This window comes from Scyliorhinus torazame, chromosome 8 (assembly GCF_047496885.1).
Source record: "Scyliorhinus torazame isolate Kashiwa2021f chromosome 8, sScyTor2.1, whole genome shotgun sequence".
Taxonomy (NCBI): domain Eukaryota; kingdom Metazoa; phylum Chordata; class Chondrichthyes; order Carcharhiniformes; family Scyliorhinidae; genus Scyliorhinus; species Scyliorhinus torazame.
Genome location: NC_092714.1, coordinates 69,433,254 through 69,577,432, shown reverse-complemented (window position 1 = coordinate 69,577,432; position 144,179 = coordinate 69,433,254). Strand labels below are relative to the sequence as shown.

Sequence of the window (144,179 nt, the reverse complement as noted above, 5' to 3'; positions counted from 1 at the left end):
ATTTCATTCCTGTAGTCCAGGTTAGTGTTACTGTCTCTGAGAGACTGGACTGGTGCATTCCTGTAGTCCAGGTTAGTGTTACTGTCTCTGAGAGTCTGGACTGGTACATTCCCATAGTCCAGGTTTGTGTCACTGTCCCTGAGAGTCTGGACTAGTCTATTCCCATGCTCTAAATATGGCAACATTCTTAGTGCAATAAACATGTGTAATTCTGCTGCTATGATTGCAATTTCCTTGTTGTGAAACAACGCCCAGAAGCAATTTGAGATAATTGCAGAATTACACAAACTTCCTCATTTGTTCAACAAATCTCCAGTTTTATTATGGCAGATTAAGGGATGATCTAATTGACGTTTTTAAGTTGATCAAAGGAGTTGATACGAGAGATAAAAGTATTTCCTCTGTTTAAGGCATAGCCTTAAAGTTCGAGCTAGGACGTGAGGGGTATGTCAGAGATCACATCCTCACACAAACAGTAACAGAAATCTGGAACTCTTCACCTAAAATGTTGTTGATACTTTAGTCCGTTGAGAATTTCAAAACTGAGATTGATGTCTTTCAGTTAGGCAACTTAAGAGCATAAAAACTATGAGCAGGAGTTAGCAATTCAGCCCCTCAAACCCATTCCGCCATTCAACACGATCATGGCTGATCTCATCTCTGCCTCAACTCCACTGTCCTGCCCCTTTCCCATTCCCCGTCAATCAATTATTAATTAAAGACCTGGCTCTCTCCTCCTTAAATTTACTCAATGTCCCGGCATCCACCGCACACTGGGATAGTGAATTTCACAGATTAATGACCCTTTGAAAGAAGTAATTTCTCCTCATCTCCATTTTAAATCTGCTACCCCTCATCCTAAAACTATGACCTCTCATTCTAGATTGCCCCACAAGAGGAAAGATGCACTTTACATCTACTTTGTCAATATCTTTTCTCATCTTATATACCCCAATTAGATCTCCTCTCATTTGTCTAAACTCCAGAGAGTATAAGCTTAAACTGTTTAATCTCTCTTCACAAGACAAATCCCTCATCTCTGGAATCAATCCAGTGAACCTCCTCTAAACTGCCTCTAATAAAACTGCATCCCTCTTCAAGTAAGGGGACCAAAACTGTGCACAGTACTCTGGGTGCAGTCTCCCAATGCCTTCTCCAGTTGCAGCAACATTTCCCGACCTTTATACTCTGTTCCTTTAGCTATAATGGCCAAAAGTCCACTTGGCTTCCTTATTAATTGCTGTGCCCACATACCAGTTTTCTGCGATTCATGCACAGTCTCTGCACCAAAGCACTCTGAAATTTCTGAAGCAAGTATAATAAAGGTTATAAAACCAATGGGGCAGTACGGTAGCATGGTGGTTAGCACAATTGCTTCACAGTTCCAGGGTCCCAGGTTCGATTCCCGGCTTGGTCACTGTCTGTGCGGAGTCTGCACGTTCTCGCCGTGTGTGCGTGGGTTTCCTCTGAGTGCTCCGGTTTCCTGCCACAGTCCAAAGTTGTGCAGGTTAGGTGGATTGGCCATGCTAAATTGCCCTTAGTGTTCAAAATTGCTCTTACTGTTGGGAGGGGTTACTGGGTTATGGGGATAGGGTGCTCTTTTAAAGAGCTGGTGCAGACCCGATGGGCCGAATGGCCTCCTTCAGCACTGTAAATTCTATGATTCAATGCAAGTGGGTGGCTAAGATCTCACCAAGAGATAAAGGGCGAGATTCTCTGTTTCTGAGACTAAGTGTTGACGCCGACGCAGAACTCATGGACTTTCACGACAGCAAAACCGGTGCCACACGCGGACCAATTCAGCTACTATTAAGGGGCTAGCACCAGCACCACATGGAACACAATCGATTCCAATGAGAAACACCCTAAGGAGGTGGTTTTGAGATTGCCACTCTGGAGACTGACAAGCTGCAGCCTTACATCCACACTTCACTCCCCACACACACCACCCCAGTCAACAAGATGACAGTAAGATGCACTGCCCACGTTTCACGGATGCAGATGTTGAGACCCTCCTGGGCGCCATGGAGAAGAGGTGGATGACTCTGTACCCCGGCCCGGGAAGGAGGCATTCGCCATGCCTGGGCGCAGGAGGCAAAGGCTGTGAGCACCATGGACAACACCGTCCGGACCGGCCAGCAGTGCCGAAAGGCACTGCACCGCATCCTCAGGGCGGCCAGGGTGGCACCAACCCAGTCCCACACACCCGTACCCAACATTCCACCCAAGACTCAGGACACCCCGGAGCTCGAGTCCGGGATGACACTGACTTCCCATCACAGCTGCCTCCAACACCCTCCACCAACCCAGAGACACTCACCTCGGCTGGGCACTTTAGTGAAGAGGCTCCTGGTACACTCTCTGGTGTGCACCACACAGCTGCTCTGGTACAGCAGGTAGCGGTAGGAAATCCCGAGGTGGCGGATGGTTGGAGGACAGGCTGACCCCAGGAACTAGCTGCCGTCCAGACGGGTTTCGGGCCTTTGGAATGGACTGTCCCATCGATCGTGGAGATGCAGCCACAGAGCCAAGGACTGCATGAAGGGGTGTTGACGAGCACCCAGTGCCTGCAGGAGCAGGTGGAGGAGTCCAACCGTGCGCAGCAGCAGGAGGTGGTGCCGACAATGCGTGTCACCCAGGCCAATACCGCACAGATGGCGTCTGCAGTGGAGGCATTGGGGAGTGACAGTTTTGGCTACAGATCAGCATATCCAAGGCCCGGGGAATTCACTACAGGCGCTGGCCAAGGCCCAGGACAGGGTTGCCGCCTCACAGGCAGCCTTGTGCCAGAGCCACTTGGAAACCGCAGCAGCGATTCTGAGCGTGGCCCAGTCACAGCAGACCATGGCTGGGAGCGTCAGTGACATTGCCCAGGCGCTGGCTGACATGGCACAGATGCAGTGGGAGGTGGCCCAGTCCCAGAGGGAGGTGGCGCAGTCACTGGCTAATGTGACAAAGCCCAGAAGGTGGTGCCACAGCCAATGAGTGATGTGGTGCAGTCCCAGATGGAGATGGTCCACTCCCTGTGCTCCATGGCTGCGAGCGTGCAGACCTTGGTCGAGTCCAGAGCGGACCTCCAGAACTGGCAGCGCCAGGTGGCGGAAGAGCCTCAGGGGATAGCTCTGCTCACACCCCATCCCATGGAGTAGCCCAGGGGCCATTGGCACCTCGAGAGAGAGGAGGAGGTGATGGGGCCCGTGCCGGTTACTCCCATAGGGGAGGTGCCAGAACATCGCAACACCTCGGACTCCCCCCCCCCCCCCCCTCCTGTCCCTGGTGCGTCTGGTGGGCAGTGGGTGGAACAGGGTGGCACCACGCTACCTGGGACACCTGAGCAGCAGTCAGCCCAGAAGATGCCCGCCAACAGGGATCCAGGTCATAGCACAGGAATCAGAGCAGGCCGCCTCCACTCCCAGGATGTTGATAGTGAGGCTTCAGTGATGGTAATACCATTGAATGTCAAGGGGCAATGGTTTAATTCTCTCTTATTGGAGGTGGTCATTGCCTGGCACTTGTGTGGCGCGAATGTAACTTGCCACTTCTCAGCCCAAGCCTGGATATTGTCCAGGTCTTGTTGCATTTGCATGTGGGCTGCTTCAGTGTCTGAGGAATCGCGAATGGTGCTGAACATTGTGCAATAATCAGCAAACATCCCCACATCTGATCTTATGTTGAAACGAAGATCATTGATGAAGCAGCTGAGGATAGTTGGGCCTAGGACACCATCCTGAGCAACCCTCGCAGTGATGTCCTAGGACTGAGATGACTGACCTCCAACAACCACAACCATCTTCCTTTGTGCTAGGTATGACTCCAACCAGTCGAGAGTTTCACCCCTGATTCCCAAGTTATCTAGGGCTCCTTGGTGCCATACTCGGTCAAATGCTGTCTTGACGTCAAGGATAGTCACTCTTGCGTCACCCCTGGAGCTCAGCTCTTTTGTCCATGTTTGAACCAAGGCTAAAATTAGGTCAGGAATTGAGTGACCCTGGGGGAACACAAACTGAGTGTCAGTGAGAAGGTTATTGTTAAGTAAGTGCTCCTTGAAAGCACTGTTGATGATCCTTTCCATCACTTTGCTGATTATACAGACTGATAGGGCGGTAATTGGTCGGGTTAGATTTGTTCTGCTTTTTGTGTACAGGACACACCAGGGCAATTTTCCACATTGCCGGGTGGGTACCAGTGCTGTAGCTGCACTGGAACAGCTTGGCTAGGGGTGCGGCAAGTTCTGGAGCACAAGTCTTCAGTACTATTGTCGGAATATTGTCAGGGCCCATAGCCTTTGCAGTCTCCTGTGCCATCAGCTATTTCTTGGTGTCACGTGAGGTGAATCATATTGGCTGAAGACTGCCTCTGAGAGTCCTGGACTGGCTTATCTCTTGCCCTCGCTCGTCACCCGGACATGCTTTGAGGCACCTTGCTGCTGTCTACGGCGGAGTTCCCCTGTGGAGGTCCGTCTATGGAGGAGACCCCTTCATTTTGAGGATCTGTGATGCTGGGGATCTCTGGAGGAGACCCAGATGGATCATCCACTCAGCACTTACATAGAACATAGAACTAACAGTGCAGAAGGAGGCCATTCGGCCCATTGAGTCTGCACCAACCCACTTAAGCTCTCACTTCCACTCTATCTCCGTAACCCAATAACCCCTCGGTCACTAAGGGCAATTTATCATGACCAATCCACCTAACCTGCACGTTTTTGGACTGTGGGAGGAAACCGGAGCACCTGGAGGAAACCCACGCAGACACGGAGAGAACATGCAGACGCTGCACAGACAGTGACCCAGCGGGGAATCAAACCTGAGACCCTGGCGCTGTGAAGCCACAGTGCTATCCACTTGTGCTACTATGCTGCCCGCTTCTGGCCCACTTCTGGCTGAAGATAGTTGCGAATGCCTCAGCCTTATCTTTTGCACTGATGTGCTGGGCTCCTCCATCATTGAGAATGGGGATATTTGTGGAGCCTTCTCCTCCAGTGAGTTGCTTAATTGTCCACCACAATTCACGACTGGATATTGCAGGACTGCAGAGCTTAGATCTCAAATTCCACCCCAGTTTACAGCAGATCTTGCAAGTGGCAGTAGAAATACCCCTTTCAGCAAAAGCCTGAGCATACAAACAGTTATTGTCACCACCCTCCTGTACTGCTGTGAGACCTGGATTGTGTATCAGCGACATATGAGTGCCAGAGAAATTCCTTCAGCAATGCCTCTGCTGCATCCTCCAGATTCAATCGGAGGACAGTCGATCAAACATTAGTGTTGTTCTGGAAGCCAGTTACACAAGAATTCAGGTAAAACGCCTACAAAATCAGCATTGATGCACTGGACACTGTCCGGATGACCGAAAACCATTTCCTCCATCTGTTTATCAACTGTTAAATGGTCAACTGTGGTAATCTGACCACAAAAGGATAGTTGAAACAGATTGTGAAAGTTAGTCTTCTTTAATATATAGAAATAATGAAGTTTAAAACACAGCATGGATTCAAACACGGAGCAGTTAGCTACACATCAAAACAATATTAACTGAAAAGAATTAGAACTAACGGAGGTTAAATGCAAATATAGTAAGTAAAGTAATCCTAGGTGACCAGAAGCTGCTTTCCCCTTTGAAGGAAAGAGCTGACTGGTGGTGATTTAACCTGAGGTTCATCACAGCCAAGAGGCAAGGTTGAGAAGGCGGGGCCTTCATGAATAACCTCAGCCAGTATGGGAATTGAACCTGTACTGTTGGCCTTGCTCTGCATCACAAACCAGCTGACCAGCCAGCTGAGGTAAACCGACTTACTTCCAGTTCAGTATGTTCACCAGCCATCAGTGACTCATAAAGTGAAAACCTTTTGATTCATTAACTACTTCTTCCTGAGCTCTGCGCTGGTGCTTGCGTAGGTGTGATACAAGTTAGTGACAGAAGTTACAGTAACAGAGGAACTAGGGTAGGCCATTTAGCTCCTTGGGTTTGTTCCGTCATTCACTGAAATCCTGGCTAATTTTTAACCAATAACAATATCTACCTTGGGCCATATCCCTTGATACTCTTGGCTGACAAAATCTATCAATCTCAGTTTTTAAAATAACAATTGATCGAGCATTAATTGTCATTTGTGGAAAACAAACTTCTGCCATGGAAATGCTTCCTAATTTCACTTCTGAAAGGTCTGGTTCTAAATATCAACCACATTGCTGGGCGTCTGGAGTCACATGTAGGCCAGACCAGATAAGGGTATCCCTAATAATAATAACTTTATTAGTGTCATAAGTAGGTTCACATCAACACTGTAATGAAGTAACTGTGCAAATCCTCTAGTCACCACACTACGACGAATTCTGGTTGACCGTCTCAAGGGTGGGTCGGGAGCCGCCGGCTGAGGAGCGGGCTGGACTGCGTCAGAGTGAGGAGGATGCAGAGTGACCGGAATCTCTGCATATTCCAGGTCAGGGTCAACAGGAGGGCGTGGCAATGGTGGAGGATCACGTAGCAAGCGCGGAATGAGACGAAGGGCACGTTGATTGCGGCGCAGAATGGAGCATCCGGTAGACGAACCAGGAACGAGCGGGGGGCCACCTGCCGAAGAACCACAGCAGTTGCAGACCAGCCACCATCTGGAAGATGGATGCGGACGTTGTCATCTGGAGCCAGAGCAGGGAGATCAGCTGCACGGGAGTCATGAGCCGCCTTGTGCTGTGCACGAGACAGCTGCATTCGTTGAAGGACTGGAAGGTGGTTGAGGTCTGGGACATGAATGGACAGCACCGTCGTCTTCAGGGGGTGACCCATGAGAAGCTGGCGACAGGACAGTGGACAGTGGGGCCGAGCGATAGGCCAGCAGGGTGAGATAGAAATCGGACCCAGCATCGGCAGCCTTGCAGAGGAGCCGTTTGACTATGTGGACGCCCTTCTCCGCTTTGCCGTTGGATTGGGGATACAAGGGACTGGATGTCACATGCACAAAGTTGCACCTCCTGGCAAAGTTGGACCATTCCTGGCTTGCGAAGCAGGGGCCATTGTCCGACATCACAGTGAGTGGGATGCCGTGTCGAGCAAAGGTGTCCTTCCAGGCACGGATGACTGCAGACGATGTGATGTTGTGTAAACGTACCACCTCCGGGTAGTTTGAAAAGTAGTCTACAATCAGGACATAGTCCCTGCCCAGCGCGTGGAACAGGTCAATGCCAACCTTGGTCCATGGTGACGTGACCAACTCATGGGGCTGTACGGTCTCACGTGGTTGGGCCGGCTGGAAGCGCTGACAAGTGGGGCAGTTGAGCACTGTGTTGGCTATGTCGTCATTAATGCCGGGCCAGTACTCTGCCTCTTGGGCCCGTCGGCGGCACTTTTCCACACCAAGATGGCCCTCGTGTAGCTGTTCCAAGACGAGCTGGCGCATGCTATGCGGGATGACAATGCGGTCCAGTTTCAGGAGAACACCATCTACTACCACCAGATCATCTGACGTTATAGAACTGCGGGCATTGGCCCTTAAGCCACCCGTCTGTTAGGTGGCACATGACACATTGTAGCAAAGGGTCAGCCGCCATCCCGCGGCAAATTTGGATGAGGTGTTTATCAGAGGCAGGTAGATTGGAGGCCACGAAGGCCACATGGGCGTAAACCTGGCAGACGAATCCCGCTGGGTCACATGGAGTGTTGACTGCCCTGGACAGCGTCGGCAATGATGAGGTCCTTGCCTGGGGTGTATTCCAGCTGGAAGTCGTATTGCCGGAGCTTGAGAAGAATGCGCTGGAGGCGAGGCGGCATGTCGTTCAAGTCTTTCTGTGTTATATTGACCAGCGGATGATGGTCGGTCTCGACGGTGAATTGAGGAAGGCCGTACACATTATCGTGAAACTTGACGACACCGGTCAGAAGGCCCAGGCACTCCTTTTCTATCTGCGCGTAGCGCTGTTCCGTGGGGGTCATGGTGCGTGATGCATATGCAACGGGGGCCCATGATGAGGCCACACCGCGTTGCAGGAGCACTACCCCAATGCCGGATTGGCTGGCATCGGTCAAAATTTTGGTCTCTTTTGCTGGATCAAAGAAAGCAAAGACCGGGGCCGTGGTGAGTTTGGTTTTGAGTTCTCTCCATTCACGGTCATGGGCAGGAAGCCATTGGAAGTCTGTCGTCTTCCTGACCGGGTTCCTGAGAGCCATGGTATGAGAGGCGAGGTTAGGGATGAACTTCCCTAAAAAGTTGACAATCCCCAGAAATCGGAGGACCGCCTTCTTGTCCTCTGGTGTTTTCATGGCTGTGATGGCAGCCACCTTGTCCGCATCCGGCTGCACACCCAACTGGGAGATGTTGTCCCCTAGGAACTTGAGTTCCGTCTGACCAAACGAGCATTTGGCTCTGTTGAGGCGTTGGCCCTGCTCACGTATGCGTTTGAACACGCGCTGGAGGCGACTGACATGCTCCTGCGGGGTGGTGGACCAAATGATTATGTCGTCGACATAGACGCAAACACCTTCAATGCCTTCCATCATTTGTTCCATGATCCTGTGGATCACTTCTGAAGCAGATATGATCCCAAACGGCATCCTGTTGTAACAATATCTGCCAAAGCGGGTGTTAAATGTACAGTTTCCTGCTGGATTTTTCGAGCTGGATTTGCCAGAATCCTTTTGAGGCGTCGAGTTTGGTGAAGAGCTTGGCGCGAGCCATCTCGCATGTGATCTCTTCGCGCTTGGGAATTGGATAATGCTCCCTCATGATATTGCGATTCAGATCCTTGGGATCAATGCAAATTCTCAGCTCGCCGGAAGGCTTTTATACACACACCATGGAACTGACCCAGTCGGTTGGTTACGTAACCCTGGAGATCACTCCTTGGTCCTGGAGGTCCTGCAGCTGCTGCTTGAGGCGGTCCTTAAGGGGTGCTGGGACCCTGCGAGGTGCATGCACCACAGGCGTGGCATTCTGTTTGAGTAGCATCTTGTAAGTATATGGAAGCGTGCCCATGCCTTCGAAGACGTCGCGGTGCTGGTCGATGATGGCATCCAGTTGTGCCTTGAAGTCAGCGTCCTGGAAGGCAGACATGTCATCAGGGGAGAGAGAGTGTACTCTCTGAACGAGGTTCAACAGTTTGCATGCCTGTGCGCCAAGCAGGGAGTCTTTCGAGGAGCCCACGGTCTCGAAAGGAAGGATGGCTTTGCGTGACCTGTGCGTCACTTCAAGTTGGCACGAGCCGCTAGCAGGAATGACGTTGCCATTATAATCCAATAGCTGACAGGCTGATGGAAGGATGGCTGGTTTGACAAGAAGGCTTTGGAAGTCAGACCACGCCATGAGATTGGCGGAGGCACCAGTGTCCAGGCGGAATCGTATTTGGGACCGGTTGACCGTCAGGGTGGCACACCACTCATCGTCTGGATCGATGCTGTATACCGACAGCGGCTGGTGTCTTTGCTTCAGGGACAGCCTGGTTTTCAACACCGACTCGAAAAGGCGCCTTCGGGTCCTCGGTGTCACTGCTATGTGGAACGTCCGCATCGGACTCGGTGACCGTGGGTTCAATTGCCCGAACATTCCTGCGAGGCTGCCTGAAGCGATATGAAGTGGCAGGCTGAGCTGCTCGGCAGAAGGCAGCATAGTGGCCAAGTCTGCCACATCTTAGGCATTGTCGAGATTTTGCAGAGCATTGCCGCTTTAAATGGGTGGAGCCACAGTTGCCGCACGTCGTGGCGTCAGCACATTCGCTGCACCACCGCACATGCGCGATGCGGTCATGCGTGGTGCGCGCCTGCGCATTACGTTCCTCCACGTCACCGTCCCCTCGTTTGGTGCGCACAAGCGCGGGAGTACGTGAAAAGCGTGCAAAATGGCCGCCCTCATCCAGGCTGAGGCCCTGGTGGTGCTCAATCACTTGGACCCATTCCGCATCATGGGGACCTTGCTGCGCCGTTTCAGCCGCTTGTATATGGGAATACCGACTCGTGGCGTTTTCATGTAGGACACAGGTCTCGATGGCGATCGCTAGGGTGAGTTGCTTAACTTTGAGGAGCTGCTGACGTAGGAGGTCCGATTGAACACCGAAAACGATCTGGTCGCATATCATGGAGTCGGAGGTGGGCCCATAGCTGCAAGACTGCGCAAGGATGCGGAGGTGCGTGAGAAAGGATTGGAAAGGTTCATCCTTACCCTGCAAACGCTGCTGGAACACGTAGCGCTCGAAACTTTCATTCACATCTACGCTGCAGTGAGTGTCAAACTTGAGGAGGACCGTCTTGAACTTCGTTTTATCTTCATCATCCGCAAAGGTGAGAGAGTTGAAAATGTGGATGGCATGGTCGTCTGCCGTGGAGAGGAGAAGAGCAATCTTTCTGGTATCCGAGGCGCCCTCCCTGTCTGTGGCTTCGAGGAAGAGCTGGAAGCGCTGTTTGAAAATTTTCCAGTTGGCCCCGAGGTTGCCGGCGATGTGGAGCGGCGGCGGCGGGCTGATGTTGGCCATGTTGCAGGATGACGGAATACTGGCGTAAGGCAGATCACTTGCAGATAGGTCTAAGAAGTGCTAATATCCCTCAACTCCTGGTATCATGATGTGTTGGGTGTTCTGGATCGCATACAGGTCACCAACACTTGAAATAGTGCAACACTATTTTATTGAATCATTAACTGTTTAAACACACTCAGACTGTGGGTGAATATGATACTAGATTTAACTAAAGACCTTTGCCTTGTCCTAACCAGTCGATGCACTCAGCACATGGTGAATGTCTGTGTTACAGGCTGTGAGCTCTGTCCTCCTAGCTAGCTGCAACTCGAATGAGCGGGAACTCTGATGCCCCCTTATAATGCGTGTGCTCTCACTGGTGATTGGCTGCGGTGTTGTGTGTGTTGATGGTCCCACTGTGTGTTCATCAGTGTGTGTCTGCACCATGATATACTGGTGTACATTATGACAACCACGTGTGGCGTGTTGTAGCCAGCCTGATGCCCTTACTCCTTTCTTACCCTTATTTCCCTTGTGATATTTTCTTCCCTCCCTGTCTTCTTTCCCCCCCTATAATAATAATATTTATTGTCACATGTAGGCATACATTAACACTGCAATGAAGTTACTGTGAAAATCCCCTAGTCGCCACATTCCAGCGCCTGTTAGGGTACACGGAGGGAGAATTCAGAATGTCCAAATGACCTTATAGCACGTCTTTCGGGACCTGTGGGAGGAAACTGGAGCACCCGGAGCAAAGCCACGCATACATGGGGAGAACGTGCAGCTGTTCCCCCTTTCTCTCTTCCCCCTGTTTCTTCCACTAGTCGTCCCTCTGATACTGATGTCTATCAACCCCCTTGCCAGGCGCTTTCCCCCTTACGGGAGATGTGCCGTGGCCTGTCTCTCCTGCACACGTCACCGTGCTTGCTACCCCACTAGGTGGTGGCGTCCTCCCGGGGCTATTTGTGCATCCTCCCGTCACCCGTTCCCTGAGCTTCTTGTCCACCATTCTTTCACCCTCTTCTGCACTTTGCAGCCCTCATTCCTACCTTCCTCTCTTTCCCCCCTGGTCCCCAGAACGAGGGAGTACAATCCCGCGTGAAATGATCGACACGCTGATTCACAGTTGGCTATTCAGAAAGCAGATAATGGACAATAAGCGTCTCTTCCTATGAGCTCTTCATCCTGTCCCTGTTGCCGCTTCTCTAGTCCTTTCTCCGAGACGAACTTGTCCACATCCGCAGGGGCCATGCAGAAATGCTCCCTGGCTGTGACCCAGAAATGTGACCCAGAGCTTGGCTGGGTATAGTATCCCAAACTTCACTGCATAAAAGCAAATTACTGCGGATGCTGGAATCTGAAACAGACAAAGGGTTTTGAATTTGAAACGTTATCTCTTTTCTCTCCCTACAGATGCTGCCAGACCTGCAAAGACTTTCCAGCATTTTTTCTTTTGATCCCAAATTTTATGCCGTCTTTGAACAGCGTGGCCTTCGCCTTATTAAATTCTGTCCAGCGCTTGGCTAGGTCAACCCCAATATCCTGGTAGATCCGAATCCGGTGACCTTCCCAGTTATAGTTCTTGGTTTGTCTCGCCCAGTGCAGGATTTGTTCCCGGTCATGGTACTGGTGCATTTTGGCAATTATTGCCCTCGGCTGTTCCCCAGCTTTGGGCTTTGGGCGAAGCGGCTGGTGTGCTCTGTCAATTTCTGGTGAGCTTGGGAAGCTGGCCCTTCCCACCAGGTTGCCCAGCATTTGGGCCACATGGTCCGTGGGGTTCCTACCTTCGATCCCCTCCAGCAGGCCCATGATCCGTACGTTTTGACACCTCGATTGGTTCTCCTGGTCTTCGATTTTCCCCTTCAAACCCCCCTGCGTTGCGACCAACCTTGCCACCTCTTTCTCTGGGGTGATGATCCGGTCGCCCTGGTCTGCTGCAGGTTTTTCCAGTTCTTTGATCGTATTTTCGTGGGTTTCCAATCGCCTCTCCGCCTTATCTAGGGCCATCTGCATGGTTGCCAGAGCTTCGGCAAACACACCCTTAACCGCAGCTTGAATGTCAGATTTAGTCTCTTCTCGATGTTCTCTCAATTCTCAGGTGGGGGAGACGGTGGGGGTGGGGGTGGGGTGGGGGTGGGTGGGGGTGGAGGCTCCTTGTCGCTATGGCGAGGCCCGGGTTTTGCCGCCTTGTGCGTTGGCCGGCTCGGTTATTTATTTGTCCAGGCTTTTTCTGCTCCTAGTTACCACACGTCCTCTGGACTGGCTGCTATTTGGCATTTCCTCTTGTTGTGTTGTTGGTCATGGTGTGGGAATGTTTTTTATCGTGTCCGTGTTTTTTTTCCTGCGAAAAGAGCCTATTTTACAGTTTCGTGGGAGGCGAACCATCTGATGTGCGACTTCTCAGCACATCCCCAGCACCTGAAGTCCCTCCCGGTACTTGTGTTATCTCTGTCATTTATTTGTTCAGATCTTGCACAGCTTGGTTCATTGCCTTCTGTTAATCATGTTCAAAATGTACTCAGCTTGAATTGTCTTTCCAATCTTCCAGTTCAGCTCTGATGTGAACATTTTCCTGTAGGACTTCTTCATTTAGATTTGGCTTCTGCATTCCATTGCGCTGATGTGGTCGACAACTATCTTATGGTTTACGTGAATGTGTCTCCATCATTCTGGAGTCTTTGTTCTCCTCTCTCTGGGATATTTTGCTGCCCTCTCTCTGGGGTCTTTTGAAATGAAATGAAATGAAATGAAAATCGCTTATTTTCACAAGTAGGCTTCAAATGAAGTTACTGTGAAAAGCCCCTCGTCGTCACATTCCGGCGCCTGTTCAGGGAGGCTGGAACGGGAATTGAACCATGCTGCTGGCCTGCCTTGGTCTGCTTTAAAAGCCAGCTCTTTGGCCCTGTGCTAAACCAGCTTTTGCTGCCCTCTCTCTGGGGTTTTGTTCTGCCCTTTCTCTGTTGGCATGTTCAGGGTTACCAGTCCAAGCTTTAGATTTGCTTCAGCTGAGATGAGTGGCTGTTGCATCCCATCTATGATCTGGAACTGTAATCTTCTTTCTTGCCACTGCATTAGACTAATTTGCCCTCTTGGTATAAGTTTCACACCTTTATATAGCCTCAACTTCACTATTGAGGGTTTCATTTTCAGATAGTCATGTTGTGCCACTTTGCATACGTCTGTGAAGACCATGATGTGACATCATTCTCTATCTGACATTTCTTGTCCGCTTGATACTCCGCCTCTGTGCTCATCATTGTAGCAGTCACAAACATTCATCGCCTATAGACTTGATGGAGCAAACCTGTTGTATTGTGTGCAATTCTTCAGACTCTTTGGGGATATCTCTTCAGTGGCCACCTGTATAGATTTGTTTTGCTTCTTTCTATCCAAATGCTTGTGTGTGAATTAATTCTGTTTCTTGCAGTTCAAAACACTGTTTTTCTCAGATTGGGCAATCTTTTTTCTCCCTCATATACTGTTCTCTGCAATATTTGCATCCTGACCTTTGTCTGTGATTGCTCTACTCTTTCAGCCTGGAATGTTCCTCAGCATAATGTGTCTCCTGGTCTGCTTTTGCTTTCTTTAATGTCAGTTTCTTATCTTTCAGTAGAATTTCTCTCACCGAGGGGCTTTGCATGCCTAAGACTAATCTATCTTTAATCAGCTCACCTTTTAGCTGTACGAATTCACATGATTCTGCAAGGTGTGTTATTGTAGTCATGTACTGTTTAATGGTTTTGTCCCTCCTTGAGCTCTAGTGTTGAATATATAGCATTCATATGTAACATTCATGTGCCATTCAAAATTTGTGTTCAAGGTGTTCAAAATCTCCGTTGTTTTCTTTGCTGGTCGGTTAGATTTAGGATGGTGCACTCTTTGTTGCAGTCCCTCCCCAGCAGTACAAGAAGTGTGGCTCTCTTATCGGTTACGCTTGTTAATTAGGCCTGTTACAATTGTATAGTTTTCCCATTGCAAGTGGAAAAACTGCCAATTCTGCTTTTCATTCCGATTGGAACTGGGATTGGAAATTTTACCAAGTTTGCCATATTCATTTACCCAGGATTTACTTGCAGCCTCAGGTGTGTGTTTGCTTTATTTTAGTCCTAATTAAGTAATTTTTTTCAGCAGTTACGAACATTTCCGTGTGTCTGGGTTCTCGGTATCTTTTCTGCAGCATTTGCAAAATTCAAAAATCTGTCTTATCTCCACTTGTGGACATCATGTTTCATATTTAAAGACATCAACGTCTACATTGTGAGAGGCTTTACAACTACCTTAAGATATCGGCCTCCAGAGAGTCTGCCTTATGGCATAATCACAGCCAGGTGTGACATCAAACTGATTACATTCCAAAACCCAATCAAACCCAATCTGTTTCTCCTAATATCTTGAAAACTTTAATCATATCACTCCTTAAACTTTTTGAATCCCAGGAAATACAAGCCTAGTTTGTGTAATTTCTCTTCATAGATGAATCCATTGGAGTCCAGATTTAATTTTGGTAAGCCTACACTACATTCCCTCCAAGGCCAATCTATCCTTTCTAAGGTGAGACACCCCTCCCAAGGTGTGCACAAACCCCCCCCCCCCCACCCATTGCCTTTGTGCATTTCCCCCACCCCTTCCCTGGCTTAGGCCTCCATCCCTGGAGACCCCATTCTTTTTCGACCAAAAACCCGAGGACTTATCAAAATCGAGTTGCTCTGTTGTCTTCTCCTCGCGCAACCCTTTTAGTACCAGCAGTGGCCACTACCAAGGTCTGGGGTTGCTGGGACTACTCAGACGCCTGCCAATCAGCTTAGTCACTAGCTCTCAAAGGCAAGTTATCCTGTCCCTGAGGAGCAGAAGGGGGTGGGGGGAAACGTTGTTGTGGGCCAGGGTTTAGAGAACACCAAAGTGTATTATGGAGTTCACCTGACCCACTACTTTTAATAGATTGTGGTATGGGGAGCACACGCCCATTCTACAGGTGTGGTACAGTAGAAATGGAAAAGTACTGTTTAAAGCAAAACAATGTTTATTCTGTGAACTCAAGTTCACCTTTTTAAAACATACAGTGAACATCTTAGCAACCATCAATTCAAATACAACCCCCAAAGAATACAACACTAAGTAATCCTTGAGCTTTCCTTTTAACGTCCATAAGAATTAAAACAAACTTTTAACAGAAGCACATCAGGTTAAAGTCACTACTGAGAGAAGTTATTAGTTTTAAATCACCAAAGGATCGATTTACAGTCTTTAGATTACAGAGAGAGCGAGACTAATACCCCTTCTGGCTGTGACTGCAGCTATCCAGCTCTGAAAACGAAACTAAAACACATCCTGCAGCAAACAGCCTAAAACAAAAATAAAAAGCTGACAGACAGTCCAGCTCCACCCACTCTCTGACATCACAGCAGTAATAAAAACCCATTTCTTAAAGGTACTCTCACTACAGATATTTATATACACACCCATTTCTAAACACCCATTTAGTAAAGGTACTCTCACATGACAATGTCTCACAATTACCTCGTGAAGGCTGCCCCATCGAATTGTTGCTGTGGGGCAGCCTTTATAAAGACCCCCCCCCCCCCCCGCGCCCATCACCACTGATCTCCTGAAAAATTCAGCTCATGCTGAATAGTTGAAGTCCCAACAAAGATCCTTCTAGGACATCACTAGTCATATCTAGTAACAAGTTATATTTACATTGCACCTGGGTAGGTCATTGAATATATTCAGGCTGTGTTAGACAGATTTTTGATCTACAAGGGAGACAAGGGTTTTAGAGACAGGTAGGAAAGTGGAGTAGAGGCCACAATTAGATCAACCATGATCTTACTGAATAGTGGAGCAAGGGACCTCATAGCCTATTCCTGCTCCTATATTTTATATTTTTATTTTGTTTAACACAATAAAATGTCCCAAGGTACATAATTCTCAGGAGCATTATAAAACAAGGCATATGTGTGATGGTGGTGTAGCGGTAATTTCACTGGACTAATAACCCAACAGCCCAGGCTATTTCATTGGAGCCATGAGTACAAACGCCACCATCACAGCTGGTAGGGTTTAACGTCAATGAATAAAATCTGAAAGCTAGTCTGAATCTGAAAGCTGGTAACCATGAAACTATCATTGATCATTTAAAAAAAACATGTGAAGGGCAGCATGGTGGTGCAGTGGTTAGCACTGCTACCTCATGGTGCCAAGGTCCCAGGTGCGCTCCCGGCTCTGGGTCACTGTCCGTGTGGAATTTGCACATGCTCCCCGTGTTTGCGTAGGTTTCACCCCCACAACCCAAAGATGTGCAAGCTTGGTGGATTGGCCATGCTAAATTGCCACATAATTGGAAAAAATTAATTGGGTACTCTAAATTTAAAAAAAAACATGTAGTTCTCTTGTAATAATAATAATCACTTATTGTCACAAGTAGGCTTCAATGAAGTTCCTGTGAAAAGCCCCGAGTCGCCACATTCCGGCGCCTGTTCGGGGAGGCTGAAACGGGAATTGAACCCCCGCTGCTGGTCTTGTTCCGCATTACAAGCCAGCTGTCTTAGCCCACTGTGCTAAACCAACCCTTTTTAGGGAAGGAAATCTGCTGAGGGGCAGCACGTAGATGACAAATAGGAAGTGGGTAAAGATAGATCATAGGGGCACACTAGAAGTAACAGCATGGGATTCAAAGATAAGTCATTATAGGTGATTATCTGGTCAAAACCAGGTAAATCTCCTCTCTTACGGCACTATGGGAGTGTCTGTTTCAAGAAGGAGGCCCACCACCTTGTCAAGGGCAATTAGGGATGGGCAATAAATGCTGATCAAGCCAGTGATGTCCACATCCCTTGAATGCAAACAATATAATAAAGGTGTGTACATTCCCAAGGGGAGATTCAAGTCGTTTTCAAGGCCAATAGGATCTAGAGTTAGTTTGAGGAGAGGGGTGATGAGGAGAGGGCTACAGACCACATAAAACCAAACTGCAACAGCCATCTATCTGTGATATTTCTGGGTTTATTGGGAAGCCTGCAACCTGATCTCAAAATTGCCTCCTCCATCTCCTTCTCCATGGAAACAGGAAACACATTAGCGTTGTACTCATGTAGAAATCCTAATCAGTTATCTCTGAGCACATCTACCTTTCATCTTAGAAACACAACTGTTTGCAACTTGACATCAATAACACTTTCCTGGCTATTAGGATACTTAGGGTCTTTTTATTGTGGACCTATGAACAGCTGTCATTGTTGCTTGCCGAGTATAAATATCTGGCACCTCCCTTTCAATAAAACAACCTGAGTCTTCCATTTGATCTTACAATTAAAGCACTCAGGTTGACTATTGGGGAAATTCCAACATAGGTTACATGACTTCTTTCATTTAACCTGCATTTAAAGAAACAGTCCTAAACTATGATCATCATGTAAACCAATCTTATAAACCTCACATTTATAACACAATCAGATTTTGTGCCACATGGAGGTTATTGGGGAAATACTCCTGGGAAACAACTTGTAAATTGGAATTGCCTGGAAAGAGCAGCTGCAGCCAGCAATTCTGTCAAAGGGCAGGTTTGGTCTTGGGTGTATGTGACAGTCCTACTGATGCACTCTCTGACTAAGCTTTGCTCATTAGTACTAATTAACACAGAATTATAGACAATCTGTGCTGTGGATCTAGGACCATTGGGAATTGGGTTGGATCAATGCCCAGATTCATTTAGAAAGTGAAGATTTTCATCTTATCATTTTGAACTAGATTCAGCTGGTCCCAGAGGGGAAGAAAATATTTTCAACTTCTGGTTGCACCCAATCCCTTGACTCTGGCACTGACAATGTCAGAATCAATCCATGAGTCAATCATACAATTATTTATACATTCCAGAGACCCATAGCGAAAGATAAAGAGACATAATCCCTCTCCACATGGACAAGTCATTACATAAACCTAAATATCAAGACAAAACGACAGTTGGATGGTGATGTCAATGGAATTGGCTAGATTTCAGGACTGCTATTGAAAGATTTAATCTCTATCTGTTCCGATACTTTCCATCCCCCCCATGTTTCTCTGCTCCTTTCCTGAAAATTCTGACTCCATACTGAAGTAGAGTTGCAAAAGCATCAGTGAACTCTCCTTTAACTTGATCAAGTGGTCACTCCTCACATCTAACCCAGAACCAAAATTTCTCAGACCCACTCTGCTGCCACAACCGTGTGAAGTGGGAATACTAACTTGCCAGTATGCTGCATTCTTGACCCTACTGGAGAATTCAGGGTTAGGGTGGGACATCCAATTTTAAATAAATCCAGGAGGTGTCCAGCGGCCCAGATGCTGCTACAGGTGGGGAGAGGAAGATATGATAGATAGGAAAGATAGAAAAGAAAGGAGCTAACAGGCTAGGTTTTAAAAGGTGTGCATCAATGGTAAACAACTACCTTTCAATAAGGGTAACTTCATAATGATATAAAGACCTATCTCAGGTATCTGTAGCAAAAAGTGAAGGTAAGAGTTTAATAAATTTTCTTAAATAATTTAATTGGTGATAGAAATGTCGGTCAGTGGGTTTAAGTGCTGCACTTGTGAGATATGGGAGATCCATGATGCTTCCAGCATCTCAGACAACTACATCTGCAGTAAGTGCACCCAATTGCAGCTCCTCACAGACCACAAGGATAGGTTGGAGCAGCAGTTGGATGCACTTAGGAGCATTAAGGTGGCATAATGCGACATAGACAGGGGTTTTAGTGATGTGGTGACACCCAAGGTGCAGGCAGATAGATGGGTGACTGCTAGAAAGGGCAGGCAGTCAGTGCAGGAATTCCCTGTGGTCGTCCCTCTCTCTAACAAGTATACCATTTTGGATACTGTTGGGGGGATAGCCTATCGGGGGATAACCGCAGCAGTAGCCAGAGCAGTTATACCATGCTTGGCTCTGTTGATAAGCAGGGAGGGAGAAAGAGCACTAGAGCAATAGTTATAGGGGACTCTATAGTTAGAAGTCTTACAACACCAGGTTAAAGTCCAACAGGTTTGTTTCGATGTCACTAGCTTTCGGAGCACTGCTCCTTCCTCAGGTGAATGAAGAGGTATGTTCCAGAAACACATATATAGACAAATTCAAAGATGCCAAACAATGCTTGGAATGTGACCATTAGCAGGTGATTAAATCTTTACAGATCCAGAGATGGGGTAACCCCAGGTTAAAGAGGTGTGAATTGTACCAAGCCAGGAGAGTTGGTAGGATTTCGCAGGCCAGGTGGTGGGGGATGAATGTAATGCAACATGAATCCCAGGTCCTGGTTGAGGCCGCACTCATGTGTGCGGAACTTGGCTATAAGTTTCTGCTCGGCGATTCTGCGTTGTCGCGCATCCTGAATGCCGCCTTGGAGAACGCTTACCCTGTAGCCACGTAAAATGGCTGCGTTCCGATTAACCTGGCCAAAACCCAGTTTAAAATGGCTAACCCGTGTAGCGCACAAAGACTCACGAGAGACGAATAGAGATGAAGTCGATGAGGCTTTATTAAGCGTGACTTGTTCCCCGCAGTTCAGTAGCAGACTGGCCTGCGGGGGAGAACTCCTGGTTCTTATACTCCGCCTTCAGGGCGGAGCTAGAGGTCAACAGCCAACCAGGACCCGGGGTCTGTCAGCCAATGACATCACGGCTTCACAGTCCCACAGGACCCCTAATGCATACTACCACATTCACCCCTTGTTAAAAATGAACCCGGCGGGGTGGTGCTTCGTATGGTGGTAAGGGTTTACAAGGCTGGTCCTGGGAGGAAAACTTTTGCATGTCATCACAGCATGTACAGAGGTATTTTTTGTTTTAAACTATTTACAGTAAAAGGGGGAAAAGGAAAGAGTTCTCGTTAAAGTCCACAACATTGTAGTGTTACATCGATGCCACGAGTCGGTCGGGCGGTCTGGTCGTCCTCGTCGATCGCCTCGGCCCCGGTGGTGGTGCTTGTTCCCGTGTTGTCGTCTCCGGGAGCCTTACGGTTTCTGCTTCAGCTTCACTTCTGGTTGGACCTGGGAGGAGGACCAATCCTCCCGGGAAGGGGGCGCTCGCGGGGTGCGCCGGTGGCAGGGAGGGGGTGATTGGTGTCGGGGGGGTGTGCGTGTTGCCGGTGGGTGCCAGATCTCGCAGGGAGACCGTGTCCTGTCGGCCGTCGGGGTACTCCACGTAAGCGTACTGCGGGTTCGCGTGGAGGAGGCGAACCCTCTCGACCAACGGGTCCGACTTGTGCGCCCTCACATGTTTTCGGAGCAAGATGGGTCCTGGGACCGCCAGCCAGGTCGGCAGCGACGTTCCAGAGGAGGACTTCCTGGGGAAGACCAGGAGGCGCTCATGAGGCTAGTGCTAGTACAAAGTAGCGACCGGATGGAGTGGAGAGCGTCTGGGAGGACCTCCTGCCACCGTGAAACTGGGAGGTCCCTGGACCGTAGGGCCAGTAGGACGGTCTTCCAGACCGTGCCGTTCTCCCTCTCTACTTGCCCGTTCCCCCGGGGGTTGTAGCTGGTCGTCCTGCTCGAGGCTATACCGTTGCTGAGCAGGAACTGGCGCAGCTCGTCACTCATGAAAGAGGACCCCCTGTCGCTGTGGACATATGCGGGGCAACCGAACAGTGTGAATATAGTGTTAAGGGCTTTAATGACTGTGGCCGCTGTCATGTCAGGGCAGGGGATGGCGAAGGGGAAACGGGAGTACTTGTCCACCACGTTCAGGAAGTATATGTTGCGGTCGGTGGAGGGGAGAGGCCCTTTGAAATCCAGACTAAGGCGTTCAAAGGGATGGGAAGCCTTGATCAGGTGCGCACCATCCGGCCTGAAAAAGTGCGGTTTGCACTCTGCGCAGATGTGGCAGTTCCTTGTGACTGTACGGACCTCCTCCACAGAGTAGGGGAGGTTGCGGGACTTTATAAAGTGGTAGAACCGAGTGACCCCCGGGTGGCAGAGGTCCTCGTGGAGGGTTTGGAGGCGGTTAATTTGTGTGTTGACACATGTGCCGCGGGATAGGGCATCGGACGGCTCGTTCAGCTTTCCGGGACGGTACATGATCTCATAGTTGAAGGTGGAGAGCTCGATCCTCCACCTTAAGATCTTGTCGTTCTTAATTTAGCCCCGCTGTGCATTATCGAACATGAAGGCTACCGACCGTTGGTCCGTGAGGAGAGTGAATCTCCTGCCGGCCAGGTAATGCCTCCAATGTCGCACAGCTTTCACTATGGCTTGGGCTTCCTTTTCCACTGAGGAGTGGCGGATTTCTGAAGCGTGGAGGGTTCGGGAGAAAAAGGCCACGGGCCTGCCCGCTTGGTTAAGTTTGGCCGCTAGAGCTACATCGGAGGCGTCGCTCTCGACCTTGAAGGGGAGGGACTCGTCGATGGCGCGCATCGTGGCCTTTGCGATATCCGCTTTGATGCGGCTGAAGGCCTGGCAAGCCTCTGTCAACAGAGGGAAGGTCGTGGTCTGTATTGGGGGGCGGGCCTTGTCTACGTACTGGGGGACCCACTGGGCGTAATATGAAAAGAACCCCAGGCAGCGTTTTAGGGCTTTTGAGCAGTGCGGGAGGGGAAATTCCATGAGGGGGCGCATGCGTTCGGGGTCGGGGCCTATTATCCCATTGCGCACTACATATCCCAAGATGGCTAGCCGGTTTGTGCTAAACACGCACTTATCCTCGTTGTACGTGAGGTTCAAGGCTTTAGCGGTCTGGAGGAATTTTTGGAGGTTAGCGTCGTGGTCCTGCTGATCGTGGCCGCAGATGGTTACGTTGTCGAGGTACGGGAACGTGGCCTGCAACCCGTGTTGATCAACCATTCGGTCCATCTCTCGTTGGAAGACCGAGACCCCGTTTGTGATGCCAAATGGAACCCTTAGGAAGTGGTATAATCGCCCGTCTGCCTCGAAGGCTGTGTACTTGCGGTCACTTGGGCGGATGGGGAGCTGATGGTAGGCGGACTTGAGGTCCACGGTGAAGAAGACCTTATATTGGGCAATCCGATTGACCATGTCGGATATGCGGGGGAGAGGGTACACATCTAGTTGTGTGTACCTGTTGATGGTCTGGCTATAGTCTATGACCATCCTTTGCTTCTCCCCTGTCTTTACTACTACCACCTGTGCTCTCCAGGGACTGTTGCTGGCCTGGATTATGCCTTCCTTCAGTAGCCGCTGGACTTCGGACCGAATGAATGTCCAGTCCTGGGCGCTGTACCGTCTGCTCCTAGTGGCGACGGGTTTGCAATCCGGGGTGAGGTTTGCAAACAAGGATGGGGGCTCAACCTTGATGGTTGCGAGGCCGCAGATAGTGAGTGGGGGTATTGGGCCGCCGAATTGAAACGTTAGGCTCTGCAGGTTGCACTGGAAATCTAATACCAGTAATGTGGGCGCGCAGAGTTGGGGAAGGACGTAGAGCCTGTAGTTTTTAAACTCCCTCCCTTGCACCGTTAGGGTCACTATGCAGAAGCCTTTAATCTGTACGGAGTGGGATCCTGCAGCTAGGGAAATCTTTTGCGCACTGGGACGGATGGTCAAAAAACAGCGTCTTACCGTGTCGGGGTGGATGAAGCTTTCCGTGCTCCCGGAGTCGACCAGGCATGGTGTCTCGTGCCCGTTTATCAGCACCGTTGTTGTCGTCGTTTGGAGCGTCCGGGGCCGTGCTTGGTCCAGCGTCATTGAGGCCAGACGTGATCGTAGTGCTTGAGCGTCTTCCTCGAACCCCGTGGAGCCGTTGACACTGGGGTCCGTTGTTGCCGTCCAAGATGGCGGCGGGGTGAACAAAATGGCCACCCCCATGCATCGCACATGGCTGGGGGGGACACAAGATGGCGGCGGGGGTGGACAAAATGGCCGTCCCCATGCGTTGCACAGGTCTGGGGGGTCCCAAGATGGCGGCGCCCCTCCTCCCCTCGTGGTGGCTGGGACCCAAAATGGCGGCACCTGCGGGTCGCACATGGGGTGCTGGGGGGGTTGGGGAGCGTCAGAAACGCGCAGATCGCCTTGTTCTCCGGGGACAGCGGTGGCCGGGACCCAAACTGGTTGCGCCAGCTTCCCCTATGAAGACGGCATTGCTACAACAGCCTCAGTACTCAACACCGACAACTGCCAATCTCCAGACGCAATTCTGCAACTCATCCACTTCATTCTGGATCACAACGTCTTCACCTTCGACAACAAGTTCTTCATCCAGACGCACGGAACAGCCATGGGGACCAAATTCGCACCCCAATACGCCAATATCTTCATGCACAAGTTTGAACAGGACCTACTCACCGCACAGGACCTTCAACCGACGTTATACACCAGATACATCGATGACATTTTTTTCCTTTGGACCCACGGCGAAGAATCACTGAAACGACTACACAATGACATCAATAAGTTCCATCCAACCATCAGACTAACCATGGATTACTCTCCAAAATCAGTTGCATTCTTGGACACACTCGTCTCCACCAAGGACGGTCACCTCAGCACTTCGCTTTACCGCAAACCCACGGATAACCTCACGATGCTCCACTTCTCCAGCTTCCACCCTAAACACATTAAAGAAGCCATCCCCTATGGACAAGCGCTCCGTATACACAGGATCTGCTCAGACGAGGAGGAGCGTAACAGACATCTACAGACGTTGAAAGATGCCCTCGTACGAACAGGATATGGCACTCGACTCATCGATCGACAGTTCCAACGCGCCACAGCGAAAAACCGCACCGACCTCCTCAGAAGACAAACATGGGACACAACCGACAGAATACCCTTCGTCGTCCAGTACTTCCCCGGAGCGGAGAAACTACGTCATCTTCTTCACAGCCTCCAACACGTCATTGATGACGATGAACATCTTGCCAACGTCATCCCCACACCCCCACTACTTGCCTTCAAACAACCGCGCAACCTCAAACAAACCATTGTTTGCAGCAAACTACCCAGTCTTCAGAACAGTGACCACGACACCACACAACCCTGCCATGGCAATCTCTGCAAGACGTGCCAGATCATCAACATGGATACCACTATTACACGTGAGAACACCACCCACCAGGTACGCGGTACATACTCGTGCGACTCGGCCAACGTTGTCTACCACATACGCTGCAGGAAAGGATGTCCCGAAGCGTGGTACATTGGCGAGACCATGCAGACGCTGCGACAACGAATGAACGGACATCGCGCAACAATCACCAGGCAGGAATGTTCCCTTTCAGTCGGGGAACACTTCAACAGTCAAGGGCATTCAGCCTCTGATCTCCGGATAAGCGTTCTCCAAGGCGGCCTTCAGGACGCGCGACAACGCAGAATCGCCGAGCAGAAACATATAGCCAAGTTCCACACACATGAGTGCGGCCTCAACCAGGACCTGGGATTCATGTTGCATTACATTCATCCCCCACCATCTGGCCTGCGAAATCCTACCAACTGTCCTGGCTTGATGCAATTCACACCTCTTTAATCTGGGGTTACCCCATCTCTGTATCTGTAAAGATTTAATCACCTGCTAATGGTCGCATTCCAAGCATTGTTTGGCATCTTTGAATTTGTCTATATATGTGTTTCTGGAACATACCTGTTCATTCACCTGAGGAAGGAGCAGCGCTCCGAAAGCTAGTGACATCGAAACAAACCTGTTGGACTTTAACCTGGTGTTGTAAGACTTCTTACTGTGCTCACCCCAGTCCAACGCCGGCATCTCCACATCTATAGTTAGAGGTACAGATATGCCCTTCTGTGAACATGGAAGAGACTCCGGGATGGTATGGTGCCTCCCTGGTGCCAGGGCCCAAGATGTCTTTGAATGGACAGAAAGCATTTTGAAGGGAGTGGGTGAACCGCCAGATATTTTGGTACATATCGGTACTAACGACATAGGTAGAAAGAGTGACGAGGTCCTGCTGCAGCAGTTTAGGGAGTTAGGTAGAACGTTAAAAAGCAGGACCTCTCGGGTTGTAGTCTCAGGATTACTCCCTGTGCCACGTGCCAGTGAGGCTAGCAATAGGAAGATAGTACAGCTCAACACGTGGCTATACAGCTGGTGTAGGAGGGAGGGTTTCAGATATCTGGACCATTGGTTCACTTCCGGGGCAGGTGAGACCTTAGTTAGGCCGCACTTGGAATATAGTGTTCAATTCTGGTCACCATACCACCAGAAGGATGAGGAGGCTTTGGAGAGGATACAGAAAAGGTTTACCAGGATATTGCCTGGTATGGAGGGCATTAGCTACGAGGAGAGGTTGGAGAAATTTGGTTTGTTCTCACTGGAACAACGGAAGTTGAGGAACAACCTGATAGAAGTCTACAAGATTATGTGGGGCATGGACAGAGTGGATGGTCAGAAGCTCTTTCCCATTGTGGAAGAGTCAGTTACTAGTGGGCATAGGTTTAGGTTGTGAGGGGCAATGTTTAAAGGAGATGTACAAGTCAAGTTTTTTACATAGAGGGTAGTGGACGCCTGGAACTCGCTGCCAGGTAGGTAGTGGAAGCAGATAAGATAGTGACTTTTAAGGGGCATCTTGACAAATATATGAATAGGATGGGAATAGAGGGATATGGTCCCCGGAAGGGTAGGGGTTTTTAGTTTAGACGGGCAGCATGGTCGGTGCAGCTTGGAGGGCCGAAGGGCCTGTTCCTGGGCTGTAATTTTCTTTGTTCTTTGTTCATGAGGCCTCCTTTGGGATTATTCTAGGCCATGATGGGCGGCATGGTAGCACAGTGGTTAGCACTGTCGCTTCACAGCTCCATGATCCCAGGTTCGATTCCCGGCTTGGGTCACTGTGCGGAGTCTGCACGTCCTCCCCGTGTCTGGGTGGGTTTCCTCCGGGTGCTCTGGTTTCCTCCCACGGTCCAAAGATGTGCAGGTTAGGTGTATTGGCCGTGCTAAAATAGCCCTTAGTGTCCAAAAAAGGGTAAGGTGGGGTTGCTGGATTACGGGGATAGGGTTGAGGTATTGGCTTAAGTCGGGTGCTCTTTCCAAGGGCCAGTGCAGACTTGATGGGCCTAATGGCCTCCTTCTGCACTGTAAATTCTATGAATCTATGATTCTATGATGATCCAGCCTTTGTGATTTCCCCCTTTCTGTCAGTCCCCAATTACCAGCACCTTCACAGCGTCAAGGTTTCTCAGTGCAAAAGAAGCAGGAAGAGTGAGAGTTTGAGCAGAAAGTAGCCGACCGGATCTGCCCCCCTTTACATATCAGGCCATCACTGGGGAATATGGAACTTCCACAAACCCTGGCTGCCAGCAGGAATTTCTTGATGGAATGTTCTCAAGGGTTTTTGTTCTTGCTGACAAGGTCACGTTTATTCCCTTTTCCTCACTGCCCTGGAAAGATGGTGCTGAGTTTCCAGCTTGAGTCACATCGTTCCTTGTGTGGTGAAGCTGCTCTCACAATGGAGTTAAATAGGTATATGTCTAGTTCAGGACAGTGTGGACCTTGGAGAGGAACTTATAGGTTTTGCTATTCCCATTAAAGTTTTGGTTTTGCTCTTCCCAATGGTAATGGTTGTGGGGCTGGGAGATTGTGCCTGAGTAGCTGTAAATAGTATATGTGGTAGCAATCCTAGGACAATTCTAAACCCTGTGCTTGTAATAGCTATGCCTTGAGCCGCATTCCATAGATCTGCAGAGTGGTGCAACATGTATCCCACTGTTTTCACACCTTTAACAAGATGTTGTTACAAGGCTGTGTGTTTTTGCACGTTATTGGCAGAGGAACAGAGTGCCAGACAGTGCAGGTGTCTCATGAATGTGATCTTGGCAATTAAAATGAACGCAGAAGGACTCTGAGAAAATGGATTGAGTTATTAACAGGCAAATCACACATTTTCCAAAGGTCACAACAAGAGCAGAGAACCGTGGATTCTGGAACGAAAGGCCTGAAACATTAACTCTATTTCTCTCTCCACAGATGCTGCCAGAACTGCTGAGTATTAGCAGCATTTTCTGTTGTACCTCAAAGACCATGGGCACTGTTAGCTCGCTTTCACATTGTGGGATATTTGATCACTTTTTTCCTTCACAGAAGCGATCTGGGAATGAGTTCCATTTAAAGCAAAAGACGAGAAACCAAAAATCTGAAACCGAAACAGGAGATGTTGAACACATTCAGCAGCAACGGCAGCATCCTTGGAGAGAACAAGCTAATGAGCTCCAGCATCAGAGGATTGGCAGCTGAAATGCTAGCTTGACTGTTCTCTAACAGATTCTGTCTTATCTTTAAGTGTTGTGTTTCAGATCCTGAGGCCTATTGACAGGGAGGATGTGGGGCAGATGTTTGCTCTTGTTGGAGAATCTACAACTAGGGGTCACTGTTTAGAAATAAGGAGTTGCTTACTTAAGACAGAGATGGGGAAAAATAGTTTCTCTCAGAGGGTCATAATTCTCTTCCTCAAAAGGCAGTGGAAACAGACAGCCATTTTCTCCATTCCTGAAATATTAATGCTGGTGCAGGATTCCTGGACTTCCACGACAGCAAAACTAGCGCTGCACCTGGACCAATTCAATGACCATTAAGAGACAAGCACGGGCGCCACTTGGAACACAATCAATTCCAATTAGAAATGGTGCTGGATTCACCAGGTCCAGTCCAGGAGGCTGACAAGCTGCAACCGCGTATACACGCTTCACTCCCCACACTCACCATCCCAGCCAACAAGATGCAGCAAGACGAGCGGCACCGAGATTCAGCAAAGCTGAACTGGAGACCCTGCTGGGCGCCGTGGAGGAGAGGCAGGCGATCCTGTATCCCGGGGTGAGAAGGACGCGACCGGCCGCCACCGTTCGCCGGGCTTGGGTACAGCTGGCAGAGATTGTCAGCTCCGTGTGGGCAACATCGTCCGGACCGGCCAACAGTTCCGGAAGAAACTGCACGACCTCCTCAGGGCGGCCAGGGTGAGCAGGCAGCACTGTGCCCCTGGCACTAAACCCCGTCCCACACACCCGCAACCCCACCCTCTCGCCCAGTGGACCCGAACCCCCACCCAGCACCACATACCGGCACCCATACCAGCCGGCATGGCCGAGTGTCCTGGCCTCTGAAGCCACCAGGTACCCATCCCCTTGGCTGCATGCATCGTCGGACTGTCCAACATTGTTCATTTTCTGTCACCCCCCCCCACGGCACCCCAAGAGAAGGCTGCGCACAACCGCAAGGAACAGGAGAAAACTGGGGGGAGGACCACTGACCAGCAGAGCAGAGGGCAGTGGATGTAGGTGGGGATCCTGAGGAAAGGACAGTAGCTGGGGTGGAGGTCGGCGTCGGGTGAGGAAGTGAGATCCCGCTCAGTTGCGGTTCCTCATGGCACGCATGTCATCCCTCCACCCACCCCCACGCCACACCCAGACCACTCCCCCACCCCCTCTCCACCACTACGCCCCCTCCCCCACCCTCCCCCATCGCCCCCACTTCCCCGGCCTGCGATGCAATCATGCGCCTTGTCTTGTGTCTTGCAGGAGCTGCTGGTGACGGGCTGGGCTATTCTGGTGTCCCCCACTCCCGATCCCAGCTACAGCCAGGACCCAATGTGTCGACTAGTGACGAGGACGAGACCTACATGGAAGGGAGCCATCGACCTACATCCCGAGACATCCCGGAGCCCGAATCCGGGGATGACACTGACCTCCCGCCACAGCTGTCTCCAACACCTTCCACCATCCCAGAGACACTTAACTTGGTTGGGCACTTTAGTGAAGATGCTCCTGGGACACCCTCTGGTGCGCACTACACACATGGTCCAGTACAGCAGGTGGAGGTAGGAAGACCCGAGGGGGCGGACGGTGGAGGGCAGGCCGACCCCAGGGACTAGCTGCCGACCAGTTGGGTTTTGGGCTTCTGGAACAGATGGTCCCATCAATTGTGGAGCCAGGGACTACATGAGGGTTTGTCGGCGAGCCTCCAGCACCTACAGGTGCAGGTGTAGGAGTCCAACCGCGTGCAGAAGCAGGAGGTAGTGCTGACCATACATATCACCCAGCTCAACACCGCACAGGTAGCATCCGTGGTGGAGGCCTGGGGGTGAAGGATTCGGCCATGGGTCAAGGTGTCCAAGGCCTGGGGCAATCTGTGCAGGTGGTGGCTGAGGCCCAGGACAAGGCTGCCCTATCGCAGACAGCCAGGTCACAGAGCGACCTGGATATTGCAGCGGCACTGCTGAGCACTGCCCAGGCGCTGGCCGACCTGGAACAAACCAGAGGGAGGTGGCCCAGTCCCAGAGGGAGATGGTGAAGTCACTGGCTGATGTGGCACAGTCACAGCATGATGTGGCACACTCCCAGTTTGGAGGTGGCCCACTCCCTGTACTCCAATACCACGAGCACATGGACAGCGGGCCTCCAGGACTGGCAGCGCCAGGTGATGGGTGTAGTGATATGCATCACTGTGTATGCACAAGGGGTTAATATAAATACACTACAACTAATTAACCGCTAGAGGGAGCACCAGAGATGTATATATACATAGACAAACAGGAAGTCAACTGATTCTACACAGGAACGGCAGCTGGTGAGCAGGACACAGACAGGCAGCTCAGATGTAACATATTATAAGCGCTGGAGAGAGAACAAACTCAAATAAATAAAGCATCTACTTCAACTGTAAGACTACGAGCTTTATTCAGACACAAGGAATAATACATGGTACCAGGTGACTTCAGAACACTTACTAGAAGGTTACACAAAATGCAGACAAAGCAAGATCGAAAACAGAAGATAACACGTACGTGGAGAGACTTCGTTGAGTCGATGAAACTCGGAACTCCACCGCAGCCGGTAATTTAAGTCATAGATGGAAAATTTTTAAACAAACTTTCAAACTGTATATAGTAGCTAATGAGTTGAGCACAGCCTCAGAAGAAATGAAAACAGCACTTCTACTAGCAGGACATGAAGCTAGAGAAATCTATAACTGCTTTAATTACTTGAAAGGTGAAGACAACCCCAAATTACAACACGACTCTACTCATGATAGATAAATCTAATACCATGATGCAATGGCAGATCGTCGATACATTGGATGATAGCAACCTGTCAAATACCCAAGAAGAAAACAATACCACACAGCGAGTACTGAACGACTCTGTTGAGAGCACAGATCGACTCCACAGAGAGAATACTGCACGACTCCACATAGAGAGCGATGAAAGACTCACAGAGAGAGAGCGACACAAGCCTCAACAGAGAGCTCATTGACAGACTCCAAAATGGAAGCAACTAAAGACTCCAGAGCGAAGTCCATTCATGAGCAAGACCATGAAGGTCTATCAACCTCATCTGAGCAACCAGCAGCAGACTATGAAAGTCTACACAGCTTATTTGAGCCACCAGAAGTAGACTATGAAAGTCTACCCAGTTCATTTAACCAACAAGAAGACAATGAATGTCTACCCACTGTATGTGAGAATAGTGACAATGTGATCGCGATCGACATACAAGATGTGCAAGATCACAGCAAGACTGACAGATCTCAGCTCGTATGTACAGAAGCACTCAACAATCAAAGTGAAACTACTCTTGAGTCCAGTGAGACCACGTCAATTAAAACCTCATCTACTCTTAACTACCCACAAGTAACCACTAGAGGGAGCACCAGAGGTGTATATATACATAGACAAAGAGGAAGTCAACAGACTCCTCCAGAAGGTCACCCCTCTCTGCACAATGACCGCCGCAGATAGTCCCTGTCACCAGGAGCCAACACCAGCTGGGGGTACATTTCAAAGAGGCCAGGAACCGTCAAGTATGCCAGGATGAAGGCATTGTGCACCCTACCTGGGTATTGCACGCAGATGTGCATGATGCGCAGCTGATGGTCACACACCAATTGCACGTTCATCGAGTGGAGCCCCTGTCGGTTTGTGAAGAGCGGTCTGTCATCTGCAGATGCTCATAGGGTGATCTGCATCCCCTTAATCACCCCCTTGACCCGGGCCATCTCGGCGATGGTGGCGAACCCCGCTGCCTGGGCATTCTGGGGGCCTTGGTCCACATTGAAATAGATGTATTGTGCTGACGGGGCAAAAAAGGCCTCCGTGACAGCACAGATGCACCTGTGCACCGAAGTCTGTGAGATTCCGGACAGGTTTCCACTCAGCACCTGGAAGGACTCCATGACGTAGAAGTTCAGGGCGACCGTCACCTTGACGACACCGGGAGCGGGTGTCCTCCCCCATTCCCCTGTGGTGCCAGGTGTGCCATGATCTGGCTGATATGTTGCACCGTCCCCCTGTTCAGCCAGAGTCTACGGCAGCATGCCCGGTCCGATAGGTCCTCGAATGACGGACGGTGGTGGTACACGCGAGGCCTCATGCGGCACCTCCTTGGCACCTCCTCGGCCTGTTGGGCAGCCAGCTGTCCATCTTCACCCGCTGCCTCCTATTCCTCTGGGGGCTGGCTCCGCTGCTGCATTGTCCTCCTCCTTGAGCAGCTCCAGCTCATACAGCCTCAGTGCATTTTCCAGGTGACTAGGAGGAAGCCCACCATTGCTGGTTGCATTCTGATATCCATTGTCTGCAGGGGATGAAAGGCAGATATGTTAGCATGATGTGTACCCCCGTGACCAACCAGGTCTAACAGGCTACATGGTGGCCCCGACTGGCACTGCAGACCACGCATGTCCCCCCCCCTTTTCTCCCCCATTTCCGCACTTCTGACCCCGTCAGTGCCCGGCACCATGGGGGCCTCTGATCCCTGCTGCCCGTCCCTGCTGGCCGGGATACTGTCGACTGGTGCTGCTCTTGCCAATGGTATGCTCTGCAGCCCCTGGCCGGCACCCCCCTGTAGGGGCTTCTGTGGGCGTTGTTCTACTGCGTACAGCTTGATGCCCCACCGGCAAGTGGTTAACCCCCTCGAGCCAGCCTGCTCAGTGTTAGGACTGGCAGGCCTCGATCTTGTCTCTGCATGTCCTCCCTCCTCGCTATCCCTCATCAGCCATGTCACCTGTTTCCCCATTTTTGAGAGCAAAAGTGAACCTCGCCATCTGGAATTCACCGTGATGGAGAGACGGAGGATCGTGGAAGCCCCGGAGAATTCTGGGCGGAATTCTCCGACCCCCCTGCTGGGTCGGAGAATTGCCGGCGGGCCGCGCAAATCGCGCCAAACTGCCCCAATGCCGGGATGCGATTCTCCACAGAGCGGAGAATCGGCGCCACTGGGACCGGCGTGGTCGGTGTGTCGCCGGTCGGGGCATGCGCCAACTCTCCGGTTCTCTGTCGGGGGGCCTCCTTTCCTCCGCGCCGGCTCCTGTAGCCCTGCGCCATTTGGCGTCAGGACCGGCGCGGAGAAGAAGGCCACTGCACATGCGCTCGTTGGCACCGGCCCAACTGCGCATGAGCGGACCCCGTGGCACTGGGTTCATGCTGGAATCGGCAGCTGAATCGTACTATCCCACTGTGGACGGGAGAATCGGGTCTCAGAACGGGCATCGACGTCAGAGTAAAACACTCCCGTTTTTACGCCGGCGTCAGCACTTAGCCGCCCGACGGGAGAATCCCGCCCACTGAGCCTGTGCGGAGCGGAAGCATCAACGCCGCTCTTACAATCATGTTGAGTGGCTTCACAGGTCACTTACAGGAGGGGACAGAAACTGACCTATTAGAATTTAGATTAGGACACTTGGTATGTCACCACCCCGCTGTCGTCGTCACACACCACCCCAAATCAGAGCTCATATTGGAATCCGACCTCATGAGGAAATTGTTGCTCTTTTTGGTTGGCTCTGTATATGGCGGTCAATATGGTCGCCTTCCTTAATTCTAATTTTGTTTGCTCTAGAGTCGCCAGGTATCTTTCGACACCGCCACAAGGTTCAAACCGAATACTGATCAAAGACTCGATACACCAGTTAGTTAGTTCAAAGTCAATGCTTATTTATTTACACACACAGTTAAATATACTCATGCATGAAACGCTACAGACTAAACTATCACTACTGCTAAAGCATATACTTAGCTTCGGGCGGCCACTCAGTCAGAGGAACAATGGCCGTTGTTCTGTTCTGAGGCTGCTGGGGTCGAACTGGTACAGGGGAACAGCTAAGGTAGTCTATCTAGTAGCGTGCGTTGACCTTGGACTTACTTGCTTCTGGTGCAGCTGGTGGACAGGTCTCTCCTTGGTGAGAGCCGGGTTCAAGAGAACAATTCTCTCTTGGGGGCTCCTTCTTATACCCAAAGGGGCTTCGTGCTCTTTTGGGCGGGCCTTGAACTTGGCCCCAATCAATTGGGCCGTTTGTTGATCATTCCTATCGATTTCGTCTCGTAAAGGTAAGTGGTCCTCTTACCTCATGACCAAAAATTAGTTCAAAAGGACTACATTTGGTAGACTCATTAGGTGCATCCCTAATTGCAAACAATACGAATGGGATTCCTTTATCCCAATCCTCTGGATAATCTTGACAATATGCCCTCAACATTGTCTTTAATGTCTGATGCCACCTTTGTAACGCTTCCTGCGATTCTGGATGGTACGCGGTTGATTTAAATTGTTTTATTCCTAAGCTATACATAACTTCTTTGAATAACTTTGAAGTAAAATTTGATCCTTGATCCGATTGAATTTCTGTGGGTAGTCCATATCTAGTAAAGAATTTAAGTAACTCCTCCACAATCCTTTTAGCTGTAATATTACGTACTGGAATGGCCTCTGGAAACCTAGTAAACACATCCATTATAGTCAAAAGATATTGATTCCCACTTTTTGTTTTAGGAAGCGGTCCTACACAATCAATTAGGGCCCTTGTAAAAGGTTCCTCAAATGCTGGAATGGGTATTAAGGGAGCTGGTTTTATCACTGCTTGTGGTTTCCCTATCACTTGACATATCTCGCCTCATTTTAGGAAGGATGTGGAAGCTCTGGAAAAGGTGCAAAGAAGATTTACCAGGATGTTGCCTGGAATGGAGAGTAGGTCTTACGAGGAAAGGTTGAGGGTGCTAGGCCTTTTCTCATTAGAGCGGAGAAGGATGAGGGGCGACTTGATAGAGGTTTATAAGATGATCAGGGGAATAGATAGAGTAGACAGTCAGAGACTTTTTCCCCAGGTGGAACACACCATTACAAGGGGACATAAATTTAAGGTGAAAGGTGGAAGATATAGGAGGGATATCAGAGGTAGGTTCTTTACCCAGAGAGTAGTGGGGGCATGGAATGCACTGCCTGTGGAAGTAGTTGAGTCGGAAACATTAGTGACCTTCAAGCAGCTGTTGGATAGGTACATGGATTACGGGAAAATGATATAGTGTAGATTTATTTGTTCTTAAGGGCAGAACGGTAGCATTGTGGATCGCACAATTGCTTCACAGATCCATGGTCCCAGGTTCGATTTCGGCTTGGGTCATTGTCTGTGCGGAGTCTGCACGTCCTCTCCGTGTCTGCGTGGGTTTCCTCCGGGTGCTCCGGTTTCCTCCCACAGTCCAAAGATGTGCGGGTTAGGTGAATTGGCCAATGATAAATTGCCCTTAATGTCCAAATTGCCCTTGGTGTTGGGTGGAGGTGTTGAGTTTGGGTAGGGTGCTCTTTCCAAGAGCTGGTGCAGACTCGGGGCCGAATGGCCTCCTTCTGCACTGTAGATTCAATGATAATCTATGATTAATCTAGGACAAAGGTTCGGCACAACATCGTGGGCCGAAGGGCCTGTTCTGTGCTGTATTTTCTATGTTCTATGTTCTATGATTGACAAAATTTCATAAAATCATAGACTCAGAGAATCATAGAATTTACAGTGCAGAAGGAGGCCATTTGGCCCATCGAGTCTGCACCGGCTTTTTGAAAGAGCACCCTACCCAAGCCCACACCTCCACCCTATCCCCATAACCCAGTAACCCGACCCAATACTAAGGGCAATTTTGGACACTAAGGGTAATTTAGCATGGCCAATCCAGCTAACCTGTACATCTTAGGACTGTGGGAGGAAACCGGAGCAACCAGAGGAAACCCACGCACACACGGGGAGAACGTGCAGACTCCGCACAGACAGTGACCCAAGCCGGGAATCGAACCTGGGACCCTGGAGCTGTGAAGCAGCTGTGCTAACCACCATGCTACCGTGCTGCTAAGTTTAACTACATCTTTATGTAGTCCAGGCCAATAAAAATGTTTCTGGATTTTAGCTTGAGTTTTGCTTATTCCCAAATGACCTCCCACTGGTACCTCATGTGCAACTCGCAACACCTCCTTTCTATACCCTACCGGCAATACTGCTTGATTAACTTCTGCCCACTTTTCATCCACCTGCATATGTACAGGTCTCCATTTTCTCATCAAGACATCACTTTTACGGTAATAACACTCTGGTATACTGTCAGATTCCTCTTCCGTATATGCTTTCTAATATATCAGTTTTATTTCTACATCTTTCTGTTCTAACTCCGCCAATTCTCCTGAACTAAAAATATCCGCCTCATCCTCCACCTGTTCTTGTTCTTTTTCAACCATCTGATCAAAAATCATTTCTGATAATTGCACTTCAACTTCATCTTCACTCTTTGATTTCTCCTCTTGTCTTAACCGGTGACTTTGCGACCTTGTTACTACACAATCCGGAAAAATCCCAGAATATTCGTCCTTCAACCCTTCAGTTGTCTGATTTTCCACTGGTTTATCAACCACAGTAGGCATCACTCCCACCTGCAATCCAGCCATATCATTACCCAAGATAAACTGTATTCCTGGACAAGATAGTTTATCTATTACTCCTACTACCACTTCACCACTCTTCACTGGACTTTCCAACCTTACCTTATATAATGGAATGCTACTCCTCTCACCCTGAATTCCACATATCATCAACTTTTCTGGCAACATTCTTCCCAAACTACATAATTCCTCATCTCTTACCATTAAAGATTGACGAGCCCCTGTATCTCTTAAAATTGTGACTTCTTTACCTGCTCCTCTTGCTACACATGAGTAAACTTTACCCACACAAGTAAATTCTTTAAAGACATCTGGCACCTTCTTAACAATCACTTCTTGAACAGGCTGTACAATCATTTGCACCTCCTTCACTTCCCTTGGGCTTTCCTTTACCACTCTAACAAATCCCACTGTCTCATCCTGTTTTACCACATCAGCCTTCCCAGTGCTTTTCTTCAACCACCAACACTGTGACTTTACATGGCCTAGTTTATTACAGTGACAACATTTGAAACTTTTAATCTCTTTTCCACCCTCCTGGATTTATTTTTAAATCTGAGGTCCACTCTCCTTATTATCACCCATCAGATCACCTTTACCGTTACCACTTGAGTATTTCTCATGTCCCCAGTTTCTATACCTCAACGGCTGAAACTGATGTCGGAAACCAATCTTTGATTTATGAACTAATTCACAATCATCTGCCATTTCTGCTGCTAATCTCGCAGTTTTAACCCTCTGTTCTTCCACATGAGTTCTCACTACATCAGGAATTTAATTTTTAAACTCCTCCAAAAGTATAATTTCTCTGAGAGCTTCATAGGTTTGGTCTATTTTCAAAGTCCTTATCCACCTATCAAAATTACTCTGAGCCTTTCAAACTCCATGTATGTATGACCAAATTCTTTCCATAAATTTCTAAACATTTGTCTGTAAGCTTCAAACACTAGCTCATAGGCACTTAAGATGGATTTCTTCACCTCCTCATACGTTCCAGATACCTCCTCCGGTAGTGATGCAAACACTTCACTAGACCTACCTACCAGCTTTGTTTGAATCAGTAATACCCACATGTCCTGTGGTCATTGCATTTGTTTAGCTACCTTCTCAAATGAAATGAAAAAGGCTTCTACCTCCTTCTCGTCAAACCTTGGCAATGCTTGGACTTATTTAAATAGATCTCCATCACGTCTTCGACTATGACGCTCTGTCTCATTATCCTCATCCATCTCCTCCAACTGTATGTGTCCCTTTGCGTCTGCCAATTTTAACTGATTTTCATGTTTCAGAGACATTTTCAGAAGTTCAAACACTCTCTCTTTTTCCCTTTCCTCTCTATCTCTTTCTTTGTTTCTTTCTTCTCTCTCCTTTTCTTTATTCCTCTCTATCTCTATCTCTTTCTTTTTCTTTCATTGCATATTCAAGCCACTTTAATTCTTCTTCATATTCACGTTGCTTTAATTCTTTTTCATGTTCAAATTACTTAATCTGCAACTGGAGCTTTGCCATATCTAATGAGTCAGAATGTATCACAGGCAAATGTAAATGTGCAGATACCGCGATAAGTACCTCATCTTTTAGTATTTTATCAGGTAATGTTAACTGCAGTGCTTTTGCCAAACCTAACAGTCTGTTTTTAGTCTCTGACCGTAAGGTATCACGTGTTAGCGCGTCCACCCCCAAAAACTTCTGAGCCTCCGAAAGAGCGATTGTTCACAACACTCTCTCCACTTAAACTAAAATACCACACCGGAAAAGCAACAAACCTTCACTGTCTTTAAGTTCACAAAAGCCAATCCAATAGATAGACTTTTATCCCGGACGAGCTCCCAATTGTTATGGGCGAGGTGTTTTCAGCCCCAAGCTGCTTTCTCAAACTGAAACCAAAAGCAGAAATGAGCTCAGCTTCATCTGTTAAAGGTACATTTCCTCAGCATCCAATTCTTAAAGGCACTCTCACATGACAAAGTCCCAAAATGGGGTGCGTCTGGGCCACGGCGGATAAGAATGGGTGGAATCCCCGTGTAGGACGGTGATCAGTGCCGTTTGTGCTCTACCCGAGCGTAGCTGACCAGAGGGGGGTCCTCAGGCAGCGCGGGGACCAGTGCTGTTTCTCCACTGCCTGAGCGACCGGCAAGAATGGGTAAGAATGTGGCCGTCATGGGGGCTGCCTCTTGTGATTACCTTCAAATCAGGAGAGTAGCTATGATTGGTATCTGCCGACAAACTAGTTCCTCTGAACGGTTGTCTGTTGACAAACTTGTTCCATTAACTGCCAGTGGGCATTAAAAGAGTGGTGGCATGGGGCCATGAAAACTTTAAAATTCACAAACAACATTTAACATGTACATTAAACGAACAAATATACAACAAACATGGTGCAGGTTCCATCAGAAAGGACATCATTAAATCACATTTGGCTTGGGATGTAGCTAGCATATGGAGTCAGTATAGTGTGACCGAAGAAGAGAGGGAGGAGGAGACAAACAAAAATGAAGTGGCATTGCTGAGATGTCCCTGCCATGAGAAGTGGCAGGTAAGCACTCACAGTTTGCAAGGGGCAGCTGGGACCTTGCATCTGCTGTGGGTGGTGTTCTCTTTCATATCTGGGGGCTAGTCTAGCTGGTGGGGGTCTCCTGCAATCTCGGGTGAAGTGTCCTGACTGCCCACAGTTGTAACATGACACCTGGGGCACGTAAGGTGGAGCAGGCTCTCTGGTGCATTGCTCCCTTGGGTATAGTTCCCTGGTTGGGGGGTTGGGCTGTTGGTGTCGTTCCTGGTTCGGGGGGGGGGCATTGGTGTGCTGATTCCGTTGCTGTTTCGGGGGTGCATGACATTCTCGTGCATAATGTCCTAATTGGCCGCAATTATAACACTCCTGGGATTTGGGTTGCTGTGGGCTGTTTCTTCCCTCATTTACCCATGCGGAGTTCTGGTGCGTCCTAACTGGATGCATGTCTGCCTGTTCTTCCTCTGGTTTTGCAAATGCTGTTTTGCCTTGGACGGATTGTTCCCAAGAGCGGGACAATCTTTTCAAAACCCATTTCTCGTTGTAGGCCTCGTCTGAGGGGTTGTAATTTGCGCAAGCTCTCTGTCCTGCCTCTGTCGCATGAGAGACTAGGATTCAAGTCTATTTGGCCATATTATCTGTGGACAAGTGGGCGCAGGCTAACTCTCCGAAAACTACTGTGAAATGTATCCACAAGCGTCCAGCAAATGCTGTGGGGTGCTCTGTTTTCTTTTGCCTACACTTTTTTAGGCCTTCCACAGGGTCTCCTCTCTTATATCACATCCAGGATCGCTGTGTGCATTTCTTGGAGTGTGCTTCCTCCTACATTCTGTGGGTCGGGAAGGGCTGCCATGACTGAAGGGTCGAGGCTTAAAACTGTGAGCTTCACTTGCTCCTTTTTGTCCAGGCCGTACATGGTAGCCTGCTGTTTAACTCTAGCGAAAAACTGGTGGGGGTCTGATGTGGGAAGGAACGGTGTAATTTTTCCACACGCGTCCCGTAATTGGGTCACGGTTAACGGGGTTGTATATAGGAAATCTGTGTTTCCTTCTGCTGTGGCCCTGCGGTGTGTGGTTACAGGTTCATGGGGATGTGTTTTTCCTGTTCAGTCGGGGGTTGGGGTGCTTTCCTTTTCTGGGGGTTTTCTTGCGTACATGTCCCATGTACGTATCTGTGGGCAGTTTCATTTAACTCCTGCCAAACGGGGCCGTTTTCCTGGTCTAACTGGGGTCCAAACATACTTTGAAACCCATTCTGGACAGAAAGCAGAGATTGCAATTTGCTTCCGGCACTTTGCGTGATCTACGGAGCTCTGCCTTTGTTCTGTCGTGGAAGTGTGGAGCGCTCGTAGGGCTACTTTTAAATCATTGCACTGTTTCTGCAATTGCCCTACCTGTTGCCCGGTTTCTTGTCTTACCAAGACCGCGCGTTGCGTGTCCTGGTAGGCCTTATCGTAATGGGTCTGAAAACTACTCAAATGGGCAAGACAAGACTGGTGTGCCCTCTTGGTATCATCCACCTCTCTGTCCCTCGCTGCTAACTGTTCTCTTAACTCCTTATTCTCCTTCTCAATTTCGCTCACATCTCCCTCACTATTTCTGTCTCTCTCCTCAATCTCTCTATGGAGTGTCCTAATGACCTCCTCTGTGCCTCGCAATTGTGCCAAGCAGGACACGATTGCCATTGGCTTGCGAGCTTTCCCCAAGCTCTTCTTATGAATCTCTGACAGGTTCTCCCACCAAGTATGTCCTATACTCCCGGGACCTGTTTTGTCATTGGCGCAGAATTCACTCCAAAGGGGCCATCCATTCCCTTTGAGATATTTTCTGATCTCTTCTTCCCATGTGGGACACTGTCCTACTCTACTGGTCGCTGCGACCTCGAATTCTTGGGGGTTCATAAGGCGTTCCATTGCCTTCATTACCATTTTCTCTCTATCTCTGAGTTCTTCACTGAATTTGGAACAGGGGGTGTTAAAGTGGTGATGTAAACATGGGTACAGCTTATGCTATATTCCGGCCTACAAAACTCCCGACAGTTTTACGCAACAAAACCTCTCAGGTTTACCTTATATCCCTGTTAGTATGCATGCATTAACACACTTCCGAATCTCGGAGGTTTGAGCAGTATCGTTCTCACACTTGTGGTTTTTCTGTTTCCAATTGGACTTCTAATTCAAAGGTTGTGGGTTTGAATCCCACCGGAGTCGCCAGTAAATATTGCTCATTTTGGTTGGCTCTGAATATGGCGGTCAATATAGTCGCCTTCCTTAATTCTAATTACGTTTGCTCTGGAGTCGCCAGGTATCTTTCGATACCGCCACAAGGTTCAAAACCGAATACTGATCAAAGACTCGATACACCAATTAGTTAGTTCAAAGTCAATGCTTATTTATTTCCACACACAGTTGATATACGCATGCACAAAATTCTACAGACTAAACTATCACTACTGCTAAAGCCTATGCTTAGCTTTGGGCTCTCACTCAGTCAGAGGAACAATGGCCGTTGTTCGGTTCTGAGGCTGCTGGGGTCGAACTGGTACAGGGGAACAGCTAAGGTTGTCTGTCTGGTAGCGTGCGTTGACCTTGGACTTACTTGCTTCTGGTGCAGCTGGTGGACAGGTCTCTCCTCGGTGAGAGCCGGGTCCAAGAGAAGAATTCTCTCTTGGAGGCTCCTTCTTATACCCAAAGGGGCTTCACGCTCTTTTGGGTGGGCCTTGAACTTGGCCCCAATAAATTGGGCCGTTTGTTGATCATTCCTATCGATTTCGTCCAATAAAGGGGTGGGTGCCCTGATGGCTGGGCGTGTCCTTGGTGGCTGTTGGCCTGCTTTGTTTCGGTCTCCTCTGGCGCCGGGGTGTCTGCCTTAGTATCGGTTACTCAAATGTTACTCTTTTGTTCCCGGAGATGGGCCATTAGTATGCTAATGGGCCTACAGTTTTGGTCTTGTCTGGGAGCTGCGGCTCTGTAGTTTCTTATGGTCTTGGCATGAGTAGTTGCCATACCAAGCTGTGATGCAGCCAGATAGGTACATATGTAAAAGTTGGTAAGAGTCAATGTGGACATGCCAAATTCTCTTAGTTTCCTGAGGAAGTATAGGCGCTGTTGTGCTTTCTTGGTTGTAGCATCAACTTGGATGGACCAGAATAGATTATTGATGATACGCACACCAAGGAAGTTGAAGCTGTCAACCATCTCCACCTCGGCACCATTGAAGCAGACAGGGGTGTGTTCGGTACTTTGTTTCCTGAAGTCAGTGACCAGCTCTTTAGTTTTGCTGACATTGAGGGGTAGATTGTTGTCGTTACACCACTCCACTAGGTTTTCTATCTCTCTCCTGTTCTCTGACTTATCATTGTTCGAGATCGTACCCACTACAGCCGTGTCATCAACAAACTTGTAGATGGAGTTGGAGCCAAATATTACCACACAGTTGTGTGTATACAGGGAGTATAGAAGGGGGCTAAGTACGCAGCCTTGCGGGGCCCCGGTATTGAGGACTATTGTGGAGGAGGTGTGGTTGATTGTCCTCACTGATTGTGGTCTATGGGTCAGGAAGTCGAGGAACCAGTTGCAGAGGGAGGAGCCAAGACCATGCCCACAAGTGAAATTAAGGGATTGTGCTGGTGGCCAACCCTAGAACAGGATGTGGTACATTATGTCAACAACTGTATAATATGCGCACAGAATAATCCCGATAAATATGCTTGAAAAGGGGAGTTGAGACACACTCATGGAGGGTCCCTGGACGAACCTCCAGATTGACTATATCGGACCCCTACCGCCCAGTGCGGGAGGTACATCCTGTTCATTGTGGACAGCTTCAGTAAGTGGGTGGAGTCTTTCCCAAACCGCACTAACACGGCCAAAGTCATGGCTGACATCCTAGTGCAGCATATATTCACGTGGTGGTGTCTCGCCCGCAGCATCGACTCAGACTAGGGCACTCACTTGATAGCACAAACGATGCAGCAGTTTGGAAGTAAACAACGATTCCACAGTACATACCACCCCCAGTCCAATGGTATTGTAGAGAGAATGAATTGCACCTTAACAGATACGTTCTGGAAAATCGTTCAGCAAAACGACCACTCCTGGAACAAAGTCCTGCCCTTCATACTCATGATAGTACGGAACTCTGTGTTCAGTTCCACCGGATACATCCCCCACATCCTAATGATCAGAAGACCAATGAGAGGAATGGAGCCTCCACTCAAGTTGGATCCATCCGGACCCAAAGTCGTGGCACTCACACACGAGAACGCCATGAAAACACTGTTCCAGAACATCCAGGCTGCACAACAGGCTGCCGCCGTTAAGATAGATAAACAGCGACAACCGAATAAGGCCTACTTCGATGGGAAAGTGAAACCTGTCGAATATGAGGTAGGAAAGCAGGTAATGCTCTGGGCTTTCCAGCCCGGTACTTTCTTGTCCCCCAAATACGCTGGGCCTATCCGGTGGTAGATAAAGCAAGCTCCTTTGTATAGAAGATATTGGTGGATAAGAAAGTTGGATGGTACCATGTCAACCAGATGAATGCATTTGGTTCCCAACAGAGCTTTCACCAGCACCACGTCGCCGTAGAAGGAATCTTTGAGCCCCCTCACCCCATACCACCAGACCCAGACCACGGTGCCCATCCTGTGCCCCTGTACCAACCATGCCCACCTTTGGAAGGGAAATTAATGAGTTGCCCTCTTAGAAGCATGCTGGGAAATGTTTGACTATAGTTTAACACTACTTTTGAACGAAAATAAGTAGGTCAGGTAACGTAAACAAAATACTGCTTAATATTTTGGTCTCAGCCTTATTATGATAACACATTGTCCTCCAAAAGATAACAAAATGTGTACTCGAGTTGTTTTTATCCAAGGGCAAGAACATACGTACTACATATTTAATCTTACGTACTTTCCCAGGTCTATTTAATATACACAGGGCTGTTTACGTCAAGCTGTTATTTCAGACTATAAAGATATGCTTTCTTCGGTCGAATCTCAGAGTGCTGTGAAATGGTTATGCAGCCAGACCGCTCCTCTCTCCGCAAATATATTTGTGTCAAATAAATATTCTTAAATCGAACCTCAAAGAGTTTGTCTTTATTATAATTTCCACGACAAATTGGCGTAGTCGTTGCAGTTTCCCTAATTTAACGGGACATGAACCCCGAAAGGGCTCTAAATAGGAGTCTCTTAGCTGAAAGGGAGAGAGCCATAGCTAGACCCCAGCTGGCAGGGGGGGTGGGGGGGGGGGGCGGTGCTCGGCAGCCTTAATTAGTGGCCAGCGACTCATGCTAGGGTGAGTTATCTTAATTAATAAATTAACGATAGCTGCTTGGGAATAAAAAAGGTGCCATAGAGACTAAAATTAAAAAAAAAAGACTTTGAGGTTTGTGAAAGGATAAACACTGGTGTGCGCTCCTTGTAGTATTTGTACATGATTTCCGTGATCGTTGTTATTGTTATATATATGTTCTAAAGTATTTTGCAGAAGGAACGATGAGCAATAAACTTGACGCCCCCTCACAGGTTGTCGGTAAAGCCTTAGTAAAGACATCCGGAGCGAGAAAGAAGGTGAACTCCTTAAAGAAGACAGATAAGGGAGGCAAAATGAGTAAGAAAATGAAAAGAAGCAATTATAAAGCAACGGAATGAGGTAGGAAGACCTATATGTCCCCCATAGGAATTAAAAGGAATAACTCCCCTCTCGAAACAAAGAAAAAACAGGGGAGTAAATAGAAGATTAAGGTAAAAAATGTCACAGATTTGTCTGTAGCCGTGAGATAAGGCTAACGGTTAACTCTGATATTTATCAGCTGTGAGAATCTGTGTGTTTAGTTTAACCAATTCATTTTAGTCAAAGCATGAAGTGCTAAGTGGGTTGTATTTTTGTCATCTGATATTGTTAGTCCGAGATTATAACTTAAGTGATTTGTGTTGAGGTTTCTCAAAAGCACTGAAACATTGGAAATCAAAATCAGTTTCAAAGAAAGAAAATGTCTTTACGAATAAAAGTAATTGAACAAAATAAGTTTTTAGATCAAATGAAGAAATGCAAATGGCATCATTCCAAGTTCTCTGCCCCCTTAGGTTCTGGAGCAGACAGTTGATTTTTCCTGAATTGACAAAGAAAATTATACATCTCTAAGAATAGCTAATGCCTATAAAATCAATCATTGGAAATTGACTTAAATGTGTGGTATTTATAGCCCCCTCCCAGGGGATGTTTTGCTGCTTCTAAAATACTCTTATGGTGTATCTTGGCCAGCTTTGAAGGATGGGATTGCAGTCCCACCTGGCATAAATGGGGGCGGGTTCCCAATAATGATAATCACTTGAATGAAGGAAATGAGTCCCTCGAACACTGGTTAGCAAATAGAGGGAAAGAGGCTGTTATGCAAGGGGCTAAGAAGCATTTTACCCCCAGGAAGGATGTATCCCACCTAGCAATACTTGACCCTTTAAGGCAGACAGACACTCTGCAAATGAGGAGCGGTAATGCATTGCATTGATAATGGAATGTTTATAGAACTGTCTCAACTACGAGCTCACCAGCTGCAAAATTTAATAACTTCTAAGCCTGCGCCCGATCGCTCTGTGTCTGTTTTATGCTGGCAGCTGAACATTAACCCTTACAGTACCACTGTATAAAAATTTAAAAAAAAAATTTAAACTGCAGGAAGTCTTACAAAAGGTTAATGACTCTTGGGCACAGCTATTAAAACACCTGATAGAGTCCAGACGAGAGAATATAGTGACCCATTGCACGGCTTGGTATGCTCGTGAGGATGAGCAAGCATACAATTTACAAACACAAAATCACTTAGGAAAGCAGACCTCATTGCATATCACTCCTTTTTATTTTTCGGTGTTGTGGGATTAGGAATGTTAGTACAGTTGACCCATAGTCAGAGGGACCTTTTTAGGATGGGTTTAACTTCAGAACCCCATTTAACATTGGTCGTAGGACATCCCGCTAAGGCAAAGCAAATAGGAGAAGTGATCAAAGAGGCCAAAGGAAAAAAGTAAGACATGGGATTTATATTGAAATGGACGGACAAAATTGCTTGATAGAATTTTATGGCAAACAGGAGGGCAAAGTGACCTGGAAAGAGGAGCAATGGCCCGCTACATTTGAAAGACAACAATGTCTCCGAGAGAGCCATCACTTACTCCCTTCAATCCTGGCGCATCTATGGGCCCAACATAAAAATCATGTTGGAAAAGTACGTTCTATCCCAGCACATAGGGTGCAGTTACAGAAGAACGTTGCCCTGCCCTGCTTAAAACTATACAGGTTGGCACCGGAAGCAGAAAAAGGCAGAGAGGGAGTGATCAATGCACTATTACAGCAAGGGTGCTGAAGAGGACACAAAGCCCCTGTAACACCCCTATACTCCCCATTCCAAAAGTAGGAAGACCCAACGAGTGGTGGTTTGTGCAAGATCTTAGAGCCATCAATAAAATTGTTATCACTATTGCTCCATTGGTGCCGGACACAAATGTAATTTTCTCTTCTATACCACCAACAACGGATACTTTCTCAGTCTTTTACTCCATACCATTGCACCCGGAAAGTCAATATCTCTTTGCCTTTACATATCGGAATCAACAGTATTAAGAGAGACTTGGACGACTGCCAGTTGTCTGCAGGCTCAACATTCCCTCAATATGATGCCGATTTATTGATAGCCTCAAAGGGGGGGTCTAGCTTGCCAACAGAATACTCTTTTGTTATTATCACATCTGACAGAGAGAGGGCATAGGGCCTCAATGACAAACTGCAATTTTGTCAGGAGACAGTTCAGTATTTGGGATTTCAGCTGCAGTAAGGACAGCGGAGGCTTGGGTCTGAAAGAATACAGGCTGTAGCAAGGGTTCCAACTCCGCGCACGGAAAAGGAAACCTTTATCTTCCTCGGCATGGTGGGCTATTGCAGGCAGTGGATCACGGACTATAGAGAGATGGACACAGTACTGCACAAGGCTACCCTACAAGATGTCCCTTCAGTTGTTACCTGGACCCCAGAGAGGGAGCAAGCATTTCGTAACTTGAAACAAGCCATGATTAGCACCCCTGCCTTGGGTATTCTTAATTTCAGCAAGCCCTTTACTCTTTATGTGAATGAAGCAGGGGGACTTACAACAGGGGTCCTGCTGCAAGGGCATGGAGGGAAAAGACCCCTTGCCTATTACTCGGTGGCCCTATGTGCTGTGGTAAAGGGTATGTCAAAGTTGCTTAAGAGCAGTAGCAGCCACGGCGGCCATAGTAGGAAAATCAGTACCCCTTGTACTCGGCCAACCTTGTACAGAATTGGTTCCTCACTCTGTTTTGCTGCTGCTTAAATCATCTGCAACGCAGCATTTTACTGTGGCTCGACGCACTGGGTACGAAGTAATCCTCTCTAAAACCAACTTTACCTACAAGCGAGCGCCAACTGTCAACCCTGCTACACTCTTGCCCGCGCCCTTGGAAGAAGAACATCTATTTGATCATGACTGTTTACAATTGGTTGAAGCTACCACAACCCCTCGACCTTATTTATTAAGTCACCCACTAGAAAATCCAGACATCATCTTTTTCACCGATGGCTCAGCAAACCGAACAAATGATATGACCCTCCTGGCCGGCTATGCAATAGTAACTCCATTTGAGATAGTGGAAGCGTTTGCTCTGCCTTCGGGAACGTCTGCTCAAGCGGCCAAATTGTTTGCGCTTTCTAGGGCATGTAATCTAGCTAAAAGTCAAACAGCCAATATTTATACTGATTCTCGATACGCTTTTGGGGTAGTTCACGATTTTTGCCAATTATGGAAAAACAGGGGATTCATAACTTCCTCCGGCCAACCTATCAAACATGCTAAATTGGTTTAAAATTATTTTATGCTGTTCAGCTGCCCAGCAAGATAGCCGTTTTAAAGTGTGAAGCGCATACTACCGCAGACGATGAAGTCTCATGCGGCAATAGATTTGCTGATAAAATAGCGAAGGAAGTGGCTCTCAAACAGCAGCCACAGCTGCAAGCGGCTGCAGTTGAACTTCCGTCCACCATAACAGAACCAAAGTTAAAACAGGCACAGGAGCACGCCTCCCACAAGAGCATTGCTCCTGGCTAAAAGCCGGTTGCTACCAAGACAACCATCAAATCTGGGTCCACCCTGATACCCGCGCAGTATGCCCCAGAAGTCTGTTTTTGCCACTATGTCGCCTTGCCCACGGGCAGGTCCATGTGGGAAAGGGAGGGATGGCACATGCCATATGTCAACAATGGTATGCTCCAGGTATTACAGTAACAATTTAAAAAGTAGCCCGCACATGTATGATTTGTCAGGGGAATAATCGGGGTAAAACACCCGCTGTCTTTGATCATCTGACACAGCCCGAAATGCCTTTGGAAAATTTGCAAGTAGATTTTGCACACATGCCGATGGCTAAAGGATGCAAATACATGCTGGTGATAGTGGACATGTTTTCACGGTGGGTAGAGGCTTTTCCAACCAAAAGAGATGATGCTAGAAAAGTGGTAAATATTCTGTGAAAGGAAATAATACCTAGGTTTGGGATACCAGTGAGTATTAACAGTGACACGGGAACTTATTTCAAGAGCAAATTGACCAAAGCCCTAACAGAAGCCATGGGATTTGATTGGAAATTGCATATACCATATCAGCCGCAATCCTCAGGAATGGTGGAAAGGGCGGATGGAATAATTAAAACTGCAGCTACAAAAGTGTGTCAACAAAATGGGCTGCTATGGCCAGATGCCATACCTATAGTAATGTATGCCCTGAGAAATCAGAAAAATCGCAATACGGGCCTAACCCCGTATGAGATATTAATGGGACGCTCCATGACAACTGGAACTAAACCCCCAATGACTCCAGCGGCAGTAGCCTTAATATGGGCAGATGAGGCATCACTAAAATATGCCCAGGCCATGTGTGAAACCGCTGGAAAAATACATGAAAAGGTGCGACAGGCTCAGATGCAACCAAAAGAGGGAAATATACACCCCTTTAAGCCTGGAGATCAAGTATATGTGAAAGCATTAAACAACAATTCTTTTTCTCCTAGGTGGAAAGGACCCTACCAAGCGCTGCTAACAACCCGAACAGCCGTTAAAGTAAAAGAAAAGCCAGATTGGACCTACGCAACTACGCATATGGAACTTTGAGTGTACTAGCGAAACGCTGACCTGAAGAGAATGACGGCGCTGCTGTTCTTATGTATTATCATATTAATCAACCATCATGTAGGAGGTGAACTGCATACTAACACCTTAATATACATGTCTCACTCGTACGCAGAGAGGGTAAATAAATCCAGTTGTTGGGTTTGTACAGCAATTTCCAGATGCTTGGGAGAGGGCATCCCAGTGCGACCTAGCCCATTCATCAGTAACAAGATAGCAGAATGGGCCCTAAGACGAGGGCAGGATGTGGTGAAGATACACGGAATATGTTAGATTGGAGATCAGCTGGATACAATATGAATAGGTTTGAGGGACGATCGTGGCCTAGGTTTAATGTAACACGTCAACCTGTTTGATCCTTCCCAATTATACTAGAGTCCCAAAAGGAAGTATATGCTTTAAGAAACATAAAACATATGGGACCCATTCAGTAGGCATGAGTCAGTGTGATCAGACCTTTAATTGGCAACCCCCTATGTTCCACATTACAGCTAAAGGACGATTCATCTTTGATTGGTTAGCAGTTGAAAATTGAACTAGTGGAGGCTCCTGGGAAGGGGATCATATTAGAATAATGATGACTGATAGTAGAGGAAACCTGATGGCATAAAGCGGCACGTATTTTATCTGTGGCCGTAAAGTGTACCCTTGGTTACCAGAAAATTGGGAAGGCACCTGCTATTTGGGATATGTAGTCCCTTATGTGCATCACATTCAGCAATTGCATGACCATCCTCATCACAGGACGACACAAAGTATTGTGACATGGGCACAAATGCTGGGAATAATGATACCACCATTAGGAATAGCCACTAATGCATATGAACTACGTGAACTACAAGAAATCCTTGAGCAGGTAGCTAATAACACTGCAGATGCTGTTAATCAGATAGAAACTGAGATGGTTGCTATAAGAGCGGTTGCCCTGCAGAATAGAATGGTCCTTGAATTCTTGTTAGCTGAAAAGGGAGCTACTTGTGCCCTGATTGGAAGTGACTGTTGCACATACATACCTGATAACTCAGAGAAAATTGATAATCTGGTGGATCACATTCGTAGAGAGGTGACAAGATTACATGAAAATGAGGGATGGGACTCTGGCTTTGGGTGGTTAGGATCATTAGGACAGAGGATTGTGTTCTGGAGTATAATCGCCATTGTAATCTTGATTGTCATATGGTTACTGTTTAAATGTTGCGCAAGATATTTTTATGGTACGAACACGGGAACAGCCCTAGCCGCCTTGCCTCCTTGGTACCAGGCTCATAACACGCAGGGAACTGTCACACATCCGTTCCCCTTACATTATAAACTACCCTTCTCTACGGAGGACACAATGATTTACTGAAAGATATTGATCAAAAGATCAACAAGGAGGGAATTGTGGAAGGGAAATTAATGAGTTGCCCACTTAGAAGCATGCTGGAAAATGCTTGACTATAGTTTAACACTGCTTTTGAACGAAAATAAGTAAGTCAGGTAACGTAAACAAAATACTGCTTAATATTTTGGTCTCGGCCTTATTATGATAACACATTGTCCTCCGAAAGATAACAAAATGTGTATTCGAGTTGTTTTTAGACAAGGGCAAGAACATATGTACTACGTATTTCATCTTACGTACTTTCCAAGGTCTATTTAATATAAACAGGGCTGTTTACTTCAAGCTGTTACTTCAGACTATCAAGATATGCTTTCTTCGGTCGAATCTCAGAGTGCTGTGGAATGGTTATGCAGCCAGACCGCTCCTCTCTCCGCAAATATATTTGTGTCAAATAAATTTCCTTAAATCGAACCTCGAAGAACTTGTCTTTATTATAATTTCCACGACATCACCCAATTCCAGCTCCAATACATCGGGCTTCAGTTGGAAGACCCTGTTTGAAAGGACGACGACCCAAAAGATGGGGAGCCAGCAAACATTACTCCCTATGGCGCCCCTAGTACTGAGACTCTCCAAACTGTTTGACACAGTGCTCATCGCCAAGAGGGGGTAGCACAGTGCGTACCCGGTAGCCAAAGCCAGTCCACGTAGGTTCCCTCTTCTGAGGAGGTATCAGGACACCTCAATCCCAATTGTAAGTAGCTGTTCTGCCCACTCCATGCATCCAGTGGCAGAAGCTTTCCACTCTCCCACACTATACTGTGTCACAATCTTTCAATCAACATTTGGCTGGTTGTGGGAACAAGAATGGATTTCCCAGTTAATGCACCTCTTCCTCGCTAAGGCCATCAGAGGGCCACACTACTCCAGCCAAGCACATCCAAGGTCAACTACACCTCTTCCCTGTTCCATTAGGCAGGACAGGCAATCCTGCAATCGAATCTTCACATATTTCCACCTCAGCTCCAGCCGAGCTACTACACCTCTTCCCCATTAAGGCCGCCAGGTGCCACCCCTAATCTAGCCAAGTATACCCAGGCGCTACTACACCTCTTCCCCATTCCTCCCAGTTTCATGCCCATGCACAATAAAACACAGGTCCCTTACAACCAATACCCCATGGTGCATTTCCTACTGTGAACATCTGCGTACACCACAGCACTTCTCTCCCGATTGGCACACACCCCATGTCATACAATTAGCTTTTCCGTTTGATTACACCTCTTCTCTGTCTTACACACCTATTCTAGCCAAGCACACCTGTAGGAGCATTTCCAAGGACTGAGTGTTGAGCTAGATTTTATGTGGGGTTCCTCCCACTTAGTTACAGCTCAGCTGAACACACAGAGCTACAGACACATCAACTCTGGTTAAGACAGCTTTATTTTCCCAAGCTTGGTCCACACACTTTGGAAAGTGATCTGGATAAATGCCAAAATCACTCTGCCTGACACACCAATTATACTGTTTTCCAAAAATCAATAGCCCACCCCAGTTGGACTTGATCCAATCTTTTCTGTCAATTTTATATTGACCAGTGAAATTTACTTTAAGCAACATGATGACTGTGATCAGCTCATGATTTAACCCCAACCTGCCACCTGTTGTTTACTATGAGACTGTATCCATTATGAAGTTGTTTTGCTGACATTTCCATCTTACTTATCACAGCCAGTTCCAGCCTACCTCATTGTTCATCTAAGGGAAGATGCCAAAGTTGGTTCCTCTTTACACCATGTCTGAGACAGGATATTGGGGGCACTAATAAGAACTGTCTACTGAACTGACTGTGTTATTGCTGACCATACTATTTCTATTTGTCTCAAAAACATGAGCAAGTTAGCTAGCTTAAATCCCACAATGCATGATGGCCACTGCTTGTAGCAAGAATTTGAATGCTTATTACTGCTATGTCATAAAAATACAAGATTAATGGTTAATAATGATTACTGGGTAAACTTTCTATGAATAATCTCAATCCTTAATAAACTAACTTATATTGTCTGTTCCAGTGATATCCGAGCTATTCAGTTTTAAGGGGTCTCATCTCAGGACACCCCCCCCCATTTCAACACCCAAGTGCTAATACACCTCTTCCCCATCTGACACACCTACTCCAGCCAAGCACACCCAAGTGCTGCTACACCTCTTCTCCATTGCACACCTACTCTAACCGAGCCCACCACGTACTACAATCCTGCGATTGAATCTTCACTATTTCTGATGCTGCACAACCTCCACCTGTGCAACACCACTACCTTCTACTCTGAGTGGCGCTCACCCTGCCCCAGGAAACACCCCACTTCCTTCTCCTGTGGGTGGCGCTCACCCTGCCCCAGGAAACACCCCACTTCCTTCTCCTGTGGGTGGCACTCACCCTGCCCCAGGAAACACCTCACTTCCTTCTCCTCTGGGTGGCGCTCACCCTGCCCCAGGAAACACCCCACTTCCTTCTCCTGTGGGTGGCGCTCACCCTGCCCCAGGAAACACCCCACTTCCTTCTCCTGTGGGTGGCGCTCAACCTGCCCCAGGAAACACCCCACTTCCTTCTCCTGTGGGTGGCACTCACCCTGCCCCAGGAAACACCCCACTTCCTTCTCCTGTGGGTGGCACTCACCCTGCCCCAGGAAACACCCCACTTCCTTCTCCTGTGGGTGGCACTCACCCTGCCCCAGGAAACACCCCACTTCCTTCTCCTCTGGGTGGCGCTCACCCTGCCCCAGGAAACACCCCACTTCCATCTCCTCTGGGTGGCACTCACCCTGCCCCAGGAAACACCCCACTTCCTTCTCCTCTGGGTGGCGCTCACACTGCCCCAGGAAACACCCCACTTCCTTCTCCTCTGGGTGGCGCTCACCCTGCCCCAGGAAACACCCCACTTCCTTCTCCTCTGGGTGGCACTCACCCTGCCCCAGGAAACACCCCACTTCCTTCTCCTGTGGGTGGCACTCACCCTGCCCCAGGAAACACCCAACTTCCTTCTCCTCTGGGTGGCGTTCACCCTGCCCCAGGAAACACCCCACTTCCTTCTCCTCTGGGTGGCGCTCACCCTGCCCCAGGAAACACCCCACTTCCTTCTCCTCTGGGTGGCGCTCACCCTGCCCCAGGAAACACCCCACTTCCTTCTCCTGTGGGTGGCACTCACCCTGCCCCAGGAAACACCCCACTTCCTTCTCCTCTGGGTGGCGCTCACCCTGCCCCAGGAAACACCCCACTTCCTTCTCCTCTGGGTGGCGCTCACCCTGCCCCAGGAAACACCCCACTTCCTTCTCCTCTGGGTGGCGCTCACCCTGCCCCAGGAAACACCCCACTTCCTTCTCCTCTGGGTGGCGCTCACCCTGCCCCAGGAAACACCCCACTTCCTTCTCCTCTGGGTGGCGCTCACCCTGCCCCAGGAAACACCCCACTTCCTTCTCCTCTGGGTGGCGCTCACCCTGCCCCAGGAAACACCCCACTTCCTTCTCCTCTGGGTGGCGCTCACCCTGCCCCAGGAAACACCCCACTTCCTTCTCCTCTGGGTGGTGCTCACCCTGCCCCAGGAAACACCCCATTTCCTTCTCCTGTGGGTGGCACTTGTCCCCATCCCAGGAAACACCCCACACACCATTAAACACGAATTGCAAAATTCTGCAGATGAAAAAAAATTATATCCCACCTTGGTGGCACTAACAAGCTATTATATATGTCAGTGAGGTTGTACTTCCCACCTTTTTTTTTAAAGGGGGAAGGGAACAGGTGTTGCTAAGAATAACAGATTCTATCTTAAACTCCCGTCCAGAATGAACTACATACTTCATTGCTATCTGGGACGCCTCATCCCAGAATGGTCACAGCAACCCCGGACTACAGGTGCCACACCAATTCAAGACCAGAAGAACAGCCTATGATACCCCAGATACATGTGGTTCATCCCAAAGGATGCAAGCGAATGTGAGAATGGCATCCTATGGGTACATCCGAATAAGCGTGTCACCTATGGGTGCAATACCTAAAGAGTGGTGTACAGGAAGGATAATGGGAGCTCTGATTATTGCTCCCTTAGGACAATCTCCACGAGCGATTAGTGGGCATGTACTAACCATGGGTGCATCGAGCTAGCTTGCCTAGCCCATGGCCCGGAAAAAGGGCTAGAAATTAGTGAGGTTATTCAGGACGAGTATGCTCTCTACGAAACTTGAAATGGGTTAAAACCTAGAGTGAGCACGGCCCTCCCCACTTGTCCTGAAACCATACCAGGGCCCCAAAATGAGTTGATATTAAAACAGATGGGAAAGTTAGTATTCGATAACACACACTATGAATTGGTATCAGTAGAGGTAGATCTGGCCGGGCACAATTACCAGACTGCTGCCCCTCCCCACTTAGTAAATTGTACCTCCACTTGACCCAGAGATTACTCAGCCCAAAGACTGGGACACACGAGGGGAAAGAGGTACCCAGATCCAAGGGGTGCAAAAGGAGGGAATTCCTGAACGATTTGGCAACCGCTTTTGGGGCAGGGGTATCCACCATCAACATGCTTGATTTGGTTGATTTGGACAATACGCTCAGAGTCCTGACCCAGCAAGTTAAACAGATCTTGGACAGGTTAAATGAAAGCACTAGCCAAGATGGTGGGGAACAGGGCCAACTGCCTTATGGTTACTGTGCTGGAAGGGCACGCCCAAACAATCAATCAGATTGCCCGAGGGAGGGTGGAAGATGCCAGGCAACAGAACCGAACCCTGTGCAATATCTATGGCCACTGGACGGTCAAGCAGCTGCGAGAGAACCTGAACCAGGTTAGCAATGGGGAGGCTCTGACCTGGATCAGCGTTGAGAAAATTGAACACCTGTACTGGGGAAAAAGACACACCAATGTAACAAACTGTCAATTGCGGGACCTGACCAAGGTCTGGTCTAACAATAGCTGTACAGGAGTCCCGGGGACCGCTCTAGGGATGGTGTTAGGGATCCCAGTAATCGTAAAGGACAGAGTCGGGTTGAGACTCTTTGAAGCCGAAAATATAGGAGTCATTCAAAGAGGGATGTGGATGGGATAACAGGGAACTCTCCTAGATGTCATTGAGAAAGGAGGGAAACTCATAGGCACCAGTCTGGACAAATGTGAACACATCGACAAAATGGTTGTGTGCCCTTTTCCGGTGTATGAAAACTAACATGCTCTGTGTGGATTCAGGACAACTACCGACCTAAATTGTACACTGGAAATGAGAAATCTGGGAAGATCTGTCACCTGGGTAGCTTACATCACGACCTCGCTAGCGAATTACCAATATGGGACAGCCATATCTACCATTCACAACACTTCTTTCTATTTTAGACCACACATTCCTGCTGGGATAGGATTGATTGAGATGGTAGATATACACCGGAGGGAGAAAATATTTATAAATGCTGGTGAGGAGTGGAGACAAGATTTGGCAGAATACTCTGAAAAATTTGACATTTGACATTGGTTGGGATCTTTTGATCCGGTTTGCTGATGCTCGCAGGATCAAGAGGAGGGACTGTGGTGACCTACCAGGGCACAGCTTTTAGGCCTGACTAAAATTGTCCATTTTAAATTAAAGAATTGGGCACTTTAAAACAAGCCACAGTCACTCCAACATACAGCCCCATGGGAATGCGAATTGGCCAAGTTTGAATACACTAAAGGTCAGAGAGGCTGCCAAAACATGTCTGGACCTGCTCTGTCAATCGGCCATCAATAAATAATTGATCCGATTAACATGCACCCATCTATTGTTGCAAGCCCAGGCCGGGCCAGACACTCAGGCAACTAGACTTCCCACCATCACCTCATTTGGTAAAGATGTGCGTGCGAATAACACCACTGGAGATGGACATCTGGGGCGGGCCCAGGTGACCTGTCAATCAGGCATCAATCAGATCATTGGACATTGAAACCCTCTCTCGGTATCCCATTGGCAAAAGACCACAGGAAGTGGGAAAAGGGCGCAAAGCCCAGGGGGGATAAAAATAGGCACTCCCGACCCCTCAGGAGCGAAGACTTGGTGTGGGAGGTGAACTTGACCAGACCAGAGAAGACCAGACCAGAGAAGAAAGGAAGAGACTGCCAAGAGGAACGTAGTGATCGAATCCATAGCCCTACCAAGCCATCTTTGCGGGTAGTATAAACTGACCTTGGATACCTCTAGAGTATATTTGTGGGTAATTTATGGGTTAATTGTGTTCAATAAATATTGCCGAATTTGAACTTGTGTTTGTGGTTTGTTCTCCTCATTATTAAGGACACCTAGGTAAACCTTTGAGTAAGTAAACTGGTCGAAAGTATCTGAGGTTTTACAGGTACAACAGCTACTTTCATGACCACAGGATTTCAAAACTTCTTTACAGCCAATGAAATAGTCTGTAAGCCGAATCACTGTTGTAGGAAAAGCAGCACCCAATTTGTGCATAGCAAGCTCTCACAAACGGCAATGTAATAATGATCAGAAATCTGTTTTTATGATGTTGGCTGAGGAATACACTCCTGCCCATTTTGAAATAGCGCCATGGGATATTTGTGAAGCTGTGTTTACTTTATTTTTATTGGTTGTTTATCCAATAAAGAATGCACTGTGTATGCAGATGGGGATTTGATTTAACATCGCACCCATATGTTGAGTTCTCCCTGTACTACAATGGAACCTAATTCTCTCAGGGCTCTGTAATAGTTAAGGCCATGCTTCCTGCAATGTTACACAGAAAGTAGGAGGCAGTTCGGCCCTTCAAGCCTGCTCCGCCATTCATTATGATCGTGGCTGATCATCCAGCTCAATAGCCTGGTCCCGCCTTCATAGAAACATAGAAAATAGGAACAGGATGAAGTCATCTGGCCAGCAGGAGGCCATTCATGTACATGTATTTCGATATTTCTGAACAAAATGTTTTTTGCAAAACATTAACACCGTCCACTCTCCACTGGCTCGATGCTAGTGTGGTCACCCCAGATTTCTATTCCCCCAGCTGTGAAGCATGTAGCACCGGTCAAGTCAACTAGGCTATGCAGAGCAGAAGACCATAAGACAAGCAGAATTAGGCCATTTGGCCCATTGAGTCTGCTTCGCCATTCAATCATGGCTGATATGTGACATGACTGACAGTAAGTCCCTCATTATTGGTATATTAGCCTGGATAGTTTTGCTGAAGCCCTGGAACAGGTCTTGAACAGACAAAGCGAAGCCGAGCAATACCTCCAGCAGCAGCGCACCCCTCCCCGATGAACTCTAGGCATTCTATGCTTGGTTCGAGCGGGACATCATCGATCTGCTGTTGAATGTCCCCACAGCCCAAAACTCACTCATACCCACCGTCACAGCTTCCGAAGTCATATCGGCCTTCCTGAAAGTGAACCCTCGGCGACGGGTGCGGACAGGATCCCTGGTCATGCACTCAGAGCCTGTGCGGGCCAGCTGGCAGATGTGTTTGCAGACTGTGGTGGTATGTATTAGGGGTAATACGGTACACCACGTGTCGACAGGCTATTGGTGGAGGGATGCCAGGTCCTGATAGGGTCTGCCACCAACTGGACTCCACCCAGAAATGCCGGTATAAGAACCCAGCTTTTCCCTCCAATTCCCTCAGCAGCTGCATTCTGTAACCACGCTGCTGGGGATAAAGTTCTGCTTAATAAAGCCTTCAATTGACATTACCTCAACCTGCCTCGCGTCATATTGACGGTGCTACAATTTATTAAGCAGAATTTAAATTGAAGAAAACGACGTGGGAACATGGAGCTCCGAATCACTCCGGAGACGGTTTCACCGGTGCCATCGCCGCGCTGAAGGATATCTACATCCGGCCCGCCAACCAGGTTTTTGCTCGCTACCAGCTCACCACACAACGGCAATTTCCGGGGGAAATCGCTGGACGAGTTTTATAACGCCCTGCAGATCCTGCGTCGAAATTGCAACTGCCCGGCGGTAACAGCGAATGAACACACAGAGCTCCAGGTCCGCGATGCGTATGTGGCAGGTTTGGCCTCTTCCCAGATCCGCCAGAGGCTTCTGGAGAAAGAATCTCTGGGACTTACAGAAGCTCGGGCCCTGGCGGCATCCCTCGATGTGGCCTCGCGTAACGCCCGCGCCTACGCCCCCGACCGCACTACAGCCCCTTGGGCTCTGTGGACCCCCACTGCGGTCGACTCTCCGACACCCCCCACCCCCGCAAACCTGCGCGGCCAAAACACCAGACCAACCGGGGGGACCCCGCTGCTATTTTTACGGCCAGCCGAAACACCCTCGGCAGCGCTGCCCGTCCCACGCGGCTACCTGCAAAAGCTGCGGGAAGAAGGGCCACGACACGACGGTGTACAAGTCCCGCGGGGTCGCCGCTATCTCCGGGGAAGAAACGGGACCACAGACCCAGCCCCCCCCCCAGCGATCCATGTGCGACCAACGGACGCCGCCATTTTGGACCCCGGACGCCACGAGGGAGAGATGGGCGCCGCCATTTTGGCCACCCCCGACCGCGCTCGATCCGTGGACGCCGCCATCTTGGCTGAAGGACCCCGATACAGCCGGCCACATACTGCCTGATTACAATGCTCAACTTCAACAACCACGTCCGGCTTCGACGACCCTCGACCAGTCGCGACCCCGGACGCTCCAGACTGCAACCACTAAAGTCCTAGTGAATGGCTACGAGACGCCGTGTTTTATCGACTCTGGGAGCACGGAGAGCTTCATTCATCCGGACACGGTAAGGCGCTGTTCCCTCGTAATTCGGCCAAGCACCCAGAAAATGTTCCTGGCGGCGGGATCCCACTCCGTTCAGATCACGGGGTTCTGCATCGCTAACCTAACGGTGCAGGGGAGAGAGTTCCAAAATTACCGGCTGTATGACTTTCCCCATCTCTGTGCGCCCACACTCCTAGGGTTGGACTTCCAATGCAACCTCCAGAGTTTAACATTTAAATTTGGCAGCCCTATACCCCCACTGACTGTCTGCGTCCTCGCGACCCTCAAGGTTGAACCGCCTTCCTTGTTTGCGAACCTCACCCCGGATTGCAAACCCGTCGCCACAAGGAGCAGACGGTACAGCGCCCAGGACCGGACCTTCATTCGGTCCGAAGTCCAGAGGCTGCTGAAGGAAGGCATCATCCAGGCTAACAACAGTCCCTGGAGAGCCCAGGTGGTAGTCGTTAAGACCGGGGAGAAACAGAGGATGGTCATCGCCTATAGTCAGACCATCAACAGGTACACTCTGCTAGATGTGTACCCTCTCCCCCGCATATCCGACATGGTCAATCGGATTGCACAGTACAAGGTCTTTTCCACCGTGGACCTCAAGTCCGCCTACCAGCTCCCCATCCGTCCCAGTGACCGCAACTATACTGCCTTCGAAGCAGACGGGCGGCTATACCACATTTTAAGGGTTCCATTCGGCGTCACGAACGGAGTCTCGGTCTTCCAACGAGAGATGGACCGAATGGTTGGCCAGTACGGTTTACGGGCCACGTTCCCGTATCTCGACAATGTCACCATCTGCGGCCACGACCAGCAGGACCACGACGCCAATCTCCAAAAATTCCTCCAGACCGCTCACGCCCTGAACCTCACTTACAACAAAGAAAAATGCGTGTTCCGCACCGATCGTCGAGCCATCCTGGGCTACGTAGTGCATAATGGAGGGATAGGCCCCGACCCTGAACGCATGCGCCCCCTCATGGAGTTCCCTCTCCCCCACTGTGCCAAAGCCCTGAAACGTTGCCTGGGCTTCTTTTCTTATTACGCCCAGTGGGTTCCACAATACGCCAACAAGGCCCGTGCGCTAATCCAGTCCACTACTTTTCCCCTGTCGACAGAGGCATGCCAGGCCTTTAGCCGCATCAAAGCGGATATCGCAAAAGCCACGATGCGCGCCATCGACGAGTCCCTCCCCTTCCAGGTTGAGAGTGACGCATCGGATGTAGCTCTGGCGGCCACCCTCAACCAAGCAGGCAGACCCGTGGCCTCCTTCTCCCAAACCCTCCACGCTTCAGAAATCCGCCACTCCTCAGTGGAAAAGGAGGCACAAGCAATAGTGGAAGCTGTGCGACACTGGAGGCATTACCTGGCCGGTAGGAGATTCACTCTCCTCACTGACGAACGGTCGGTTGCCTTCATGTTCGATAATGCACAGCGGGGCAAGATCAAGAACGACAAGATCTTGCGGTGGAGGATCGAACTCTCCACCTTCAATTATGAGATCTTGTACCGTCCCGGAAAGCTGAACGAGCCATCCGATGCCCTATCTCGCGGCACATGTGCCAATGTACAAGTGGACCGTCTACAAGCCCTCCACGAGGACCTCTGCCACCCGGGGGTCAGTCGTTTCTACCACTTCCTTAAGGCCCGCAACCTCCCTTACTCCGTCGAGGACGTCCGAACAGTCACCAGAAACTGCCAGATCTGCGCTGAGTGCAAACCGCACTTTTTCAGGCCAGATAGAGCGCACCTGGTTAAGGCCTCTCGACCCTTTGATCGCCTCAGTTTGGATTTCAAAGGCCCCCTCCCCTCCACCGACCGCAACGCGTACTTCCTGAACGTCGTTGACGAATACTCCCGTTTCCCTTTCGCCATCCCCTGCCCCGACATGACAGCGCCCACGGTCATTAAAGCCCTCGGTACCATTTTTACACTGTTCGGTTTCCCCGACTATATCCATAGCGACAGGGGGTCCTCCTTTATGAGTGACGAACTGCGTCAATTCCTGCTCAGCAAGGGCATAGCCTCGAGCAGGACGACCAGTTACAACCCCCGGGGGAAGGGGCAGGTAGAAAGGGAGAATGGAACGGTCTGGAAGGCCGTCCTGCTGGCCCTCCAGTCTAGGAGTCTCCCAATTTCCCGCTGGCAGGAAGTCCTCCCGGATGCCCTTCACTCTATCTGGTCCCTGCTGTGCACCACCACGAATTAATCACCTCACGAGCGCCTCCTCCTCTTTCCTAGGAAGTCCTCCTCTGGAACGCCACTTCCGACCTGGCTAGCAGCTCCGGGACCCATTCTGCTCCGGGAACATGTGCAGGCGCACAAGTCAGATCCGTTGGTGGAACAGGTGCATCTCCTTCACGCCAACCCGCAATACGCCTACGTGGAGTACCCCGATGGCCGACAGGACACGGTCTCCCTGCGAGACCTGGTGCCCGCCGGAGCTACCCACACCCCCCCAACGCCAATCACCACCTCCTCACTCCAGCCGGTTCATCCCGCAGCCACCCCCTTCCCGGGGGTTCGGTTCTCCTCCCAGACCCGCCCAAGGGTAAGGACACAGGGGACATTGCTATGCTCCCAGAGTCGACGGTACTTGAGCCAGCGCCATCACCCACGCCCGAGACGATCGGAAAGGACGACCAGGGCGCCCATCCGGCTCATCGAATCACTTTAACTCTCAACGTTTTCAGTTATTGTGTCTTGTTATAGTTATGGCATCATGCCGACCCTGTTTGGCCCGTTGAAGCGATAATTTTGTGTTTTGTTCAAAGTTACGGCACAGTACCGACTCTGTAAACCCCTACCACCATCCCGCCGGGTTCTTTTTCAACAAGGGGTGAATGTGGTGGTATGTATTAGGGGTAATACGGTACACCACGTGTCGACAGGCTATTGGTGGTGGGATGCCAGGTCCTGATAGGATCTGCCACCTACTGGACTCCACCCAGAAATGCCGGTATAAGAACCCAGCTTTTCCCTCCATTTCCCTCAGCAGCTGCATTCTGTAACCACGCTGCTGGGGATAAAGTTCTGCTTAATAAAGCCTTCAATTGACTTTACCTCAACCTGCCTCGCGTCATGTTGACGGTGCTACACAGACATCTTTAACCTGTCCCTTCACCTCTCCGAGGTCCCCACCTGCATCAAAGACCACTATCATACAGGTGCCAAAGAAGAACCAGGTAACGTGCCTCAATGACTACCGTCCGGTGGCCCTGACATCAATCGTAATGAAGTGCTTCAGGAGGTTGGTCATGAAGCACATCGACTCCATACTCCCAGAGTGCCGAGATCCACTGCAATTCGCATACTGCCACAACCGGTCCACAGCAGATGCCATCGCCCTGGCTCTACACTCATCTCTAGAGCCTACATCAGACTCCTATTTATTGACTACAGCTCCGCCTTCAACACCATAATCCCAGCCAAGCTCATAACAAAGCTCCAAAACCTAGGACTTGGCTCCTCATTCTGCAATTGGATCCTCAACTTTCTGACCCACAGACCACAATCAGTAAAAATAAACAACACCTTCTCCACAATAGTCTTCAATACCGGGGCCCCGCAAGGTTGCGTAGCCCCCTACTATACTCACTGTACACACATGACTGCATGGCAAATTTTGGTTCCAACTCCATCTACAAGTTTGCTGACGACATGACCGTAGTGGATCGGATCTCGAATAACGACGTGTCAGAATACAGGAGGGAGATAGAGAACCTAGTGGAGTGGTGCAACGGCAACAATATATCATACATTAATAATCTGGAAGAAGGAACTGAAGACACTAGATGATACAAAGATCTGTAGAGGGACTGGTAGTATTGAGGAAGCAGGGGGGCTGCAGAAGGATTTGGACAGGCTAGGACAGTCGACAATGATGTGGCAGATGAAATACAATGTGGAAAAGTGAGGTTATGCACTTTGGAAGGAGGAATGGAGGCATAGATTATTTTCTAAATTCGGAAATGCTTGGGAAATCAGAAACACAAAAGGATTTTGGAGTTCCTGTGCACGATTCTCTTAAGGTTAATGTGCAGGTTCAGTCGGCAGTTAGGGAGGCAAATGTAATGTTAGCATTCATGTCGAGAGGGCTAGAATACAAGACCAGGGATGTACTTCTGAGGCTGTATAAGGCTCTGGTCAGACCCCATTTGGAGTATTGTGAGCAATTGTGGACCCTGTATCTAAGGAAGGGTGTGCTGGCCTTGGAAAGTGTCCAGAGGAGGTTCATAGAATTACATAGAACATCCAGTGCAGAAGGCGGCGATTTGGCCCATCAAGTCTGCACCAACCCACTTAAGCCCTCACTTCCACCCTATCCTCGTAACCCAATCACTGAGGGCAATTCAGCATGGCCAATCCACCTAAACCTGCACGTCTTTGGACTGTGAGAGGAAACCGGAGCACCCGGAGGAAACCCACCCAGTCACGGGGAGAACGTGCAGACTCCGCACAGTGACCCAGCGGGGAATCGAACCTGGTACCCTGGCACTGTGAAGCCACAGTGCTATCCACTTGTGCTACTGTGCTGCCCTCACAAGAATGATCCCTGGAATGAACAGCTTGCCGTATGAGGAACGGTTGAGGACTCTGGGTCTATACTCATTGGAGTTTAGAAGGATGAGGGGGGACTTTATTGAAACTTACAGGATACTGTGAGGCCTGGATAGAGTGAATGTGGAGAGGATGTTGCCACTTGTAGGAAAAACTAGAGCCAGAGGACACAATCTCCGACTAAAGGGAGGATACTTTAAAACAGAGATGAGGAGAAATTTCTTCAGCCAGAGGGTGGTGAATCTATGGAACTCTTTGCCGCAAAAGGCTGTGGAGGCCAAATCAATGATTGTCTTTAAGACAGAGATAGATAGGTTCTTGATTAATAAGGAGAGCAGGGGTTATGGGGAGAAGGGGGATGAGAAAAATATCAGCCATGATTGAATGGTGGAGCAGACTTGATGGGCAGAGTGGCCTAATTCTGCTTCTATGTCTTATGGTCTTATATCCCTCAATGCCAGCAAAACTAAAGAGCTGGTCATTGACTTCAGGAAGCAAAGTACTGTACAACACCCCTGTCTGCAACAACGGAGCCGAGGTGGAGATGGTTAACAGCTTCAAATTCCATGGGGCGCACATCACCAAAAATCTGACCTGGTCCACCCACGTCGACGTTACCACCAAGAAAGCACAACACCTAGATTTCCTCAGAACCTAAGGAAATTCGGCATGTCCACACTGACTCTTACCAACTATGCACCATAGAAAGCATCCTATCCGGCTGCATCGGAGCCTGGTGTGGCAACTGCTCGGCCCAAGACCGCAAGAAACGTCGGAGAGTTGTGAACACAGCCCAGTCCATCACACAAACCTACCTTCCACCCATTGACTCTATCTACACCTCCCACTGCCTGGGGAAAGCGGGCAGCATAATCAAAGACCCCTCCCACCCAGCTTACTCACTCTTCCAACTTCTTCTATTAGGCAGGAGGTACAAAAGTCTGAGAACACGCACAGATTCAAAAACAACTTCTTCCCTGCTGTTATCAGACTCCTAAATGACCCTCTTTATGGACTGACGTGATTAATACTACACTCCTGTATGCTTCACCCAATGCCGGTATCTATGCATTTACATTGTGGACCTTGTGTTGCCCTATTTTGTATTTTCTTTCATGTACTTAATGATCTGTTTGAGCTGATCGCAGAATAATACTTTTCAATGTGCCTTGGTACACGTGACAATAAACAAATCCAATCCAATCTTTTGACCAAGAGTCGAGGATGTCAGCAACTCAGCTGTAGTTAATGCATTACAGCACGTACGGATTGGATTTTGGAGGCCAGGTTATGATTGAATTTGCTGAGTGCAAATTAGCTGCTGTATTTCCTTCGCTATAATACTTCAAAAATAAAAGTACTTCTTCGTTAGCTACAAAACACTTTTGAGATGCCTGATGTTGATGATAAGCACTATATAAATGCAAGAATTTGCTTTTTTCTTTTGACGGCTCCGTCTTGTGCAATCCTGTTGTGCTGGGAACGCTGACCTCAATTTTGGGTAGAGGCACTGTAATATCATCACCATCACAATAGTCCTAAGCTCCAGCAGCAGGGAGTCCCTTAGCTCTTAACCTCCAATGTGCTACCTGTGTGGCATTTGAATTGTTTCTACCAAGCATACTGAACAATCATGTGCATTGTTTGTGGATGATCAATGATCCTCTTTAATGTTGGGATGCTCAATTAATGAGTTTTTATTCTATGTGAGCTCTAAAACATTGCATTCAGAAGATATATGAAATATCCATATCGATGGATCAACCCAACTGGAGATAATTCAACTTTCAAAAATGAAGTGCGATTTTCATTTGGCGGATACACTTGTGAAATCTGAAAGCGGCTATATAATTGGTGCAAGTGATCTTGCACAAGAGGAACAAAAGTCCACTTTCTACCCTGGTCAGTCACCACATTCAGAGAATTCTTCCTGTGTAGTCTGAGCCCTGTAGCGATTATCTTAGAACTATATCACTACTAGCAGTGATTGGCGAAGCACAATGAGGAAGGGCTGCATTTCCGGCAGTGCAATTAGTATATATACTTTGTTATTTCTGAAAGAAAAACATTTCCATTGTTTTTCTCCCTGTAAATAAGTCAGTGGAATAAAATACCGCTATGGTCACCCGTAGTTTCCTTTCCCTCACTTGTGAAGCAATTCACCATGGTTAACCAAGCTCGGTGGAAAACAGTTAGAAAGTGGAAAGTGCAGCAGAAACATACTGGACGTAAAACACAAATACAGTGAATATGGTTTATTTTGTGTAACAATTAAAAATACCAAATCTGCATATGCATTACATTCTTTACTGAATAAATAATTGAAAAAGAATAAAATAAACACAGTAATTTCAAGTTTTTCCAATATTTAGCAAGCAGTCTCGCATATGCAATAACACAGAAAATTCTGGGAGCAGTGCATGGCAAATGTGGATTTCAGTTCAGTGTTCAATATAGTAATGACCAACTCCGACAATGGCCAGTGTGGTGTCCAGAAAGACACTGCTGCATACAAGCGGAGGACAATAGTGACCTTCACTAGAATGAAAGTGTGAAACATTGAGCATTCACTCTAGTGTTGATTTGTGCTTATAATGTATTCTGTATTCTTGGGCATCAGTCTCCTGCAATCGAACCGTGAACTTCAATCTTGCCCACAATGGTACGATATATGTTCTTTTCGGCTATAATATGCTTGGACAGAGCTATGCTTATACAACCTTTCTCCTTCACTTCTGATGTTTCTGACAATTGCTTGCTTTTTTTTTGTGTTTACTGCTTTTGACATGCTATTGAACAGTTTTTCAGATCTCACATTAGTAGACTATGTTGATCACTGAAGAACGTTGAGTGTTGCATTAAGTGTCCATACCCAGCTTCTGCAATGCCAGATGGGAATGGCTCGAGCGCATGGACCAGAGATCAGCACCTGAAAGAGCACCAGGATTCCCAACTCATCTATGAATCAGACAACAGCTACAAAACCTGTCCACGCATTATAAAAACAAACGCTAAGCTAATGCCATACGAGTGAAGCAGAAAAATAGTAGACAACTTACTGAGCAGTCTTTTTTTCTTCAGTGACAACTATTCCTTTCAGTGATGCAATTCATTGAACAAGAAACTTCAAATGCTGTACTTCAAAAATAAATGCTGCAGTGGCCTTTTTGCCTGAGAGAACGTTACTTTTTATCTGCTAATTTTAACACTTCCAAAGACACAAGTATTGGAGAACACTTTTCCAAGTATTTGCACGGAATAACTTCTGACAACATGAAAAAAGTCTGCCATTTTGTCCTAGGTTTCCACTTTAATAAATTTACGATGTGCAAATTATACATTCTCACTAATTCCTTCCATTACACAATTGTTTAAATATTCAATTCTCTTTATGGCCCTTACATTTAATTTGAGTAGGGGGCGGGGGGGGGGGGGGGGGGGAGGAGATCTACTTAATGTTAATTGCAGACAGATAGAAAATAGAGGCCAATTGCAAGTCTTCAATCAATGTTTGAAAATAAAAAACAAGTAGAATAAGTTTTTAAAAAAGTTTACAAAAATATTTCATGAATTAAAACACACCATCACTGTCGAACCCAAATAAAAAAGGCAAAATGCTGAAAATGTAAGTTAACATTCTAGGTGCAGATCCATCCCTACACCCAAAATGTCTTCTATTATTAAGTGCTGGTGGACCTTTTGTATCTCCAGCATTTTCCGATGTGTCAAAGATTTCTACAAGGCATACGAAGGTTGTTTCTGGGGGGGGGGGGGGGGGGGGGGGGGGTGAAAACTCTCCTTGAATGAAGTTTCATTTGACTGGAGTAGGATAGAAGAACTAGACATGGAGCAGGACACATTGCTGCTGTACGATTGATCACTGGGAATGAATTTAGAAGGTAGTGCAAGTTGCTTCATTCTGTTTTCAAAAATACAATAAAATAATTTATGCATTTCATTAATTTAGAAATTTCTGGTCATTTTAAAAATGAAATATTTTTATTATTGCAATATTTCTTTAAAAATAATATTTGTTTTGGCTTGAAATCCCATTTTCATTCCTCAAAAGAAAAGGAAAGAATTTTACTGAAACAGAAAGTCTGGGTAAACACCAACAGTTACAAGACTGTTGCAATTAGTCTTGACATTCAGCAATAATGCAATTTTAATCACAAATCTCAGGAATCTTAGTCATACATTAAGAAAGTTGTACATAAATTTACACTGCAGAAGAAAGCCATTCGACCCATCAAGTCTGCACTAGCCCTTGGAAAGAGCACCATTGTATCAGTAACTAATTATTTAATTGTATCCTGGTAGTCATCACATAGTGAATTTGAGTAAATATACAACAAAAAGCAGATAACCCCTTGATCGGAAAATAGATAAATATTCTTCTCCACTGAAAAGCACAGCAATAATTACATATGTGGACTCGTCATCGTCGCATATCCTTTAATTCAAGGACGACCACTACTCAGGGTCACGTGCTCGTGATAGAAGTCTATTTTCCCTCCTGGCACTGGTAGTTGTGGATTTAATCCAACCTGACCAATTACTGCCCCATAATCCAGTCTCCTTCTCAGTTACCCAAGTGATGGATGGGGTCATCGACAGTGGTATCAAATCACAACAACCTGCTCACAGATGCTCAGTTCGGTTTCCGCCAGGGCCACACAGGGTGTACCGGCCCCACATGGACTGCAGCAGTTCAAGAAAGCAGCTCACCATCAACTTTTCAAGGGCAATGCAACTGCTCGTCTAGCCAGCCACGGAAACGTCCAGTGAAAAAATAAAAAAAATGGCAAAGCTGGTAATACGTTACAGTCGAAAATTGGTTGTTGCTCTCAATCAAATGGCTTTTCCAAGAACCGTGTTAATGGCAGTCAGAGGACCTTCCTCCCTGGTTTCTGATCTTTTATTCTTCATCTGCGGTGAGATTTGTACACTCATATCTATCAGCATTGGCACCATCTTTACTAGTATTCACAGGTTCATCTGTAGAGCAATTAAAGGGTGAGCAACATTCTGCACACAATGCAGTAATTCCCAACTCTAGGAAATTTCAGGCATTACGCTTCAAAAAAAAAAAAAGTTAACATATAATTGACAGATTGACTGGTAAGTAGAAACGCCCTGGGCAGGGTGACTTTCTTTTCTCAGGTTTTCCCACTTTTGAACGTGTTGATGCACACAGGAGCAATAGCTGTTTTCTGGTATTTCATCAAAATGATCTTTCTTCATATGTGTGCATAGATGATGACAACAACTTACATTTATGTAGCACCTTTAACATCGTAAAATGTCCCAAGGTGCTTCACAGGAGTGTTATCAAATAGGATTTGACACTGTACCCCATAAGATGTTAGGGTTGATGGCTAAAGGCTTGGGCAAAGAGGTGAGATTTAAGGAGTGTCTTATGGTTGAAAAGGGAGGAAGGAATTCCAGAGTGTAAGGTTTTGACTGCTGAAGGCATGACTGCCAATAGTGTAATAAAAAGAAAATCGGGATGTTCAAGAGGACAGTACGCAAAGAGTGCAAATATCTCAGGGGGTTTTAGGACAGAAGATAGGGAGAGAAGGGACAAAGGAGGAATGTGAAAACGAGGATCAGAATCTTAAAACCGAGGCGTCGATTAACAGGAAACACATGGGTGACGGGTGAATGGGGCTAGGTGCACGTTAGGCAGCAAACCTTTGGATGGCCTATTATTTATGGAAGGTAGGACATAGGAGGTTGGTCAGAAGTGCAGAGGGATATTCATGTCTAGAAATAAAAAAAGCAAGGACGAGGGTTTCAGTATGGGTGTGGGGGACCCTCAAACTCACTTAGAGATTGGGGTATTCTTTCAAAATTGCCGCCCTAACTCTGAGGAGCCGATTTCGATGGAGAGTTCAGCACCCCATTGCTGAAATAATCTCCAAGTGTGGGCTAGATTGGGGAGAAACTCCCCAAGGCCCCAAAAAATAAGTGTGGGTGAATACTGGTGTGAATCTCACCCAAAAAGCCGGCAGGAAACTCCCCACCAAACTCACCCAAAATGACACTTTAGAAATGTTTCGGTTGAATTCCGCCCAAGAGGTCATTCACCCCTTTTCAACCTGCTCCTAAAGAACTGTGTTCAGGTGGCACCTCCAAAATTCCAAGGTCCCAACATGAGAAATAGGATATTCATTTTGATTTGAGGTAGCAATCATTCACCACCTCAGGAAATTGTACATTCCAGTTCCATTCCCGAAACATGAGCACTAATGCCAAGACCGACACTTCAGCGCAGTATTGTATGTGCGTGACAGTCAGAACTGAGGTCTTTGGATGACATCCTTTGGTTAAAGGATTCCATGACACGATTCAGAGATAACAGGAGGCATGATGGCATCCTGGCACTGCTACTGGACTAGTAATCCAGAGACCCATGGAATGCTCTGGGGATCCAGGTTCAAATAAAAATCTGGAATTAAAAGTCTAATGATGATCCTGAAACCATTGTCGATTGTCGTAATCAATCAGGTTCACTAATGCCCTTTAGAGGAGGAAATCTGACACCTTATCCAGTCTGGTTTACATGTGGCTGTAAATCCACAGTAGTATGGTTTACTCTTGAATGTCTTCTGAGATGGCCGAACAAGCCACTCAGTTCAAGGATAATTAGTGATGAGCAACACTCCCACATCCCCCGAGTGAATAAAGAAAAAAAAATGATTCGGGGAGCTCTTTTGGAATCCTGGCCTCAACCACTATTAATAAAGACAGCGGTGAAAAAGACAAATAATTGATTTCATTGCTCTTTATTGCTTACTTACGAACATATGAAATAGGACCAGGAAGCCAGTGGCCTCTTGAGGCTGCTCCACCATTTCATATTATCATGGCTGATTTGATTGTGGCTTCAACTCCCTGTCTACCCTCTATAACATTTGACTCCCTTATCAATTAAAATCTACCTAACACTGCCTTACAAATATTCAATGACCCTGTCTGTACTGCTCTCCGGGTAAGGGAATTCCACAGACCAACAACATCTGACAAAAATAAATTCTCATCTACATCTTAATTAGGAGATAAAGGGAAATGTACAAATTAAGTGCCACATTTCCCCTTATTAGAAAAGTAGCTATACTGATCCATCCATTGTATTTCTTACATCCATCTTGTATAATTTTTAAGTTGAAGATGACAGAAAACATGGCAACATAATTAGTGAGCAAGTGTACCCTGGTAGCAGCGAACAACACTTACAAAATGCTGTTCACCAAGGCTCCTTCAATAGCACCTTCCAAATCTGCGACCTCTACCATCTTGAGAACAAGAGCAACAGACAGGTGGAGGTGTTCCCACATGCAAGGTCCCCTCCAAGCGATAGACTAGCCTGACTGAGAAATGTATCCGTTTGTTCAAAGTCATTATGTTAAACTCCTGTCATTTCCCATCAACACTGTGAATGTAACCAGAAGGATTGCAAAGGTTCAAGAAGGCACTTCACAGCCTTCTTCTCAAGGGTAATTTGGGATGAGAAATAAATTCTGGTCATTATCCCGACAAGACTAATAACCAAACTCTGCAATCTTGGACTTGACCCTTCCCTGTGCAGCTGGATCCTTGACTTCCTCACCAAGACCACAATCTGTCAGGATAGGCAACAGCACCTCCTCTACAATAGTCCTCAACACCGGGGACCCGCAAGGATGTGTGCTCAGTCCTCTACTGTACTCCCTATACACACATGACTGTGTGGCAAGATTTAAATCCAACTCAATCTATAAGTTTGCAGATGATACAACTTTTAAAAAAAAAAGTTTCGAGTATCCAATTCATTTTTTCCAATTAAGGGGCAATTTAGCGTGGCCAATCCACCTAGCTTGCACATTTTTGGATTGTGGGGGCGAAACCCACGCAAACACGGGGAGAAAGTGCAAACTCCACACGGACAGAGACCCAGAGCTGGGATCGAACCTGGGACCTCAGCGCCGTGAGGCCGCAGTGCTAACCCACTGCGCCACCGTGCTGCCCCAGATGATACAACTTTGGTGGCCGTATGTCAAAGAATGACGAAGCAGACGACAGAAGGGAGATAAACCACTTGATTGCATGGTGTACCGAAAACAACCTCTCTTTAAATGTCGGAAAGACCAAAGAATTGATTAGCGACTTCATGAAGCGTAGCACGGGACACACTCCCTTCTGCATCAATGGCTCTGAAGTGGAGATGGTCGATAGCATTAAGTTTCTGCGGGTCACCATCACCAACAGTTTGTCCTGGTCCACTCACGGTGATGCAACAGTCAAGAAAGCCCAACAACATCTCTACTTCCTACGGAATCTAAAGAAATTCAGCATGTCTGCATCGACTCTCACAAACTTCTACAGATGTGCCATAGAGAGCATCCTATCCGTCTGCATCACAGCCCGGTATGGCAACTGCTTGGTCCAAGATCGCAAGAAATTGCAGAGTGTGGTGAACTCAGCCCAACGCATCACACAAGCTTGCCACCCGCACATTGATTCTGTATACACCTCTCGCTGCCTCAGGAAGGCAGTCAGCATTATCAGAGACCCCTCCTACCCAGGCATTGCCTTCTTCCAGACCCTTCCATCAGGCAGAAGGTACAGAAGTCTGAAGACCCGCACATCCAGACATAGGAACAGCTTCTTCCCCACAGCTACAAGACTCCTCAACGACTCCCCTTCGGACTGATCTTTTCCCTGTAAGAACACTATTCACGACGCCCTATGCTGCTCTTGCTCATGTATTTGCTTTGTTTGGCCCCTTGTTCCACACTGTAACCAATCACGGTTTGTCGATGTACCATTTGTCAATGTAGTCTGTTGATTATTCTTTTTGTCTACTATGTACGTACTGTGTATGTTCCCTCGGCCGCAGAAAAATACTTTTCACTGTACTCCGGTACATGTGACAGTAAATCAAATCAAATCTTGTGAGACGCCTCTCGCAAGATTTACCGGCTGTACAATCCCGCCCAAGGTCTGGCAAAACTGTAAACTGACTGGCTAATGATGCCCTCTGTCTCTCCTCAGGAAATGCTCTCCCACAAATCTCCGGGAGAGGGTCCAGACTGGTGGTGGTGTGTCACCTCTTTCGAGGAGCGTGCCCTGGAGGTGACGGGTGTGGCCAAGGCCAGAGCAGTCACCAACGTGGAGGCTGGCGGATGCCACAGAGGTGAGGAACCACTAGAGTTCAGGCTTCTGGGGCACAATCTGCTGATGGAGGCAGGAACCCCTAGGGGAGACTGCAGTCGGAGGGCTGCTCATCCCAGCCTGATGCTGAGCCTGTGGAACTGGGTTACCCAGAGCAGATGGAGACATTAGAGAGCACCGGGGACATTCAGAGGGAGATGTCTGCGACACTCCAGCAGGTCCATAGTGATTGGAGGAGTCCCAGAGGCTACGGGTGCAGGAGATGTCATCGGTAATGCATGGCACCAAGGCCAACACTGCTAGGGTGGCGACCTCAGTGGAGAGCCTGGTGCACGCCGTCGGCACCATTACTGAAGGTGTCCATGGTGTCGAGCAGTCGGTGACGGGCATTCTCGTCAGAATGTCCGATTCGCTGGGGGATGTCACCCAGTACCAGGCTGACCCGATGAGGTTCTGCAGGACATGTCCCACTCTGAGATGGGAATGGCCAAGGTGCTGCGGTGCTTGTCCCAGTCGCAGGTGGATATTGCAACTGGGACAAGAATCGGGGAACCACCAGGGCTGGCAGGGGCAGATGATGCAGGGATGCAGACGATGCAGGGGCAGCTGGGGCTCGAACCAGCTATCCCTCCATCCCAAGGTGAACCCCAAGGCCCTATAGGCACCGGCCAGGAGGAGGAGGCACCGAGTGCCAATCCGGACCCGTCGAGTGGAGTGGCGACGGTGGCCATCAGTTCCCCTGAGTTCCACCCTTCTGAAGAGGCTGCGTCTCGCAGTCAGCACACGGGACAGGGAGGCACGGCTGTGCATGTGCCGCCGACAAGTGAGCCGAAGCCATCCGGACCCAGAGTCCCCAGAGAACATCGATGGCCACGGGATGAGGTAACAGCTGGCTGCCTCCACCTCAGATGTGCATCCTGGGGACACACCAAGATGTAGTGGCAAAGCGAGGAGGGCAAAGCACATCGGGGATCACTGAGGGCACAGGGGAGGGAGTAGAGGAATTGTCAAACACAATCAACACCTTTGTACACAACCAGTATGATATCACCTTCTTCCGCAATGCGAGCTGACCTCTGAACCCTTGGCCCATCTCTCCAGGCATTTCCCCCTCCCCGTAGCACTCACCCACGCTCCGGCTGTGGACATCTCCACGAGGCAATGTCCCATCCCCTGGGTGTTTGGAAGTTGGCTGTTGACGTGTGTGGTGTTGCCTCCCGCAGTTTTCAAGACCAGTGTCCAGGCATCAAGGTTTGATTGGGATGCTAGGCAATGAGTCCCACATGCTACAAGGCCCACCCACCCACAGGAATCCACTTGGTTTGTATGAAAAGCTCACTTAACCACGACTGCTAATTCCCTATTAGCAATAGCTTTTAGCCGCGCAGCCAGTGTCCTCGGCAGTCGGTTCAGGTTATGGTGGTTGATCATAGAATTTACACTGCAGAAGGAGGCCACTCGGCCCATCATGTCTGCACTGGCCCTTGGAAAGAGCATCCCACTTAAGCCTACGCCTCCACCCTATCCCCGTAACACAGTAAACCCACAAACCCCACCTCACCCTTTTGGACACGAAGGGCAATTTAACATGGCCAATCCACCTAACCTGCACATCTTCAGACTGTGGGAGGAAACCGGAGCACCCAGAGGAATCCCACACAGACACGGGGAGAATGAGCAGACTCCGCACAGTGACGAAAGCCGGGAATCGAACCTGGGACCCTGGAGCTGTGAAGCAACTGTGCTAAACGCTGTGCTACCATGCTGCCCTGATGGGCGGACGGGCAGGGGCAAGTGTTGCCCCAAGTACACATGGTCCGTGGGTTGGCATTGTGGTGCCATGAGCGGTTGCCCCCCCCCCCCCCCCCCCCCCCCCCCCCAGCATACCCTCCTCCCCATGGGGGCCCACCCCTGCGGAGGGTCCCCATCCCCAGGGTCCACCGTTCCCCAGTGAGCACTGGGGTGGCAACCTCAGCACCTCCAGGCTCTTTGCCTGTGAGCAGAGATGAATACTCCTCTCCTCGGCTCCCCAAAGAAGCCCTTCTGCCAGGTTCAGGTTTTTCAAAAGCAGTATTAATTGGCGCCAGCGTGAGACCTTGCTGGGGAGGCCGCTGAATGACAGGAGGCCGCTAGATATGGGGTGGCTCTTGTTAATTGTATGGAAGTGGGCCTTAAGTGTGATAATAGCTTTCCCGTCACACATCGCAAACTGTTTGGCATCTGGGTGGTTCTCGATTTTGGCTCTCCCGTTATTCACCGGCCTCGTTTCACTTGAGCGAGAGCGTAACGTGGTCGGAGAATCGCGCACAGTCTCATCCACACACACTCACGGGACACCCCCCCCCCTCCCCCTGCTCCTCACACACACTGATCTTGTAGGTGCGGCTGTGGCCAGGTCTTTGCCATCCCCTTCATCCCGCCCCCTGCCTGTTGTAGCTGCTGAGTTTGGCTCGTCCAATCACAAGCTACTTCCTCCTTACATTGTCTACTGATTAGCTCCCCAGCGAGCCTATTAACAGCCAGAATTGTGGGTAAATCACTGGATGATCAGACTTGCAGCATTTTCCAAAATTCTGTCCATAGGGTCTTCACCAGCAGAGTCCAACAACATGCTGGGTCGCATTAAAGATCCTCGGGGGCTACATCCAGGGAATCACAAGTGCAGGGAGGCCTGGTTTTGGGACAGTGAGGGGGGGTGGAGGAAGTGTAGTGATAGTGGGGTGAGTCAAAAACTGTTGAAGGTGCCAGGATAAGTTGATAAAAGGTGATTAAGTGTATGGGACACCTAGCTTTATAAATATGGCATCAAATACGAAAACAAGGAATCTATGCTAAACCTTTACAAATGACTGGTTATATTTCCGATGGCGTAATGTGTAGAATTCTGGCAACCACACTTTAGGAGGTTCGCAGGGGCTCAGAAAGGGAACAGAGCAGATTCACCACGAATGAGGGATTTCAGTTACATGGAGCCACTGATCGAGCTGCGATTGCTCTCTTTAAAGCAGGAAAGGGGAAGGTACCTAATAGAGGTTTTCAAAATTATGAGGCATTTGCTAACGCAAGTATGGAGAAACTGTTTATGCTTTTAGAAAAAGAACTAGAGGGGAAATGAGGAGAATTCGCAACTCGCCTCCTGCATGGTGGGTTATGTTGCCTGGAATGTACTGCATGAAGGGATGATAAATTCAGATCCTGTGAGAACTTTCTAAAGACACCTGAACACATTTTTTTAAATTTGCAGATTCTTGGGACAAGTGCTGAGGTGTGGGTTTAAATTGGGTAGCTTTTTCCAAAGAGCACATTGGGCCAAATGGTCTCCCAAGATTCCATGGCGAGTGGGGCACACAAGATTTCAGTTGACACCACAACACTTCTTTAAGAGGAAGCTTTACAATTCATCCAGAAATGCCTGGGATCTCACCCCCACCTACCCTTGCTGACAGAGCTGGGTGTGGTTCAGTTTCTTCCAAAAGATAAATGAGCAAGGAGATAGGAAAGCAGCAATTACTCAGCAAGGGGTAATAGATTCAGTTGGTACTGAACGATTTGGGGATAATAGATTCAGTTGGTACTGAACCATTTGGGGATAATAGATTCAGTTGGTACTGAACCATTTGGGGATAATAGATTCAGTTGGTACTGAACCATTTGGGGATAATAGATTCAGTTGGTACTGAACCATTTGGGGATAATAGATTCAGTTGGTACTGAACCATTTGGGGATAATAGATTCAGTTGGTACTGAACCATTTGGGGATAATAGATTCAGTTGGTACTGAACCATTTGGGGATAATAGATTCACTTGGTACTGAACCATTTGGGGATAATAGATTCACTTGGTACTGAACGATTTGGGGATAATAGATTCAGTTGGTACTGAACCATTTGGGGATAATAGATTCACTTGGTACTGAACCATTTGGGGATAATAGATTCACTTGGTACTGAACGATTTGGGGATAATAGATTCAGTTGGTACTGAACCATTTGGGGGTAATAGATTCACTTGGTACTGAACCATTTGGGGATAATAGATTCACTTGGCACTGAACCACTTGGGGATAATTGAGTCACTTGGTACTGAACCATTTGGGGATAATAGATTCACTTGGTACTGAACCATTTTGATCTGCCAACTGTTCTGAATTTTCTAAACAATTATAAAATTACACATCACAAGAGATATTAGGGAGATGATGATTGATGATAACCGATTAACGCTATAGGTTGTTACCTTGTGATGATTCAGTATTTTGTGGTTCACGCGAGACTGGTTCCTCCAACTTAATGTTATCTAAGAAAAAAAAATGATGTTTGGAACAAATCTTTGGCATATCTATCGTAAAGAACCACAAAGCAAAATAATTAGACAATTCTTACATGCAGACATGATCTGAAAATGCCACTCTGAAAGGTGGGAGGCTGCACTTGCTTTCCACCCATCCCAGGGGTAACCTTGGTCATGGATTGTGACATTGTAATTCATTATCTCAATTGATTGGTGATGGTGAAGCACTTTACTTGAGGAATGGGGAAAACCTGACAAAATCTACCACTGCTCCCTGAGAGGGGCAATCTCTTGTCAGTTAATCATGGGAGTCATAGCTGGTAGTTATGGAACTCAAAAATGCACAGAAAGATTGACTGAGACTTCAGCAAGAAACATTGGCCCTACCTCCATAATGTCTTTTTCTGATCACTGCCAGTAAATGGAAGCTATCTAGTGTTTCCCCCTTACGTATTCAGAGTTGCCAAAGAGATTAGGGAGAGGGTGTCAATCCAGAGCCTTGGGAGACTCTGGCAGAGATATTCAAGTGAGCCTAACTTCTCACTTGAATATGCAAATCTGGATCCCACCCAGTTAGGGCGAGATCCAGATTGCAACATCTAGATGACTTTGTTAGATCTGACGATGCACCCAGAGCGCCGCAAATCTTGTGAGACGCCTCTCGCGAGATTTACCGGCCTAGTAGTGTCCTGAGTCGAGCGTGATGAGACCGTACGATCGCGCCCAAGGTCTGGCAAAACTACAAACCAAACTTAAGAAAGAGTTGAAGTTTTAAGGAAAGAATCAATTGCTAAACAAATGCAAAGCAAGGTCGTAGCAATAAATTGTTCAGTTAAAGAGAAAGCAATAAAAATGACCAGAATGTTGGAGGGTGTGTGAGGGGGGCTGTATGTGTTGGTGTGTGGTGGTGAGAGAGTGAGAAATCGGAGACTGGGTGTAAGGCAGACTCAGGCTCACCTCGACGCACACTGGTCAGTCCCTCACTCCCCCACCCTCGCTTGGTCTGTCACTACCTCGCTCCCACATCCTTGCCCGGTCAGTCACTCGCTCGCTCCCATTCCCCCGCAAAATCACTCACTCACTCCACACCCCACCGGGTCAGTCACTCCCTCGTTCCCACACCCTCGCCCGGTCAGTCAGGATTTTAACCCAGGGTTTTTTTCTCACTCAAGGAGTCAATGAGAAAAACTCTGAAAGATAACAACAAATTGAATATCATTAAAGGTTGAGGTGTTAAAAAAGGACAAGAGTGTATTTCTGCGCGTGTCTGGCTCACTCAGTCTTGGGTGCTCACTCTCTCAGCCACACTCACTGTGAGCGGGTGCTGCACTGTGAGCGGGTGCTGCACCGTGTGTGGGTGCTGCACCGTGTGTGGGTGCTGCACCGTGTGTGAGGGTGCTGCACCGTATGTGTGGGTGCTGCACCGTGAGTGAGTGCTGCACCGTGAGTGGGTGCTGCACCGTGTGTGTTGGTGCTGCACCGTGTGTGTGGGTGCTGCACCGTGTGTGCGGGTGCTGCACCGTGTATGTGGGTGCTGCACCATGTGTGGGTGCTGCACCGTGTGTGTGGATGCTGCACCGTGTGTGTGGGTGCTGCACCGTGAGTGGGTGTTGCACCGTGTGTGGGTGCTGCACCGTGAGTGGGTGTTGCATCGTGTGTGGGTGCTGCACCGTGTGTGGGTGCTGCACCGTGTGTGAGGGTGCTGCACCGTGTGTGAGGGTGCTGCACGTGTGTGGGTGCTGCACAGTGTGTGCGGGTGCTGCACCGTGTGTGCGGGTGCTGCAACGTGAGTGCTGCACAGTGTGTGCGGGTGCTGCACAGTGTGTGCGGGTGCTGCACAGTGTGTGCGGGTGCTGCACAGTGTGTGCGGGTGCTGCACAGTGTGTGGGTGCTGTACCGTGTGTGGGTGCTGCACCGTGTGTGGGTGCTGCACCGTGAGTGAGTGCTGCACCGTGAGTGAGTGCTGCACCGTGAGTGGGTGCTGCACCGTGTGTGGGTGCTGCACCGTGTGTGAGGGTGCTGCACCGTGTGTGGGTGCTGCACCGTGTATGTGGGTGCTGCACCGTGTGTGTGGGTGCTGCACCGTGTGTGTGGGTGCTGCACCGTGAGTGGGTGTTGCACCGTGTGTGGGTGCTGCACCGTGAGTGGGTGTTGCACCGTGTGTGGGTGCTGCACAGTGTGTGGGTGCTGCACCGTGTGTGGGTGCTGCACCGTGTGTGAGGGTGCTGCACCGTGTGTGAGGGTGCTGCACCGTGTGTGAGGGTGCTGCACCGTGTGTGAGGGTGCTGCACCGTGTGTGGGTGCTGCACCGTGTGTGGGTGCTGCACAGTGTGTGGGTGCTGCACAGTGTGTGGGTGCTGCACCGTGTGTGGGTGCTGCACCGTGTGTGAGGGTGCTGCACCGTGTGTGGGTGCTGCACAGTGTGTGGGTGCTGCACCGTGTGTGGGTGCTGCACCGTGTGTGGGTGCTGCACCGTGTGTGAGGGTGCTGCACAGTGTGTGGGTGCTGCACCGTGTGTGGGTGCTGCACCGTGTGTGGGTGCTGCACCGTGTGTGGGTGCTGCACCGTGTGTGGGTGCTGCACAGTGTGTGGGTGCTGCACAGTGTGTGGGTGCTGCACCGTGTGTGAGGGTGCTGCACCGTGTGTGGGTGCTGCACAGTGTGTGGGTGCTGCACCGTGTGTGGGTGCTGCACCGTGTGTGGGTGCTGCACCGTGTGTGAGGGTGCTGCACAGTGTGTGGGTGCTGCACAGTGTGTGGGTGCTGCACCGTGTGTGAGGGTGCTGCACCGTGTGTGAGGGTGCTGCACAGTGTGTGGGTGCTGCACCGTGTGTGGGTGCTGCACCGTGTGTGAGGGTGCTGCACAGTGTGTGAGGGTGCTGCACAGTGTGTGGGTGCTGCACAGTGTGTGGGTGCTGCACAGTGTGTGGGTGCTGCACAGTGTGTGGGTGCTGCACAGTGTGTGGGTGCTGCACCGTGTGTGAGGGTGCTGCACCGTGTGTGGGTGCTGCACCGTGTGTGGGTGCTGCACCGTGTGTGGGTGCTGCACAGTGTGTGGGTGCTGCACAGTGTGTGGGTGCTGCACCGTGTGTGAGGGTGCTGCACAGTGTGTGGGTGCTGCACCGTGTGTGAGGGTGCTGCACCGTGTGTGAGGGTGCTGCACCGTGTGTGAGGGTGCTGCACAGTGTGTGAGGGTGCTGCACAGTGTGTGGGTGCTGCACAGTGTGTGGGTGCTGCACAGTGTGTGGGTGCTGCACCGTGTGTGAGGGTGCTGCACCGTGTGTGGGTGCTGCACCGTGTGTGGGTGCTGCACCGTATGTGTGGGTGCTGCACCGTGAGTGAGTGCTGCACCGTGAGTGGGTGCTGCACCGTGTGTGTTGGTGCTGCACCGTGTGTGTGGGTGCTGCACCGTGTGTGCGGGTGCTGCACCGTGTATGTGGGTGCTGCACCATGTGTGGGTGCTGCACCGTGTGTGTGGATGCTGCACCGTGTGTGTGGGTGCTGCACCGTGAGTGGGTGTTGCACCGTGTGTGGGTGCTGCACCGTGAGTGGGTGTTGCATCGTGTGTGGGTGCTGCACCGTGTGTGGGTGCTGCACCGTGTGTGAGGGTGCTGCACGTGTGTGGGTGCTGCACAGTGTGTGCGGGTGCTGCACCGTGTGTGCGGGTGCTGCACCGTGAGTGGGTGTTGCACCGTGTGTGGGTGCTGCACCGTGAGTGGGTGTTGCATCGTGTGTGGGTGCTGCACCGTGTGTGGGTGCTGCACCGTGTGTGAGGGTGCTGCACCGTGTGTGAGGGTGCTGCACGTGTGTGGGTGCTGCACAGTGTGTGCGGGTGCTGCACCGTGTGTGCGGGTGCTGCACCGTGAGTGCTACACAGTGTGTGCGGGTGCTGCACAGTGTGTGCGGGTGCTGCACAGTGTGTGGGTGCTGTACCGTGTGTGGGTGCTGCACCGTGAGTGAGTGCTGCACCGTGAGTGAGTGCTGCACCGTGAGTGAGTGCTGCACCGTGAGTGGGTGCTGCACCGTGTGTGGGTGCTGCACCGTGTGTGGGTGCTGCACCGTGTGTGAGGGTGCTGCACCGTGTGTGGGTGCTGCACCGTGTATGTGGGTGCTGCACCGTGTGTGTGGGTGCTGCACCGTGTGTGTGGGTGCTGCACCGTGAGTGGGTGTTGCACCGTGTGTGGGTGCTGCACCGTGAGTGGGTGTTGCACCGTGTGTGGGTGCTGCACAGTGTGTGGGTGCTGCACCGTGTGTGGGTGCTGCACCGTGTGTGAGGGTGCTGCACCGTGTGTGAGGGTGCTGCACCGTGTGTGGGTGCTGCACCGTGTGTGGGTGCTGCACAGTGTGTGGGTGCTGCACAGTGTGTGGGTGCTGCACCGTGTGTGGGTGCTGCACCGTGTGTGAGGGTGCTGCACCGTGTGTGGGTGCTGCACAGTGTGTGGGTGCTGCACCGTGTGTGGGTGCTGCACCGTGTGTGGGTGCTGCACCGTGTGTGAGGGTGCTGCACAGTGTGTGGGTGCTGCACCGTGTGTGGGTGCTGCACCGTGTGTGGGTGCTGCACAGTGTGTGGGTGCTGCACCGTGTGTGGGTGCTGCACCGTGTGTGGGTGCTGCACCGTGTGTGAGGGTGCTGCACAGTGTGTGGGTGCTGCACAGTGTGTGGGTGCTGCACCGTGTGTGAGGGTGCTGCACCGTGTGTGGGTGCTGCACCGTGTGTGGGTGCTGCACCGTGTGTGGGTGCTGCACCGTGTGTGGGTGCTGCACAGTGTGTGGGTGCTGCACAGTGTGTGGGTGCTGCACCGTGTGTGAGGGTGCTGCACCGTGTGTGAGGGTGCTGCACAGTGTGTGGGTGCTGCACCGTGTGTGGGTGCTGCACCGTGTGTGAGGGTGCTGCACAGTGTGTGAGGGTGCTGCACAGTGTGTGGGTGCTGCACAGTGTGTGGGTGCTGCACAGTGTGTGGGTGCTGCACAGTGTGTGGGTGCTGCACCGTGTGTGAGGGTGCTGCACCGTGTGTGGGTGCTGCACCGTGTGTGGGTGCTGCACCGTGTGTGGGTGCTGCACAGTGTGTGGGTGCTGCACAGTGTGTGAGGGTGCTGCACAGTGTGTGGGTGCTGCACCGTGTGTGAGGGTGCTGCACCGTGTGTGAGGGTGCTGCACCGTGTGTGAGGGTGCTGCACAGTGTGTGAGGGTGCTGCACAGTGTGTGGGTGCTGCACCGTGTGTGGGTGCTGCACCGTGTGTGGGTGCTGCACCGTGTGTGGGTGCTGCACCGTGTGTGGGTGCTGCACAGTGTGTGGGTGCTGCACAGTGTGTGGGTGCTGCACAGTGTGTGGGTGCTGCACCGTGTGTGAGGGTGCTGCACAGTGTGTGGGTGCTGCACCGTGTGTGAGGGTGCTGCACCGTGTGTGAGGGTGCTGCACCGTGTGTGAGGGTGCTGCACCGTGTGTGAGGGTGCTGCACCGTGTGTGAGGGTGCTGCACAGTGTGTGAGGGTGCTGCACCGTGTGTGGGTGCTGCACCGTGTGTGAGGGTGCTGCACCGTGTGTGAGGGTGCTGCACCGTGTGTGAGGGTGCTGCACCGTGTGTGTGGGTGCTGCACCGTGTGTGAGGGTGCTGCACCGTGTGTGAGGGTGCTGCACCGTGTGTGAGGGTGCTGCACCGTGTGTGAGGGTGCTGCACCGTGAGTGAGTGTTGCACCGTGTGAGGGTGCTGCACAGTGTGTGGGTGCTGCACCGTGTGTGAGGGTGCTGCACCGTGTGTGAGGGTGCTGCACCGTGAGTGGGTGCTGCACCGTGTGTGGGTGCTGCACCGTGAGTGAGTGCTGCACAGTGTGTGGGTGCTGTACCGTGTGTGGGTGCTGCACCGTGTGTGGGTGCTGCACCGCGTGTGAGGGTGCTGCACCGTGTGTGGGTGCTGCACCGTGTGTGAGGGTGCTGCACCGTGAGTGAGTGTTGCACCGTGTGTGGGTGCTGCACCGTGAGTGAGTGCTGCACAGTGTGTGGGTGCTGTACCGTGTGTGGGTGCTGCACCGTGTGTGGGTGCTGCACCGCGTGTGAGGGTGCTGCACCGTGTGTGGGTGCTGCACCGTGTGTGCGGGTGCTGCACCGTGTGTGCGGGTGCTGCACCGTGTGTGCGGGTGCTGCACCGTGTGTGCGGGTGCTGCACCGTGTGTGCGGGTGCTGCATCGTGTGTGCGGGTGCTGCACCGTGAGTGGGTGAGGAACCACTTGGCTCCACCCGGAGGACCTGTCACACGTTGAATAGTGACTACCTTAGTGACTGACCCATCCCTCCCACTGACCACATGTCCATCCTCCCACCAATCCTCCAGCAGATGCCATTGGCCGATCCCAGGCGGCACCCTCTCCAGTCTCCTAGGGGACCACCTCAGAGGAGAGCTTCGAGGAAGAGACCATAATAGCACAGCTGTCATCCCTACCCTCCACCAGCACGGATACTCACACCTCGGTGGGACATGATAGTGATCAGGCTTCAGGGGCACAATCTGGCGAGCACCACACTGCTCCTGATGTACATCAGGTGGAGGCAGGAACTCCTAGGCGAGGCAGCAGTCGGAGGGCTGCTGGATCTCAGAACCTAGCTGGGTCCCAGCCTGATGCTGAGCCTGTGGAACAGGGTTTCCTGGAGCAGATGAAGGCATTAGGGGGTGCCCAGGACATTTAGAGGGAGATGTCAGTGACACTCCAGCAGGTCCATAGCGATTGGAGGAGTCCCAGAGGCTATGGGTGTAGGAGATGTCACCAGCAATGCGTGGTACTGGGGCCAACACTGCCAGGGTGGTGACTTCAGTGGAGAGCCGAGTGCACAACGACGTCACCATTAGTGAAGGTGTCCAAGGTGTTGCGCAGTCGGTGACGGCCATTCTCGACAAAATGTCCGATTGGCTGGGGGATGTCACCAGTACCAGGCTGACCTGATGAGGTTCTGCAGGACATGTCCCACTCTCAGATGGACATGGCCAAGGCGCTGCGGAGCTTGTCCCAGTCGCAGGTGGGGATTGCGACTGGGACAAGCACGGGGAACCACCAGGGCTGGCAGAGGCAGATGATGCAGGGGCAGCCAGGGCTCAAACCAGCTGCCCCTCCATCCCAAGGCGAACCCCAGTGTCCTAGAGGCCAGGATGAGGGGGCGCTGAGTGCCAACCCGGACCGGTCCCATGGAGTGGCGACGATGGCCATCAGCTCCCCAGAGTTCCATCCTTCTGAAGATGCTGCGTCTCGCAGTCAGCACACGGGACAGGGTGGCACGGCTGTGCATGTGCCGCCGACAAGTGAGCCGGGGTCCTCCGGACCCAGAGCCCTCAGAGGACGCCGGCCAGGGGCATCGGAGGCCACGGGACGAGGTAAACAGCTGGCTGGCTCCACCTCAGATGTGCATCCTGGAGACACACCAAATGTAGTGCTAGAGCTAGGAGGGCCAAGCACATCGAGGATCACTGAGGACACAGGGGAGGGAGTAGAGGAATTGTCAAACACAATCAATACCTTTATGCACAACCAGTATGATGTCACCTTCTTCCACAACGCGGGCTGACCTCTGAACCCTTGGCCCGTCTCTCCAGGCACTCCTCACTCCCAGTGGCACTCACACATCCTCCGGCTGTGGACATGTCACCGGAACTGTGACCCATCCCCTGGGTGTTCGGATGTAGGCTGCTGAATGTGTGGTGTTGCCACCCGCAGTGTTCAAGCACAGTGTCCAGGCATCAATGCAATGAGTCCCACATGCTAGATGGGCCGCCCACCCATGGGAATCCACTTTGTTTGTGTGAAATGCTCACTTAACCACATTTGCCAATTCCCGATTAGCTACATCTTTTAGCCGCGTGGCCAGAGGCTTCGGCAGTCGGTTGGGGTTATGGTGGTTGATGGGGCGGACGGGCAGGGACAAGGGTTGCCCCAGGTACACAATATCCAGGGCATGGCATGGTGGTGCTGGGAGCAGTTGCGCCCCCCCAGCGCACACAGCACCCTCACATGCAGCCCACCCCTGGGGAGGGTCCCCCTCCCCAGGGTCCACCATCCCCCACTGAGCACTGAGCACTCCAGGCTCTTTGCTGTGAGCAAAGATGACTACTCCCCTCCTCAAGGAAGCCCTTCTGCCAGGTTCAGGTTTTTCAAAAGCAGTACTAATTGGCGTCAGCGTGAGACCTTGCTGGGGAGGCCGCTGAGTGACAGGAGACTGTTGGATTTGGGGTGGCTCTTGTTAATTGTATGGAAATGGGGCTCAAGTGTGATAATTGCTTTCTTGCCACACATTGCAAACTGTTTGGCGTCTGGGTGGTTCTCGTTTTTGGCCTCTCCCATTATTCACCGGCCTCGTTTCACTTGAGCGAGAGCGTAACGTGTCCAACAACATGCTGGGCCGCATTAAAGATCCTCGGGGGCTACATCCCCCGAGTGCAGGGAAGCCTGGTTTTGGGTCTGGTTGGGGGGGGGGGTGTAGTGATAGTGGGGCGAGTCAAAAACCATTGAAGGTGCCAGGACAAGTTGATAAAAGATGATTAGGTTTCTGGGATACCTAGCTTTATAAATATGCCATCAAATACCAAAACAAGGAATCTATGCTAAACCTTTTGAAAAAAGAACAAAGAACAATACAGCACAGGAACAGGCCCTTCGGTGCTGGTCAAGATACCAACCTTTGCCAAAAACCCCCAGCACTTCCTTATGCCGTATCCCTCTATACCCATCCTATCCATGTGTTTGTCAAGATGTCTTTTGAACGCCGTTAATGTATCTACTTCCACAACGTCCCCTGGCAACGTGTTCCAGGCACTCACCACCCTCTGCGTAAAAACCTGCCTCGCACATCTCCTCTAAACTTTGACCCACGGACCTTAATCCTATGCCCCCTGGTAACTGATCCGTCCACCCTGGGAAAGAGTGCCTGCCCATCCACTCTATCCATGCCCCTCATAATCTTGGAAACCTCTATCAGGTCACCCCTCAACCTCCGTCATTCTAATGAAAACAGTCTGAGTCTATTCAGCCTCTCCACAGAGCTAACACCCTCCAGACCAGGCAACATCCTGGTCAACCTCCTTACAAATGACTGGTTATATTTCCGATGGTGTAATGTGTAGAATTCTGGCAACCACACTTTAGGAGGTTCGCAGGGGCTCAGAAAGGGAACAGAGCAGATTCACCACGAATGAGGGATTTCAGTTACATGGAGCCACTGATCGAGCTGCGATTGCTCTCTTTAAAGCAGGAAAGGGGAAGGCACCTAATAGACATTTTCAAAATTATGAGGCATTTGTTAACGCAAGTATGGAGAAACTGTTTATGCTTTTAGAAAAAGAACTAGAGGGGAAATGAGGAGAATTTGCTACTCTCCTACCCCACAGTGGGTTATGTCTGGAATGTACTGCATGAAGGGATGATGAATTCAGATCCTGTGTGAACATTCTAAAGACACTTGGACACATTTATTTAAAATTTGCAGATTCTTGGGACAAGTGCTGAGGTGTGGGTCTAAATTGGGTAGCTTTTTCAAAGAGCACATTGGGCTAAATGGTCTCCCAAGATTCTATGGCGAGTGGGGCACACAAGATTTCAGTTGACACCACAACAGCTCTTTAAGAAGAAGCTTTACAATTCATCCAGAAATGCCTGGGATCTCACCCCCACCTACCCTTGCTGACAGAGCTGGGTGTGGTTCAGTTTCTTCCAAAAGATAAATGAGCAAGGAAACCGATTAACTCTATAGGTTATTACCTTGTGATGATTCAGTGTTTTGTGGTTCACGCAAGACTGGTTCCTCCACCTCAATGTTATCTAAGAAAAAAAAGAGATTTGGAACAAACCTTTGGCATATCTATCGTAAAGAACCACAAGACAGAAGAATTAGACAATTCTTACATGTAGACATGATCTGAAACTGCCACTCTGAAAGGTGGGAGGCTGCACTTGCTTTCCACCCATCCCAGGGGTAACCTTGGTCATGGATTTTGAGACCGTAATTCATTATCTCGAATGATTGGTGATGGTGAAGCATTTTACTTGAGGAATGGGGAAACCTGACAAAATCTACCACTGCTCCCTGTGAGAGGCAATCTCTTGTCAGTTAAAAATGGGACAGTCATAGCTGGTAGTTATGGAACTCAAAAATGCACAGAAAGATTGACTGAGACTTTAGGGAGAAACATTGGCCCTACCTACTGCTTTTTCTGCTTACTGCCAGTAAATGGAAGCTATCTACTGTTTCCCCCTTACGTATTCTTAGCTGCCAAAGAGTTTAGGGAGAGTAGAAACTATTCCATATTTAATAGAAGACTGGTACAATATCGTATTCCTGTATGCATGTCGGATGAAATTTAATATTACATGATTAAGGTTTTTATTAACTGTTAAACTTGCGAACGGCTGGTGGACTTGTACTACAGCTGGAAATGATGAAATGGTTAAGTTGTTAATTCCCAGGAAGGTTTAGGGTTTGATGCTTCGTTGCACAATTTAGCTGGCTGTACTGTTCAATTGCAGGATTTCTGGTGTTTGCCTGCTTGCCTTAAACTTTGTCAATACATTTTTAAACAATGGATTTCAATTAGTAATCATTAGTATGTAGAAGTCTTTTAGCAACTCTCAGGATCTTGTTCACAGCGAGTGTAGTCAGGAAATAACAAATTATTAAGGACAACATGTGAGATTAGAAGCCAGTAGAGAGTTTGAGCTTTCCATCACAATTTGTAGAGAGACAAGGACAAAACATTTGATGAAAGTTAATTTGTTACCAGACAATTCTGATTCTTTTTCTCTCTCTTTGTGTCTACTGCTTAGAGACATCAAGATTGTCAAATCACAGTTGAACATAATACAATTTTCGAACTGCGTTTCATGCCTTATTCAAATTATTTTACAGGACACCTTTGATAGATTTGTTACTCAGACAAATAATCTTGAGTGGATCAATGCACGGTTGAGGAATGGATATCTACAAACTGTGTAAATATCACATCCACAGGGACCTGTCTTTTGCATTTATGATGCCGGCGTTGGACTGGGGTGGACACAGCAAGAAGTTTTACAACACCAGGTTAAAGTCCAACAGGTTTATTTGAAATCACTAGCTTTCAGAGCTTTGCTCCTTCATCAGGTGAGTAAAGAAGTAGGTTACACAAACATAGCATATATAGACAAAGCCAATGATGCAAGTAGATGCTTTGAATGCGAGTCTTTGTAAATCTGGGACAAAAAGCTAGGATCAGTAATGGTGGCCAGGATACTACCAGATTGCCATAAGAATCCATTTAGTGCACTAGGGAAGGAGATTTACTGATCTTGCCCTGGTCTGGACTGCATGCTATTTTAGATCCATAGCAGTATGATTGGCTCTAAATTACCCTCTGAAATGGCCAAGAAAGCTATGCAGTTGTGAAGAGGATTGCTAAACCATGCTGAGGAATTGGCAATAAATGCTGACTCTGCCTGTGACATTCACATTAAATCAATTGTTATGGGTCAGGGTTTAGAGAACCCCAAAGTGTATCATGGAGTTCACCTGACCCACAACTTTTAATAGAGTGTGGTTATGGGAAGCACAAGGGCCCACTTTACAGGTGTGGTGCAACAGCGAGCTAAAAGTATTTTTTAGCAAAAAACAATGTTTATTTATGAATCCCATTAACATTTTTAAACACACACAGTAAACATCTTAGCAACCATCAACTAAAATACTCCCTCCAAAGAATCCACTATTCAATAAGTAACCCTTAATCTTTCCTTACAACATCCATAAGACAAAAGGCCCTTTTTAACACAGAGATCGGATTTAAATTCACTACTGAGAGCAGTTATCACTTTGAAATCCTCAAATGATCGGGAGACAGTCTTTAGATTGCAGAGAGAGATCCTTAAACAGCTGCTTGCTTTGCCTGCAGCTATCCAGCTCTCAAAACAAAACTAAACACACCTTGTAGCTGCCTGCTCAAAGCAAAAGTGAAAGACAAACAGCCCAGCTCCTCACACTCTCTGACATCACTGCAGCTATCTGACAAACACCCATTTCTTAAAGGTACACCCACTACAGCTATTCGATAAGCACCCATTTCTTAAAGGTACTCACACATGTCACAATAAATAAAAGAAGTGCTTTGGTGTGATTCCTGTGTTTCATTTCCTTTGAACAATGATTTTCATTTGGCGCATTTTGGAGGAAATTGTGAATGTCAGAATTAGCTTTTTCTAACATTTGTCAGGATTGCTGTTTCATATCTTTGTTAGAATTATTCATTCACTGGGGCTGTTTAGCACAGGGCTAAATCGCTGGCTTTGAAAGCAGACCAAGGCAGGCCAGCAGCACGGTTCAATTCCCGTACCAGCCGCCCCGAACAGGTGCCGGAATGTGGCGACTAGGGGCTTTTCACAGTAACTTCATTTGAAACCTACTTGTGACAATAAGCGATTTTTATTGTTTCATTCATTTTCATTTAATTTCATCACTTTGCTCAGTGAAGTTCTGCAATACGATCCTTATTACTATTAGTAACAGAAAGCCATTACCAAGTCAGAATGGCAAGTTAAGTAAACCCATAGCTAGCCTATCCATAGATTACGTCAATGTAGTTCATATCATTGGAAAACTCAACCATTTTAATGTTCTTAAACAAAGCAATTGAACAGTGGCATAAATGCAAAATGTCTAACAGGTTTATTTGGAATCACGTGATTTTGGAGCATAGCTCCTTCATCAGGTGAGGAAGAGGTAGGTTACACAAACACAGCATATATAGACAGAAGCCATTTAGGAAGAGGCATCGGCTCAATTGCGTTTGTACCATCTCCTAGAATTTAACAGTTGTACAGCAATAAATTGTCATCACTTGTGTCTGTGTGGAAGGTGCTGCTGAGGATCTACGGGTTCAATTTGGGGTTAGGGGAAGCACTCCTGTTCCTCTTGACTCCACATACTTGTAAGTCTCTGTAACAAACTTACATTTTTACAGGCGGTTTGTTGAGCTGCATGTAGACCTATTTCTTCTGAATGAAGTTGGGGATGACACACTCATGGATAACCAATATTGCAGAGGAGACCTCAGACAGGCATTATCCCTTTTATTTGTCGAGCTTAAACAATCAACAACTCTACTCGGGCCTAGATATCTTTTTTTGGATAAGGCAGTAATAGCTCTCTCATGTAGCTTCTTAAGTAAGAATCTACTTAATAGAGCCCATGGCACTATTCAAAGAGCAGGGCAGTGCTTCTAGCTTCCTGGCCATCATTTATTCCTCATTCACCATCATTAAACATGATGTGGAGATGCCGGCGTTGGACTGGGGTGAGCACAGTACGAAGTCTTACAACACCAGGTTAAAGTCCAACAGGTTTGTTTCGATGTCACTAGCTTTCGGAGCGCTGCTCCTTCCTCAGGTGAATGAACAGGTATGTTCCAGAAACACATATATAGACAAATTCAAAGATGCCAAACAATGCTAGGAATGCGAGCATTAGCAGGTGATTAAATCTTTACAGATCCAGAGATGGGGTAACCCCAGGTTAAAGAGGTGTGAATTGTATCAAGCCAGGACATCATTAAACAGACTAGCTGGTATTTTGCAGCTGTTTGTGGGACCTTACTGTAGTCAGATTGATGTCCTATTTCCCCATGTTCCAATAATGGCTATACTGCAAGAAATTATTGTAGAGTACACGGGATTTTAGTTGATCCCTCAACAACACATTGCTGAAAAGCACCAAAATTCTTTTGGAAATCCTTAGCATTTCAACCCCCAACTACTACAGTTGAGCACCCCTTATCTGAAATGCTTGGGGCCGAGTGTGTATCAGATTTCAGAATATAATGTGAATCTGCGGTGCGTTGGGAACTGTGCATGTGTGCCATACGTTGGGACCTGCGCACGTGTGGCAGGTTGGGACTAGCGCTTCGCCCAGGAACCTTCCCAGAGCCTTGTGGGAGTTCCTACTCGTGATGTCACGTCGTTGCACGAAAGAAAAGGGCGAATTTTGGAATTTATCGGTTTTCGTAATTTTGGATGAGGGATGGCTCAGCCTATATATGGAAACTCTCTGGGTTTTTTTTAAATAAAATAGTTATAAAAATACATCACAGAGAACAGAAACAATATTCATTATTGGTGATAAATGGAGAGATTTTACCTGTTGATGCATGTACAGCTGTGAATTTGTTATCTAAGAAAAAGAAATCAGATTTGTAATAAACGGACATATCCATCACAAATAAAACCTGGAAACATTTTACACTATTAAGCGGTGCTAAGCCATCAGAATTTGGGCCACTGTTTCCCTCTATGGCTCAGTAATGTTTCCCCTTATTACATAACAACAGTAAGAAGTCTTACAACACCAGGTTAAAGTCCAACAGGTTTGTTTCAATGTCACTAGCTTTCGGAGCGCTGCTCCTTCCTCATTCACCTGAGGAAGGAGCAGCGCTCCGAAAGCTAGTGACATCGAAACAAACCTGTTGGACTTTAGCCTGGTGTTGTAAGACTTCTTACTGTGCTCACCCCAGTCCAACGCCGGGATCTCCACATCATACATAACAACACATTGCTGAAAATCACCACAATTCTTTCAGAAATCCTTAGCATTTCCACCCACACCTACTGTTTCAGAGTGTCTGGCCCAGGCTTTTCTGGAAAATAATTGTAAAAGACAAAGGGATTGGCAATTACAATGAACACAAATCTCACCGTTCCCATTTTAAAGGGAATATATGATGCGCATATTTTCACATCATACTTAACTATAACAAACTATCAGTAGAAACAATGTTTCTCTGCTGTGCCCACCATGGAGCTGGGAAAACAAAGCATCACTACGCTGGGGAAGGTGTAATTACAGGGTGACGGAGTTTAAATGGGTCGTTTCCTTTAACAATGTAAACACAAGAATTTAGAATGGAATCACTGACAAGAAAGTGTGCATTGATGTAACATTTTTTAACACACAAGATAGATATAAAATGGCAATACCTGACAAAACCTTGAAAAAGATTAGCTTTGTCACCAACTGCCATCTGGTTCAGAAGGTGAATACCTACCTTGCTTTTTCTTTTGATAATAATGGTAGAGAATCCAGGCAAGGACAGTGGCAAGGAAAAAGGCCCCTATCAATACGAAATGATGCCGAGGATTTCCTAAAAAAAGAAAAAATTCAGATCAGTTTTCAAGAGTCAGATTAACATAAATAAATTATTAGCCCAGATCTTCCGATGACAACAGGGGTGAACGTTCAGACAATTGCTGCGCTTCATGACCCAACCTGTGCACATGTGTGTTATTTACCCGGGGAGTTTAAACTTCCAATTGTTAGCATTTTGCTTCCCAGGCCTCTCCAAGGAAATCGTTGACACTGCCTGGGCTTCATGTCCTACACTTACATGGATTTTTACCCCATCGTTCTCCAACTGTTACTCTCAGGCAAAGAGCACTGTACATCCAAGTCCAATCATCCTCTAATTCTGCCAGCCACCCGCCTCCCCCCACCCTTCACCTGGAGAGGCCACATGGTCAACTCCCTGTGAGTCAATGACACTTTTTTTTAAATTAAATATTTTATTGAAAATTTTTGGTCAACCAACACAGTACATTGTGCATCCTTTACACAATATTATAACAACACAAATAACAATGACCTATTTTATAAACAAAAAATGAATAAATAATAAATAACAAAAATGAAAACTAGCCCTAATTGGCAACTGCCTTGTCACAAGTAACACTCTCCAAAAATATAATTTAACAGTCCAATATATAATTATCTGTAGCAACGACCGATACATACTATACAGTATATATTAACAACCCTGAGAGTCCTTCTGGTTTCCCCCCCCCCCCCGATCCGGGGCTGCTGCTGCTGCCTTCTTTTTCCTATTCCGTCTATCTTTCTGCGAGGTATTCGACGAACGGTTGCCACCGCCTGGTGAACCCTTGAGCCGACCCCCTTAGGACGAACTTAATCCGCTCTAGCTTTATAAACCCCGCCATGTCATTTATCCAGGTCTCCACCCCCGGGGGCTTGGCTTCTTTCCACATTAGCAATATCCTGCGCCGGGCTACTAGGGACGCAAAGGCCAAAACATCGGCCTCTCTCGCCTCCTGCACTCCCGGCTCTTGTGCAACCCCAAATATAGCCAACCCCCAGCTTGGTTCGACCCGGACTCCTACTACTTTTGAAAGCACCTTTGTCACCCCCATCCAAAACCCCTGTAGTGCTGGGCATGACCAAAACATATGGGTATGATTCGCTGGGCTTCTCGAGCACCTCGCACACCTATCCTCCACCCCAAAAAATTTACTGAGCCGTGCTCCAGTCATATGTGCCGTGTAATACCTTAAACTGAATCAGGCTTAGCCTGGCACACGAGGACGACGAGTTTACCCTGCTTAGGGCATCTGCCCACAGCCCCTCCTCGATCTCCTCCCCCAGCTCTTCTTCCCATTTCCCTTTTAGTTCATCTACCATAGTCTCCCCTTCGTCCCTCATTTCCCTATATATATCTGACACCTTACCATCCCCCACCCATGTCTTTGAGATCACTCTGTCCTGCACCTCTTGTGTCGGGAGCTGCGGGAATTCCCTCACCTGTTGCCTCGCAAAAGCCCTCAGTTGCATATACCTGAATGCATTCCCTTGGGGCAACCCATATTTCTCGGTCAGCGCTCCCAGACTCGCGAACTTCCCATCCACAAACAGATCTTTCAGTTGCGTTATTCCTGCTCTTTGCCACATTCCATATCCCCCATCCATTCCCCCCGGGGCAAACCTATGGTTGTTTCGTATCGGGGACCCCCCCAAGGCTCCAGTCTTTCCCCTATGTCATCTCCACTGTCCCCAAATCTTCAGTGTAGCCACCACCACCGGGCTTGTGGTGTAGTTCCTCGGTGAGAACGGCAATGGGGCTGTCACCATAGCCTGTAGGCTAGTCCCCCTACAGGACGCCCTCTCTAATCTCTTCCACGCCGCTCCCTCCTCCTCTCCCATCCACTTACTCACCATTGAAATATTAGCGGCCCAATAATACTCACTTAGGCTCGGTAGTGCCAGCCCCCCCCTATCCCTGCTACGCTGTAAGAATCCCTTCCTCACTCTCGGGGTCTTCCCGGCCCACACAAAACCCATGATGCTCTTTTCAATCCTTTAAAAAAAAGCCTTCGTAATCACCACCGGGAGGCACTGAAACACAAAGAGGAATCTCGGGAGGACCACCATCTTAACCGCCTGCACCCTCCCTGCCATTGACAGGGATACCATATCCCATCTCTTGAAATCCTCCTCCATCTGTTCCACCAACCGCGTTGAATTTAACCTATGCAATGTGCCCCAATTCTTAGCTATCTGGATCCCCAGGTAACGAAAGTCCCTTGTTACCTTCCTCAACGGTAGGTCCTCTATTTCTCTACTCTGCTCCCCTGGATGCACCACAAACAACTCACTTTTCCCCATGTTCAATTTATACCCTGAAAAATTCCCAAACTCCCCAAGTATCCGCATTATTTCTGGCATCCCCTCCGCCGGGTCCGCCACGTATAGTAGCAAATCGTCCGCATACAAAGATACCCGGTGCTCTTCTCCTCCCCTAAGTACTCCCCTCCACTTCTTGGAACCCCTCAACGCTATCGCCAGGGGCTCAATCGCCAGTGCAAACAATAATGGGGACAGAGGGCATCCCTGCCTTGTCCCTCTATGGAGCCGAAAATATGCAGATCCCCGTCCATTCGTGACCACGCTCGCCACTGGGGCCCTATACAACAGCTGCACCCATCTAACATACCCCTCTCCAAAACCAAATCTCCTCAACACCTCCCACAAATAATCCCACTCCACTCTATCAAATGCTTTCTCGGCATCCATCGCCACTACTATCTCCGTTTCTCCCTCTGGTGGGGCAATCATCATTACCCCTAACAACCTCCGTATATTCGTGTTCAGCTGTCTCCCCTTCACAAACCCAGTTTGGTCCTCGTGGACCACCCCCGGGACACATTCCTCTATTCTCATTGCCATTACCTTGGCCAGGACCTTGGCATCTACATTTAGGAGGGAAATAGGTCTATAGGACCCGCATTGTAGCGGGTCCTTTTCCTTCTTTAAGAGAAGCGATATCGTTGCTTCAGACATAGTCGGGGGCAGTTGTCCCCTTTCCTTTGCCTCATTAAAGGTCCTCGTCAGTACCGGGGCGAGCAAATCCACATATTTTCTATAGAATTCGACTGGGAATCCATCCGGTCCCGGGGCCTTTCCCGCCTGCATGCTCCTAATTCCTTTCACCACTTCTTCTACCTCGATCTGTGCTCCCAGTCCCACCCTTTCCTGCTCTTCCACCTTGGCAAATTCCAGCCGATCCAAGAAACCCATCATTCTCTCCCTCCCATCCGGGGGTTGAGCTTCATATAATTTTTTATAAAATGTCTTGAACACTCCATTCACTCTCTCCGCTCCCCGCTCCATCTTTCCTTCCTCATCCCTCACTCCCCCTATTTCCCTCGCTGCTCCCCTTTTCCTCAATTGGTGTGCCAGCAACCTGCTCGCCTTCTCCCCATATTCGTACTGTACACCCTGTGCCTTCCTCCATTGTGCCTCTGCAGTGCTCGTAGTCAGCAAGTCAAATTCTACATGTAGCCTTTGCCTTTCCCTGTACAGTCCCTCCTCCGGTGCTTCCGCATATTGTCTGTCCACCCTCAAATGTTCTTGCAGCAACCGCTCCCGTTCCTTACTCTCCTGCTTCCCTTTATGTGCCCTTATTGATATCAGCTCCCCTCTAACCACCGCCTTCAACGCCTCCCAGACCACTCCCACCTGGACCTCCCCATTATCATTGAGTTCCAAGTACTTTTCAATGCACCCCCTCACCCTTAGACACACCCCCTCATCTGCCATTAGTCCCATGTCCATTCTCCAGGGTGGGCGCCCTCCTGTTTCCTCCCCTATCTCCAAGTCCACCCAGTGTGGAGCGTGATCCGAAATGGCTATAGCCGTATACTCCGTTCCCCTCACCTTCGGGATCAATGCCCTACCCAGCACAAAAAAGTCTATTCGCGAGTAGACTTTATGGACATAGGAGAAAAACGAGAACTCCTTACTCCTAGGTCTGCTAAATCTCCACGGGTCTACACCTCCCATCTGCTCCATAAAATCTTTAAGTACCTTGGCTGCTGCCGGCCTCCTTCCAGTCCTGGACTTCGACCTATCCAGCCCTGGTTCCAACACCGTATTAAAATCTCCCCCCATTATCAGCTTTCCCATCTCTAGGTCCGGAATGCGTCCTAGCATCCGCCTCATAAAATTGGCATCATCCCAGTTCGGGGCATATACGTTTACCAAAACCACCGTCTCCCCCTGTAGTTTGCCACTCACCATCACGTATCTGCCCCCGTTATCCGCCACTATAGTCTTTGCCTCGAACATTACCCGCTTCCCCACTAATATAGCCACCCCCCTGTTTTTCGCATCTAGCCCCGAATGGAACACCTGCCCCACCCATCCTTTGCGTAGCCTAACCTGGTCTATCAGTTTCAGGTGCGTTTCCTGTAACATAACCACATCTGCCTTAAGTTTCTTAAGGTGTGCAAGTACCCGTGCCCTCTTTATCGGCCCGTTCAGCCCTCTCACGTTCCACGTGATCAGCCGAGTTGGGGGGCTTCCTACCCCCCCCCCCCTTGTCGATTAGCCATCACCTTTTTCCAGCTCCTCACCCGGTTCCCACGCAGCTGTATCTCCCCCAAGCGGTGCCCCCCCGCCCATCCTCTCCCATACCAGCTCCCCCCTCTCCCCAGCAGCAGCAACCCAGTAATTCCCCCCTCCCACCCCCCCCCGCTAGATCCCCCGCTAGCGTAATTACTCCCCCCATGTTGCGCCCAGAAGTCAGCAAACTCTGGCTGACCTCGGCTTCCCCCCGTGACCTCGGCTCGCACCGTGCGACGCCCCCTCCTTCCTGCTTCTCTATTCCCGCCATGATTATCATAGCGCGGGAACCAAGCCCGCGCTTCTCCCTTGGCCCCGTCCCCAATGGCCAACGCCCCATCTCCTCCACCTCCCCTCCTCCCCCCATCACCACCTGTGGGAGACAGAAATGTTACCACATCGCAGGATTAGTACATAAAACCCCTCTTTGCCCCCCACATTCGCCCCACCACTTTGTTCGAACGTTCTTTTTAATAACCCGCTCATTCCAGTTTTTCTTCCACAATAAAAGTCCACGCTTCATCCGCCGTCTCAAAGTAGTGGTGCCTCCCTCGATATGTGACCCACAGTCTTGCCGGTTGCAGCGTTCCAAATTTTATCTTCTTTTTATGAAGCACCGCCTTGGCCCGATTAAAGCTCGCCCTCCTTCTCGCCACCTCCGCACTCCAGTCTTGATAAACGCGGATCACCGCGTTCTCCCATTTACTACTCCGAGTTTTCTTCGCCCATCTAAGGACCATTTCTCTGTCCTTAAAACGGAGGAATCTCACCACTATGGCTCTGGGAATTTCTCCTGCTCTCAGTCCTCGCGCCATCACTCGGTATGCTCCCTCCACCTCCAACGGACCTGCCGGGGCCTCCGCTCCCATTAACGAGTGCAGCATCGTGCTCACATATGCCCCGACGTCCGCTCCCTCCACACCTTCAGGAAGACCAAGAATCCTCAGGTTGTTCCTCCTTGCGTTGTTTTCCAGTGCCTCCAACCTTTCCACACATCGTTTCTGATGTGCCTCCTGCGTCTCCATCTTCACCACCAGGCCCTGTATATCGTCCTCATTCTCGGCTGCCTTTGCCTTCACGACCCGAAGCTCCCGCTCCTGGGTCTTTTGTTCCTCCTTTAGCCCTTCGATCGCCTGTAGTATCGGGGCCAACAGCTCTTTCTTCATTTCCTTTTTGATCTCTTCCACACAGCATTTCAAGAACTCTTGTTGTTCAGGGCCCCATGTTAAACTGCCACCTTCCGACGCCATCTTGGTTTTTGCTTGCCTTCCTTGCCGCTGTTCTAAAGGATCCACTGCAATCTGGCCACTTCCCTCTCCTTTTTCCATCCGTATCCAGGGGGGATTCCCTTCTGGTTTACCGCACAGTGTTTTTAGCCGTCAAAATTGCCGTTGGGGCTCCTATCAAGAGCCCAAAAGTCCGTTTCACAGGGAGCTGCCGAAACGTGCGACTCAGCTGGTCATCGCCGCACCCGGAAGTCCCAGTCTATGACACTTTAAAGGGTGATTGATGCCCCCTAGAACTGTAGCTGAAGACTTAATACCAAGTGCGGTCTCAAGGTAAAGCATGGTTCGAGGGTAGGGCTGGACAAGAGCACACAGATCAAACCTCAATGGGGGCAGTATCAGGAAGGCCTTAACCACCCCCCACCCCGTACATCAGACAATAAACACTCCTCACAATGCACCCCCCCTCCCACCCCTGACACTAAACACCCAAGTCCACCAGCATCGCTAACAGGAACCCCGCCACTCAATTTTGCAATGATCCTGGTTTTCAAGTACTTCAATGGCTTTGCACATCCTGGGCTGGATTCTCTGTCGCAGGGTCCTCTGTTTCAGCAGCGCACTTATGGCAGCAGATTTCCTGATGGCATGCGGGTGCCCACAATGGGAAACCCCATTAGCCTGCTGGCGGGAGGGAGGATCCGCTGCCAGCGTGGGTGCGTCCCACCAGAAAACGGGTGCGATGGGACAGAGAATCCTGTCCCTTATCTCTGTGAGCGTCTCCCGTCTCACAATCCCTCTGGAGATATGAAATGAAATGAAAATTGCTTATTGTCACAAGTAGGCTTCAATGAAGTTACTGTGAAAAGCCCCTCGTCGCCACATTCCGGCACCTGTTCGGGGAGGCTGGTACGGGAATCGAACCGTGCTGCTGGCCTGCCTTGGTCTGCTTTCAAAGCCAGCGATTTAGCCCTGTGCTAAACAGCCTCTGCCCTACTCTAATTCTGGCCTCTTGAGCATCCATGAATTTAATCATCCCATCGCTGGCGATGGTGCCTTCAGATGCCTCGGCCCCTTGCTCTGGAATTCATTTCCTAAACCTTTCTGCTCGTCTACCTGTCTTTCCACCTTTAAGACACTCCTTAAAACCTACTTCCATAATCCAATATGTGGTGGACTGCCTAATTTTGCTTTATAACACTCCTGTGAAGCGGCTTAGGATATCTTTACTTTGGGGAGGGGGGGGGGGCCTGTAAGTTGTTGTTGTAGAAACAAATTTAATGACTTAGCACAATGGGTAGGTAAAAAGCCAGCCATTTCTTCCATAAATACACAGTTTTAAATATAATTGCTACTCACAATGACCTCCACATATATTGCATTTCAGTACTTTAATTATTCACTGTGAATACCATGATGCAGTAAAAGGCTTTAACACACTTAATCTTCATTTACATAGATTTAAAAACAGTGTATAATACAAGCCAGCGAGAATTGAAGATGGTTGAGCACCTTTACATTCCAGGAGGCCACATCATGGAGCCGCAAAAAGGGAAGTAGAGATATGGGAATAGAGCGGGGAAGTGGAGCTGAGGTAGAACATCAGTCATGATCTCAGTGAATGGCAGTGCAGGCTAAAGAGGCCATTTCGCTCATTCCTGCTCAGATTTCTAATATTCAGCAAAAGGAACAGCAGCAGGTTGATATGCTTATGGTGAACAATCTGTTGTTAGTTGCAAATGATTTTCCATACAAGCTCCCATCTCTTGATGTGTAAACCCAATGAGGTGTATGCCTGACCACAGCATTAAGAGTCCAGCCTACATCTTCTCACTCATCCCTCCCTCAAAATGCTGTCAGCTACAGACTGCTCTTTGTCCACTACAACCCACCACCTGATAAAGGCAACTTCAATGCAACGACTACTGATTCACTGCACAAATTGTGTATCCAATGAACATCACATGGAATTTTTGTCAGTATTTCCTCCAACCTCACCATTTTAGTTCAATTTGTTTCGAACATAATGTAAGCAGAGCAGACAAATGCTGGAACACAACGAGATTGCAACATCACACGTTAGCACAAATAGAGAGAACCTGTGGATTGTCAATGGGCTGACAATTTTGGAGAAACAAAATAGATCAATGGCTCAGTGTGTCTGTCACTAGAAGTAGTTGCTGATCACAAATCTGCTCTGGTCTCCTTGCCAGTAAATCAGCACTCTCCAGACTGTTTTCCTCCTCATTACCAAACAAATCTCTCATCCCACTGAATACTCACTTCCCTGAATTTTATTAAATGCATTTGGCTGATATAAGGCATCATCGGTCATAGGTGGAAAGAATAACCCCAGACTTCCAAATGTTATCCATTCATTCCCTCAGCACATTGAAATAATGCAGGGACTGCTGCATCATGGCTATACTGTGGATGTCAGGCACTAACGATTTGATTTCTGCGATCAGAAACTACATGAACATTCATGGAGCAGCCTCATGTATTCATTCGTGTTAAGATATAGAACCTTGGTAGCTATACACATTCCATTTCTAAAACTCTGGACTTTTCATAAGCTTGTTCATGGGCTGCACGGTAGCACAAGTGATTAGCACTGTGGCTTCACAGCGCCAGGGTCCCAGGTTCGATTCCCTGCTGGGTCACTGTCTGTGCGGAGTCTGCACGTTCTCCCAGTGTCTGTGTGGGTTTCCTCCGGGTGCTCCGGTTTCCTCCCACAGTCCAAAGACGTGCAGGTTAGGTGGATTGGCCATGATAAATTGCCCTTAGTGTCCAAAAAGGTTAGGAGGCGTTATTGGGTTACAGGGAGAGGGTGGAAGTGAGGGCTTAAATGGGTCATAAGAACATAAGAACTAGAAGCAGGAGTAGGCCATCTGGCCCCTCGAGCCTGCTCCACCATTCAATGAGATCATGGCTGATCTTTTGTGGACTCAGCTCCACTTTCCAGCCCGAACACCATAACCCTTAATCCCTTTATTCTTCAAAAAACTATCTATCTTTATCTTAAAAACATTTAATGAAGGAGCCTCTACTGCTTCACTGGCAAGGGATTCCATAGATTCACAACCCTTTGGGTGAAGAAGTTCCTCCTAAACTCAGTCCCAAATCTACTTCCCCTTATTTTGAGGCTATGCCCCCTAGTTCTGCTTTCACCCGCCAGTGGAAACAACCTGCCCGCATCTATCCTATCTATTCCCTTCATAATTTTATATGTTTCTATAAGATCCCCCCTCATCCTTCTAAATTCCAACACGTACAGTCCCAGTCTACTCAACCTCTCCACGTAATCCAACCCCTTCAGCTCTGGGATTAACTTAGTGAATCTCCTCTGCACACGCTTCAGTGCCAGTACGTCCTTTCTCAAGTAAGGAGAGCAAAACTGAACACAATACTCCAGGTGTGGCCTGACTAACACCTTATACAATTGCAGCATAACCTCCCTAGTCTTAAACTCCATTCCTCTAGCAATGAAGGACAAAATTCCATTTGCCTACTGAATCACCTGTAAACCAACTTTTTGCGACTCATGCACCAGCACACCCAGGTCTCTCTGCACAGCAGCATGTTTTAATATTTGATCATTTAAATAATAATCCCTTTTGCTGTAATTCCTACCAAAATGGATAACCTCACATTTGTCAACATTGTATTCCATCTGCCAGGCCCTAGCCCATTCACTTAGCCTATCCAAATCCCTCTGCAGACTTCCAGTATCCTCTGCACTTTTTGCTTTACCACTCATCTTAGTGTCGTCTGCAAACTTGGACACATTGCCCTTGGTCTCCAACTTCAAATCATCTATGTAAATTGTGAACAGTTGTGGGCCCAACACTGATCCCTGAGGGACACCACTAGCTACTGATTGCCAACCAGAGAAACACCCATTTATCCCCACTCTTTGCTTTCTATTAATTAACCAATCCTCTATCCATGCTACTACTTTACCCTTAATGCCATGCATCTTTATCTTATGCAGCAACCTTTTGTGTGGCACCTTGTCAAAGGCTTTCTGGAAATCCAGATGTACAACATCCATTGGCTCCCCGTTATCTACCGCACCGGTAATGTCCTCAAAAAATTCCACTAAATTAGTTAGGCACGACCTGCCCTTTATGAACCCATGCTGCGTCTGCCCAATGGGACAATTTCCATCCAGATGCCTCGCTATTTCTTCCTTGATGATAGATTCCAGCATCCTCCCTACGACCGAAGTTAAGCTCACTGGGCTATAATTACCCGCTTTCTGCCTACCTCCTTTTTTAAACAGTGGTGTCACGTTTGCTAATTTCCAATCCGCCGGGACCACCCCAGAGTCTAGTGAATTTTGGTAAATTATCACGAGTGCATTTGCAATTTCCCTAGCCATCTCTTTTAGCACTCTGGGATACATTCCATCAGGGCCAGGAGACTTGTATACCTTTAGCCCCATTAGCGTGCCCATCACTACCTCCTTGGTGATAACAATCCTCTCAAGGTCCTCACCTGTCATAGCCTCATTTCCATCAGTCACTGGCATGTTATTTGTGTCTTCCACTGTGAAGACCGACCCAAAAAACCTGTTCAGTTCCTCAGCCATTTCCTCATCTCCCATTATTAAATCTCCCTTCTCATCCTCTAAAGGCCAATATTTACCTTAGCCACTCTTTTTTGTTTTATATATTTATAGAAACTTTTACTATCTGTTTTTATATTCTGAGCAAGTTTACTCTCATAATCTATCTTACTCTTCTTTATAGCTTTTTAGTAGCTTTCTGTTGCCCCCTAAAGATTTCCCAGTCCTCTAGTCTCCCACTAATCTTTGCTACTTTGTATACTTTTTCCTTCAATTTGATACTCTCCCTTATTTCCTTAGATATCCACGGTCAATTTTCCCTCTTTCTACCGTCCTTCCTTTTTGTTGGTATAAACCTTTGCTGAGCACGGTGAAAAATCGCTTGGAAGGTTCTCCACTGTTCCTCAACTGTTTCACCACAAAGTCTTTGCTCTACCTATAAACTCTTCCCTCGTAGGTTCCACTACATACTGTTCTAGGAAACTATCGCGGATACATTCTGTAAACTCCTCCTTAAGGCTGCCTTGACCGACCTGGTTAAACCAATCGACATGTAGATTAAAATCCCCCATGATAACTGCTGTACCATTTCTGCATGCATCAGTTATTTCTTTGTTTATTGCCTGCCCCACCATAATGTTACTATTTGGTGGCCTATAGACTACTCCTATCAGTGAATTTTTGCCTTACTATTCCTGATTTCCACCGAAATGGATTCAACCTTATCCTCCATAGCACCGATGTCATCCCTTACTATTGCCCGGATGTCATCCTTAAATAACAGAGCTACACCACCTCCCTTACCATCCACTCTGTCCTTCCGAATGGTTTGATACCCTTGGATATTTAACTCCCAGTCGTGACCATCCTTTAACCATGTTTCAGTAATGGCCACTAAATCATAGTCATTCGCGATGATTTGCGCCATCAACTCATTTACCTTATTCCGAATACTACGAGCATTCAGGTAAAGTACACTTATGTTGACTTTTTTTTTTACCTCTGTCCTGAATCTTAACACCTCGATCAGTAACCTCTCCTAAGTTATATTTCCTCTTAACCTTTCTCCTAATTTTCCTTGTCATTGAACCCATATCTTCATGTAACAACCTGCCGCGTCGCTTACCATTAATGTTTTCACTTGCCGTTTTATTCCTTTTAGTATTCCTGGTCCTATTCACTGTTTTACTACCTTCCAACTTCCTGCATTAGTTCCCATCCCCCTGCCACATTAGTTTAAACTCTCCCCAACAGCTCTAGCAAACACCCCCCCTAGGACATCGGTTCCAGTCCTGCCCAGGTGCAGACCGTCCGGTTTGTACTGGTCCCACCTCCCCAGAACCGGTTCCAATGCCCCAGGAGTTTGAATCCCTCCCTCTTGCACCATCTCTCGAGCCATGCATTCATCCTATCTATCCTGACATTCCTACTGTGACTAGCTCGTGGCACTGGTAGCAATCCTGAGATTACTACCTTTGAGGTCCTACTTTTTAGTTTAACTCCTAACTCCTGAATTCAGCTGGTAGGACCTTGTCCCGTTTTTTTAACCTATATCGTTGGTGCCTATGTGCACCACGACAGCTGGCTGTCCCCCCCCCCCCCCCCCCAGTCCTGCAGCCGCTCCGAGACATCCTTGACCCTTGCACCAGGGAGGCAACATACCATCCTGGAGTCTCGATTGCGTCCACAGAACCACCTGTCTATTCGGTGCAGACTCGATGGGCCAAATGGCCTCCTTCTGCACTGTATGTTCTATGTTATGTTGTTCATTTGCAAGAGCTTTGTGCTGCCTCGAATTGAAGCTTCTTTTCCACTAGGAAGGTATTTCATCTTGAAAACAGAGAATCAATTCTTTGCTTTGGACCAGTGGGTTGGCTAATTTGACAGTTGTATCCTTTGGCAGACTGTAAATATCTTGATGTACAGTAACGTCATGCTACAATTAAATTAGCATGTTTGTTTTGCTGGAAACAGCACCATATCTGTATCCCGAAAGTTGAAACCTGATTTCCAGAAATATTCATTTTGAATTAGGCATGTGCATACTTGTAGCTCCTTTGCTTGCACCATTTAAATTGCACCTTGAAAAATAGGTGCACACTGCACTTGGTGGGGTACCAAATTCTCCCACCATCAATGAAGCTCAATGTCACAGTACTAAAAAGTAAATCTTCAGATCAGATTAAACTTAAATTACTTTTGGTTATAATTTAGCAGTAAATAGTGGCATGGTGGCACAGTGCACTGTTGTCTGACAGCACCCAGGGACCCGGGTTCAATTAAAATGAAAAATGAAATGAAAATCGCTTATTGTCACAAGTAGGCTTCAAATGAAGTTACTGTGAAAAGCCCCTAGTCGCCACATTCCGGCTCCTGTTCGGGGAGGCTGGTACGGGAATTGAACCGTGCTGCTGGCCTGCCTTGGTCTGCTTTCAAAGCCAGCGATTTAGCCCAGTGTGCTAAACCAGCCCCTTGGTGACTGTGCAGTCTGCACATTCTCCCCGTGTCTGCGAGGGTTTCTTCTGGGTGCTCCGGTTTCCTCCCACAGTCCAATGATTTGCCAGGATCAATGCGCAGGGATGCAAGGATTGGGCAGAGAAATGGGTCTGGATATAATGGCCTTTCAGAGGGTGGGTGCAGACTCGATGGGTCAAATGACCTCCTTCTGCACTGTCAGGATTCTACGGATACTGTTTACAGGCTTCCCTGGGATTTAAGTGATGTCACATCATTTATGGAATAACTGGGCAAAATCCTTGTGAGCATACTTTTTTTCCTTTCCGTTGCTCATTCGCACATTCCCATTGACCCATTAAAAATTAGACCGTTTTAAATTATTTATTTTTCTAATGATAAAGGAGGACATGTTCCATGTGCAGTGTTAAGAACTAGAGGCTCGGTTTAATTTATTTAAGCGCACAATGATGGGGCAATTCATGAGACCAGCATTCAAGGATCCCGGAGAATTGAAGGGCTGGAAGAGATAACAGGGAAATGGGAGGGGCAAGATCAAGGAGTGATTTGAAAACAAGGATGAGAATTTTAAAGTCAAGACATTACTTAACTGGGAGCCAATGCAGGTCAGCGAGCACAGGGATGAGAGTGGAATGGGACTTTGTGCAAGTCAACACACAAGCAGCAAAGTGTTGGATGATCTCAAGTTCATGTAGAGTAGAATGTGGGAGAAGCGCATTGGGATAGTCCATTTCGAGAGAGCCAAGGCAGGAATGAGAGTTTCAGTACCATAGGTTGAGGCAAGGGTGAGGTTGGGCAATGTTGCACAGGTGGAAATAGATACTCTTAGCGTTGGTGCAAATATGGGGTCAGAAGCTCATCTTGAGGTCAAATGTGAAACCAAGGTTACAAACAGGCGAGTTTAATCTCAAGACTGCTGCCAGGGAGACAGATGAAGTCAGTAGCTAGGGAACAGAGTTTTGAGCAGGGACTGAAGATAATAGCTTCAACCTTGCAAGTATTTAATTAGGGGGAATTTCTGCTCATCCAGGACTAGATGCTGGATAAGCAATCTGATCACTTAGCAGCAGTGGAGAAGTTGAGAGAGGCGGTGGAAAGGTAAAGTTGGGTGTTGTCAACGTACATGTGGAAACAAATGCTGTGCCTTCAGGTTATTTTGCTGAGGTGGGTGACATGTACATCAGAAACACGTGGGGCTACTGATCGATCCTTGTGGAGACCAGGAGGTAACCATGCAGGAGCGAGAACGGAAATCTTCGCAAGTGATACTTTGGCTTAAAATTGTTACCTCTTGTTCTGGCAGTTATTGCTTAGAAATGATAGCATAGAAACATTCCATTTAGCCAAACTGGTTTATGCCAGTGTTTAAGTTTGTCACTCCTCACATATTTAGATCACAGCTTTACCTATTAGGATAATGCTTTATTCCTTTCTGAGATAACATATTACAAACACGCCAAAGGCCCTTGTGGCTGTCAGCAATCTGGAGTAGGAGTATCCAGCGCTGAGTAAAACACCCATGTTGTTCCTGTTGCCCATTGTGACGACCTACATGTGTGAGGTTGGATTTTCCGTTTTCATAAAGATGAAGACAGCAAAGGAACTGGTTAAAGTCTGCACCCAATATGCGCATAAGGACCAAGTCCCATGGCCCGGGTCCCAGAGGCTGGCCAGTGGGCAAAAGTGGGTCCCGGGGAAAAAAAAGTTTGAAAAACACTGCTGTAGAATACAAATGAGCTCTTACACGAAAGTAGGCACATCCAAATACATCACTGTTTCAATAGGACTCTAATATCCAAAATAAACCAACAGAAGTCTCCAGTCACTTTTCTGAATGCGATAAAACTGCCAATTTTGTCTGACTTCCAATGAAGTGATCCAGCTATCAGCATTTGGCAGAGAAATAGGTGGAGGGTAGAATACGAATGAAAATGACTTCAGTGCACAGTGACTGCTTGGAATTACATCACATTAGGAAAATAAAGTGACTGCTTGGAATTACACATTATGAAATTAAAGAGGCTAAAACAAGTTCATCAACCTCAACATAATCCAAGGGAACAGAACCAAGCCTGACTCTGATTGCCGGGTTGGTTCACAACACAGATACATTTTCCAGTTAATTTCTGGGGTAAATATTGTTTAATACTTGTTCTCATTAGGCGACGGTCTCATTTCGGACTAAGGGAGGGATTTATTGACCGTCCAGCCATGTGTTTTTCAGCAGCGGAGACGAACCACCAGCGGGATCTACCAGTCCCACCGTTGTCAATGGAATTTCCCATTGACAGCACACCTCGTTGCCGGGAAATCCGTGCGCCGGAGTGGGATCGAAATTTCCCACCGGCCTGAACAGCCGGTAATTCCCATCCTACATTTTTGATACATCCATTCAGTATTATTGGAACCAATGTCAGTTAGATCGCAGCTGAGAAAAACAACAGAGTCAACCTGCTGATGGTTATAGGCATAACTTTGTAGTAAAACCACTGGCATTATATTAAAAGGAAATGATTTGTGAATTGTTGCAAAATATCTATATTCCCTCAAGGATTTGGAGTTCTACAAATAGATATTTTATTTGAAAAATCTTACCTGTTGTTTCAATGCAACTTTGTACAAGAAAAGGGTCACTCTGATTTCTGTTTCCGGTTTGGTTCACAACACAGATAAGTTCTCCAGTATAATTTCTGGGGTTGAGTATTGTTAAATGCTTGTTCTCATTAGACAACATGATGGTCTCTTTTGAGATTACATCAGATTTTTGATACTTCCATGCAGTATCATAGGAACCAGTGTAATTTAGTTCACAGCGGAGAAAAACAACGGAGAAATTTCCAATGCAGGCGATTTCCGGACGGGCAAGCGGTTCTACAATTTAAAAGAAATGTGAAAAAAGTATTCAAACTTTTGAGTAAACTAACATTCTCTAAAATCAATGGTAAATTGTCTTGATAACTCTCAGGTATATAACATGTTTCAGGAACTGCACACTGTCAGGACAACACCCAAAAAGTGTTCTCTCCACAGTCATACTCTATACCTTGATATACTGACCTGCAGAAAGGATACTGTTGCACAAATTTCCTTTGTAGAAGTTCAGTTGAATGAGCTGAACATGATTATAGGGAGCACAATACGGAAACTTGCTAAAGACACAGTAGGAGGAGATTGATTGGTTATGTGTACCGAGGTACAGTGTAAAGTATTTTTCTGCGGCCAAGGGAACGTACACAGTAGACAAAAAGAATAATCGACAAAGTACATCAACATCCAGCAGAGGGCAGTAGAGCAGAGCTGCTGATTGGCTGTTGCAAGGGAAATTTGCATACCTCCGTTGTGGTCACCCTAACTTGAAGGTGTACCTGAGCTAGAGACCCTAGCCGTTTGAGTGAAGACAAGCATCCAGCAGAGGGCAGTAGGGCAGAGCTGCTGATTGGCTGTTGCAAGGGAAATTTGCATACCTCCGTTGTGGTCACCCTAACTTGAAGGTGGTTTGTGGAGGAGCTGTTGTCAAGTGACACTTAAACCCAAAACACTTTTTCAGTGTTTCCCTCCCTACCCCCTCCTCTAACCAAAAAGAAAACGCTGTAAAGATCAAGAGGAAGGCTCGAGGTCAGGTAGAAGTAGAAAGAAGTTGAACCGTGAAGCCACAGCCTGCAGGTAAGGGATTGGCTGCTGACTGGTAAGTAGTTTTTCTTTTATTTTCCCTCAGGTGTTATCGTGCAGGGCGCAGAGGTTGCTGAGTGAGTGCTTGCTGAGAAGGGGAGTGAATAACAGGTAAGCTATTTCTTTCTTTTTCTTTTTTTTAAATCTAGAGGGGATGGCAGGGAAGGTAGTGCAATGTTCCTCCTGCAGAATGTTTGAGGTGAGGGACGCCGACAGTGTCCCTGCTGATTTCATCTGTGGGAAGTGCACCCATCTCCAACTCCTCAGAAACCGCGTTAGGGAACTGGAGCTGGATGAACTTCTGATCATTCGGAAGGCAGAGGTGGTCATAGATAGAAGCTTCAGGGATGTAGTTACTCCGAAGAATAAAGATAGATGGGTGACGGTGTGAGGGGCTGGGAGGAAGCAGTCAGTACAGGGATCCCCTGTGGTCGTTCCCCTTAGTAACAGGTATACCGCTTTGGATACTGTTGGGGGGGGGGGGGGGGACACTTACCAGGGGTGAGCCAAGGGGTACAGGTCTCAGGCACAGAGTCTGTCCCTGTTGCTCAGAAGGGAAGAGGGGAGAGGAGTAGAGCATTAGTCATTGGAGACTCCATAGTTAGGGGGATAGCTAGGAGATTCTGTGGGAACGAGAGAGACTCGCGGTTGGTGTGTTGCCTCCCAGGTGCCAGGGTGCGTGATGTTACGGATCGTGTTTTCGGGATCCTTAAGGGGGAGAGGGAGCAGCCCCAAGTCGTCGTCCACATAGGTACCAACGACATAGGTAGGAAAAGGGATAGGGATGTAAGGCAGGAATTCAGGGAGCTAGGTGGAAACCTAGATCTAGGACAATCAGAGTTATTAACTCTGGGTTGTTACCCGTGCCACGTGATAGCGAGACGAGGAATAGGGAAAGAGAGGAGTTGAACGCGTGGCTACAGGGATGGTGCAGGAGGGTTTCAGATTTCTGGATAATTGGGGCTCATTCTGGGGCCGGTGGGACCTCTACAAACGGGATGGTCTACACCTGGACCAGAGGGGTACCAATATCCTCGGGGGGGAATTTGCTAATGCTCTTCGGGAGGGTTTAAACTAGTTCAGCAGCGGCTTGGGAACCTGAAATGTAGCTCCAGTATACAGGAGGTTGAGAGTAGTGAGGTCATGAGTAAAGTTTTAAAGTTGCAGGAGTGTACCGGCAGGCAGGAAGGTGATTTAAAGTGTGTCTTCTTCAATGCCAGGAGCATCCGGAATAAGGTGGGTGAACTTGCGGCATGGGTTGGTACCTGGGACTTCGATGTTGTGGCCATTTCGGAGACATGGATAGAGCAGGGACAGGAATGGTTGTTGCAAGTGCCGGGGTTTAGATATTTCAGTAAGCTCAGGGAAGGTGGTAAAAGAGGGGGAGGGATGGCATTGTTAGTCAAGGACAGTATTACGGTGGCAGAAAGGATGTTTGATGAGGACTCGTCGATTGAGGTAGTATGGGCTGAGGTTAGAAACAGGAAAGGAGAGATCACGCTGTCAGGGGTTTTCTATAGGCCTCCGAAAAGTTCCAGAGATGTAGAGGAAAGGATTGCAAAGATGATACTGGATAGGAGCGAAAGCAACAGGGTAGTTGTTATGGGGGACTTTAACTTTCCAAATATTGACTGGAAACGCTATAGTTCGAGTACTTTAGATGGGTCCGTTTTTGTCCAATGTGTGCAGGAGTGTTTCCTGACACAGTATGTAGATAGGTCAACGAGAGGCGAGGCCGTATTGGATTTGGTACTGGGTAATGAACCAGGACAGGTGTTAGATTTGGAGGTAGGTGAGCACTTTGGTGAGTGATCACAATTCGATTACGTTTACTTTAGTGATGGAAAGGGATAGGTATATACCGCAGGGCAAGAGTTAAATCGGGGGGGAAAGGCAATTATGATGCGGTGAGGTAAGACTTAAGATGCATCAGATGGAGAAGAAAACTGCAGGGATGGGCACAATGGAAAGGTGGAGCTTGTTCAAGGAACAGCTACTGCGTGTCCTTGATAAGTATGTACCTGTCAGGCAGGGAGTAAATGGTCGAGCAAGGGAACCGTGGTATACTAAGGCAGTCGAAACACTTGTCAAGAGGAAGAAGGAGGCTTATGTAAAGATGAGACATGAAGGTTCAGTCAGGGCGCTCGAGAGTTACAAGTTAGCTAGGAAGGACCTAAAGAGAGAGCTACGAAGAGCCAGGAGGGGACCTGAGAAGTCTTTGGCAGGTAGGTTCAAGCATAACCCTAAAGCTTTCTATAGAAATGTCAGGAATAAAAGAGTGAAGAGGGTAAGAGTCGGGCCAGTCAAGGACAGTAGTGGGAAATTGTGCTTGGAGTTCGAGAAGATAGGAGAGGTGCTAAATGAATATTTTTCATCAGTTTTCACACAGGAAAAAGACAATGTTGTCGAGGAGAATACTGAGATTCAGGATACTAGACTAGAAGGGCTTGAGGCTCATAAGGAGGAGGTGTAAACAATTCTGGAAAGGGTGAAAATAGATAAGTCCCCTGGGCCGGATGGGATTTATCCTAGGATTCTCTGGGAAGCTAGGGAGGAGATTGCTGAGCCTATGGCTTTGATCTTTAAGTCATCTTTGTCAACAGGAATAGTGCCAGAAGACTGGAGGATAGCAAATGTTGTCCCCTTGTTCAAGAAGGGGAGTAGAGACAACCCCGGTAACTATAGACCAGTGAGCCTTACTTCTGTTGTGGGCAAAATCTTGGAAAGGTTTAGAAGAGATAGGGTGTATAATCATCTGGAAAGGAATAATTTGATTAGACATAGTCAACACGGTTTCGTGAAGGGTAGGTCGTGCCTCACAAACCTTATTGAGTTCTTTGAGAAGGTGACCAAACAGGTGGATGAGGGTAAAGCAGTTGATGTGGTGTATATGGATTTCAGTAAAGCGTTTGATAAGGTTCCCCACGGTAGGCTACTGCAGAAAATACGGAAGCATGGGATTCAGGGAGATTTAGCAGTTTGGATCAGAAATTGGCTAGCTGGAAGAAGACAAAGGGTGGTAGTTGATGGGAAGTGTTCAGACTGGAGTCCAGTTACTAGTGGTGCACCACAAGGATCTGTTTTGGGGCCACTGCTGTTTGTCATTTTTATAAATGACCTGGAGGAGGGCGTAGAAGGATGGGTGAGTAAGTTTGCAGATGACACTAAAGTCGGTGGAGTGGTGGACAGTGCGGAAGGATGTTGCAAGTTACAGAGGGACATAGATAAGCTGCAGCGCTGGGCTGAGAGGTAGCAAATGGAGTTTAATGCAGAAAAGTGTGAGGTGATTCATTTTGGAAGGAATAACAGGAAGACAGAGTACTGGGCTAATGGTAAGATTCTTGGCATTGTGGATGAGCAGAGAGATCTCGGTGTCCATGTACATAGATCCCTGAAAGTTGCCACCCAGGTTGAGAGGGTTGTTAAGAAGGCGTACGGTGTGTTAGCTTTTATTGGTAGAGGGATTGTGTTTCGGAGCCATGAGGTCATGTTGCAGCTGTACAAAACTCTGGTGCGCCCGCATTTGGAGTATTGCCTGCAATTCTGGTCGCCGCATTATAGGAAGGATGTGGAAGCATTGGAAAGGGTGCAGAGGAGATTACCAGAATGTTGCCTGGTATGGAGGGAAGATCTTATGAGGAAAGGCTGAGGGACTTGAGGCTGTTTTCATTAGAGAGAAGGTTAAGAGGGGACTTAATTGAGGCATACAAGATGATCAGAGGATTGGATAGGGTGGACAGTGAGAGCCTTTTTCCTCGGATGGTGATGACTAGCACGAGGGGACATAGCTTTAAATTGAGGGGTGATAGATATAAGACAGATGTCAGAGCGTACAGATGTACAGTTGCCCTGCCTGCAACAGTAGTGGACTCGCCAACACTAAGGGTATTCAAATGGTCATTGGATAGACATATGGACGATAAGGGAATAGTGTAGATGGGCTTTAGAGTGGTTTCACAGGTCGGCGCAACATCGAGGGCCGAAGGGCCTGTACTGCGCTGTAACGTTCTATGTTCTAAATAGTGAGTGTTTACAGTGCGGAACAAGGGCCAAACAAAGCAAATATATGAGTAAGAGCAGCATAGGGCGTCGTGAATAGTGTTCTTACAGGGAACAGATCAGTCCGAGGGAGAGTCATTGAGAAGTCTAGTAGCTGTGGGGAAGAAGCTGTTCCTATGTCTGGATGTGTGAGTCTTCAGACTTCTGTACCTTCTGCCTGATGGAAGGGTCTGGGAGAGGGCAAAGCCTGGGTGTGAGGGGTCTCTGACAATGCGGTCTGCCTTCCTGAATCAGCGAGAGGTGTATACAGAATCAATGGGAGGGTGGCAAGTTTGTGTGATGCGTTGGGCTGAGTTCACCAAAAACAGACAACAGCAAGATGACAGACAGGTGGAGGAGTATGGGAGAAAATGTTTTGGAAGGAGAAAGCTCAGAATTGGCATATATACTGAAAAGGTCCTGGAGAGAGAATGTTAATATTACGTAATAGATTTGAGTGACTGGGGACTGGATTTTTGAAGGGCCATGAATCTGGGTCTAGCCTGGGCAGTTATTCAAATTTGCAATCCTCATGCCTCTGGGACAGTTTGCAATTTTCAAAGAGCTGGAGGGGAGAGAGAGGAAAACATGGTCACTGTGAATTAATAGCCCCCAAGTTCCTTTAGGAGTTTGTTATGGGCCCAGTCCATTCAGCACTACATTTTAAATGCATCTTTGGACAAGGTTTTCACTGCTTGTCCCAAGTAAGTTCCTGCGTATTTATTCAAAACGTATGGGGCCAACTAATGCGGACAGAGGATCTGCTCCTAACCTTGTCCTCCATGGCTGTTTTCCGCAAAGTTTGATCTTCTAGCCATCTAATTAGTTTCCTGCTCTAATCAGTAAAGCTGCTACACTCCCATCATAGCTACTATCTGCCTTTGCTGGTGATGCCAGGCAGGCAGCTCCTGCCTCCTGGTGGTTCTTGGCACCACAATTGGGTGCTGTGCTTACCCCTATCCAATTAGACAATTTGCATTTGAAAATAGCATCACCAGAGTTCAACAGTTGAGGCATAGGGTCAGGAGATGGAATTTATCCTGGTGTTGGGCTCCTGACCCAGTTTTGAAAATCGAGCCCTATGGCTATTTCCATTGGAGCAAAGTTTCACGGAGGCTTTTTTGAATGAGTCATAAATATAATGGGCGGGATTCTCTGTCCCGCCAGCTGGCTAACGGGGTTTCCTAGTGACCTGATAGTTCTCAGGAGCAAGGAGCATAAAACACAAGAGAAAAGAACAATAAATTGGTACAAGGCAACGGTTAGATCACAGTTAGAATAGCATGTTCAGTTTGGGTGCCCTATGTCAATAACATTATAAAAATTATACAATTTGAATTCATCGAGATAGAGCCATAGATGGGTAAATATTATGAAGGAACAACGGCATGGTGGCGCAATGGTTAGCATGGAGGACCCGGGTCACTGTCCGTGTGGAGTTTGCACATTCTCCCCCTGTTTGTGTGGGTCTCACTCCCACAACCCAAAAGATGAGCAGGTTAGGCGGATTGGCCATGCTAAATTGCCCCTTAATTGGAAAAAAATAATTGGGTACTCTAAAACTATTATGAAGGAGAGACTAGAGCTACTGGAATTCTTTTACTGGGGCAGGGAAGGATCAGACTGAATTTCACAGAGGCGTTCAGTGTCATGAAAGATTTTGATAGTGTAAACATGGAAAGACTATTCCCTCGGTTTGGAGGCATCAAGTAATGAAAGGCCAACAATTTCCCTGTCACTAGAAGAATCCTGGGAGCTATGGTGACTGATTGGACAGTTCACATTAGTGCGAGAAATTTTAAATGGCTCATTTAATTGAATTGAAGGAATAAGGAGATATTTATATAGCATACAAAATTTAGGGGCTTGCATCAGTTATTTTCAGGTGTAGCAGTGATGGTCACACACTCAGATGTCTGAGCATCTTATATTTGGAGGAGTAGCAAGTCTTTCCTTGAGATCTGAGCGGGGTGCTTGTACATTTATGAGATGCAGCAAGAGATAAACCATCATAAAACAGATTACTCACCAAGCACTATTAGGCCGATACTTATTTTTGAAATATGGCCATCAGACTGTGTGAACTCCAGTACGTAATAGCCAGTATAATTCTTCTCCAATCTCGGTATATAAACTATATTGTTTTTGATTTGGAGCTCAAATTTTTCTGAAAATGGTTCAAAATATGTCGTATTTTTCCCTTCTTCCCATTCAAATACCTTGTTGCCTTCGCGCTTGCACACAATTTCAATAGTAGCATTGGGTTTTGAGAAAGTTAGAGAAACAGTATTGTGCAATAATCCAGAGATAATTTCTGTTGCGGTTGAGTTGCGCGTAAAAACTGGAGGAAGAAAAAAATGTGAAATATTTGTTTTTTTTAAACAATAAAACAACTTTCTGGAAACATAAGCTTGACCATATTAGTTGGCACATGGAAGCTATTATATAAAACAGCAACAAATTTGAAGTTATTAATCGATGCCTGCAAAGACATTCACAGATTATGCACATTGATAAGAGAGAAAATGCTCATGTCACCATGCAATGGTCACATTTAACAAGTGCCAGCTCATTAATTAGTTCCAAGACCCAGGCAGACCCAAAATACCGCAGTTGTTCAAACTTGAGCACCGACTGGAATTGGGCTAAACTGACACACCACAAGAAATATTGAATTTAAGAGTTGGATTTAAATTTTCATATCTACCATGAATAGTAAGCATGCATTTAGAAAGAGAATGGGTATCCCAGGTTCCCCTGGTCTAAAATTGCTGCTTTATCTCTGTATATTCCTCAGACATGACCTATAAGGCAGATGGGGCTATCACTATTATGAAGACTTCCATTTATATTGTCCCCTCAAGGTATTTCAGAGACACAAGGGAAACAAAGTTTGACACAAAGGTGGAGATAAACGGAGGGATGATCAGAAACTTGGTCAATGTGGGGAGATTTTAATGAGGATCTTTACCTTTGATTTTGCATTGTCCATAAACTCACCTTCACCTCTCTCCTTCCTGTTGTTCCTTAAAACCAAGCTCCTGAGCCAAGAATTTGGTCACCTATCCTAATGTGTCCTGGAAGCTTGTGTCAAATTTTATTTCATAGAATTTACAGTGCAGAAGGAGCATATTCGGTCCATTGAGTCTGCCCTGACCCTTGGAAAGAGTACCCCACCGAAGCTCACACCTCCAAGGCATCCCCGTAACCCAATCACCCCACCTAACCTTATTTTTGGACACTCGGTGCCCTAATTACTGTGAAGAGTTCCTGAGGTTGTGAAAGCCGCTATATAAACTTGCATCTTTTTTTACATGAGGCTCCCACTATTTGTGGAACAGGTAGGCTTGGTTATTATGATCAATATTCGAGTTAGTTAGAATGAAGAACTGGAGCATCTGAAACAAAGGGAACTATCACGGAAGAAAAAAATATCAGTGACTCAAAACAACAATTGTGTTCTGATGACAAGCACAAAAAATATCATCTCCAAACCAGAGTGTTTTTACTTCACTGGGCACGGTGGCACAGTGGTTAGCAATGTTGGTTCACAGCACCATGGTCCCAGGTTCATTCCCGGCTTGGGTCACTGTCTGTGCTGAGTCTGCATTTTCTCCCTGTGACTGCGTGGGTTTCCTCCGGGCTCTCTGGTTTCCTTCCACAAGTCCTGAAAGACGTACCGTTAGGTAATTTGGACATTCTGAATTCTCCCTCTGCGTACCCAAAACAGGTGTTGGAATGTGGCGACTAGGAGCTTTTCACAGTAACATTATTGCAGTGTTAATGTAAGTCTACTTATGACATTAAAGATTATTATGACTCTCAGATGGCTGTTTTGCAACATCTGAAGAAATCTTTATTCCAGCTGCATTCAACATTAAAAAAAATAATTGAAAATGATATTTATTCCCCATGACCTCTGATCTAAATACTCAAAATCAAATCTCACAGATGGCACCGTGAAGATGATTTTAGGTTAACAGGAAATAGAAAAAATGACAGCGATACAGGTGGCTTAATCACTTACTAACCCACAGACATGTAAATCAAAAACCCGTTAGGGAGAGGGACATGCCGAAAACATTTACTTTTGAAGCACAAATTTATCAAGTTTTGTAACAAATAAGAAAATCAAAAGGCAATAAGATTATTATAGAAATATTCCAGATATTGATGGCAAATTGTTGGGAGTTCAATTTGCCTCAATTATAACAGAAGACAACAGGATGTTATAAATCTTCAAATCATTTTAGTTTTAAAATGCAATTACTTTCCCACAAATGAGGGCCTACATATCAGCACTAACCAACAAATTATACCATTTACTCATCAGAGGTCCAGTACATTACAGAGACAGAGGGGATTGAGATACAGAGATAAAGATACAATTGGTGAGAATACTGTGCAGTTTCAGTCTCCATATTTAAAGGAAGGATATGCTTGCATCGGACCGGGAAGTACAGCAAAAGTTCACAAAGTTTGTCCTTGAGATGAAGGGCTTGTCCTGAGGAGAGGCTGAGTAAATTGGGTATCTATTCTCTGGAGTTTTGAAGAATGAGAAGTAATCGTATTAAACGTACAAGATTCTGAAGGGGCATGATAAGGTCAACACAAAGATTGCTTCCTCTGGTTGGGGAATCTAAAAAGTGGGGGCACATTCTCAAAATAAGGGGCGAATCATAGCAAAGGGAAAACTTCTTCACTTAAAGGGTTGCGAATCTTTGGAATTCACTACCCCAGAGGGTTGTGAGTGCTCCACTGTTGAATATATTTAATGCTGGGATAGGCAGGTTTGTGGCCTCAAAGGATGTGGGGCGCAGGTGAGAATGTGGAATTGAAGTTCAAGATCAGCCATGATCGTATTGAATGGCAGAGCAGGCTCGAGAGGCTCCTGTTTCTTGTGTTTTAGAAGGGTGTTTGTCATATCCTCTGTACTATGTAAAACCCAGAGAACTGGAGATTTGCTTCGGGTCTCAAATGCATAAGTGGTTCAAGTGCCCCCAAAACACATGTAACAGTTTGCATTTTGCCTCCTCTGCATACAATATGCTCAGATGTACATTGAAAGATGTTTGCTTGTCCCAACCCTCAAAGCAGTGGAAAAAAAACCTTTTACTCAAAAAGCACCCTTTTTTACATGCCACCAAATTAATTAATGCATGAGTAACAGGGCTGGAGCCTTCACATTAGTGATAACAATGTTGTGGTATGAAATTTCCCAAAAACTCCCCTGAGGACTCAGTAACAACGCACATGCATTGAGAATAGCAACGATACATCTGAATGGTGGGTGGAGGGGGAAGTAGAAACAGAGAATCAGAGCTAATGCTGATCTTGGCCATGTGTACATCAACCAAAACCAAAGCACCTCTAAAACAAATGGCAGAGACCAACTGTAATCTAAGCTGGTATAAAAAAAAAAGTGTTCTTGTAACTAGGACCTGGTATTGCTGGAAGCCACACCTACAGATTATTCAAATAAACAAGTATTCACAATATTGACATCTTGTTTCATCTCAAAGGTTACCTTTAGATACCATATTGTCTCCATCCTAACAGCCATTCACTTTTACTTGTGCAATATTTTGGTGTCTCTCTAAAATATTCGGATATGGCTTTGTCACTATCAGACTCAAGTATTCTAAAATTCTCCATTCTGGATGTTAGGGATGACCCATAGTGCTGTTAGGAAGGGAGTTCTAGGATTTTGGCCCTGCGACAGTGAAGAAATGGCGATATAGTTCTAAAACAGGATGGTGCGTGGCTTAGAGGAGAATTTGCTGGTGGCCATATATGCTTGCATGAGCTACCCATATTGTTCTGGGTGGCTGAGGCTGTGTGTTTGGGAGGTTCTGTTGAAGGAGCCTTGGCAAGTTGCTGCAGTGCATTTTGTAGGTGGTATATAATCTGTCACTGTGTGTCAGTGAAGGAGGGAGTGAATGCTTAAGTTGTGGATGGGGTGCCAATCAGAAGTGGGGATGTTCACCAATGATTGCACAGAGTTCAGTGCTATTCAGAACTCAGATAATGAAGATATCCAACCTGCATACTGCAGATTGTGAACAAACAGCAAGTTTGTAGCAAGTAATATTCATGCCACATAAGTGTCAGGCCACAATCATCTCCAACAAGAGAGAATTTAACTATCTCCCCTTAACATTGAACACATTACCATCGCTGAATCCTCAACCATCAAATCCTGCAGGTTATCACTGACTAGAAACTCTAGTCATATAAACACTTTGGCTACAAGAGCAGGTCAGAGGCTGGGAACTCTGCATTATGTAACTCACCTCCTGACTCCCCAAATCCTATCTTTCTACAAGGCACAAGTCAGGAGTGTGATGGTTTATTCTCCACTTGTCTGGATGAGAACAGCTCCAGCAGCACTCAAACGCAACATCATTCAGCACTCCACTGGATTTTTACCCCATTCATTCCCTCCACCACTGACACACTACCATGTACAAGCTGCACTGCAACCTGCAAAGACTCCTTCAACTTCATTTCCAAACCTACAACTGAAAACCTAGAAGTACAAAGGCAGCCGTCAGATGGATCACCACCACCCACAACTTCCCCTGCAAGTCCTATTGATGTCCCTTCATTGTCACAGGACCAAGATGCTGGTGTACTTATATCATGTGTGCTGCAGCACTGCATGAAGGAGTCTTACCTGCACCTTCTGTTGGGCAAGGTGTGGATGCCCACACTCCCAAGAATGAATGGAAAAAACACAATCTAATCAGACACTGATTAACTATCCCGGATGATACATTAACCCAAGGCCTCAGATCCCCTCTGGACAATTGTCCCCCCCCCCCCCCCCCCCGGCGTCTTTTCAGTGTTCAGGCCAATTGTTATACTGAACAAAGATTATTAAACTTTAAATCCATCCAAGTACTATTTTGTTTAAAACTGGATTATTTGGACTGCCTTAAGGCCACCACTTTGTGGCTGTTCTCCTCTCCAAACTGGAAGTATTTTAAATGCAGGGGCTGGTTTAGCTACTGGGCTAAATCGCTGGCTTTGAAAGCAGATCAAGGCAGGCCACCAGCACGGTTCAATTCCCATACCAGCCTCCCCGAACAGGTGCCGAATAGGGGCTTTTCACAGGAACTTCATTGAAGCCTACTTGTGACAGTAAGTGCATTTCATTCAAATGCTAAGATTTTTCTCCACTGTGATTCATTTGTGTCGCTTATTGTATTAGGTAGCCCAAACGTGGTTCCAAAGATGCAACTCCTGCAGTATCCATGCATTTTGTTCTTTTAACATTACATACTGAATAAAATGACCTGCCTGACCTACTGAATACTTCCAGAATTTTATTTTTATTTTGGACCAAATTAAATGACTGCTATTCACACAAACCCAAGACACTTTTTCCCTACTCGGCAGGTCTGGCAGCATCGGTACAGAGAAATTGGAGTTAATATTTTGAGTCCATATGACTCTTTTTCTTCTGAAGAGTCGCCATATGGACTCGAAACATTATTAACTGTTTCTCTCTTCACAGAAAATAATTGGGCACTCTAAATTTTAAAAAATAATTTAGTACACCTCAATTAAGTCATCTATTCAATAATTTTTTAAAAAAAATGTTATTCAAGGCTTTTCAACAAAATATAAATAAACAAAATATCAAAAGAACCAAAGATAATAATAATCCTTATTAGTGTCACAAGTAGGCTTACATTAACACTGCAATGAAGTTACTGTGAAAGTCGCCACACTCCAGCGCCTATTTGGGTACACTGAGGGAGCATTCAGAATGTCCAATTCACCTAACAAGTACGTCTTTCAGGACTTGTGGAGGAAACCAGAGCGCCCAGAGGAAACCCACGCACACATGGGGAAAACGTGCAGGCTCCGCACAGACAGTGACCCAAGCCAGGAATTGAACACGGGTTCCTGGTGCTGCAAAGCAACAGTGGTAACCATGCCACCCGATCATCAAAAGACCATCACATCAATCCAACCAATAATACCAACACTCCAGCCTTCTGACACCGATCCCCAACCCCATCCAGTCTTCCCCCTTTTTAAACCTTCCTTACCCCCCACAAAAATCCTCCCCCCCCCCCCCCCCCACCCCACCCCACCCCACCCCACTCATTGACCCCTCAATCCTCCTTGAAGAAATCGATGAACGGTTTCCACCTCTGAGTGAACCCTTCTACCGACACCTGCAGAGCAAACTTGATCTTCTCTAACCGCAGGAATTCTGCCAGGTCGCTCACCCACCTCTCTGCCTCCGCGGAGCGGCTCCAAATCCCTCCAGCATAACAATATCCATCGGCTATCAGGGAGGTAAAGGCCAACACATTGGCCTCTGTCCCCTTCTGTACTCACGGGTCTTCCGACCCACTGAATATCGCCACCTCCGGACACGAGGCCACCCTCACCCCAGAAACTCAGACATAACATCCGAAAACCCCTGCCAGAACCCCCTCAATCTTGGACACACCCAAAACATGTGGACATGATTATATATACAAATTTATCAGGAAATATCCAGTTTAATTTCTTTTCATCAACACTGATACTGCAATTTAATATTTAGGAACATTTATCTATTAAAAAAAACTGTCCTTTCATTTATATCATCTTTGTCTTCGGATAAGCAAAGAATTGTTTAAAATAGTAATTTTGGCAGAGAGCTGTGCCACAGAAATCAAAGGACTAGGTAAAGTGAAGATGTTAAAATCATTTAAAAACTGGCAATTTTCTTTTCTGCAGTTCTTATCTACAAAACTGTAACTAACAAGTTACTGAAGCATGGGCAGGAAAAGGGGTTATGTTCTCCAACAAAGAGGGTGTTTTTTCAAAAGTCAGGCGAGAAGCTAATGAAGCCGGAACAGAGTCAGGGCAGAGTGGGAGAAATGGAATTGTGGCCCATCAAAGAGCTTTAACAAATTCCCGACTGGCTAACTGAAGCAAACACACGAGCAGAACTGGATGTGGCTGGGCAGGGGAGGGGAGGCCCGGGCGGGCGGGAGTGAGAGACCGGCTTAACCGCCAGCCTCAGCTGCCCAGACCGCAGCTTTGCTCACTCGAGCCCAGGGCCCGAGGAGGCAGAGATCCCCGGTTGCACCGACTTACCGAAAGTGAGGACGAGGAGCAGGCGATTGAGGGCAGCGGCACCGTCCGGCCTCATGGTCCACTCGTCAGTCACAGCCCCGCGATGGTGCAGCCTGTCAATCCGGCGGGCGGGCGGGGAACGCCGCGCGATCGGTCCAATAGAAAGCGAAACCCACAGCAATGATTACGTTTTTTAATATATATATTTTTTTAAAAGCGAGGTGTGTCCAGCGGTGTTAATGGCTATAGATTTCTGGCACCGCAGCCGACCGTTCACCTCCAGGAAGCCTCGCCCTTCCAGTCGAGGGTCTCCTCCTTTTCCTCTTCCTGCCATGTCTCTCCTCCTCTGCACATCTCCATAACACCGAGATAAACACCAGTAAAGCTACCTTCCCTTAAACCATTTCAATAACACTTTCCTTTTACGCACACCATCTGAAGGCGTTTTTGAGCTGGAGTCTACACCCCGCTCCCTATGATTGGGGTCTATGCCCCCCATGAGCTGGGGTCTATGCCCCAATGCCACCCCCGTGAGCTGGGTTCTGCACCCCATGTCTGGGGTCTATGCCCCCTCTCCATGAGCTGGGGTCTGTGCCCCAATGCCACCCCTGAGAGCTGGGGTCTATGCCTCCTCATGTTTGGGGTCTGTGCCCCCCCATGAGTTGGGGTATATGCCTTGTTGCCCCCCCCCCCCCATGAGCTGGGGTCTATGCCCTGATGCCACCTGCATGATTGGGGTCTATGCCCACCAACGACTGGGGTCTATGATCCGATGCCGCCCCCATGAGCTGGTGTCTATGCCCCGATGCCTGCCTCCTCCATGACTGAGGCCTGTGCCTGATGCCAACCCCCCATGAGCTGGGGTCTATGCCCAGATTCCTCACCCATGAACTGGGATCTATGCCTCGATGACCCCCCTATGACTGGGTCTATGCCTCCCTCCCCCTGATGAGCTGGGGATGTGCTCCCTCGCCATGACCTGGGTTATCTGCTACCCCCTGCCCCCCACCCCCCCCCCCCCGATGAGTGGTGTTCTGTGGCCCCCCCCACCAATGAGCTGGGGTCTGTGCCCCACCAATGAACTGAGGTATGTGCCCCCCCCCACCCCCGCCGTGAGCACATCAATGATGTGGTTGTACCCTTGCAGATTTAATTTTGGTGATCTCCATCTTGTGGATCTTCACTCCAGCTCCTATCTGTGAAACCTCTTTTGCTGTAGATTCATTGATGTGGCAATTCTACAGCTGATTTAAGAAATAAGTTGCTTACAGTCAGCAGTTTCCTCTAATTAGCTTTGATGCGGAGTACACATACCAGCCTATAACAAAGGGTGTTGTCTCATGTTCCAGGGTCCCAGGTTCGATTCCTGCTTGGGTCACTGTCTGTGCGGAGTCTGCACATCCTCCCCGTGTGTACGTGGGTTTCCTCCGGGTGCTCCGGTTACCTCCCACAGTCCAAAGATGTGCAGGTTAGGTGGACGGGCCGTGATAAATTGCCCTTAGTGTCCAAAATTGCCCTTAGTGTTGGGTGGGGTTACTGGGTTATGGGGATAGGGTGGAGGTGTTGACCTTGGGTAGGGTGCTCTTTCCAAGAGCCAGTGCCGACTCGATGGGCCGAATGGCCTCCTTCTGCACTGTAAATTCTATGATATCTATGATAATTGTAATACTGTTACATCTGATTGCAGCTTCTCCCTCTCAAACTGCAAGGTAAATTCTACCAAAATGTGGTCACTGTTCCCTAAGGGTTCATAGAATTTACAGTGCAGAAGGAGGTTCCTTCACCTTAAGTTCCCTAATCAAGTCTGCCTCATTATACATCATCAAATCCAGAATTGCCTGTACCCGAATAGGCTCTGTCACAAGCCGCTCCAAAAAAACATCTCTTAAACATTCCACAAATTCCCTTTCTTGGGATCCATTACCAACCTGATTTTCCCAGTCCATGATTGTAATATTGCCTTTTTTACACACCTTTTCTGTCTCCTGATTTATTTTCTGCCCCACATCCTGACTACTGCTGAGGTGACTGTACATGACTCCCATCAGGGTCTTTTTACCTTTGCGATTCCTCATCCCTACCCACAGAGATTCTATGCCTTCTGATCTTATGTCGCTCCTTGCTATCGATTTAACTTCATTCCTTGCTATCAATGCAAACCCGCCCCCTTTGCCCATCTGCCTGTCGTTTCGATAGGACACATATCCTTGTATATTTAGATCCCAGCCATGATCCCCTTGCAACCACGGCTCTGTGATGCCCACAACATCGTACCGGCCAATTTCAATGTGCACAACAAGCTCATTTATCTTGTTCCGTATATTGCGTGCATTTAAGTACAACACCCTCAGTCTTGCATTGATCACTTCCCTTCTCACACTTGTCACCTTTTTTGCTCCGCCTGAGGGTGATATAATTCTCTTATTTTTGTTCTCTATTTCCCCTTCAGTTATTACATCTTCTAAGCTAACACTCTGGTTCCCACCCCATAACAATCATTTGATTGATGCACTCTCTCCAATAACTGAAATGTGAATATTTGCACAATATTGACTATTTAACTGACTATGTCACTTCTGATTTATGACTTTCAATTTCCTCAGATTCTTCGATTGATGCAGGAGATGCTGCAGGAGGAAACTGAGAATCCACAGGGGAGGTTAGGCACTCTGAGGTAGCGCTACCATGTCTACTCTCCGCCAATGCGCACCTCAGAAGGGACTCCAGTAATGACAACTAGTTTGATTGGGGAAACGGTGTCATAGTGGTACTATTACTGGACGAGTAATCCAGAGGTCCAGGTTGTTGTTGCCGTGGGGACATGGCTTCAGATCCCTTCATAGCAGCTTTTAAATTCACTTAATCAATAAAACAAACCTGAAATGTAATGCTAGTCTCAGTAATGGTGCTAGGATAATATTATTGATTGTTGTATAACCCATCTTTTAAAAAATTTAGTTTTTATTCATTTATGAGATGTGGGCGTCACTGGTTAGGCCAGCAATTTTTGCCCATCCCTAGTTGCCCTTCAGAAGGAGGTGGTGAGTTGCCTTCTTGAACCGCTGCAGTCCTTGAGGTGTAGGTACACCCACTGTGCTGTTCGGGAGGGAGTTCCAGGATGTTGCCCTGGCGACAGTGAAGGAACGGAGATATATTTCCAAGTCAGTGTGGTGAGTGACTTGGAGGGGACCCTCCAGGTGGTGGGGTTCCCAAGTATCTGCTGCTCTTGACCTTCTAGATGGTAGTGGTCTTGGGTTTGGAACGGCTGTCTAAGGAACTTTGGTGAGTTACTTCAGTGTATCTTGCAGATAGTACACAAGGCTGCCACTGTTCGTCGGTGATGGAGGGTTTGAATGTTTGTGGAAGGGGGAACAATCAAGCAGACTGCTTTGTCCTAGAAGGTATCGAGCTTCTTGAGTGTTGTTGGAGCTGCACTCATCCAGGCAAGTGGAGAGTATTCCATTACACTCCTGACTTGTGCCTTGTAGATGGTTGACAGGCTTTGGGGGGTCAGGAGGATTCCTAACCTTTGACCTGCCCTGATAGCCACAGAATTAATGTGGCTAGTCCAGTTCAGTTTCTGATCAATGGTAACCCCCAGGATATTGATATTGGGGTATTCAACAATGGTAATGCCATTGAATGTCAATGGGCGGTGGTTAGATCCTCTCTTGTAGGAGATGGTCATTGCCTGGCACTTGTGTGGCACAAATGTAACTTGCCATTTGTCAGCCCAAGTCTGGATATTGTCCAGGTCTTGCTGCATTGGGGCATGGCCGATTTCATTATCTGAGGAGTTGTTAATGGTGCTGAACATTGGGCAGCCATCCACAATCATCCCCACTTCTGACCTTATGATGGAAGAAAGATCATTAATGAAGCAGCTGAAGATGGTTAGGCCGAGGACACTACCCTGAGGAACTCTTGCAGTGATGTCCTGGAGCTGAGATGATTGACTTCCAACCATCACAACTATCTCCCTTTATGCCAGGTATGACTCCAAACAGTGGAGAGTGCCTCCCCCCACCCCCCCAATTCCCACTGACACCAGTTTAGCTAGGGCTCCTTGATGCCATACTCAGTCAAATGCTGCCTTGATGTCAAGGGCAGTCACTCGCACCTCATCTTAGGCTGAATAGAATGGTAATCAGAGTGGAAGGTGAGCCAAGTGTGTGAATGTGTCTGACTGTAGAAATGATTTGTGTTATGGGATGGGCAGTAGGATCAATATGTTCCATAATGCTTCCCATACTCATTATCTGAACTGTGCCTGGAAGAGTCTATATGGGCATCCATGAAAGCTATAGGCTGCAGGAACACTGGACACATCAGGCTCTTTCTTTTGATGATGCAGAGCGCTCCTCACATTCCTCCTCTCAGCTCCAGCCCTCTCTCCATTTTGCGTTGTTTAAAGCACAGCGGAACATAATCTTGCTGCTTGTACATACTGAAGGACAACACCAGATCTGTCCAGGCACCTGAATCACATTTTCAGAAACCCAATAGTTTGCTTTATATGCTCATGTGCCTCCTGTTGTTTCTTTGGGTAGTCTGTGCACTGGTGTCATTGACCAGCTCCTTAAAGGGTCACCTCCAAGGAGCCACCCATTAACTCTGCATGAAGGCATGAAGACCGGTAGAACATTTTTTTGGCACAGAATGAAGTCACCGTATGGCAGTTTCCAGGATGCCTTGTATAAACATGCATTAATACCTTCAGGTGGTCACAAACCAGCTGAACATTGCCATAGTAGAATCTCTTCCAACTGGAAGAGACTCCTGGTTGATTTCAGGTGCCTTGATTGCTATATATGTGTAGTCCCTGTACCTGTGGGAAACGAGACACTAGAAAATCTGAAAGCTTTCTGGTTCTATCTGTCTTCATCAGGGGCAAATTGCACACAAGTGGCAGCTCTGGCAAACCTGGGAGATTGCTTGTGCGCAGCAGTTTGTGAAACCCTGTTCATGTCACCAATAATTCCCTGAAGATGCTGGAAGCGATGTAAAGCAGTACTGTGGTGACATTAACTGCCACTAGCAATGCTTTTTCAGCTTGCCCACTAGAAAGGGGGTCCTGTTGAAAGCTAAAGATGTCAACAATCATCGTGAATGCTGAGCCTCCTGTGACGTTACTCCACCATGTTGAGGAAGCTGATCTTCAGCCTGGAAAATTCTACGCTGGGTACATAAAGGGACATCCAGGAAATAAATTGTCAGTATTTTGGCTATTTGATTAGAGCTGAAAAGCTACAGTGATCTCTTCTAGAGGGCAAAGTGGAGGCTGGCAGAAAGTTTTTAAAAATAAATTTAGAGTACCCAATTATTTTTTTCCAATTAAGGGACAAGCAATTTAGCATGACTAATCCAACTGCCCTGCACATCTTTTTGGGTTGTGGGGGTGAGACCCAGGTAGACACGGGGAAGATGTGCACGCTCCACATGGACATTGACCCGGGGCCGGGATCGAACATGGGTCCTCAGCGCTGTGAGGCAGCAGACTAAACACTGCGTCACCGTGCCGCCTGACAGCAGGAAGAGTTGACGTGTGAGGATAATGCAGGACAGATTCGTGTGGCATACCATGACAATAGATCTCCTGGTAGGAGTAGATACAAGCAGCAGCAGTAAATATATTGCCTCTTTCTAGTTGGAGCTCTGTCCTTTGAAGAGGTAGGTGATGCTGTAGAAGACAGCTTCTGCTGCCATGGGTATTTAAAAAATATGATTCTTCATGGGATGTGTGTGTCACTAGCAAGACCAGCATTGCTGTCCAACCCTAATTACCCTTGAACTGCTCAGCTTGTTAGGCCATTTCAGAGGGCAGTTAAGACCCAACCCATTGCTGGGGGTCTGGAGTCACATTTAGACCAAACCAGGTAAGGACAGCAGATATCCTTCCTGAAGGATTTAGTGAACCAGATAGTTTTTTACAACAGTCGATTATAGTTATTATGGTCACTATTACTGAGACGAGCTTCATATCCCAGATTTTATTAATTGAATTTAAATTCCACCAGCTGCCATATCCCCAGAACATTAGCCTGATCCACTGGAATACTAGTCCAGTGACATTACCACCACATCACCATCTCCCCTTAGTTCCTCATCAGAGGTCCAAAGTAGAGCTGCAAACATTGCATTTACTCTGAAATGAAGGCTTGATTCATGGAAGTGCAGACCAAAGTTGAAAAAGTCCTGGGCAGCAGAGATGTATTTTGAAATATTGGAAACTACCTGTAAGGCAGTGGAAGCCCATTCTTAGAACACTTACTGTGAGTAAAAGTCACTCAATTCGGTTGAAGCAGCTGTTTCACCCTTCAAATCTTTGCCATCCTGGCAATTGCATAGAGCAATCACCCCGCCATGCTCTTACCTTGTTGAATTTGGTGCATTTCCCAGAGCCTAATGTAGTAGCCAGCACTGGGTGGGAATGATTGGCTTCCCCGTGGTCATTAAGGAGTACCAGTTCCCCCGCTAGAGGCGGGGGATCTCTATTAACCTCTGTATAAAAGGTTGGCCAGTGAGGCACCGCCCAGAACAGGAACCAGGCAGGGGTCTACTGGGCAGTGTAAATAAAACCATGTTTCTTTATTTTACTTAGTGTGGACGGACTCCCCATGCCCTTATTAAACTTGGGAAGCTTGTCAAACCACAACGCAGGGTTAAAGCCAGAATGAATGGGTCCTTACATATTTGAAATAGCGGCCCAACATCTCTGTGGGTTTCCTGTGTGCATCCAATTGTGCCTGGGTAAATGATGGAAGTGAGCGGGATCATGTAAGTTTCTGACTGTTGACATTTGTAGGGATTTAAGTCTCTATAATCAAATGTCTCCTTATGCCGGCTAAGTTTCTGCCCACTCTGTGTACCTCTGGCTGATCAAATAACTTTCCTGGGCAACATTGGATAAAGCAGTAACCAGCAATGACTCTTCTCCTTAGTGTGGGGACAACTAAAGACCCTTTTGGCAACCGACCAGTACCAAATGTTAGCATCACGGGTTTACCTTTGCCAATCCCCCAACAGTCGGAGTGAATTTGAATGGCATTTAACTCAAGACCTTTGGATTACATTTTTTCTTACCTTGTATTCTGCTAAAATAATCTTTACTGTATCCTGATAGAGAGCAACTGGATTTAACATCGCCCACTTTTATAACACTGATTCCATGCTCCACATGACCATCTTCACCTGCTCACTTGATAGCTGGATATTAGCCACATGATTATGAAATGCCGCTCACAGCAAGTTCCTTCCTGGGGGTAGCCTGAGTGCACGGGTCACAGGGTGGCGCGTAGCTCTAATATATATTGCTTTATCACACTTCCTGACATTCTGGTGGCAACAGATAAAATACTTGTCAGAAACTGATGCAACATTGGCTCATTTTGGTGGAACATTCCACCCCAGACCTTTCAATCTGAAACTACATGAATGTATAACAAAACCTTGCAGGCAATAAAGCTATTGAATTTGTTTATAATGCAGCTACTGATCGCAAGCCAGTTGTTGAAGTTTTGGTTGGAGCTTGAAGTGCTACTTTTGCTACTCAGGAACCATCTCTGCACACATATATTTGGACCCTGCTGGACATGCGAATGGAAGCAGACAAGGCCCAAAAGTACTGGGCTGGCTGGAGTGTGCCTATTTCATGTAGTGAAATGCATGTACATATCAATGTATATAGTTGTCTATCAGTGCGCATAGTTATCGGTATGACCTACGACTAGTAGGTTGGATCAGAGATCTATCACGTGACTCGGGACACTGGCCACTTGGTAGAAGTGGCGGACCTACATTTCTGGGGCCCTGAAGCTTGAACTGTTATGGGGGCCCCTTCGCAACCAGCTGGGTAACCATTTTATCTTCTTCAATGGGGTTGTTCCACGACAGATCACCACAAATCTTTTTTAAATTTAACCACTACATCTCAGATTTTGATTAAAATTGCTGTACTGGATTATCTCACATGTCCCTGGTGTGAATAAAAATTTCCTATGCCTTATAGTTTTCGAGTTATGGGGGATGAAAATTAGGGAAATGTTATATACATGCATGATGCATCATAGAATGATGAAATAAAACATAGAAAAGACCACAGTCAATACAATCTTTTATTTTAGACACCTATGAGAATACATACTACATGAAGCACATTTTACAAAATACTCTTTTTTCAGTTTTTTCTAGCAACATATTCACGTACAGTTTTGTCATATGAGAGCTTCCTTGCAATGTCATGTTCTAGAGACAATATGCATAAAGAATTTAAGCACTTTTCAGTCATTTGTTCTTTATAGAGGATAACTTCGAAAAATTCCTTTCTGCTTCACAGCTCATGATAGGCATTGTCAAGTACAGCTTAAGCGCAGTAGTAATATTGGGGAACACTTCAATTAGGTGTTGCTCAAAATAAGCGGAAGAACTTCTGCACATTGCATTTTAGATGGCATGCTTTCTTCTGTGTTCTGGGATTTCCTAAGGTGCAAATATTCTTTGAACTGATAACACTCGTTTACTAATTTGTGGTCAATATCATCTTTGTAATACAATATAAGTTTAATACTGTCCTCATCAATTTCAAAATTGTTCACCAATTCTGAGAGGAACTTGAAACTTTTCGCAATCTGCTCATATGGGTCAATCCTCTTGCGTAACTGGATTATCAAGCAGTCATAGAGTTGATGTAGAACTTCTTTCCTAAATTTGTCAGCTCCTCTCAAAGAAGCAATACCACTTGTTCCATCTGAAAATGTCCTTGTGTCATGTGAGAGTACCTTTAAGACATGGATGTTTAAGCAATGTACCTTTAAGAAAACAGTGATGTCAGAGAGTGGGGGAGCTGAGGTCAGGTCAGCCATTTTGCAGTTTAGGTTTTGCAGGTTTGTAAAGTGCCTGGCTGGTTTTGCTGAGAGCAGCTAAAAAGGGCCTAGCTGGTTTTGCTGAGAGCAGTTTAAAAGTAGAAAGTCAGTTTGAGACAGCAGCTTGAGAAGTTCTGGTTTGCTGTGATCTGCTTGAAGGGAGAAAGCCAGGTTTGAGAAAGTAGCTTGGGTGTGTCTGTGTGTGTCCAGAGAGCTGCAGGAAGAAAGCAAGGTGCTGGAGCTGAAGTCAACCAAGCTAATATGTCTCTGCCATTCTACAGAAAATATATATATCCTTTAACCTGATGTGATACTGTTTAAAGGTGTTAAGTCTCTTGGAAGTTTGAAGGAACATTTTAAGGAGTTATTTACTGTTGCAATATTTTCTGAGTTATCCTTGAAGTAAGGAGTGTTAAGAGATCCAATGTTTATTTAAGATGTTAAGTTGAGTTCATGGGATAAACAGTGTTTTGTGTTTAAAAACCCACGTGTCCATAATTGTAATCCCACACCTAGGGAAAAAGTTATGTGCTAGGAAAAGCAACAAATCCATTAAAGGGAGAGGTTGGTTGAACTCCATGATACATTTTGGGGTTCTGAAAACGCCTCGCCCATAACACTTGTAACAATGCGTTTGGAAGCATGTGAATAACTTGAGGTGATATCTTCACACAAACCTTTTGCTTCGGATTCATAGTGTGCAATCCTATCGGCTGAATTTTCTCTGAGTTCTTTAACAAACAAAAGTAAAGATGATAGCAGAAGATAACCTTCAAATACATCAAAACCAGGGATTTGGAGTTTCTTACTTGTTTTGTTGAAACGCTCCAGCACTTCTTCCCAAACGACTGTTAAAATAGCATATTCCATCCAGCTTTACCAACTTGTGGTATACATTCTTTGCATCTCGGTTACATTCAGGCTTCTCTTCTGAGTCTTCAAAAATATGTTTGAGAGTTTGTAAAATACCCTATATCCATTTTTAATTGCCCGGACTGCTTCATAGTGTGCAGACCATCTAGTTACACTTAAGCTTTTTAGAGAAAAATGTAGATTGCCCTGTGTGTTTAAAATCCCCCATCTTTGTGGAGATCCAGAAAAGAAAACATACAGCTCCTGCAAAATGCCAAAATAGTCAACAACCTTAGGTACAGTAGCCACTGCCTTTTCTCCAACAAGGTTAAGTGAATGGGCTGCACATGGTACATAGTCTGCGTACCTGTTAATGTTTTTAAAGAGTGCTTGCAGCCCTTTCTCCGAGCCCTTCATGTTAGATGCATTATCGTAGGACTGACCACGGATATTTTCAAGTGAACGCTTATGTTCACCCAGGACTTGTTGTATTTTGTTGAACAAGGTTGTGGATGAATGGTTTTCTATCGGTAAAAATGTTAAAAATCTCTCACAGAGTTTTCCATTATAGCAGTATCGAACCACAATTACCAGCTGGTCAACATGTGTCAGGTCAGGCGTAGAGTCAACAATAATAGAGTAGTATTTGGTGTCTAGGTTGTTGTTTGATTCACAATTTCATGTTGCACATGTTTTCCCATGATTTCTGTCAATTCTTCATACACAGGTTTGGATAGGTGAGGAGCATTTACTTTTTCATTTTTACATTTCTCGAGATGTTCATGTAAAAATGGGTCGAACTCTGCAATAAGTTCAATGGCCCCCATGAAGTTTCCATTATTTGGTGAGCCCCACTTCTCATAACCTCTAAATGCCAAATCTCTTTCACTTAAAAACTTTATAACCGCTACAACTCTTTTCAGTACTTCAAAATAGTACTGTATGGTTTTCCTCATCTGTTCTTCAAGTTACTGATCCACAGTATTTTTATTTGACTTTCTTGTTATCCAGCACAACATCGCCCTCTTATGTTTCATGCTGACTTCATGATTCTCCAGAGTTCTGAGTACATTCATCCAGTCAGAAAACCCACCTGTTGTAAGTGATGTTTGGCATTTAGAAAAGAATTTGCAAACAAAACAGTATCTACAGCCTTTGCTCTTTGAGTAAACTAACCAGGATCTCATCACAGTCTGGCCAATTTTCAATCTTTTTTCAAAATATTTGTTTGAGAAACTTCTGTTTTGCTCCTTGTAAACCCTGCTTGATTCGGTATATACATCACCTGTTTTTTTATTTTGAAAAAAACCTATGTCTTGCATTAAACAATTCTGTATGAAATCATTATCAACTGTTATGGGCCAGTTTTCGAGGTCACTGTATTCTTTGAAATCACTGAATTTGCTTCCTGTTTCATGTTTCTGCTCCGTCTCTGCTTGTTCCACGGTACTTTCATGTTGACCACTGTGATCGTCATCTGTATCAAAAGCGTCAACAGTGGGTTGAATATTGCTAGAAAGAGCTCCCATGGTTTGTGCACTATCACTGGCTTCAATGGTGTTTGCTTGGCTTGTTTCAACTGTAGGTGTTGACAAACTTGACATTGCAAAATAGTTTGTTAGTTTTTGACATTTAGAAATTTTGTCAGATCGCTTTTCATTGAGTTTGCGTTTTCGGTATCCACTTAAGTACTTTTGTGAACTCATTGTTATTCCTCTAGGGTCTTGACCTCTGTTGAAAAGGGGAAAAAATTACATTAGCCACGTTAGCTTCATTCAGACAAACATAGAAATACTAAAAAAACCATAGCTTTGTTAAGCCATAAGACCTGCATTTTCCAGTCAGCTTCCAGTTTCCCACAACAGTGGGGTCAGTCTCCTGGAGGCAGGCAGTCAGTGACAGGCCAGAGTCCAGCACTCCTCCAGTCCTACAAACCTTCCTGCTCACCTAAGTGCAAGAGGCAGCCACATGCTGACCTGTGGAGGGACTTACCCTCCCACTACCCCCGCAGTGGTGGGCCAGTTTGCAGGAGTCATTTTTGCAGATAAGCTTTTTAAAAAGTTGGTGCCAGGCTGCATCCATGTTGAAACAAACTCTCTGGAATTTTCCAATTAAGGGACCACCCCAGTCAAAATTTCCCCCCCACCCTCCTTGGCCAGGGACAAGGGAAATTCAGCCCATGGTTACTGTTAAATTTTGGTCATACTTCCACTTCATGACAAATAACGGTAGCAATGATCTGATATTAAGGTTCATCTGTGCAACAGTTACCAAGTAAACACCATGTGGTGTGGATTCGGGCAAGGAAGATCCTGCATGAACAACCTCCTTGACCTCTTTTAGGCAGTGGTAAATTCAGTGATCTGGCTTAACCTCAACCTCCAAAACTCTTGACAATTGTTTCCATAAAGGCTATTAACTAAACACAAATAACTCCTCTGTGCTTCCCCATTTTGGGACCAATGAACACCCAAAGGAGGAAGCAGAAAACCTGGGGTGAGAGGACCCACATCCAGTCCTCCCTCATTCATGATTCTGTGTGTCACAATTCACTTTTGTTTGCTCCCAGATTTAAACTTCTGCATCTATTTAAACATTGCAGCAACACTGGATTGCACATCCCAGAGACGAGTTCTAAATGGACAGCAATAAACGCGTTTGACCGAGTCTTCTTAAAAAAATGTTTTACTAAATGTTTTTCATATTTATACAGAACAAAGATGAGTGTGAACATACACAAAAAATATATATATACATCGGTTATCTTTCATTATTTACATCGATTACAGTTTATTGTCTTTCATTTCTCAGTAGGCGGTTAGTTAGAGTTGGATTCCCTGCTTCCCTCTTCCCCCTTCTTTACCTCCCCTCCCCTTCCAGTCGCCTGGCCTGCCTCTTCCCTCGTTGAGTCTTTTATCTTGTTCCTGTTGGGATGGCGTGATGCCATGTATCTTGTGTGTTGGGCATGGTTGGGTTCCATGCCTCTTTATTCCCCCACCCCCTCCCCCCGCCCTCTCTTTTTGTTTGTGTTTGTTTTTTTACTGTGGCTTCCCCCCTCCCTCCCTCTGGTTTATTGGCTGTTGGCTACAAACAGGTCTTGGAACAACTGGGTGAATGGCTCTCACGTTTTGTGGAAGCCCTCTTCTGTCCCCCCAATGGCAAATTTAATTTTCTCTATCTGGAGAATTTCTGATAGGTCGGATAGCCACTAACCTGCAGCTTTGGGTGGTGCTGCTGATTGCCTGTTGAGCAGGATTCTCCGGCGGACGATTAGGGAGGCAAAGGCCAAAGGCGTTAGCCCTTCTCCCAAGAAAGAGATCTGGTTGTTCTGATATCCCGAAGTCTGCCACGCTCGGGCATGGCTCCACCCTCATCCCCACCCCCTTGGACATTGCCTTGAAGAAGGCTGTTCAAAACCCAACAAATCTGGGCAATACCAGAACATGTGGACGTGTTGGCCAGGCCTCCTTGGCACCGTTCGCATTTGTCCTCCACCTCCTGGAAAAACCTGCTCATTCTGGTTCTGGTTACTTGAGCTCCGTCTACCAGTTTGTGCTGCATTAGGCTTCGCCTCGCGCATGTGGAGATGGAGTTGACCCTGTGCAGTGCTTCGCTCCCAAGTCCCCACTTATTTCAAACCCTAGGTCATGCTCCCACTTTTCACTTGTTTTGTCTGATGTGTTGGGTGTTCTGGATCACATACAGGTCACCAACACTTGAAATAGTGCAACACTATTTTATTGAATCATTAACTCTTTAAACATACTCAGACTGTGGATGAATACGATACTAGTTTTAACTAAAGACCTTTGTCTTGTCCTAACCAGTCGATGCACTCAGCACATGGTGAATGTCTGTGTTGCAGGCTGTGAGCTCTGTCCTCCTAGCTAGCTGCAACTCGAATGAGCGGAAACTCTGATGCCCCTTGTCTTTTAGTGCGTGTGCTCTCACTGGTGATTGGCTGCGGTGTTGTGTGTGTTGATTGGTCCCACTGTGTGTCCATCAGTGTGTGTCTGCACCATGATATACTGGTGTATATTATGACATTGTCCAGTGTGCCCTTCCCAGTAGTAACCCATACAGGTCGTTGCAGTGCTCCCTCCCTAAGATGTACGCGTCCAGTAGGTCCTAAAACGGCAATTGTTACAGTGGTCATGGGTATGTCCTTGTTTCCCTACGTAAGATGTTTTTGACCTGTATAAACCTTAGCTCATTTCCCCCTGTCAGCTGGAACCTCTCTGTGAGTTCCTCTAGTGTTGTCAGTCTGTGATCTGTGTAGAAGTTCCTGTCGATGTCCCCCTTGTCTTGTCTCCACCTTTTGAAGGTGGCGTCCATTTTGGCTGGCGCGAATCTGTGGTTGATGCAGTTGGGGGCCTTAATGGACAGTTCGGTTAATCTGAAGTACTGTCGTAGTTGGTTGCACGACTGGAGTGTGGCTATCAGCACTGGGCTCATTGAATGCTTGGTCAGTGGGGATGGGAGCGCAACTGTTGCCAGGGCCCGGAGAGAGGTCCCAGTGTAGGAGCACTCCTCCATTCTCATCCATTCAGTTTCCGGCTCCTTTTTCTACCCCTTTACCATTTCCACTGTTGTTGCCCAGTAGTAATATTGCAGGTTTGAGAGGGCTAGGCCCCCCATGCTTCTCGTTCTCTGCAGGACGTTTCTGGGGGTCCTAGCACCCCCCCCCCCCACACACACACACAAACGGCATTGATCGACTTTTCCATTGAGCTGTAAAAGGCATTGGGGATGTAGATTGGTATGGATCTGAATAGGAAGAGGAACCTGGGCAGTTTGTTCATCTTGATCGTCTGAATCCTCACCGCCAAGAAGAGTGGGAGAGTGTTCCACCTCTGCAGGTCCTTTTTAACTTCCTCCACCAGGCTGGTCAGGTTCCACTTGCGGATCCTTGACCAGTCATGGGCGATTTGGATCCTCAGCTAGCAGAATCTGTGTTGGGCCTGTTTGAAATGCAACCCCTCCAGCTCTGTCTCTCCCCCTTTCCTAATCTTACTTTTGCTCTTGTTGAGTTTGTAGCTCGAGAAGGTTCCAAACTCTTTCAAGAGTGCCATGATTCCCTCCATGCTGCTTTGCGAATCTGAGATGTAGAGGAGCAGGTCATCTGTTTAGAGTGTTGCTAACTTTTGGTTGGTTCAATTGGCTCTGTTTTATAACCTTTGCTCTCGAGTCACCAGGTATCTTTATGATACTGCCACGAGGTTCAAGTTCAAGTAATGATCAATAACTCAATACACCAATTAGTAAGATTCAAATCAAAGCACATTTATTATACACAGTAAATCGCTACTCATGCATAAATTCTACTTTCTAGGCTATTTCTACAACTAACAGGCCTATACTTAGCTTCGGACTGGCCCACCAGGTCAGGGGAACAAATGGCCTTTCGTTCGGATTCTGAAACTGCGGGATTCAAAGCTGGTATGGACTGGTAGCTAGGAGCGCCTATCTCGTAGCGAGCGTTGACTTAAGACTTACGTTCTTGGAGGCAGCTGGACAGGTCACTCTCAGGGGTTGCTTTGCGTTGCTGAGTGACCCTGTCAAGAAGGACGATTTGAACTTGGGGGCTTTACTTTATAGTCCCCAGGGGCTTCCCGCCTTTTGGGGCGGGCTCCATACCTGGTTTCAAGTGATTGGACTTTGTTCCAATCGCTTGGTTCGATTTCTCCAATGCTGGAGCAGTTCCCTGATCGCTGGGCGGTCTTTAGGTGTCCGTTAACCTCTTTTGTGTTAGCTCCTGCTGGCGCCGAGGAGTCTGGCTTGGCCTTGTTTACCTTAAATGTTTTGATTGTTCCCGGGGATCGCTCATTAATATGTAGATGGCTGCTACATTATTATGCCGATGGTTGCTGGTATCGATGCTGTCTGGGCTTTTGCAGAGTGTAATACACAGTAAACTTGCACCTGCTAGTTTCTGCCTGTGTTGGCTGAACTTCCCTTCAGCCTTTGCTGTTCTCCATTTTACGCCGGGAATTGGCCAACCCAGGTGGCTACACGAGCGAGACTCTATGCTCTCTGTCTCCTCTCCGGATCCCCTTCCAATTCTTTGCTGTCCTGAGCACGATTGTAATGACCTCCAATTGGCATTATTGGTTGGCCAATTGGAGTATGAGCTCCCTCAATGATAGCTCATTGAGGGGGCCCATATAAGCACCTGTGTAGGCTTTGTGAGGCAGTCTTAAGTTGACTGGAATGCTAGCAGCACTGTTTGGAGCTGCTCTTGTATATAGTTATTGCAAATAAATACTGGTGTAGTGACGGAACCCCTGCCTCCTGTGGATTATTACAGTAGCGACGAGGTAAACAAAGAACCTTGCGGAGACCAGCTGCCGCACTCGGAGGGTAAGCCTTGCTCTTTCAAAAATGCCGCTTTTTGGGAAGTTAGATGCATTCGACCCGACTATTGAGGACTGGTCCCAGTATGTGGAGAGAATGTGTTACTTCTTCCAGGCCAATGAGATAACGGAGGACGGAAGGAAATGGGTTCTACTGCTGTCGGCATGTGGACCCTCAGCCTTCGCCATTATACGTAGTCTAACTTATCCCGATATGCCGGACACGATACCTTTCCATGAATTGACGAAATGATACTGATGGATCTGTACTTTGCTAATATACTTACGTGTTGCCACACTATATATTAATCTGACAGAACTCGAGACTGTGCTTCTTGGGTGAAGTCAAGTATAGCTTTATTTATGCCAGTTTCAAAGTCTACTGATCAAGTCAAATTTTATGCGGATACAGAATCTAGACAGTTGTTTGTCCAACGCAAATACAGATGGTTGAGTTGAATTCAAAATACAATCCAGTTTGTGGTAATTTCTTGAGATCAAAATGCACAATACAAAAATGAAATGAAAGAAAATGAAAGTTGTTTGCAAAGCAAAGTAAAAATAGGTTTCAAAGGTTAGGTTGAAGATGAATTCAGAGAGAGAGAGGTGATTTTGGAGAGAGCAAAAAAGGTTCTTTCTCGGTCTTATGAGGAAATCATAATCTTTTTATGCTCTGTCCCCTTTCTGACAGTGATTGGGTTAAAATAATTATAATTCATCTAATTGACCAAAATATCTGTCTGTCACGTTTTAAGAGATAATGTGGCATGGGAAAACTTCTATATGTTTCAAACCACCTGTTTCCCATCATGTTTTCCAGAACTGGGATGTTTGCCCAGTAATGATAACAGAGTCATTTCTGCAACATGGATAGTCAGTTTGAAAACTGACTTTCTTATCAGATCTTTTCCCATGCTCTCAGCATTCTCTGCTGTCATGGCTAATGTATGATTTTTAATTGTATGTCACTGAATCATTTCTTCCCTTAAACTTTTATTACCTATAAGAAAAGTAGGTTTCCATCAGGTACACAGAGAATTCAGAATTCTCTGCTGGTATGGGAATTGAACCCGTGCTGCTGGCTTTGTTCTGCATCACAAACCAACCATCTAGCCCACTGAGCTAAACCAGCCCTTCACAAAGGCACCATAAGCAACTACTTGGAAGCACCAATTTCCCCACTACAAAGAAGTCGATCCGTGTGTATATATTGTGTACCTGGGAGAAGAAGGAGAACTTCTCCCCTAGGTGAGTGAACAGCCATGGATCCACGGCCCCATCTGCTCCATAAATAAGCCGAGTTATTTCACCATGTTGGAGGCCTTCCCGGTTTATGGGTTCCACTTGCCTGTCCATGGGTCCTGTACACAGTTAAAGCACCCCCCTCCCCATGATAGGTTGGTACATATCGATATCGGGGATGGTCTTTTTTATAAACTTCATGTCGTCCCAGTTGGGAGGCCAACAGTTCACCAGGACTACTGGTGCCCCGCCAGGGCACCGCTGACCATGACGTACTGTCCCTCTGGGTCAATAACTGTCCTTGTCTCAGTAAATCTGTCCTCTTATTTAACAGTATGGGACAGCACGGTAGCCTTGTGGATAGCACAATTGCTTCACAGCTCCAGGGTCCCAGGTTCGATTCCAGCTTGGGTCACTGTCTGTGCGGAGTCTGCACATCCTCCCCGTGTGTGCGTGGGTTTCCTCCGGGTGCTCCGGTTTCTTCCCACAGTCCAAAGATGTGCAGGTTAGGTGGATTGGCCATGATAAATTGCTCTTAGTGTCCAAAATTGCCCTTAGTGTTGGTTGGGGTTACTGGGTTATGGGGATAGGGTGGCGGTGTTGGCCTTGGGTAGGGTGCTCTTTCCAAGAGTCGGTGCAGACTCGATGGGCCGAATAGCCTCTTTCTGCACTGTAAATTCTATGATTCTATAGTATGGCTACCCCCCCGGCCCTTGTCCCATTGCAGGAATGGTAGGTCTGTCCCACCCAGCCTTTCCTTACCTGCAGTCGGTCCTTCTACCTCAGGTGTACCTCTTGGAGGAAGACTATATTGGCTTTCAAACTTTTCAGGTGGGTGAAGACTCTGGATCTTTTCACTGGGCTGTTAAGTACCTGACATTCCAGTTGACTATGCTGATGTGGGGTTTCTGTCCCTCCCCTCCTGCGGGATCAACCATATTTACTTAGTGGATGTGCCCCTGCATCTGGCGTTTTCCTTTATTAGGGGGCCATCCAAAATGGCTGTGGTCACCATACTCCCCATGAGGCTGGGCCCCTACACACTGGGGTTTCCCTTTGTCCAGGGGCCACCCAACGTGGCCGCCAACTGTGTGTGTGCCATGTGAGTGACTCCTGCGCTCCATTGTTTCCCTTTGTTCAGGGACACTCCAAAGTGGTTGCTTGCTGTGCCTTTGTGGCCAAGTCACCACGTGTGGCCTGTTGTAGCCAGCCTAATGCGCTTACTACCCTTGTTCCTATATTTCCCCTCAGGTTCTTTCTCCCACCCTCGTCCAGTTACCCCCTTCCTGTTGCTGTTCTCCCCCCGCGTTCCCTTCTGGTGTTAGCTCTCCCACTAGGGTAGGCTATAACTATCCTTTGCACGCTATCTGTTTTCCCTCCTGCCGTTCTTCTCACCCTTTCCTGCGCACTGCTGCCGTCGCCCTTTCCTTCTTATGCTGTAGCTCCAGTCCTCAAAGGGAGGCAATGCAGCCCCGCGTAATGTGCCTTTCGAGTTGGTTAAATAAATAAATAAATATCTTCGGGTGCTCTTTTCACCGCTGTCCCTGTTTTTCCAGCCTGTTCTCCAGGACAAATTTGTCTGTGTCTGCAGGAGCCGTAAAGAAGTGTTCCCAGCCCTGGAATGCTATGCCTCACCCCATGGTGTCACCCAGGACCCTATGGGCCCTATGAGCCTTTCCAGGGGCCTTTCACCAAGGAGTCTCAGGGAATCTCCATTCCTCCCATCCTGACCCCAAGGGCAGTGGGCAGAACAGGGTGACACAGCGGCACATGTGACATCTGTAAGTTGGCTGGGGCACTCCGGCTCCAGCCCCTCCAGAGAACGTCCGTCAAGGGCATCAAAGGCCACAGAAGGCAGCAGGCTGCCTCCACCTTTGATGAGCATCCTGGGGACACACCTCGACACAGCAGTAGACCACAGAGGATCTAGAAGTTTTAGGAGTGGCCGCTGGTGAGGTCACTACTCATAGCTAGGGGCGTGGATAATTGTCACATTAAAATAGTAATAATTCTTATTGTCACAAGTAGGTTTACATTAACTCTGCAATGAAGTTACTGTGAAAAGCCCTTAGTCGCCACATTCCACCGCCTGTTCGGGTACACAGAGGGAGAATTCAGAATGTCAAAATTACCTAACAGCACATCTTTCGGGACTTGTGCGAGGAAACCCACGCAGACACGGGGAGAATGTGCAGACTCCACACAGACAGTGACCCAAGCCGGAAATCGAACCTGGGACCCTGGCACTGTGAAACAATAGTGCTAACCACTGTGCTACCGTGCTGCAAAATGTTCACCAGTAAACCATTTCACACCTGAAACATGTAAATTATGTGTTACATTACGCTTCATAACATGCCTGCCCACACCCCATCCCCTGTTCTCCATGTTCCCTTATGCATTTGGCATCATCAGCCATGACCTCTTCGGGTATCCCTTGTGCCCCACAAGCTAACCTGTCATCCTGGGGTGGTCCTCAAAGACATTGGGCGGGATTGTCTCGCAACTCGCCGGATGGCCCGATGCCAAGAGCGGCGCAAACCACTCCGGCATCGGGCCGCCCGTAAGTTGCGGAATCCTCTGCACTTCCAGGGGCTAGGCTGGCGCCGGAGGGGTTGGCACTGCGCCAACCAGCGCCGAAGGGTTGGCGCGAGTTGGCGCATGCGCAGAACCGCTGACGTGGTTCCGCGCATGCGCAGACCGGCCGGCGTGTTTCCTGTGCATGCGCAGGGGAGTTCTTCTCCACGTCGGCCATGGCGGAGCCCTACAGGGGCCGGCGCGGAGGGAAAGAGTGCCCCCATGGCACATGTCCACCCGCAGATCGGTGGGCCCCAATCGAGGGCCAGGCCACTGTGGAGGCCCCCCCCCCCCCCGAGCCGGATCCCTCCGCGCTCCCTCCGAGGACCCTGCTAGATGGCCGACAAACCAGGTCCTGCCGTGATGGACCATGTCCATTTCATGCTGGCGGGACTGGCCAGGAAACTACGGCTGCTCGGCCCATCACAGCCTGCAGAATTGGCAGGGGGGCCGTTGCTAACAGCCCCCGACCGGTGCGGCGTAAACCCCGCCCCCGCCCGCAAACCGACGGCGGAGAATTTGGCAGCCGGTGTTGGAGCGGCGGGGCGGGATTCACCCATAGTCTCTGTCAGCTCTGTAATGGGCCAGGGCTTAGAAACTCCAAAGTATATTATGAAGTCCACCTGACCTACAACCTTTATGTTGAATGTGGCTCGAATGAACACAAGAGCCTTCCCTTCAGGCTTGATTCATCAGTCTTCCTCGACATTCTTAGAACTTAGTTAACATACATATATATAAACACACAAGAATTTTATCAATTACAAACAAAAAGACACCACACAGCTACAGCAATCTATGTATAACACTTAATGAATTCCACCTTAACTGTTCCAATTCATAACCAATATCCAATAAACCAAAAAACCCTTTTCAAGGGCGTGGCCCAGCACACTGCATTCTCACTTGACTGAGACTGATCTTGTGACTGAAATTCTGATCCAATTTTTAACCAGCAGTTTCAAACCTTCCAGAAAGCAATTATATATCCAAAGCCACCACCAAGGTGATTGTTACTGGAACATATATTTAAAATGAAAATAGAGAGAGACAGACCAAAACACTTCTTTTCCCTGTCTGTCGTCCATAGCAGCTAAACTGAAAGTGAAACTCAAAAACCTCACAGCCACAATTCAGCTCCACCCACAAAATGACATCACTGAAGCTGTGTGATAAGACAAAAACCTTTCTTAAAGGGACACTCCCATGGCAGCTCGTTGTACTCCTGTAAACCCTAGCATGTCTTTGGTCTCCCCTTCTTGCCCCATCCTCAGCCTGATAGGTGGCTGAATCTAGAGGCTGTGTGGCGACCTCCTGCAGATGTGGTGCAGGCTCCATCCTGCATTGACCTTGATGCCTCCGGCAATGTCTGACTGAAGTTGTGCTGACAAACCTCGCTCTGCACATTCACTCTCCAGACCAGGAGCTCCGAGACCCCAGACCTCAGCCAGCAACATTAGGGAGATTGTGCTCTGTTGTCATTCGCTCATCCAGATAGTTACTGTTTGGCCACTAGAGGGTCCTCAGTGGTGAACCCTGATCTTTACTGTTTGATTTCCGTGGGCAGCACAGTGGTTAGCAATGTTGCTTCACAGCGCCAGGGACTCGGGTTCAATTCTCGGCTTGGGTCACTGTCTGTGCGGAGTCTGCATGTTCTCCCCGTGACTGCGTCGGTTTCCTCCGGGTGCTCCGGTTTCCTCCCACAAGTCCCGAAAGACGTGCTGTTAGGTAATTTGGACATTCTGAATTCTTCCTCCCTATACCTGAACAGGCGCCGAATGTGGCGACTAGGGGCTTTCCACAGTAACTTCATAGCAGTGTTAATGTAAGCCTACTTGTGACAATAAAGATTATTATTAAATTGCCCATTAGTGTCCAAAAACGTTAGGTTGCGTTGCTGGGTTACGGGGATAGGGTGGAGGTGTGGGCTTAGGTAGGGTGCTCCTTCAGGGGCTGGTTTAGACTCGATGGGCCAAATGGCCTCCTTCTGCACTGTAAATTTTATGATTCTATGATTGTTGGCAGCATCCTTTTTGGTGCTGACGCACCTTGAGTACAGGTACGGTGTTCAGACATTACAGGTTACAGGACATCTACCTACAAATCATCCTCTTAGACAGGCCACCTGTTCATTTGAGGAGGCACTTGAGATTTCAAGACCGTGAAGTGCTATCACAACTAACAAGGCTTTATCCTTTGAGATAGCATTGAGCTGTGAAGCTCGAGGCTGCTCACAGACAAAGGGGTGTGAAATGGAATGTGAACACTCAAATACAAAGGTAGCAAAGAAGGCAGACTGCAACATTGAAAACACAGAGCCTTTTGGAACCTCAAGAGGGTGAAATGGATTTTCCGAAGACAGGGGGCAGCAGGGCTCTGTCCTGTAAGAGTTTGGTAAGACAGGCAGGCCCCTATTATGGGTCTCACAATATTTAAAGATGGCTTGAATGCCTCACATACGGAAACCATCTCCCCATCTGTCGGCGCAGGGGCAACCCCCGACCTGGCTCCTTCCAGTACTGCCCGAACAAACCCCGCCCCCGTGAGGGGCCCCGCACCACTCCACAGCACTGGGGCATTAGCTACGGTGCCCTTGAGCTGCATGTCAGTAAATGGAGAGTGCAACTCACCTCCTCGCTCCCCTCCGTATCCATTGAGCTACGTCCCCATTTTTGAAGAGGAGTACTAAATGATGATGACATTCGACTTT

General features: G+C 47.8%; 1 protein-coding gene across 1 annotated transcript; it reads right to left on the bottom strand.

The window, feature by feature from the left end:
* Nucleotides 1-65,633: 65,633 nt before the first annotated feature.
* LOC140427924 (uncharacterized) lies at nucleotides 65,634-121,900 on the bottom strand. The gene is made up of 8 exons (XM_072513788.1): nucleotides 121,606-121,900; nucleotides 114,530-114,841; nucleotides 107,389-107,664; nucleotides 91,880-91,975; nucleotides 90,976-91,008; nucleotides 86,577-86,636; nucleotides 76,788-76,847; nucleotides 65,634-68,391 (listed from the first exon to the last, which is right to left on the bottom strand). The coding sequence occupies exons 1-8, from the start codon at nucleotides 121,658-121,660 to the stop codon at nucleotides 68,312-68,314; spliced, it is 972 nt and encodes a 323-aa protein (XP_072369889.1). The 5' UTR covers nucleotides 121,661-121,900; the 3' UTR covers nucleotides 65,634-68,311.
* Between the last annotated feature and the right edge of the window lie 22,279 nt (nucleotides 121,901-144,179).

What these genes read in the sequence shown, in the direction of transcription:
- LOC140427924 (XM_072513788.1), bottom strand. Translation starts at nt 121,660, where the DNA reads ATGAGGCCGGACGGTGCCGCTGCCCTCAATCGCCTGCTCCTCGTCCTC. An exon ending in TTATCAAAAGAAAAAGCAAG is followed by an intron (nt 91,009 to 91,879) that starts GTAGGTATTCAC and finishes TCTTTTTCTTAG; the next exon opens with ATAACAAATTCACAGCTGTA. An exon ending in AGCTGTACATGCATCAACAG is followed by an intron (nt 86,637 to 90,975) that starts GTAAAATCTCTC and finishes TTTTTTTCTTAG; the next exon opens with ATAACATTGAGGTGGAGGAA.